A 144,179-nucleotide genomic window follows, 5' to 3' on the forward strand; every position below is an offset into this window, starting at 1 on the left:
CAAAGCTCTCCACAACGCTGCACCTCCTTACATGTCCTTCCTCATCTCTGTCTATCACCCTACTCGCGCTCTACGTTCTGCCAATGACCTTAGATTAAAATCCTCCATAATCCGAACCTCCCACTCCCGTCTCCAAGATTTTTCTCGTGCTGCACCAGTCCTCTGGAATGCGCTACCACAGACAATCAGATTAATTGAGTTTTAAACGTGCCCTGAAAACACATCTATTTAGACAGGCCTATAACATTCCCTAATCTGACTTCTTCCCATGGACCCCCTTTTAGATTAGGTATCAGAATAAGATTCCCTCACACTCCTTCTCTTCATGTCCACAATTAAAATGAACTGTAATGACGGGGTAGGGAGACAGACAGGTGAGCCCTAATCTACCCGCCACTCAGTCCCTGCCTACTTGCACGGCCCGTCCTAGGCGACGGCGTACAACTGGGCGACGGTCCCTATGCTCAATATGTGCATGACAGACAAACAGACAAGGGTACACAGAAGCTAAGGGAAATGGGGCAGTTGCCCACGGCAACACCGTGAGCAACAAGAGTAGTGAACAAGCCGAGTCAAACCAGGAGTGTACGAGGTACCAAATGCAGAGCAGGAGAGTAGTCAGTAAAGCAGGTTCAATGTGAAGCGAGGACAATAGTACAAGCAGCAGCAGCAGAGCCAGGAAACAGGCAGAATCACAGGCAAAGGAGGAAATGAAGGTATAAATAGACAGAGGGCGGGAGCTAGCTCCTACTGGCCAGGCTGTGATAGGCTCTCCCACTTCTCAGCCTCCCAGCCCGAGTGGTAGATGATCGAGTCACTCTATCAGACTTAGGAGCAGGTGCAGACTGATTAACCACGGGCGTCGACACAGAAGCTGTGTCTGGCAGATCCTTTAAAAACAATACACATTTTGATGTGTAAGAGGACCTAAAGAGAGGCGCTGCTGTTAGTGAAGATAATGATGATGACAAGCGGTTAGAAAATAAATAACTGGTTTTAATGGAGATAAGCAGGCAACGCGTTTCAATGTTGGACTAACGTCTTCATCAGGCCATCTCTTCATGTCCGTCATACATGGATACTGGCTGGTGACCGGCTCTTGCAGCTTTATGTTACCACCCATGTGTATACAAAATGGCTGGACTATTTTACAGAACAAACACTGTTACTCTTTGTGTCTCCCTTATTTCCTCATAGATTGTAAGCTCTTGCGAGCAAGGTTCTCACTCCTCTTGTTTGAATTGTAAATTAACTTTGTCACTATGTAATGTCTGATATTGTCTGTTTCATGTTCCCTCTAAATTGTAAAGTGCTGCGTAATATGTTGGCGCTATATAAATAAAGATTATTATTATATTATTATTATTATACCTCATCCAGTACTTGTAGGTCTCCACAGGACAACACAGACGCATCCTCACTGAGGGTCTTTGACTTAGGGCTAAGCCTACGATTAGATAACGTCTGAGATTGAGCAGATCCTAGTTCTTTTATGGATTCGGTTACACATTCTCTAATGATAGCTTTCTTGTCTCTTGATATGGCGGTCTCACTTAGAAGACACTTTTCCGTTTCTTCGCTCATATCTTCTTTTGTCCTCAGAAGCTTGACTGGACATCTGATAACAGAAACACATAAATGTAATAATGATCCCAAGTGTAACTGAAGAGAGAAAACTTCTCCTTTGCAACTTGCTTTGAAAGGGCCAGCAGACAACTCAGCAGCCTATGAGGAGATTCTTCACAGGCAACTAACTGATCAGACTGGGGCTTTAAATACTTCAGGAAACAATAGACCCCTCCCAGTGGGAGAACCCACTGGTTTGGTAACTCCCCCTCTTTAGTAGGAGCTTCTTCATGAAGAAAAAACACCCTACCCAAGAAACAGGGGAGAGACACCTAAAGACTGTCCTTTCTATAAGAGAAAACCTCTAAAATTGAAGCTCTACTAATCCCTGCATATAATTTGTTTTCAGAGCGCAGTCTCTAGCTCTGCCCCCTGACCGGCGTGAGGAGCGAAGGAACAGCCAATCAGGAGTGCCCCCACCAAAAAGATGGCGGCGCCCATGAAATAGATTAGCTCCAGCTAGAAGAGGGCTGCTGATGTCACCCAGCTCCGCCCCATCTAATCTTACTGGCCAATCGCGTCACAGCAAGCAAGTCCTAAAGCTTGTGCTGTGAACACTAAAAACAGCATCCGAAGTAAAGAAAATATAGAACATAAACCCCTGGACGCCACTACTGGCAAGAAGTTCTGCAAAGCTTCCCCCTCCCAGGAAAGGGGGAACAACCACCTTTAGGAAACCGAACCACCATATCACCTATCATCCCCAACGATAGGGGGGAAAAAAGACACCGGGGGTGGGGCTTAGGTCCCTACATATAGTCTACTTAATTGATTATTTTATTGTTTCTGGTCACCTATCCTACCAGAAGTGGGGTATTAACACATTGGTTTCTGTGCTGCTGCGTAGGACGACCAGGAAAGCTCTTTTTTACTTTTGTAGCTTTGTAGCTTTTTTTACACTAACTTTACCAAACATTATTTTACTTTTTTTGTTTTATTTGTCCCACTAGGGACAACATTTTTAATAGATTTTTAACTGACTGATTTTTAACTATCATGCATCTGAATACTTATGTATTCCAATGCATCATTGCCTGTGCAAAAATACTGGCATGCAATGTCCAAACAGGCTCTCTGACCGGATGACCCTGGGGACCTTTGTTAGGCCACAGGCTGTCATATTATACTGCCAGCCCCAACGAATATGATGACTGGGGTGATGGGGATCCCACTCCCTTTGCTTTCTCTCTATAGGTGTTCTACTCATTACTGATTGCAGAACTTAAAGTGTTAAACAGCCATGATCTGAGCTTTCTGATGAAGTTAACTAAAACAGCCATGCATCGCAGCGTTGCCCGCCGGAGCATTTAGACATACAGGTGCAACCCAATGTACATGATAAACTAAAGTAAAACTAAAAATTTTACTTATTAATTGGTATGGAGAAAGTCCAGACTTCACATAATGTAACCTCAATGTAACTCATACAGGTCATAATTAAGAAAAGGCTCTATAATTGTATAATAAAAAAGTATAAATCACAAATATTTTACCTTATTCAGGTCACGTGATGCATCATTTGCTGTTGTAACTTTTTGAATTGTTTCCCATCAATAGCAGAGTTTAGTTGTCCCACATGTCTGCACCTGTCAACTGACACCTGTTAAAGTAAACTGATGCTGCATCTTTTAATGTGATCCTTAAAGGGGTTTTCCACATTCTGACAACTGATGACCTATTCACCGGGTAGGTCATCTGTATATGATTGGTGCTGGTCCGACACCCGGATTCGCACCGATCTGCCACTCCCTTCGGACACCGGACGATATTGCCAGAAGCAGACAGCTCCGGTCAAAGAAAAGTGGACGAGCTGCAGTACTACAGCTCGGCTCCTATTCAAGTGAATAGGAGCAGAGCTGCAGTTCTGCCGAACGGCCGCTATGCAGTGGTCTGAGCCATCAGCTTCCGGCTCCAACTACTGCATACCATTCCAAACATCCGATGCACAGAGGCAGCCAGAGTGGGGGATCAGTGCAGTGTCTGGGTGTCGGACGTGCTCAGATCATATACTGATGACCTATCCAGTGGATAGGTCATCAGTTGTCAGAAGGTGGAAAACCCCTTTAAGTGGCCCTTTTCTAGAATGTCATGTTTTTACAGTGCTCTAGAATAGTGTCTCCCAGTCCAGGAACCCCAACTGGCCATGTACTGAGCATGTACAGATGATTTAATCAGTTTCTCTAAATCAATAATTAGGACATACGTTTTCTCTATGGAAAATCTCAAGGGCAAAGATTTCTGAGGACTGTATTAGGAAACACTGCTCTATTGTAGAATGACGGTTACATGAATTATGTTTCAGTGCCACAGCTTGTTGTCTGCTATATTACAGATACAGTAGAGCTGCAAGCCACTCACCAGTCACTTTTTCTACAAGCCTACTAATTCACTGTCCACTTAACTCTCGCCTTCCCTGTCCCCTGTTAATACACTCCTACACACTGCTTCAACCAGTGCAGAGGCTGCTGTAACCACAGGACTCTATTAACTAACAAGTTCCCACTGCAGACACAAAAATAGCTTGTCATTTTCTGTTAACCCCTTAATGGCCGGCCTATTTTAAACCTTAACCCCTTAAGGACGCAGCCTAGTTTGGGCCTTAAGGCTCAGAGCCCATTTTTCAAATCTGACATATTTCACTTTATGTGGTAATAACGTCGGAATGCTTAAACCTATCCAAGCGATTCTGAGATTGTTTTCTCGTGACACTTTGGGCTTCATGTTCGTGGTAAAATTTGGTCGATATATTCAGTGTTTATTGGTGAAAAATTGCAAAATTTAGAGAAAATTTTGAAAAAATTGCATTTTTCAGAATTTAAATGCATCTGCTTGTAAAACAGACGGTTATACCACCCAAAATAGTTACTAGTTCACATTTCCCATATGTCTACTTTAGATTGGCATCGTTTTTTTAACATTCTTTTATTTTTCTTGGACGTTACAAGGCTTAGAACATAAACAGCAATTTCTCATATTTTTAAGAAAATTTCAAAAGCCTTTTTTTTAAGGTACCTCTTGAGTTCTGAAGATGGCTTTGAGGGGCCTATGTATTAGAAACCCCCATAAAACACCCCATTTTAAAAACTAGACCCCTCAAAGTATTCAAAACAGCATTTAGAAAGTTTTTTAACCCTTCAGGCATTTCACAGGAATTAAAGCAATGTGGAGGTGAAATTTGCAAATTTCATTTTTCTTGCTGAATTTCAATATTATTCCATTTTTTTCTGTAACACAGAAGATTTTACCAGAGAAATACTACTAAATATGTATTGTCCAGATTCTGCAGTTTTTAGAAATGTCCCACATGTGGCTCTAGTGCGCTCGTGGAATAAAACACAAGCCTCAGAAACAAAGGAGCACCTAGTGCATTTTGAGGCCTCTTTTTTATTAGAATATATTTTAGGCAGCATGCCAGGTTTGAAGAGGTGTTGAGGTATGAAAGCAATGGAAACCCACCAGAAGTGACCCCATTTTGGAAACTAGACCCCTCAAGGAATTCATTTATGGTTGTTGTTATCATTTTGACCACACCGTTTTTTCACAGCACCTATTTGAATTGGGCTGTGAATTAAAAAAATGATATTTTTTTCCATTAAGATGTAATTTTTGTTCAAAATTTCTTATTTTCACAAGGAATAAAACACCCCATTTTGTTGCCCAATTTGTCCTGAGTGCGGCAATACCCCATTTGTGGTGATAAACTGATGTTTGGGCCCATGGCAGGACTCAGAAGGAAAGGACCACCATTTGGCCTACTGGAGCTTTTCTTGTGCTAAGTCATGTATGCAGAAGCCCCTGAGGTACCAGTACAGTTAAAACCCCCGAGAAGTGACCCCATTTTAAAAACTACACCCCTTAAGACATTCATCTAGTGGTGTAGTGAGCATTTTGACCCCACAGTTATTGTGTAAAAGGTAATGCGCAGCAGATGGTGCAAAGTGAGATTTGCAATTTCCTATGCATATATGCCATTTCAGTGTCTGATATATTGTGCCCAGCATGTGCCACTGGAGACATACACCCCATAAATTGTAATGTGGGTTCTCCCGGGTACGGCAATACCCTACATGTGGCTGTTATTAGCTGCCTGGGCACACGACAGGGCTCAGAAGGGAAGGACCACCATTTAGCCTACTGGAGCTTTTCTGGTGCTAAGTCATGTAGGCAGAACCCCTGAGGTACCAGTACAGTTGAAACCCCCGAGAAGTGACCCCATTTTAAAAACTACACCCCTTAAGACATTCATCTAGTGGTGTAGTGAGCATTTTGACCCCACAGTTATTGTGTAAAAGGTAATGCGCAGCAGATGGTGCAAAGTGAGATTTGCAATTTCCTATGCATATATGCCATTTCAGTGTCTGATATATTGTGCCCAGCATGTGCCACTGGAGACATACACCCCATAAATTGTAATGTGGGTTCTCCCGGGTACGGCAATACCCTACATGTGGCTGTTATTAGCTGCCTGGGCACACGACAGGGCTCAGAAGGGAAGGACCACCATTTAGCCTACTGGAGCTTTTCTGGTGCTAAGTCATGTAGGCAGAACCCCTGAGGTACCAGTACAGTTGAAACCCCCGAGAAGTGACCCCATTTTAAAAACTACACCCCTTAAGACATTCATCTAGTGGTGTAGTGAGCATTTTGACCCCACAGTTATTGTGTAAAAGGTAATGCGCAGCAGATGGTGCAAAGTGAGATTTGCAATTTCCTATGCATATATGCCATTTCAGTGTCTGATATATTGTGCCCAGCATGTGCCACTGGAGACATACACCCCATAAATTGTAATGTGGGTTCTCCCGGGTACGGCAATACCCTACATGTGGCTGTTATTAGCTGCCTGGGCACACGACAGGGCTCAGAAGGGAAGGACCACCATTTAGCCTACTGGAGCTTTTCTGGTGCTAAGTCATGTAGGCAGAACCCCTGAGGTACCAGTACAGTTGAAACCCCCGAGAAGTGACCCCATTTTAAAAACTACACCCCTTAAGACATTCATCTAGTGGTGTAGTGAGCATTTTGACCCCACAGTTATTGTGTAAAAGGTAATGCGCAGCAGATGGTGCAAAGTGAGATTTGCAATTTCCTATGCATATATGCCATTTCAGTGTCTGATATATTGTGCCCAGCATGTGCCACTGGAGACATACACCCCATAAATTGTAATGTGGGTTCTCCCGGGTACGGCAATACCCTACATGTGGCTGTTATTAGCTGCCTGGGCACACGACAGGGCTCAGAAGGGAAGGACCACCATTTAGCCTACTGGAGCTTTTCTGGTGCTAAGTCATGTAGGCAGAACCCCTGAGGTACCAGTACAGTTGAAACCCCCGAGAAGTGACCCCATTTTAAAAACTACACCCCTTAAGACATTCATCTAGTGGTGTAGTGAGCATTTTGACCCCACAGTTATTGTGTAAAAGGTAATGCGCAGCAGATGGTGCAAAGTGAGATTTGCAATTTCCTATGCATATATGCCATTTCAGTGTCTGATATATTGTGCCCAGCATGTGCCACTGGAGACATACACCCCATAAATTGTAATGTGGGTTCTCCCGGGTACGGCAATACCCTACATGTGGCTGTTATTAGCTGCCTGGGCACACGACAGGGCTCAGAAGGGAAGGACCACCATTTAGCCTACTGGAGCTTTTCTGGTGCTAAGTCATGTAGGCAGAACCCCTGAGGTACCAGTACAGTTGAAACCCCCGAGAAGTGACCCCATTTTAAAAACTACACCCCTTAAGACATTCATCTAGTGGTGTAGTGAGCATTTTGACCCCACAGTTATTGTGTAAAAGGTAATGCGCAGCAGATGGTGCAAAGTGAGATTTGCAATTTCCTATGCATATATGCCATTTCAGTGTCTGATATATTGTGCCCAGCATGTGCCACTGGAGACATACACCCCATAAATTGTAATGTGGGTTCTCCCGGGTACGGCAATACCCTACATGTGGCTGTTATTAGCTGCCTGGGCACACGACAGGGCTCAGAAGGGAAGGACCACCATTTAGCCTACTGGAGCTTTTCTGGTGCTAAGTCATGTAGGCAGAACCCCTGAGGTACCAGTACAGTTGAAACCCCCGAGAAGTGACCCCATTTTAAAAACTACACCCCTTAAGACATTCATCTAGTGGTGTAGTGAGCATTTTGACCCCACAGTTATTGTGTAAAAGGTAATGCGCAGCAGATGGTGCAAAGTGAGATTTGCAATTTCCTATGCATATATGCCATTTCAGTGTCTGATATATTGTGCCCAGCATGTGCCACTGGAGACATACACCCCATAAATTGTAATGTGGGTTCTCCCGGGTACGGCAATACCCTACATGTGGCTGTTATTAGCTGCCTGGGCACACGACAGGGCTCAGAAGGGAAGGACCACCATTTAGCCTACTGGAGCTTTTCTGGTGCTAAGTCATGTAGGCAGAACCCCTGAGGTACCAGTACAGTTGAAACCCCCGAGAAGTGACCCCATTTTAAAAACTACACCCCTTAAGACATTCATCTAGAGTGTAGTGAGCATTTTGACCCAACAGTTATTGTGTAAAAGGTAATGCGCAGTAGATGGTGCAAAGTGAGATTTGCAATTTCCTATACATATATGCCATTTCAGTGTCCGATATATTGTGCCCAGCATGTGCCACCGGAGACATACACCCCATAAATTGTAATGTGGGTTCTCCCGGGTACGGCAATACCCTACATGTGGCTGTTATTTGCTGCTTGGGCACATGGCAGGGCTCAAAAGGGAAAGATGAGGGGGATAAGCTGTGCGGAGTGCATCAGGGTAAATTAAAAATCAAGGGATGTATGGTAAATTTTAAAACAATCTTTCATACAGAGCCCTGGTTTTTCGGGACACGTGTCGCATTGGTATGTTGTGTCCTTCCTTATCCCCCTCTTATAGCACACTTTGCACCTCTTTTGACTTTTTCCCTTCTTGCCAGTTTGGGGAACTTCTCCTGGAAAGTGTTGCCCTGGTACGATGCGTGTGGCCTCGCTTCCAGAAGTACTGGGTGCCCCTCCTTCCTGGTCGCCAAAAATTAGGTTCTTTATAACCACCTCTTGAAATTCCAGGAAAGTTCCCCTCTGGCCTGCACATCGACGTAGCACGTACGCATTGTACAATGCCATCTGTATGATGTGCACGGCCAGCTTCTTATACCACACCCTCGATTTCCGCGTAGCGCTGTAGGGCTTCAGGACTTGATCTGACAAGTCCACCCCTCCCATGTACCTATTGTAGTCCAGGATGCAATCTGGTTTGGGGGTCTCTGTACTGGTACCTCGTACAGGTACATGGGTACTGGTGTGGCCATGTATTGTTGTCAATACAAGGACATCTCTCTTGTCCTTGTACTTGACACACAATATGTTGCTACTAGAATGTGCCCTGCTCTCACCCCTTCTGAGTGTTTGCCCAAGCAGTGTTTTAGGGAGGCCTCTAAGATTTTTTCTAGCAGTGCCGCATGCCGCAGTCCTTCTGGAAGCGAGGCACTTGAAGAGCGGGACGCTGGTATAAAAATTATCCAGGTAGAGGTGGTAACCCTGGTCCAGCAGTGGGTGCACCAAATCCCACACAATTTTTGCGTTAATTCCCAGTAAGGGGGGGCATTCTGGGGGCTGAATACTGCTGTCCTTCCCTTCATATATCCTGAATTTATATGTATACCCTGATGCACTCTCGCACAGCTTATACAACTTCACGCCATACCTTGCCCTCTTACTTGGCAGGTATTGGCGGAATTGAAGCCTCCCTTTAAAATGTACCAGGGACTCATCAATGGAAATACACTTCTCGGGGGTGTATGCTTGGGCAAACCGGGCACTGAAATGGTCTAATAGGGGTCTCAGTTTATATAAACGGTCAAAACTGGGGTCATCTCGGGGTGGGCACTGCTCATTATCGGCATAATGTAGGAAGCGAAGTATTGCCTCATAACGCATCCTGGACATGGCCATACGGTACATCGGGGTGTGGTATAGGATGTCCGTGCTCCAGTAGGTCCTAATGGATGGCTTTTTTAGAAGCCCCATGTTCAAGAGCAGTCCCCAGAACTTGCCCAACTCTGCTGCGTTTACAGGAGTCCACCTCTGGGATTGGGCATAAAATGAGTTGGGGTTCTTGGTGATATACTGTTGGGCATATAAATTAGTCTGGGTGACCATTAGCTCTATAAAGTTATCAGTGAAGAAGAACTTGAAAAAGTCCATCTCACTGAACCCTGCCGTGTTAAATTTGATGCCTGGGCTGCCCGTGTACTCAGGGATTTGGGGTTCATAATGGTCTGGTGTGGGTGTCCAAATGGGGTCACTTCGCTCAGGGGTATCACTTGTTGTGGGGTCACTTCTCTCAGGGATTTCTACTATGGTGGTGGTCCTGGGGCGTCTCCTAGGGGGTCCCTCCTCTTCATCGCTGGATGAGGAGGTAGACAAATAAAATACTGTATCGCCATCCGACGAGTCTGTGTCGGAGGCCAGAAATGCATACGCCTCTTCAGCAGTAAATGTCCGTTGGGACATGCTTGTTGTGCGAAGACAAAATTTATATACTGCAAAAAAATAAATCCCTAACTGGGAGCAATAGGATAGCACAACTAGCACAAATGTGTGTTTTGTTTTTAGAGAGCAAGTGGACTTCCCTGACACTAAAGCTAACTAGGGCGAGGGTTCCTAACACTAAACCTAACTAAATTTTATGTGGACTTCCCTAACGCTAAACCTAACTACGGCGACGATTCCCTGACACTAAACCTATCTAGATTATTTCAAGCTTCCCTGACACTAAACCTAACTACGGTGACGGGTGCCTGACACTAAACCTATCTAATTATTCCGAGCTTCCCTGACGCTAAACCTAACTACGGTGATGGATCCCTAACGCTAAGCCTATCTACGGTGACCGATTCCTGACGCTAAATTCCCTGACACTATACCTAACTACGCTTTTTGACGGTTCCCTGACACTAACTAACCCTAATACTAAACTAACCAGTTAAATTTTCAAAATTGGCTAAACTAACTATTTTTTTTTGTTTCTTTTTTTTCTTTTTATATTTTTTTTTTTGTTTTATGTTTTATATAGAAAAAAATGAAAAAAAAATCCCCAGGGACCAAGAAATGTGGTCCTGAAGACTGAAAAGTGGTCAGTGATAGGAGATCACTGACCAAAAAACGTGGGTAGAACTCAAAGAGGAAGGGAACAGGAGTGGGTAGTGAATGGGGTGGTGGGAAGCAAAAAAAACGTTGTTTTAGAAACTTTTTTTCACTTTTTTTCACTTCTTTTCTCTCTGACTCTCTGCTCACAACCGATCTCAACGCCTCGCTAACTCCAACAGGGCGTTCAGGGCGGTTGCAGCAGGATGTGAGGTCAGAGAGAGGAAGTGACGAGAATGATCGCTGCTATTGGCTAGTTACTCACTGACTAGCCAATAGCGGCGATCGGCGAGGCGGGACCATAGTAAATGGTCCCGGCCCATTATGCTGTGATAGCATGCTGTCAGAAACAGCAGCTATCACAGCTCAGGAACGCCGGGCTCGAGCACTGCTGTGCTGAATGAGACCGATCGCTGCTATTGGCTAGTTACTCACTGACTAGCCAATAGCGGCGATCGGCGAGGCGGGACCATAGTAAATGGTCCCGGCCCATTATGCTGTGATAGCATGCTGTCAGAAACAGCAGCTATCACAGCTCAGGAACGCCGGGCTCGAGCACTGCTGTGCTGAATGAGACCGATCGCTGCTATTGGCTAGTTACTCACTGACTAGCCAATAGCGGCGATCGGCGAGGCGGGACCATAGTAAATGGTCCCGTCCCATTATGCCGTGATAGCCTGCTGTCAGAAACAGCAGCTATCACAGCGCATGAACGCGCCGGGCGCGCGCACCGCTGTTCTAACTGCAAGACGTACTATTACGGCATGGAGCGCGAACGATAGAGCTGCCATGACGTAATAGTACGTCAAGGAGCGGGAAGGGGCTAATACTAAACTAACCAGTTAAATTTTCAAAATTGGCTAAACTAACTATTTTTTTTTGTTTCTTTTTTTTCTTTTTATATTTTTTTTTTTGTTTTATGTTTTATATAGAAAAAAATGAAAAAAAAATCCCCAGGGACCAAGAAATGTGGTCCTGAAGACTGAAAAGTGGTCAGTGATAGGAGATCACTGACCAAAAAACGTGGGTAGAACTCAAAGAGGAAGGGAACAGGAGTGGGTAGTGGATGGGGTGGTGGGAAGCAAAAAAAACGTTGTTTTAGAAACTTTTTTTCACTTTTTTTCACTTCTTTTCTCTCTGACTCTCTGCTCACAACCGATCTCAACGCCTCGCTAACTCCAACAGGGCGTTCAGGGCGGTTGCAGCAGGATGTGAGGTCAGAGAGAGGAAGTGACGAGAATGATCGCTGCTATTGGCTAGTTACTCACTGACTAGCCAATAGCGGCGATCGGCGAGGCGGGACCATAGTAAATGGTCCCGGCCCATTATGCTGTGATAGCATGCTGTCAGAAACAGCAGCTATCACAGCTCAGGAACGCCGGGCTCGAGCACTGCTGTGCTGAATGAGACCGATCGCTGCTATTGGCTAGTTACTCACTGACTAGCCAATAGCGGCGATCGGCGAGGCGGGACCATAGTAAATGGTCCCGTCCCATTATGCCGTGATAGCCTGCTGTCAGAAACAGCAGCTATCACAGCGCATGAACGCGCCGGGCGCGCGCACCGCTGTTCTAACTGCAAGACGTACTATTACGGCATGGAGCGCGAACGATAGAGCTGCCATGACGTAATAGTACGTCAAGGAGCGGGAAGGGGTTAATGACCAAGCTATATTTTGCGTTTTTCCATCTTCGCATTCCAAGAGATATAACTTTTTTATTTTTGCGTCGAAATAGCTGTACAAGGTTTTGTTTTTTTGTGGGACAAGTTGTATTTTTTAACAGCACTGTATTGGGGTACATCTAATTTATTGATTAACTTTTATTAACTTTTTTAGGGGGTAATGGAAAAAAAAACATACATTTTGACACTCTTTTTTGCGTCTTAGATTTATGAAGTTTACTGTGTGGTATAAATAACATAATAACTTTATTCAGTGGGTCATTATGATTGTGGCAATACCAAATTTATATAGTTTTTTTTTATGTTTTACTACTTTTACACATTAAAAACACTTTTTTTTCAAAATTATTTGTTTTTGTGTTGCCATGTTTTAACCCCTTAGTGACCACTAATACGCCTTTTTACGTGATTCACTAATGGGCTTTAGGCTAGGCTGACGCCTTTTCACGTCAGCCTAGTCTAAGTCCTGCACGGGTCTCCCGTGCAGGCAGGAGCCGGGGCTCTGCTGTCTGATGACAGCTGAGCTCCTGCTCCAACGCCCGCGATCGAAGTTTACTTCGATCGCGGCCGTTTAACCCGTTAAATGCCACCGTCAATAGCGACCGCGGCATTTAACTTTGTTTACAGAGGGAGTGCGCTCCCTCTGTCACCCATCGGCGGCCCGCGAATGCAATCGCGGGGTCTCCGATGGGGTGTCATGGCAGCCGGGGGACTGATAAAAGCCCCCAGGTCTGCCCTGGACATATGCCTGTTAGGACGCGCCGGAGGCACGTCCTAACAGATTGCCTGTCAGATTTACACTGACAGGCAATAATGCTCTGGTATACGAAGTATACCAGAGCATTATAGCAGCGATCGGAACATCGCACAGTAAAGTCCCCTAGTGGGACTAATAAAATCAGTCATCAAAGTGAAATAAATATTATTAATAAAAAGTACAGTAAAAAAATAAATAAAACCATTTTTTTCCATAAAAAGTGGTTTTATTTAGTAAAAGTGTAAAAAAAAAAAAAATAGTACACATATGTGATATCGCCGCGACCGTAATGACTCCATTAATAAATTTAATATGTAATTTAAACCGCAAAGTGAACACCGTAAAAAAAAAACGCAAAAAAACTATGGCGAAATTGCAATTTTTTTCCATTGCCCCCCAAAAAAGTCATAATAAAAATGAATCAATAAGTCCCATGTACCCCAAAACAGTACCATTCAAAACTACGTCTTGTCCCGCAGAAAACAAGCCCAAAAAATCACTACATTGATGGAAAAATAAAAAAATTACGGCTCTTGGAAAGCGACGATGCAAAAACAAATAATTTTAGTTCAAAAGTGTTTTTATTGTGCAAAAGTCGTAAAACATAAGAAACCTCTACATATGTGGTATCGCCGTAATTGTACCGACCCATAGAATAAAGGTAACATGTTATTTACGTCGCATAGTGAACGACGTCAATTTAAAAACGCATAGAACAATGGCGGAATTTCAGTTTTTTTTTATAATCCCCCCCAAAAAGGTTAATAAAAGTTAATATAAAAATTATATGTACCCAAAAATTGTGCTATTAAAAAGCACAACTAATCCCGCAAAAAACAAGTCCTCATACAGCTATGTAGACGAAAAAATAAAAACGTTATAGCTCTTTGAATGCGACTATAGAAAAACGAATAAAATAGCTTGGTCATTAAGGCCTAAAATGGGCTGGTCACTAAGGGGTTAAGAGCCATAATTTTTTTTATTTTTACGCCGATGCAGCTGTATGAGGGATTGTTTTTTGCGGGACAACTTCTAGTTTTTATTGGTACCATTTTGGAGTACATGTGACTTTTTAATCACTTTTTATCACTTTTTTTGAAGGTAGGATTAACAGAAAGCAGCAATTCTGGCATTGTTTTTTATTTTATTTTTTAAGGCTTTCACCGTGCGGGTTAAATAACAATCTCTTTATAGGTGGGGTCGTTACGGACGTGGCGATACCAAATATGTGTAATGTTTTAAAACAAAATGTCTTTTCATCTTAAAGTATTATATAAGGGAAAAAGTGGGTTTTTCATTTTTTTTATTTGGGATTTTTATTTATTTATTAACTTTATTAAACTTAATGATAACTTTATTTTTAGTCCCACTAGGGGACTTCACTATGCGATCTTTTGATCGCATTTATAATACACTGCAATACTTCTGTATTGCAGCGTATTATTACCTATCAGTGTAAAACTGACCGGCACTTGCTAGGTCATGCCTCAGGCATGGCTTAGCAGGCATCCACCACAGGCAGACCTGGGGGCCTTTGTTAGGCCCCCGGCTGCCATAGAAGCCATAGAAGCCATTGGCACCCTGCGATTGCAGGGTGCCGATGGGGTGAGAGAGGGAGCACCCTCCCTCCAAAACCACTTGGATGCGGCGCTCGCTATTGAGCATCTAAGGGGTTAAATGGGTGAGAACGATGTTAAAATTGATCCCACCTGTTAGAGCAGGTGTCCGGCTGTCTTCAGACTACCCGACACCCGCTCTAGCCGGCACAGGACACCCGTGCCGGGCTTATGTCAGAGTGCTGTGAAAAGGTGTATTGGCGGTCGTTAAGGGGTTAATGTAAGATTTTCAAATTATTCAAGTTAGCCATCTCCCTCACTATCTATCTATCTATCTATCTATCTATCTATCTATCTATCTATCTATCTATCTATCTATCTATCTATCTATCTATCTATCTACCTATCTATCTACCTATCTAATATCTATCTTTCCAGTACATCCCTCATGACAGCACTACAGGAGGTTGCCCTCTTGACCTCTGTAGGGACAGGAAGACAGAGAGGTTAAAAGGCCCCTCCCACCACCCACTTGCCAGTGTTCTTCCTGTCCCCACAAGGGTCAGGAGCAGAGAGCGTCGCTCCTGTATTAGTGCAGGAAAAAACTCGGGCAGGGGGCAAGATCGGGGGGTCCGTGCACTCCCCCTTCTCTTCCCCCTAAAGCCCAGGCTAACACCCCTCATACGACGGGTCCCTTAGCTCCCTCCCTAAGACACCTACCGGAGGAATCCTAGGCAGGGTTCTGGTAGTGTGTGGGGGCTGGGGTTTCCCAAGCAGGCTTCGGCCGGACCGCGGACCAGGCGGGGACCGGCAGCTCCATAGGCATGGACGCACCGGCAGGGATCCTCGCTGCACCGCATAGCAAGCCTTAGCGCCGGCTATGGCGGCTGCACTCCAGGTACACGCTGGACGAATAGCCGACCGGATATGACGTCGGGCTACTTCCGGTCCGCGGCCATCTTGGAAGGCGGGAAATTCAAAACGCCCGCATTTAAAGGGACACGCACAGGTATGTAGTTAGAGCTGATAACTCTAACTTGGATTTATTTTTTGTGGTTTGCATATTGCATTGCCTGTTACCTGTCGCGATATGGAACTTCCTCGTCCTGATGGAACTCCAGATATGTCCCAGGGTCACGTGAGTCTCACCCTTGGGGAAGGGTATGACCCCTTATGTATGTACACCATACTTTACCTACCTTCTGTTTTCTCTAGGAAAAAGATTTCTCTCAGAGACAAACTGATAAAAAGAAGGTTAAAAAATGTGCGACTTGTGCAAAAAAATTGCCAGAGTCCCATAAAAAACAATTGTGTCAGGATTGTATTGCCAAAATACTAAAGGAGGAACAACCAACGTTCATGTCCGAACTTAGGACTATGATTCGTGAGGAAGTGGGTCAGTCAGTAGCCTCCCTCGCCCCTCCGCAAGAAACTCCCTCACACTCCCGGGCAAAAAGACCACGGATTGAAGTGGATCAAAAATATTGGCCTCCTTCTCAGGGGTCGGACTCTGAACAGGAGTGCTATTACCTATCGGAAGATGAGTTAGAAGAAAGAGACGATCTCTTACCTTCAACTTCTTCCACTCAAGAGAAAAAATTTTTCTTCTCTTCCGAGATGTCTGATACCCTAATTCAAGCAATACGGGAAACTATGGATATTCCCGAAGTGGACCAACCACATACCATCCAGGATGAGATGTTTGGAGGTCTAACGGGAAAGAAAACAAGGGTTTTTCCGGTAAACGAAAATCTTAAAAGAATGGTGACAACTGAATGGGAAGATTCAGAAAAAAGGCTCTTCATTTCAAGAGATTTTAAGAACAGACTTCTCTTTGATCCAGAGGACACTAAGCCTTGGGATGAAATCCCAAAAGTAGATGTCCCAGTCGCCAGGGTTGCTAAAAAAAACGCAATCCCCTTTGAAGATTCCTCTCAGTTGAGGGACGCCATGGACCGAAAGGCAGACGGACTACTAAAAAGAGCGTGGGAATCTTCCTCTGCCTTGATCTCAACTAATATCGCGGCCACATCAGTAGCAAGAGCAATGTTCATATGGCTAAACCAGCTAGAGACCCATCTGATGATGAAGACATCACGACAAGAGCTACTAGAATCTCTACCGTTACTAAAAATGGCAACCGGATTCTTGGTAGACGCTTCAGCAGAATCTATTAGATTTGCTGCCAGGAATGGGGCTCTCTCAAATGCTGCTAGAAGAGCATTATGGCTCAAAATGTGGTCAGGAGATACTAAGTCCAAAAACAAGTTGTGTTCTATCCCATTTACAGGGTCTCTGATGTTCGGTCCTCTCCTTGATAACATACTGGAGAGTGCAACAGATAGAAAAAAGGGGTTTCCTGAAGAGAAACCAAAAAAACCCCCTCAATTTGGAAGATTTCGCCAACAGAGGGATCCTACTTCACAGAACTACAGCGGCAAAGGGAAGTCCGGTCGCTGGAGTTACCCCAAAGGGAAAAGGGGTCGAGGATATCTCCTTAACCCAAATAATTCATTCCAGCCCTCAAAGCAATGACGCCAAGAGTGTGGGGGGAAGACTCCTACAATTTTATCCCGAATGGTCGAGAATAACCCAGAACCCCTGGGTTCTAAAGATAATAGAAGAAGGATACAAAATAGAATTTTCCTCCATTCCTCCAGAGAAATTCCTAATAACCCAGTACCAAGCAAAAGATCTTCATCAGGTACTTATCCAAGACGTCCAGAAATTACTCAGATTGAGAGCCATTTCCCCAGTTCCCCACAACGAGATATGCAAGGGCCACTATTCGAAAATCTTCTTGGTCAAAAAACCAGATGGTTCCTACAGGACAATAATCAACCTGAAGTTCCTAAACAAATGGGTGAATTATCGGAAATTCAAGATGGAGTCTATCAGATCGACTATTCCTCTAATAAGGGAAGAGGCATCAATGTGTACGATCGATTTAAAGGATGCGTATTATCACGTTCCTATCCACCCCGCGTACCAGAGATTCCTCAGATTCGCAATTCAGGACGGTCCTTCCATTCTCCACTTCCAGTTTGTCTGCCTCCCCTTCGGCCTTTCCTCCGCCCCCAGAATTTTTACAAAAATTATGGCAGAGATCATGGCATTCATAAGAAGTCAAGGTATAGTAATTATCCCATATCTAGACGACTTCTTGTTGACGGCAGATACTCCGTCTATCTTAGTCAGTCATCGGTCACAGGTTCTTTCCCTACTACAGGAATTGGGATGGATAATCAACTTTCAGAAGTCGAGTCTTCCTCCCCAGAAACAGAAGGTCTTCTTAGGAGTACTGCTAGACTCCTCCCTTCAACATTCCTTCCTCCCAAGAGAGAAACAAATACTCCTACTGGCAGAAGTAAGAAAATTTTGGGGGAAAGACGCCTGTTCCATAAGGGAATGTATGCGGATGTTGGGAATGATGACATCTTGCATCCAATCTATTCCATGGAGCCAATTTCACTCCAGACCCTTACAGAATCTGATCTTGTCCCGGTGGGATCGAAAACAAAACTCCCTGAATTTAAAAATGCAAATTTCCGAGACTGTGAAATCATCTCTCCTGTGGTGGCTCTGCACAAACAACATAGACAAGGGAGTCCCCTGGAGAACTTCTCCTTATGTAGTGATTACCACAGATGCCAGCAAACACGGCTGGGGGTCAGTAATCCAAGACCAACACTTTCAGGGCACATGGACTGGTCAAATGAAGATGATGTCTTCAAACTTCAAAGAACTAAGAGCTGTATGGGAGACACTTATAAGAGCTTCACCCACCATAAAAGGGAAGCATATAAGAATTTTATCGGACAACACGACAGCAGTGTCCTTTCTTCGCCATCAAGGGGGAACAAGACACACTCTTCTTCAGGGCCTCTCTGCACAAATTTTCAGTTGGGCAGAAGAAAACGTCCTATCAGTCACGGCAGTCCACCTAAAAGGCTCAGAGAACCTATCAGCAGATTTCCTGAGTCGGGAAAAAGTAGACCCAGGAGAATGGTCCCTAAACAAGGAAGTCTTTCGTTGCCTAACCCGAAATTGGGGTTATCCACAAATAGACCTGTTTGCCACGAGGAAAAACACTCAAGTAGAGACATTCTTCTCCCTAAATCTCAGAGACAACCCATTGGGAGTAGATGCATTGTCCCAACACTGGGACATGGATCTGGCCTATGCCTTTCCTCCGTTTCCTCTAATACCAATGGTATTAAGAAAAATCCAGGAAGATTTGACAAAGCTCATCATTATTCTTCCCTATTGGCCGAAAAGAAGTTGGTTTCCAATCGTACAATACCTAGCGTTGGAAGATCCTATCATGCTCCCAGTCAAGGAGAATCTTCTCTCCCAGGGTCCCTTATTCTTCCAGGGAATAGAGACTCTGAAATTGTCAGCCTGGATCCTGAAAGGCAGATCTTGAGGAACCACGGTCTGTCAGACGAGGTAATTTCAACTATCTTATCAAGTCATAAAGAAGTTACCTCAAAAATCTATCAAAAGATTTGGAAGAAATTCTGTTCCTGGCATGGAATCCCAGGACCAGATCCCTTTTCTCCCAACATTGCAAAAATCCTAGATTTTTTACAATCGGGATTCAAAAAAGGACTTAGCCCTAGTACCTTAAAGGTACAGATTTCAGCCTTAGGTAATTTTTTTAACACTCCTCTGGCTGAACATCGGTGGATCAGAAGATTCACCCAAGCGGTCTCTAAACTGAAACCTTCCCTAAAGAAATCCGTTCCTACCTGGGATTTGAATGTGGTGTTAACGACTCTGTGTGAGCCCCCCTTTGAGCCGCTCGACAAAATTAGTATGCATTTTTTAACTCTAAAAGCTGCATTCTTAGTCGCTATTACTTCAGCAAGAAGGATTGGAGAAATCCAATCTCTATCAATCATAGAACCGTACCTAAAAGTACAAGAGGATAAGATCATCCTAAAGCTGGATCCCTCATTTATTCCAAAGGTATCTACCGCTTTCCATAGAGAACAAGAAATAATTCTACCTTCCTTTTATCCAGATCCAAAAGACCAACAAGAAGAAAAATTCCATTGCCTGGATGTCAGGCGAACAATTCTTCAGTATCTGGATAGAACCTCCTCCTGGAGACGAGATAAAAATCTATTTGTCCTATTCGGGGGAAAGAATAGAGGAAAGAAAGCCTCAAAAGGCTCTCTAGCGAGATGGGTAAAAACCACCATACAAGAAGCCTACAAGTCCCAAGGACTATCTGCCCCACAAGGCATCAGAGCCCATTCAACGAGGGCAGTCTCGGCATCCTGGGCAGAAAGAAGAGAAGCCTCTATTGACCAAATCTGCAAAGCTGCCACTTGGTCAAGCCATCATACGTTTTACAAACATTATAGACTCGATGTGCTGTCCGATACGGATTTAAGTTTTGGACGGAAAGTCCTCCAATCCATAGTCCCGCCCTGAGCATTATAATCTGGTATTGCTCCTGTAGTGCTGTCATGAGGGATGTACTGGAAAATAGCAATTAGACCTACCGGTAATTGTATTTCCAGGAATCCATCATGACAGCACCATTATATTCCCTCCCTTATTGAATTCTGATTTGTGCATTTAACATGTCAGTTATTATCCCTAGAAATAAAATAGGGTTGCATCCATCCTGGTGTAGTAATTGAAAAACACTGGCAAGTGGGTGGTGGGAGGGGCCTTTTAACCTCTCTGTCTTCCTGTCCCTACAGAGGTCAAGAGGGCAACCTCCTGTAGTGCTGTCATGATGGATTCCTGGAAATACAATTACCGGTAGGTCTAATTGCTATTATCTAACATCTAGCTATCTAATATCTATCTATCTATCTATCTATCTATCTATCTATCTATCTATCTATCTATCTATCTATCTATCTATCTATCTATCTATCTAGCTATCTATCTATCTATCTATCTATCTATCTATCTATCTATCTATCACCTACCTATCTATCTATCTATCTATCTACCTATCTATCTATCTATCTATCTATCTATCTATCTATCTATCTATCTATCTATCTATCTATCTATCTATCTATCTATCTATCTATCTATCTATCTATCTATCTATCTATCTATCTATATCTATCATCTGCTCAACTTCCTGAGCCTTTTTCAAGTTTCGAAAAAGGCTTGAAAAAGGCTTAGAGTGGTGAACTGAGGCATTTCTAGTAACATTGCAGAAAGGAAGTAAATGTCTGTAGTAATTTAAATCTTCCCCTACTCTGCCCCATATTGAAATGAATAGTGAAGCTAATAATCAACATGAAGCACTATTATTTTAATTAGACATTTCATTTTACACAGTAAGGTGCATATCCTGAGGTTTTTAAGTAGATCTCTGGAGGAATTCTCTAAAGTGTACCTATCACCTGATTTGAAAATCCATTAGCCACTTAAGAAATTAAGAACTGTTTAAATATATATTATTAAAAAAACTATATAAATATACCTCCAGTATAAGTGTATGTTCAGTATGTTCCTCGCATGATCCCGGCGTCCCCTGCATCCTTCTGGTTATCACGCGATTTTGTGTTCTGCCGCAAAAAGCACTAACTTCTGTATTAATATAGCACTTGCCAATCGGTAAGTTTAATATTAATACAGCAGTTAGCGCTCATTGAGGCAAAACGTGAGATTTAGTGATAACCAGTGAGATTTTACGTTCTGAACTTGGATGCTGCCGTGGTAGATGCCGGGAGAATGCAGGGGATGCCGGGATACCACTACGTGGAAATTTGGGACCCGACTCCTGCGGGGAGTTGTCATTTACATAGTGAAAGTACACTTATACTGGAGGCATATTTTCATTTTTTTTAAATAACATTGGTTAAACAATTATTAATTTGTTAAGGGGCTCGTGAATTTCATAATCAAACAGGTCCCCTTTTCAGATGATAGGTACACTTAAAGTGTAACTGAACTTTTGACATGTCATAGTGACATGGCAGAAGGTTTGATCGGTGCTGGTCCGAGCACTCAGACTCCAACTTATCGCTTAAACAAAGCTGCAGAAACGCTCAGGTGAGCACTGTGTCGCTTTGTTTCTGATCAGCTTTTATCGGCTTTCCTCGAAGTGGTGTACGGGCTCAATATAAAGTCTGTGAGTCTGTACAATGGTCGCTCAGCTATTCGAGGATAGTCGATCTGAAATGAAGCGGCATAGCGCTCACTCGAGCGCTTCACCTGCTTCGTTATAGCAATCAGAGGGGCTCTCGGTGCTTGGACCCCCACCAATCAAAACTTCTGACCTGTCAAATGTTTTTTAAAAGTTTAGTTACCCATTAAAGTTTCTTGCCCATGTGTTTTTAGTGGATACAGCGCTCCAGATAGCCAATGGTCTAGGACTTTTATATGTTTGGAAAATGTGACTCCAGTCTCCACATATATTTTTGTAGAACATTATTTTGCTGTTATGATATTCAGAGAGTGTTCAAATGGCAATCATCGTTTAAAGTGCCGTCTGTAGCAAACCCCAAGGACACATAATACAATTTATATTAATTTAATAATGTTAATATTTTAGTTTGTTTAAAATAATTCTTATAGAGAAAGAATAAGTCATGTACAAAGTTGTCCATTAGATGAGCTTTAATCATTTCCTGATTCGTAGCATTCACCTTCCTTTAGTCCTTAAAATGAATTAGTGTAATTAGTGCAATTTGGTGAGTCTGCACTTTGCAAAATGGGTCTTAGATACATTAAAGGAAAAGAGTACAAGACGGAAACAAATTTCAGACGTGAAATGCTAAAACATGAGGTTATGCTCTGTAGATGGAAGAAGACCGAATAAGGAGAAATCTCAGATGGCATTCATTTCCCATAAGTGACAAAGGTATAAAGGTTCAGCTCATTTTCGTGAGTAGCATAAAGAAGATTTATGAAATGATCCGGAAAAAATAAAATGTTATGAAGTATACAGGGAGTTGATGGATTTATTTATCTCTATGTCCCTCTATCACATTCTAAATCTAGCCCATATTTATTTTTCTTCAATCTGATCTTTCTTTCTTTCTTTCTTTCTTTCTTTCTTTCTTTCTTTCTTTCTTTCTTTCTTTCTTTCTTTCTTTCTTTCTTTCTTTCTTTCTTTCTCTCTTCCTTTTTCTCTCTCTCTCTCTTTCTTTCTTTCTATCTTTCTTTTTCTCTCTCTCTTTCTTTCTTTCACTCTCTTTCTTTTTCTCTATATCCTTCTCTCTTTCTTTCTCTCTTTCATTTTCTCTCTTTCTCTCTCTATTTCTCTTTCTCTCTCTTTCTTTGTCTCTTTCTCTCTCTGTCTCCATTTCTTACTCCTTTTTTTTTTTTTTTCTTTCTTTCTTTCTCTTTTTTCTTCTTTCTTTCTTACTTTCTCTCTCTCTTTTTCTCTCTTTCTTTCTTTTTCTCTTTCTCTTTATTTCCCTCTTTCTTTCTTTCTTTCTTTCTTTCTTTCTTTCTTTCTTTCTTTCTTTCTTTCTTTCTTTCTTTCTCTCTTTCTCCTTCTTTCTCCATTCTTTCTTTCTCTCTCTTTTGCTTTCTTTCTTCCTCTCGCTTTCTTTCTCTCTTCTCTTTCCCTCTCTTTCTTTTGCTCTCTTTTTCTAAATTCTTTCTTTTTCATTCATAAATAACATTTATGTTTTCTTTTTTTAGTGACTAGAAAAATAAAAAAATAAACACTTGTACCTCAACACATGATTTGCCTCTGCTCCATCTGGAAGTGTATCATACCCTTAGTAACCATTACATATCTTTCCTAGGGTCAGACAAGAGCACAAACAACTTAAGACACCACTTAAATGATTAAATTGGAGTAGCTGTGACCATCTGGGATTGAGATAAGCACTTACTCTGACAGGTATTCACAAACATGTTGACATTGATCCTCTCCATTTCTAGAATTTTGAGCGCAAACATGTGATATTGAACCAATTGCCTTTTTATCAACTGCAATACTGTACTATCTCAAACTCATTTCACACATATTCACATATGTATACATTAATTGGGCTCATGTACACGACTATTTTGTATGGATTTATAATACAGTGCCTATAGACAGCTATGGCCCTATTCTCTACCCCCATGTGCAATTTTATACAGAGTTGCATGGAGTTTTTTTCACATGATTCATATAAAAAGGAACTGCTCCTGAGGTTTCTGGTGGTGAGATTCCTGGCATTTTCCTGTTGACTTCCTGTGATTCCCTGTGTCTGACCGGCCTTGTTTTGACTCCACTTGATCTTCTAATCCCTGTACGAACCTCTGGCCTAACCCTGACCTTGCTCCTGATACTTGTTTCTAGACCTGACATAGCCTGCTTGCTATCGAGCAGGGTCCGTTTGACCATGACACTGATTATATCCCTCATCTGCAGCTCAACCGTCTATTGGGGACAAGCCTGAGGACTGCAACCTGGGAATCCTACTGGTAAAGTCCCTACCTCCTTGTGTACCCCGAGATAGCAGTGCAAACTCAGTAACCTCCATCCAGTCATCTATTTTCCTTGCCTGATGCCAAACCACTCCTGTGCTGGAGCGCAGCATCATTTACAATAAGTTCCTCAGTGTCGTTCAAGTCTGTTCCCGCTACATTCTGCATTCTGCTACTTTGCATTACTGCTCCTGAGCCGGCTTCCAAGTTCGGACTAAGCTAGGTACGCTCTTGGGCTTATAGTCTGGTACGGAGCATTATATACAGCTATATTTCTGGCCCTTAGTGTCTCTGAAATACTCTAGAGTATAATCCTTCTTTTATAGGTTTTGTATTTTATGTATATAATTATACCTACAAACACACAATAGTAGCATATCTGGGTTTCTTCTTAAGTCAATACATAACATTTCAGTGTTTCATTGTCTACATCCTTCACCTGGCCCTTGGTTCATTGCAGCCAATAGATTAGCAAAACAATTAATGCAAATGTTCACTGCCAAAAGACAATCTTCTGGTTTGATTTGGTTTACTATTGATAACTTGCTAAGATTCAGAAGATAAGAGGCCATAATGCCACACGGCTAATCAAAGCGCTCATTATTAGAGGAGAAACACAAGATTTTATCACCATAAATTCCGAATATAGCGGTGGAGTTGGGAAAACATGATAGTCATTGCATATATTATTATTAGCTTACTCATTACACTTTAGGTTTTCTAATACCATCTCTGTGCTCAATGAAGTGTGCTTATAATTATCTTGTAATCTAACCACACAAAGGTTTCTGCAGGTTCATTTTAAAATAGACATAAATACCGGCCTGGCCATTGAATCACTGTTTAATATTGACTTGAGAAGTCCATTACTTTTTGACTTATCGATTTTTACTAAGTAAATCAACAAAAAATTTTTCTTTACTCCTTTAAAAGGTTAAAAAGTGGCGGCAAACATTTGTTCACCTATTAAAGTTTGCGCTTTTTTAATGGTAAACACGGTTTGTCCTTGATGTACCCTTTTAGTTAAAAACTCAATGAAAACACCAATGGGATCATCAGACTCCTTCTTTTGAAAACATGTTTCTGAGTTCCTTCGTCGGCTGACTGCACATTTCCAGCTCGTCATCATCAAGTCTCATCAAAAAGGAGAGGAACTGTGAATAAAAATTCAGATTTGTTAATTGACAAATGATTTTGAACGATGATTAGGGGCATGTAAAATGATGGGGGAAGGTTATCACCGCTGTCCTTATAAATAACAAGCAGACAACAGTATTCTTTTTACATTGCATCATATAAAGAAAGCTACTTTTTCAAAGTTTGTGTTTACTCAGCCAAATGAAAATGAACATATAAATACACTTTACAAGGCAGCAACATTATTATTCCTAACAATCCTGCTGTCTCAGCGGGGTTATGTCATTATATTTTTACACTCAGGACTTATGAAGACCAATCATTTTACATGGTTATACACAATGGCGGATTATAATATGGGCAGTTCGGGCGGCCGCCCGGGGCCCGAGGCTGCCAGGGTGCCCATCGCGGCCCAAACCGCACACAATCTTATAAAACCATGCAGCGCTGCTAGCTGCCGCGCTGCCCGCTTCCAACTGAATCTGCGTCTGCAGGACGAAGATTCAGTTGGGTTGAATGCTGGAGCCTCGCTCCAGCATTCACTCTGCCGTGATCGGCTCGGTGCAGGCAGGCGCGATGTAGTGACGTCATCGCGCCTGTCTGCACGGAGTCACTCACAGCACAGTGCAGAGGAGGAGAAGCATCCCCCACCGTCGTGAGAACCGGGATAAGTAAGTAATTATGTTTTTTTTATTTATTAGGTACGTACATATGAAGGCATTATACTGTCACATCTATGGGGAGTTATACTGTGTCACATCTATGGGGGCATTATACTGTGTCACATCTATGGGGGCATTATACTGTGTCACATTATACTGTGTCACATCTATGGGGCATTATACTGTGTCACATCTATGGGGGCATTATACTGTGTCACATCTATGGGGGCATTATACTGTGTCACATCTATGGGGCATTATGCTGTGTCACATCTATGGGGCATTATACTTTGTCACATCTATGGGGCATTATACTGTGTCACATCTATGGGGCATTATACTGTGTCACATCTATGGGGCATTATACTGTGTCACATCTATGGGGCATTATACTGTGTCGCAGCTCTGGGGGTATTATACTTTGTCGCAGCTATGGAGGCATTATACTGTTTCGCAGCTATGGTGACATTATACTGTGTCGCAGCTATGGGGGCATTATACTGTGTCACATCTATGGGGGCATTATACTTTGTCGCAGCTATGGAGGCATTATACTGTGTGGAGGCAGCTATGGAGGTATTATACTGTGTCTCAGCTATGGAGGCATTATACTGTGTCACAGCTATGGGGGCATTATACTGTGTCACATCTATGGGGGCATTATACTGTGTCACATCTATGGGGCATTATACTGTGTTGCGGCTATGGGGGCATTATACTGTGTCGCAGCTATGGGGGTATTATACTTTGTCGCAGCTATGGAGGCATTATACTGTGTCGCAGCTATCGGGACATTATACTGTGTCACATCTATGGGGGCATTATACTGTGTCGCAGCTATGGAGGCATTATACTGTGTGGAGGCAGCTATGGAGGCATTATACTGTGTCGCAGCTATGGAGGCATTATACTGTGTCACAGCTATGGGGGCATTATACTGTGTCACATCTATGGGGGCATTATACTGTGTCACATCTATGGGGCATTATACTGTGTTGCGGCTATGGGGGCATTATAGTGTGTCGCAGCTATGGGGGTATTATACTTTGTCGCAGCTATGGAGGCATTATACTGTGTCGCAGCTATGGGGACATTATACTGTGTCACATCTATGGGGGCATTATACTGTGTCGCAGCTATGGAGGCATTATACTGTGTGGAGGCAGCTATGGAGGCATTATACTGTGTCGCAGCTATGGAGGCATTATACTGTGTCACAGCTATGGGGGCATTATACTGTGTCGCAGCTATGGAGGCATTATACTGTGTAGAGGCAGCTATGAAGGGCATTATACTGTGGGGGCAGCTATGGGTGGCAATATACTGTGGGGGCAGCTACGGGGGACATTATACTGAGCAATTACAAGAGCTGCAGGTCCAAGGGGGGTGACGCTGTGTAGCACAATATACAAGGGGGGATTGTTGTATAGCACTATATAGAAGGGAGCTGTGTAGCACTATATACAAGAGGGGGAGGGCTATGTGACACTATTTACAGAGGGGGAGGACTGTGTAGCGCTATTTACAGGGGGCTGTGTGTGGTGCTATCTACAGTGTTTGACACAATTATATTCAGGGGCGCAGTCTATGGTGCTATAATATTTAGGGGCACAGTGTTTGTACTATTTTATTCGGGGGCGCAGTGTTTGGTGCTATTATATTTAGGGGCACAGTGTTTGTACTATTTTATTCAGGGGTGCAGTGTTTGGTGCTATTATATTTAGGGGCACAGTGTTTGTACTATTTTATTCAGGGGCGCAGTGTTTGGTGCGATTATATTTAGGGGCACAGTGTGTGGCACCATGATAATATTATCTTTGTTTATAGGTGTGGAAATGTTGGAAAAGTGAGGAGCCAAAGACATCTGAGTGGCAAATTCTGCAGAAATGGGTCATGGCCGGGAAAAGTCGTCATGAAGTCTGGACTGGATGGAGAAGAGGAAAAAAACTACGTTGTCACCTGTGAGTCACTAGATTTATAGACAATCTGTCATCTCTACTGACATGTTTATTATAGGAAATCCTTGTATTTCACAAAGTCTTTGTCTGTTTCTATTCCCCTTGTCAGGAGAATGTGTCCCTACATGGTGCGATACTGTCAGCGATGGTTGGAGACTGTCAGTATGTGGGGACACAGCCTTTTGACAAGGGGAGTAGTAACACCCATTTGTTAATGTCTGGACAAAAAGGAAGTGTTAACAATAGTTACAGGGCGGTGGTGGAGAAGGGAGGCCCAACTATGGGTAACAGCCCAGGGCCTAAGGTCTACTTAATCCGCCACTGGTTATACAGGATTCAGTGGTGGATAACAGAAAACCTGCAATTGTTAGAAATGATATTCATTCACATATGCAGCACAACATGCACATTTAAATCATTTTGCATTGTCAATTGAGTTTAAAGGCTGTGTACACATTTAGAGCGATTTTTTTTAAAATTATTGAATCAATGTTTTAACCCCTTAATACCGAAGGTATTTTAAACCTTAATAAATTTTTTACGTTTTTTCCTCGTCGCATTCAAAGATCTATAACTTTTTTATTTCTGCGTCGACATTGCTGTATAAGTAATTTTAAGGACAAGTTGTATTTTATAATAGCACCATTTTGGGGTACATATAATTTATTGATTAACTACCTAATAACTTCTTTAGTGGGGCACTGGGAAAAAACGGAAATTTCGCCATTTGTTTTGCATCCTAATTTCATGCCGTTTACCGTGTGGTATAAATAACATAATAACTTTATTCAGCGGGTCGTTAGGATTGCGGTGATACCAAATTTATATGGATTTTTTTATGTTTTCCTACTTTTACACAGTGAAAACACAAATTTTTTTCAAAATTATTTGCTTTTGTGTCGCCATATTTTAAAAGCCATAACTTTTTTATTTTTTGACCGATGCAGCTGTATGAGGGCTTTTTTTTTTGCAGGACGACTTGTAGTTTGTATTGGTACCATTTTGGAGTAGATGCGACATTTTGATCACTTTATCAAATTCTTTTGAAGGCCGGCTGAACAGAAATTTATTATTATATTTTTTACGGCGTTCACCGGACAGGTTAAATAATGTAATCATTCTATAGTTGGGTTCGTTACGGATGTGGCGATACCAAATAGGAGTAACTTTTTACTTTTTTTCATAAAGTATTTTTTAAGGGGAAAAAGTGGGTTTTTTTAAAAAAAATTTACTTGGGACATTTATTTATTTCAAACTTTATTTGACTTTTTTTTCTTTATTTTTAGTCCCACTGGAGGACTTTACTGTGCAGACTTCTGATCGCTATTATAATACACTGCAATACTTCGTTATTGCAGTGTATTATTGCCGGTCGTTATTGCCGGCAAGGCCTAACAGGCAATTACTAAAGGCAGACCTGGGGGACTTTGTTAGGCCCCCAGGCTGCCATAGAACCCATCGGCACCCCGCGATGCACGCGGGGATGCCAGTGGGATGAGAGAGGGAGCCCCGTCCCTCTAAAATCACTCAGATGCGGCGCTCGTTATTCAGCACCGCATCTGAGGGGTTAAATATGATCGGAGAACACTGCTAGTAGTCTCCAATTGTTGCCCTGAAGCCTGAGACTGTTACTAACAGCCCGGGCTTCAGCAGCACCCCGCACGATGTGGGGAAAGTTCTTCTGAAGTGCCGACGTGGAAACAAGTTGCTTCAGAAGAACTACCCTGAACGGCCAACGTAAAAACACTATACGCCGGTCGTTAAGGGGTTAAAGCAATTTTCAAATTGACTTTAATTAAAAATATATTTTTGAACTTTTTAGAGCTTTTTACAGCTTCTATATATCCTGCATACATAGAAGCTATATCATTCTCTCTCAGCCGAATCCGTCAGTTCAGCTGAACTGTCGACTCAGCTTAGAGCAGGTCCTGAGTGTCTCTGATCAGGATCCAGCTAATATCGATCATAGCTAAGTTATTAGCTGGATCCTGTGTGTCATAGATATGAAGGACCCGCTTTTAGCCGAGCCGTCAGATCAGATGAACTGACGGAATTGGAGAGTGATACAGCTTCTATGTAAACAGGATACATAGAAGCTGTATCGTAAACAGTAAAAAATATTTTTAATAAAAAGTTAAAATGCAAAATTGCTAAAAAATCAAACACCTTCCAAAGGTGTGCACATGCTTTAAGGATTATCAAATGCTTTGGTTAGCCTCCTCTGTTTAAAAAAAAAATTTAGGCTTTGTAAGATTAATCATGGGCAATATATTGAGTTAGACCTACCTTTAAGTAGTCTTTAGTGTAATGACATTTGAAGGAGAGCTATTTTGTATACTCTTCTCCAAGAGCATTCCCAGCTAGATGTCCACAAGGAGAATCAGTACCTTTTATGAGGGAGTACTGAGGGCATTTCAAACATCCAATAGGAACCCTACTTTGTACTCATGAGGAGCAGCAAATTTGCAAAAGTGCTGTCTTCGGATGGGTGTTTCTGGTTTGGCTGATGACCCTTGTTTCACAGCTCTTAAAAGGGTTTGATATTGATCTGCACGATAGCTACCTGTAGGAGGCACTAGGTGGACAGTTTTCTCCCTTATAATGGGGAACAATTTTGTATCCATAAACAACAAAAACAAAACATTTTCTTAAGCGTAGATTTCTTGAAGGTGTAGCTAGGCTTTCCTTCACCTGGGGCAAATATTCAACCCCTTGCCCTAGCACTGTATCTGAATACCCTGTTGCCACCTCCTCTGATACCCAGCACCAGAGCCCTACCCCCAGCTACACACCCTAGGTTTTGTTTTTAAATCATTACAAATATTAAACATTTTTGCGACCTATTCATTCACAGTGAAATAAAAAAAAGTTAGTTCTTGATTGGAAAATGTTTTCTAAAAATTATGAGTAAATGCATTTTTAAGCTTTCCAACCATAGCTTTTATCTGAGCTGTTTTGTTGCTGGTGGCAATCATTATGATACATGGGTGAAAAGAACATGCGGTGGAAAGAATGTTAAATCAATGGTAAGGGCGCTAAAGAGCCTGTATAAGTCAGAAAATGAAGACTTTCTCAGTGCTCCTCTAAGTGCAATAAGGAGCTATGAAGTAGTAAATGTTGTATCTGGAATCCAGTGAATGCAACCTGTTATTTATAGAACATCTTCATTACATTTCTAGCAAGATCATTTCCTTTATTTGCTAAAAATAATAGCAGATGTAAGAGTAGATCTAAATGCAGATGCCCAGATCGGTACGTAACAAAGACCTATTGTGTGCAGTGTGATGAGCTCTCTCTTTTTTTAAAGTGTTTTAATTAAACTTACATGCTGAATTATAAAAATAACATTGCAGCATACTAAAGGACTTCGGCTAATGTTTCAGACATTTGACACTGCACAGCATGCCAGAGCTACTGTGGTTTCCATTAAAAATGGGCAAATTATGGTCTTTGGAGGACCTCACATTTAAGCTGTCAGAAATATAATTGTTTGAAATTAAAATGTTGCCATGGAAACCAGATAATATTTAGGCAATTTTCTTGTTACACAACTGCTAAATAGTCTGTCAACTTTTTATACAGTGCATGCATTTATCTATAGATATACAGGGGCATAGCATTAGCAGGTGGTACTTCAATAAATTTAAAGTAAATGCCAACTTTTAACCTGCATGTAATTTTTCTCTGTGTTCAAGTTTCATTTTACCAATAACTTTGTGTCTATGATTACTACATAGACATGGAGTTAAATGCTAAAATGATGGTTGCTTAAAGATGCCACTAGAGGGAGCTTAATGCATACTGGAGGAGGTACATCAGAACTGGGGCAAAGGAAAAGTAGAGTAGTTGACCATGGCTACCAATCATATTTTTTTCTGTTATTTTTCAGAGGCCTTTTGAAAAATAAAAGCAGCAACCTGATTGGTTGTCATTGGCAACTTCTCCACTTTTCCTTTGCCAGTTTTGATATATCTCGCCCACTGATTTCTTCCTGAGTTTATTGTATAATCGGTATGCAGTAAGCTCCTAAACTCAAGTCAGGGGTGACTGATGGCAACCAAAATTTACCAGGACATTTGAAGCTCTGTATCTCAAAAAGGGAGCTCCCATATATAGAGCTAGATTAAATAAACCTCTTACCCATTCTGTCACTAGGTCTGTTTGGCCAATTTAGTGCCCCGACATGCGTTTTGCTTTTGTTGCTTTTTCAAGGTGTGCTTAATACATGTTCATGGCCACTTTAAATGGGGAGATGCCCAGATCACATGATAGGTATTTGATCAATGGTGTGTCCAGTCTACGGTGCATGTGCAGGATCTAACGAGCTGTCGCGAGAGCCCCCTCCCCATGCCTATTGTGGTATCAGAGGTGGATATAGCACAAATGGAATGCAAATGGATCATAAGTCTGGATACAATGATCCCAAACAGTCTCAATGAAAAATTGAGCTTTGGCACTTTTTTGTATTATCTCTGCCTTTTTCGTTTTTTGTAGTAATTTATGTTTGCGTTCAGTTTTGTATTTTAGATATTCTAATAGCCTGTGAACATCCAATGATGATGGAGGCTGCATATTCCGTATATATTATTCAAGATTGATTCTGGGGCCGTTACCAGCAACTCAACATCGCATTTAAGATTACTGTTTTATATTTTCTATGTAAATATATTAATGATTTATGTCTGTTTTCCTTCCCTAATGTTTTTTTGTTGTAATATTATTATCCCCTATAATCACTTTTATATGTGTTTGTAGTGACACTATTCTTTTGTGTGATGATTTAGTCTTCTATTGCACTGTTTTTTTCATTCATATTATGTTTAACATTTTTTTTCTATATTTGATGTCAATATGATGCTTCTATGTATTCATTTTGTGTAGTTATGAGTGCATTTTTATTAGGCTTTCTATAATATCCACTATAACATTTACTAACACTGTCACTTTATCTTGCACTTGTCACTTTATTATTACTTCAAAGAGACGGGGACATTGATACTATAAATTATGATGTTATTAGACTTTTTTTCTATCAAAATAAGTTCCACTTTATATTTCTAATTTTGAGATCGATATTTATGTATATATAGTGGTCCCGGGGTTGCACATGCGCTGTGATCCAAGCTGGTGAGGGTTCCGCTCGAGCTTAAGTTGGGCGTCTTGCACCTGCGCTGTCTACTTAGTGACGCGTCTGGGGGTAGAAGCATGCCCAGAGACTCTTGAAGGAGCCATAGACCGGACACAACATTGGTTAAGTGCCTAGCATGTGTTCTAGGCATGAACATGTATTAAGTACCCGTTGAAAAAGCAATTTATGCGAAACGCGCGTCGGGCGAATGGACAGAATGGGTAAGAGGATATTTAGGACATTTATTCAGGACATGTCCATCATTTATATATGTACTCTATAGTGCACCTTCTTTGGATAGAGGTTGTATGCAAAGTGTTTCTTGACTGTCAGTGCATGACTGTCTGTCCCTTTGAGACACTCACTTTCCCTCACTGTGCCCCTCTTTTTGAAGCTACTAATATAAATTTTTTATCATATATGTAATAATTGTGGGCCACATGGCTATTTTTATGTGTTAGACATTATGATGGTTAAAGTTTGTCCTATAAAAAATACATCAAACCCAAATTTAAAACCAAATGCATGTATGGTCATGGTATTGTGGCCCATTCTTCAGCCGTCATAAGCAATTTTGTTGAGACTCCTCCTTTATCTAAAGATGTTCATTTTTATGACATTTCATAAAATGTATACTTTTTTATATTCTAACTATGAGTAGTTTATGACTCCTTGTTTTTGTGTGTGTAAGTAACTTTTCAGTTTCTATTTGTTATTTTCAATAATAACTGGAGGTGCAATATTATGAATTGAAAGCACCTGGCCCTTTAATTGTTTGTCTTGTGAGACTTATGTTTATGATACTGCTGTAATCACAAAACCCTATCAACTAACAAGTTCCTTTTACAGATAGCTTAAAATTCCTTGTTTGGATAAGCAGGAGTGTTACTGGGAAAGACTGGGCCCCATAGCAAGCACTTGATTGGGATCCCCCCCAGGTTTCACACGCAGCCCCCCTTATAGATAGTGCCCACTGTAGATTGTGCCATACAGCCCCCCCTGTATACAGTGTCACAACCCACTTGTAGATAGCGCCCCCACCTATCCCTTGTAGATAGTGCCATACAGCCCCCATTTAGATATCACCATAAAGTCCCCCCCTGTATATAGCGCCATACAGCTCCCCCTGTATATAGTGCCATACAGCCCCTCTCCCTTGTATATAGTGCCACACAGCCCCCTTAAAAGATAGTGCAACACAGCCCACCCCTTAGTAGATAGTGCCACACACAGACCCCTGTAGATTGCGCCACACACAGCCCCCTGTAGATAGAGCCACAGCCCTCCCCCTTGTAAATAGTGTCATACAGCCCCCTAGTAGATAGTGCCACACAGCCGCCCCTTTGTAGTGCCACACAGCCCCTTGTATATAGTGCCACACAGCTCCCCCATGTGTATAGTGCCACACAGCTCCCCCTTGTGTATAGTGCCACACAGCCCCCTTGTATATAGCGCCACACAGACCCCAAGTAGTACAAGGCAATGGCGCATCCGAGAAAGTTGTATCAGCCAGGGGGATGTCAATCAAACATGGAAAGGTGGGTTTGGAGGCAGGACTATGTGACTCTTCAGGATAGCGGCACCGCCCCATGACCCTTTAATGAGTAATTAGCATATAGTGTGCCCCGTTTTAAAAGTAAAATTTATAGATTTTGCTGCACCTGAAAAAAACATACATTTGGGAATATTGTCAGGTCATGTATTACCGCAAAATGGCTGCTAGCGGCGCCACTGGGCATATGGGGGGCATGTCGGCAGGCGGCATGGGCCCCCTCATGCCGCGCCCCCCGTAGGCAGATGCTACGGCTGCTATAGCGGTAGTTACGCCACTGTGGGTAAGATATTCAAGTTATTTTAGCTACACCTCTATCTCTTCTTCTATCGACATACTTCTGTAGCTGACATTGGCAGAGGTGACGTAAAGGATTGCAGTAAATAAAGTATCCTCCTAATCCTCTTGCCCCATATTAAAATGAAGCTAAGAAAAAGCAGAGAGCATCAATTTTTTTAATTCTGTATTAGATCTTGAATTTACACACTGAGCTGCATATCCTAAAAGGTTTTTAAGTAGATCACTTTAGGTATTCTTTGAGGCAGGGCCACCATCAGGGCAGTACTACTGGTACTGCCGTCATGGGCCCAGCCACAATGATGGAAAAAAGGAGCCTGTCCGCTTTTCAGCTGCTTTAAACATTTGAATGAGGGCCCCAGCGTTAGTTACTTGAAGAAAGGAACCTACCCTGCAATGTAATAGGCCCCTTCCTCACCCTAAAGTAACTAACACTGGGGCCCTGAGAGAACTTACGGAAGGGGAAGCTGCTGCAGCATGAAAGCAGAAGCTCCGTGTGGAGAGAGCCGCCCACCAGACACGTCCTTCTCTACACAGCCGACTGGACCTACAGACTGGTGATTCCCCACATTTCCATCCTGATTCACATTCCTCCTGACCCCACTTGTAGAATATATAAAGTATAGTATGTTAAAATGTTTATTTTTTCGTTTCCCTAGCATTTTTTTGCCACGATTTTGGTAATCTCAACAAAAATGGCGCAGTTGTGCCCCGATTATATAAAAATTGCAGCAAAACCATGTGATTTGTGCCATGAATACGAAAATTGCATAAGAAAAGGATACAAAACATGAAAAAAATAGTGCTGTTAGGCTACATATATTGTCATAGTGCGGTCAAATCAAGTTTTTGCCATGATTTTGCAAAAATGTTGGCAAAAAATGGGATTTGACCGCACTGTGTAAGTCCTTATTCAGACGGCCGTGTTCGGTCCATGATATATACGGAGCGTGTATCGACCGTATTGCCCAGGCTGACCACAGTTCAGGGAGCTGGGTTTCTAGCATCATAGTTATCTATAATCATAGGAGTCCCTGCCTCTCCGCGGGAATACTGTCCCGTACTTTTTTTTTTAATCAAGTAACTTTTTATTCAACAAACAAGTTTTACATTTTCCACAATGCAAATGCTACTTCCACACTACAAGCTCTTACAAGTACATGAAGTAAAAAAAATACACACAAGATACATAACATAAATCCCCTCCCAATCCCCCCCAATCCGTACAAATATTATGTCATCATATAATTTGGCATCTCCCAAGCAGACATGGCATGAGCGACATTCTTCAGCATTAGTATTAGCAGTTTCATATGAGGACAGCCCCTTTATATCGCTCTACCACCTGGACAATATTTCTAGATACACCCCTATCTCTTGTCAATTCAACAGAAGCCAAACCCGAATCATCCAGCCATGAAGCCCACATCTCCTCGTATTTTTTAGAAGCCCCCCTTTTAAAGTATATAGGTTTTTCCATAGCTATAAGCCAGTTCACTTTGGCAATGTACTCTGACCGTGTGGGAGGTAACTCCGGCAACCAGCGCTGAGAAATCAGCTTCCTCGCCAGACGGGCTACTGCAGTTTTAAACATCTCAGACCCCCTTAAATCATCCACATAGCCGAGGATACACACAACTGGCGTCAATATAAAATCAGCAGAATACATCCCATTGACTACCTCTCTCCAGAAAGTTTCAAGATTGAGACAGGACCACATCATGTGTATGAGATCCGCATTTTGCGTTTTACATCTATTACATAAGGGACTATCGCGCAGGCCAATATCAAATAAAAATAATGTTGTTTACACCATGTGCACCATGTGTATATGTTGTATACACCATGTGCAAAAGATACAAGTGTGACAATCTATGCGCCTCACTAAGAGATAATCTAGGGGTGTATGCCACTATATCCTGCCATTGCCCATCCTCAATAGGACCAACATCCCTTTCCCACTTGTCTTTGACCCCAAGAGGAAATTTAGAATGCTCTTTGTCTAACAAGTAATTATAGACTGTCGAGATGAGCCCCTTAGATTTCACCGTATCCCCAATAAAAGGGACAATTGGATTTGTAGTGCATGTGAGGGTATCACCCACAGTAGTTTCCTTCCCTAGCGCATGTCTCATCTGTAAATATTCAAAAAAGGAGTCATTTGGCAGAGCGAACTCAGATTGCAGATCAGAGAACATTTCATAATCCCCCCTTTATATAGTCAACCACCAAATGCCCTTATATTTCCATCTCCCGAAACCCTCCAAACTTGCAACCTCCAGTAACCAGGGGTTATTCCACAGAGGAGTGACCTGGGTGTGGTCTTGAATCCCCAAGAGATCCTTCACCTTCCCCCAAACTCTATGCACTTGATATAAGGTGGGTAATCGTTTAGTATGAGTCTTAAATTTACCAGATTCCAGAGCTGCAAATAGCCTGTTGCATTGCGTGTACTGTCATAACATATCTAGCGCAGAATCATGTTCTTCCAACCCTCATCCCCTTAGATGCTGTAACTGCACCACCAAGTAATAAAACCCTGGATTAGGAGCTGCCAGACCCCCGCCAGTTTTACAGCGCTGTAAGGTGTCCAATTTTATGCGTACGTGTCCCTTCTTCCATATAAGATCTCGAAACATCCGATTAATCATCAGTAAAAATGTTGGGGCACCCAAACTGGTGAATTGTGTAAAACATATAACAGCTGAGGCATCCATACCATCTTAATGAGGTTCGTTCGCCCTATTACTGATAAGAGTAACCCACACCATGCCACTGATTTAGTCCTAAACTTAGCTATTAAGGGATCCAAATTGAAATGTTCAAAATATGTCAGCACTGTTGATATCCATATTCCCAAGTATTTAATGACTGTAACACATTGCAGTTGCATATGTTCCCTATCTAAGTCCACCAATGGTTCGTCTATCGGAAGTAAGTCAGATTTTGACCAATTTATAGATAACCCAGAGTAGGACCCATATTGTCTGATGACACTAATTACAGTATCCAATGTTTGACCCGTATCACCCAAAAATAGTAGCATGTCATCAGCGTACAAGGCTATTCGTTCCTCCAGTCCACCACGACGAAAACCCACTATTCCCGGGTGTTTTTGAATACTGGCCGCTAAAGGCTCTATAGCAATTGCAAATAACAATGGGGATAAAGGACATCCCTGACGAGTACCTCTACCCAGCGTAAGCATTTCGGTCAAAGCACCATTCACCCGAACACGAGCCACAGGAGACCTATATAAAAGATGCACCAAAGCTATAAATATTTCCCCAAACCCCATGCATTCTAAGACTTTCCATAAAAATTCCCACTCTATACTGTCAAAGGCCTAGGCCGCGTCCAAGGAGCATATAGCACGTTTCCCGGGATTATCCACTGGGATCTGTAAGTTCAGATAAACCCGTCTAAGATTAATGGCTGTAGACTTCGAATGCATAAAACCAGTCTGATCTGGATGTATCAGAGTGGTGATGACCCTAGAAAGACGTACAGCCAAGGCCTTTGCAATAATTTTAACATCAACTGGTAACAGGGAGATTGGTCTGTACGAATCTGGCAGAATTGGATCCTTTCCAGGTTTCAGCAGTACAACTATTAGAGCTTGTGTCATAGACTCAGGCAGAGATCCCATCACCAAAGCATCTACAAATACCTTCAATAATTCTGGAAGCAATACATCCCCGAATTTCTTATATAATTGTCACGATGCGGGGTGTGGACCCACTGGGCCGTACCGCGTAGCGGGATGGCAGCTGGCTAAACAGGTAAGTATACAGTTCAATTAGTTCAGCGAGGGTACCTGAGGCAATCGTAGGCAGTAGCGAGGCAGGCACGTCCAGGACCAGGCGGCGGGAAGTCTTCAGGTGAGGCGTAGCAGATCAGCGTAGGCTGTAGCACAGCATGGCAAATAGCACAGCACGGCAATAGCACTAGGTAGAACGGAAACAGGATACAGGATACAGAAGCAAGTTACACTGAAGAGCTGGAAGACACTGGGAGACCATAAGCACGACAAACAATGGGTAACGAACAATGCTCTGGCAAAGAGCAAGGGGCAGAGCCCTTTTTATAGCCCAGGGCACCCTGGGCCAGATTGCAGAGTTACTGCAGACACTCAGAATCGGGAAGTGAGGGCCGGCGACTGACAGGAGGACGACGCTGCAATGAGGTAAGCTGTCCAAGGCCACGGCCGTGGAGGTTAACGACCGAACGACGGATCGTGGCCATTGACGTTACAATAATTCTACCGGTAATCCGTCCAGCCCTGGGGCTTTATTATTGGCTAAAGAGGCAGTAGCATTTTTTAACTCCTCCAAAGTCAAAGGGGCCTCCAAGAAATCTCTATCCTCATCCGACAAGATATTTAGATGCATATCAGAAAGAAATTGCTAAATCTGGGCACTCGGTTCTGTCAGTCTATACTGATACAAATTCTTATAGAAGAAATGAAACACCTCCAATATCTGTGTAGTTTCAGACACCATAGTCCCCTGAGAAGTATATATAGATGCCACATATGAAGACCCTTCCTGTGATTTGGCAATGCTAGCGAACAGGTGACCCGCCCTATCCCCTTCCTCAAAATGAAACTGTCTAGAGAAGTATATTTTATTTTTCGCCTCTGCTAAAAATGTCTGTAGGGCCTCCCTAGCTTCCCTCCATAGTTTTTCCGTCCCTTCACTGGGGTTTTGAATAAATGCCGTCTCCGTTTCATCCACCCTTCGTCTCATAGTGACGCCCAATTTTCGGGTTTTCATTTTCCTCAATCTAATGAGTTTAATGAGAATTCCACGTACTGAGGCCTTCAGGGCCTCCCAGACCACATTACAAGATGCGGTACCACTATTGAAAAGAAAATACTCCGTAATATGTTTTGTGATATCCTCAGCATTCAACAGCGGGAGCCAAAATGCATTTACTTTCCACATTTGAGTACCTTGTCTAGAGGACCTCGAGAAATCCGCCCTCAGGAGCATAGGCGAATGATCCGACAATGTTCTAGTCAAATATTCAACAGGGCGAACTCTATACAAAAAGATGTCATTAATAAACATATAGTCAATTCTAGACATAGAATTAAATGTGGTAGAATAGCATGAGAATGCTCTAGTCTGCGGATGTTTAATACGCCAGATATCTATTAGTGAGGATTCTTTTATCACATGTCCAAACCCCGTTAAGTCATCTCTCACCAATCTAACATCCGTGTGGAATTTGTCCCAACATTCGTTTATCAAGTTATTAAAATCCCCCATCAGAATAAACGGAATTCCTGCAAACCTACTGGTAAAAGTCAGTACTTTATTAAGCACCACCCTGGAGTATGGAGGAGGCACATAGACCGCAGCTAAAACACACTCAACACCATAAATACTGCAATGTAGAGAGATGTATCTGCCCTCTCCATAATTTTTCTCCTCCAGGCAGCTAAAAGGAATCACCTTATGTATAAGAATGCAGACCCCTCTGGAGTACCCAGTATGAGTGTTATGATAAGCATGCCCAATCCATGCTATTTTCACCCCCTGCACCGTATCTTTGGTTAAATGAGTTTCCTGAAAACTAATAATAGATGGTTTCTGAGCCTTAAAGAGTCTCTATCACCCCATTATAAGTGATCGGCGCTGTAATAGAGATTACAGCAGTGTTTTTTATTTAGAAAAACTATCATTTTTGACGGCGTTATGACCTATTTTAGCTTTATGCTAATGAGTTTCTTAATGGACAACTGGGCGTGTTTTACTTTTTGACCAAGTGGACGTTGTGGACAAGTGGAAGTTGTGGAGAGAAGTGTATGACGCTGGCCAATCAGCATCATACACTTCTCTCCAATCATTTACACAGCACATAGCGATATAGCTATATCGCTATGTGCAGCCACATAAACACACTATAACGTTACTCAAGTGTCCTGACAGTGAATATACATTACCTCCAGCCAGGACGTCATGTCTATTCAAAATGCTGACACTTCTGTAGTGTCTCTGTGATATTTACAGCAAGGCAAGCGTAATCTCGCGAGATTACGATGTAACCTGTCATTTAAAACAAGATTACGCTTGCCTTGCTGTGAATCTCGCAGAGACGCTACAGAAGTGTTAGGATTGTGAATAGATATGACGTCCTGGCTGGAGGTAATGTATATTCACTGTCAGGACACTTGAGTTACATTATAATGTGTTTATGTGGCTGCACATAGCGATATAGCTATATCGCTATGTGCTGTGTAAATGAATGGGGAGAAGTGTATGACGCTGATTGGTCACTGATTGGTCAGCGTCATACACTCCTCTGTACAAAGCCCACTTGGTCAAACACTCCCAGTTGTCCATTAAGAAACTCATTAGCATAAAGCTAAATTAGGTCATAACTCCGTAGTTTTTCTAAATAAAAAACACTGCTGTAATCTACATTACAGCGCCAATCATATTATGTACAATATAGGGCACTTATAATGTGGTGACAGAGCATCTTTAACATAAACAAAAACAGCCCTCCTCTTAACCAGACCACCCATATCCCGTATATTCCAAGAAATAAACGTTACTCGATCAGCCATCGAATAGAAAAGAAACAAAACGAAAAAATGTCATACTTCTATGCAACCCTCCCTGTCATCGACCCCCCATAATAAGTGCATGCATACAAGATATACGGAGATATACAATCCCCAGAGTGTAAACCCATTCCAGGTGCACCGGACCCTCCCTACCCCTCCCCTACAAACATTATCAGTAATAACATTGGAAAAATCATACGCAATAATATGAATCCACACGAGCAACAGCATCAGGCTAGAGCACGAGTCCACCTTACGACCTCCATAATAGCGATATTGGCAAGGCGTCCACATAGTATAATACGTAACTTCAGCCCAACTCGGCTTAACTGATCAACAATCAGTGAACTTTCAGCACATCCGTTTCGATGCACACAGACATCCCACATATGCAACTTCTGGTGTTCAAAGTCAGCCGGCATTTCCATTGACTCTAGGATCATCTCGCCGTATCCTTTGCTCCCATCTATCCATCCACTCCAAGGCCACTTTAGGTGTTTCAAAAAAGTGGGTAGAACCCATAGCAACCACACGTAAGCGCGCAGGATACAACATGGCGTATGGTAATTGAAGAGCTCTGAGGCGATGCTTTACATCCGTGAACTTTGCCCTCCTCTTTTGTATATCTGTGGAATAATCAGGATAAAAAGCAGTTTTGCAACAATTAACAGATATTTCAGACATTTCTCTGGCCTTTTTCAGGATAACATCACGATCTCTATAGTGCAGCAATTTGGCCAGCACAGTCCTTGGCAGAGCACCCTCAGGCAACGGCTGTGTCGGCGCACTGTGTGCCCGCTCTACTGCATATAATGGCGACAAAGTATCCTTCCCAAAATTATTCATAAGCCAAGATTCAAGATATAGAGTGGGATCTGATCCCTCCACCTTCTCCGGTATGCCTACTATGCGGACATTATTCCTGTGTAGCCTATTTTCTAGATCGTCTGCTTTGGCTACCGGGCTTGCAACAGCATGGTCATGATGGCGTAGATCCCGCAAGGCAGGTGTCAAAGCATCCTCCACATCACTCACTCTGCCCTCAACCTCCGTCGTCCAATCAGAATTTTTTTTTATATCATGTCTCAAAAAGGTAATGTCAGCGGTCACTTTCCCCATCTGGGAGACCAGCGTAGAGACATTAGTATTACATGTAGTAACCGCATCATAATGTCCCTTAGGGTCGGTTCCTTGGCAGAAATTATCAGAGTCTGTGCTGGTGAGCTATTAAGGGCCTTCCCAACATGCTCCAACATGGCGGTCCTGGAGCCCAGTACATCTCCCGGTGCTTCCCTCCTCCATCTCTCCTTCCTCACCAGCATCATCCACCTCTTCCACCAGCATATCAGCCACAGCAAGCACTGCTCTATCCCTGCAGGTTGTGAAGGATCTATCATACTGCTCCAGTCGTGTCGCTGCTTCTACAGCCTGTTCAGCTTCTCTCAGCTGCCTGGGAGTTTGAGAGCCGGCAGTGAGCACATTTTATGCCATGCGGCCTCCCCCTTCAAGTAGGGATTTCTTTGTGCGGGTCATGAGATCAGCGTACCAAGACCACCTATGGAGACCCTGTACCTTGCGTGCTCTGGAGAAGGTATCTGTAAACATCGACTGACTGTAAGCATCAGGATAAATGTGTCCAAGTGAAATGCCGAGCAGGAGCTCTTAGTATGTGCGTCCGCTCACATCCAGGTCCAGGCCACGCACTGTTCCGTACTTTAATTATGTTTTCAGTATGGAACCAGGGCAGGGACTCCTAGCATCATAGATAACTGTGATGCTAGAAGCCCGGCTCACTAAACTGTGGTTGGTCCGGGAAATACTGCCGACACATAGTCCGTATATCACAGACCGAACATGGATGTCTGAATAAGGCCACTTGTCTCCTATTTTTGGTGTGAATTGTGAACTGAAAGTTCACTACAAATTACAATATAAGGCTATATTCAGACGAACATGTGCGAAATCAGCCATAAATAACGGACGTTTTTCATGCCCGATTTGCACCCGTGCGGGACCCATTTTCACAGATCCCTCATAGACTTGAGTCTATTGAGGGATCCGTGAAAATGGATAAAAATAGGACATATCCTATTTCTTTACAGGCCGTTCACACGGTCCGTTTAAACAACGACAGTGTGAATAGCCACATAGAAACACATGCAGCGGTATGATGGCGGTTAAAAAAAATGTCCTTCACACGGACGATTAACACGTTCGTCTGAATAAACCCTAACTCATGTGAATGGGGTTTTCAAAACACGCACACATGCACACATTGAGGAATTGGGTGCACAAAATCCTCATCAAAACCGCAGGTAATTCCACAGGTAAAATCTGCACCTAATAGTGCCATTTAAAAAAAAAAAAAATTAGGTGTGGTTTTTACATTTTGATGCGGAAATAGGTTTTATGCTGCAGATTTATTTTTTAAACTAGTCAGAAAAAATTTGCAAGCGGAAATGCAAGATAAATTGACATGTAGCATATTTTCAAATACGCACCGCAGGTAAATTTTTGTGCACAAAAAATCTACAACATGTAGATGAATTTTCCTGATTTCATTTTACTTTGCTGGTACTATAATACACTGCGGATTTGCTGCACGAAAATATCCGCAACAAATTTGCACGTAATAAGCATCGTGTGCATTGGGCCCAACATAGATTTTTTATAACTCACCCTAAGGCCCCGTTCACACATGTTGGATATGATACGGATTCCAATGACATGCCGATGATTTTCCACGTGTATTTTTGTCTGCACCATCAAAAGAAATCCACCACAGCAATAAGTAGCATGCTACATATTTTGCATGGAAAAGCCGAAGACAAGCAACTTTGAATGACAATGGGACTAATTCTCGTGCAGATTTGCTACACGCTTCTGGCACATCTGCGTCAGAAATCCAAGGGTAAGCCTCAGATTTTTGCTGTGGAAAAAGACATTGAACTTTAATGGAAACGTAAGAACGGAGCATTAGTGCGCCTTACATCCTCACAAGCGATTCCCCCTCTCTTAAGGCCCCTATCACATCGTGTTGTTGCGCTAAGTTTATCGTGTACGTCAGGAAATCTCCTAGCGTACACTATAAACAACATAAACCATAATTCACAGGGCTCCATTAGATTCTTTTAGCCTAAGTCGGGCTGCTACACGTCGGTATACCTTATTTTTGAAGGATAGAATAGCGTAGTAGACTCTCTAGGGCCGGAATCCCTGGAGAGAGCGTTGCCGACGCTCCGGCCATGTACTCAGGCTTTGCAAAGCTTCTGACATCACTTTACGTATATGGACATCAGGAACAGCGCCAGAGTTCCTGGGCAGAGCGCTAGTAGAAGGCTCCAGCCCTGGAAAAGCTCCTCTCGTCACCGTTCATTTATGGACAGTGACTTCAGGAGTTTCCCCTGGGCCATTCCCTGGGTGATGTATCCCACTGTATGCCATACAGTGGGATACATTTTGGTTAAATAGATCAAAATCCAGGGCATTAACCGGTCACTGCCGGCTCCATGGTTTCGTTCACTGTAATTTACATCAGCACCAAAATCAGTTAATGCATATAATGTACAAATGTAATTGACACACTTTCCGTGGCCCACCCCCAGTAATGGAGGGGGAGGCCCAGACATCTTGGCTGTATGGGGCTCAGAAATTCCGGATGGCGGCCCTGCTTTTAGGTACTGAAGGTATCCCCATCTCAGACATTTATGGCATATCCAAAAGATATGCCATCAATTTCTGATAGATGCGGGTACCAACTCTGGAACCAGCACACATCTTAAGATTGAGGGTTCCTTGACCTTGTTCTTATCTGGTGAGATAGCTGCTCGCCGCATACATATAGTGTGGCACAGTGATCTACTCTGTCTCTGTAATGCCGTAAGTTCCAGAAATAGCATAGATCACTGTGCTGAACTGTTTCCGTAACTTCCATTAACTATGGGCATTGCCTAAACAGCGTAGTTGAGCGAGCTCAGCTGTTTCAGGTATCCCGGCCACCTTGACATGGAGTGTCCATCTGAATGCAGCAGCCATCTCACCAGATGAGGTCGGGAGACCCTTGATCTCGAGATAGGTGCATGTCCCAGAGCTTAGACCCATATCAATCAGATATTTATGGCATATCTTGAGATGAAATGTCTAAGATGGGAATACCCCTTTAATGATAAGTCACTTGGGATGCTCTCAATATTTACTGAGTACAAATCAAAATAAGGAGGAGGAAACCGCAGCACTCCAATAGAAAAATACTAGCTAATGTTTATTAAAAAAGTGGATAAAAAGATTATTCTTATCCAGTTCGAGACCAAGGAATGGAAAAAGGACAAATTTATCAGGGACAGAGGTGACTTTGATAACGGCCACATCTTTAATTGGGGTAACCAGAGAACCCGAAAGTATAGACGCCAGAGGATTCAACAAAAAACTTCCGACTACTGGACTACTGATTTAGGATCAGACTTGAGCCATGGAGAAGAAGGGACCAGGCATGGTCCTTTGATGGACATTTCCATCAGTCCTGTGGCTGAATGGAATAATAACCCTTTAGGAGGCATACCCGAAGGGGTCGCCAGAGGAAAAAAAGGCAACAACGCAGGTGTCAAACTAAAGCAGGTCTCTTGGAGACAATAAGAGATTGTGCCTCCAATGACACCACATTCATGTTTGGTCCTGATGTACCCAATCCAACCAGTGAGGTTACTGTGATTAATCTTTCCGATCTCACACTGACCCCAGATTGTATTTCTCTACTTTCAAAGGTTTTTAATTACTGCATTAATTCTGAATTTGATTTTACCAAGTTTGAGATAGATCTATACAAATCAATACGTAAAATGAATTTACATCGAGTGTTTTCTAACAACACTTCCAATAGGGTATTTCCTGTTGGGGAAAGAAGGGTTAATGTAGGAACTTTAGGTTTTAGCCTAAGTGATAATTTTTTGGATGAAGGTAGAAAAATGTTACATGTATTAATGGATGTTCCATTGGATGGTTTAGGTTATGATCAACATATGCAGAACGCTGAGAGATTCCAGGGTGGAATACCATCCACTTTTAACCCTCCCTTGCCTGCTGGCACACAATTGGATTTATTTAAAAATGAAGTCACACGTGATGTGAAGTGTTTGATTTATCCATCAGACAATCCAAACTTGTCAGTGGGTGAAAGAAAGGCATGGAGATGGCTAAGTTCCAAAAATAATGTTGTTCTAAAACTGGTAGACAAGGGAGGGAATATAGTGCTGTTGTCAAGAGAATACTACGTACAGGAGGCTCATCGTCATTTAGGTGATGGCATGACTTATGAAATTATTAAAAAAGAACCAACATCGTAGTACTTGAGGTTATTGAGATCATTATTAAGAAAGGGAGTTGAAGGTGTTTTTTTCTCTGAGAGTTTTGCAGAAAAATTCAATACACCGTTCCCGAAAACCTTATTGGTATTTCATTCCAAAGGTACACAAATCGATTGAATTTCCCCCGGGACACCCAATCGTAGCAGGAATTGGGTCAGTTACTGAGCTACTTTCACGCTACTTGGATTGGGTTATGCGCCCATTATTAAGGAATATTCCTTCATATTTACAAGATACTCAGGATTTCCTGACAATTCTGATGGGATTTGGTTGGCAGCAGCACTTTAAATTAGCTAGTATTGACGTCGAGAGCCTATACACCCGCATCCCGCAGGATGCGGGTGTACAGGCAGTTAGACGTCAATTACAGTATACAGTATACATATGTTTATTGATTTTATTTACCGTCAAAAATCAGGAACGGCCATGGGAACCCCAGTGGCTCCAACTTTTGCCAATTTATTTCTAGCTGATCTGGAAGAAAAAATGATCGATAACCTATCTAATCCCTATGCTAGGTATTATCAACTGTACCTGCGTTATATAGACGACATTTCAATAGTGTGGTAGGAAGAATTTTTAAAATTTGTACAATATCTCAATAAAAATAGTATAAATATGAGCTTTACATACAAGTTTGGAAACCAGGAAATTGAATTCCTAGATGTATATGTGACCATAGAAGGGGGTATGGTTCAGACAAGTGGATACCGTAAACCTACTGCTACTAATACACTTTTAAGGTATGATAGTTATCATCCGAGGCATGTGACCCAATCCCTACCATATACTCAGTTTTTGCGTTTAAGAAGAATTAATAGCAGTGATGCAACATTCTATGAACAGGCAGATGAGATGAGAAAAAGATTGGAATTAAGGGGATACCCGTCAGATCTGGTTAAGGAAGCATTAGATAAGGCAAGTAAAAACAAACAAATATCCTTATTACAACCAAATAAAAAGAGGAAAAAATTAAATACAAAAGAGAATAAACTGTTCATTTTATTCTTTGGTCATAGTCCTATGAGTGATGCAATTCGTGGTAGCATTAGAAAAAATTGGTATTTGGTTGAAAATGACCCATTATTAATGGAGGTCACCGTTAGACAACCAATGACCAAGGAGATAGACATAAAACCCTTTTACAAAAAGAGGCTGAGATTATCCTACAGACAGGGGCACTTGGACCTCTCAGTCTCAATGACTGAAACTACCTGAGTGCTTTCATAACATAAACCTTGTTATTTTAAAAGAATGGAACGAATAAACAAATATATTGTTAGTTTAATCTATGATATAATTATGGTGCATCGCCTAGTATTATATGTTGTGTATTTTCCTCTTTTGTCATTAATATTAATATTTTTTGTTATGAAATAATCTATACTGACTTTTGAATAAAAAGGGCAGGAAAAGGAAGTGACGCCAAGACCTTCAAAAAGTGTGTACGTACGCGAAATGGCCGCAGGCTTATTCCACATTCTAGACCAAGATCCTGAATAAAAGTAATTTTTTGCAAAGTCGGTGAGTGCCTCGATACTTTTTATCTTTTGATATGTTTTGTTGGTCTTGTAACTATGATGTAATTTAAATAAAGATTTAAAGACTATAGGAACTATTGATTGATAGACTGTAACAGAGTCTACTCTGCTATTCTGATAGATGGACGTCATGTACTACTGCGCATGCACAGCTACCTTTAATCCATCTCTCCCACATGGCTTGGGCTGTTGATTTGACATGAATAGCCCCATTGACGTTCTAAATTCCACCTAAGCCCGGCTCGATCTATGCAGCCCCAGCAAGGCATTCTCAGGTTGCTTATAGCAACCTGACATGTGCATTAGGAGGGGATTATTTAAGAGAAAGGAGAGGGCCTGGGATCTGCACTGCACTAATATGCGATATGACTAATGGGTAACTATGGACGCTTGATCCAGTTACTAACAAGCTGAGAGCATGCGCATTAGGTGAATCATGATGCTGATATAAAATATAGTATTTCTCTATCAATGTCCTTTGTGATGCACTGTCACTTTCCCCGTCTATGCCGTCACATATGTTATCTAAATATATATGTATTTTTCGAATGTTTTCTAACTATTATGTAAAACCAATTGAGACACATGATATGATGTCACTGAACTCGGATTATTAAAGGTGTGCACCTGAGTTTGTATTTTATGCTTGACAAAGACCCTGTGAGGGTTGAAACGTTGCAGGTTTTGTGTTGGTGAATAAAATAATATATTTCTATTGGAGTGCTGCGGTTTCCTCCTCATTTGGATTGGCTATTTCCCCCGGATCGCGGTTATCTACTGCGGGCACCCCCTGAAGTTGGGAGTCTTGTATGATCCGTATGATTTGGTTACTGGCTTTGCTGCTGATATCTTTTTTCTGAGTACAAATCAAAGGACACACTTGTAGCCTGGGTCTCACAGTCAATACTCTGCCACTGTCCTGGTTTCTTTCCTACATACACTACCGTTCAAAAGTTTAGGGTCACTTAGAAATTTCCTTATTTTTTAAAGAAAAGCACAGTTTTTTTCAATGAAGATAACATTAAATTAATCAAAAATACACTCTATACATTGTTAATGTGCTAAATGACTATTCTAGCTGCAAACGTCCGGTTTTTACTGCAATATCTACATAGGTGTATAGAGGCCCATTTCCAGCAACCATCACTCCAGTGTTCTAATGGTTCATTGTGTTTGCTAACTGTGTTAGAAGGCTAATGGATTATTAGAAAACACTTGAAAACCCTTGTGCAATTATGTTAGCACCGCTGTAAACAGTTTTGCTGTTTAGAGGAGCTATAAAACTGACCTTCCTTTGAGCTAGTTGAGAATCTGGAGCATTACATTTGTGGGTTCGATTAAACTCTCCAAATGGCTAGAAAAAGAGCTTTCATGGGAAACTCGACAGTCTATTCTTGTTCTTAGAAATGAAGGCTATTCCATGCGAGAAATTGCCAAGAAACTGAACATTTCCTACAACGGTGTGGACTACTCCCTTCAGAGGACAGCACAAACAGGCTCTAACCAGAGTAGAAAGAGAAGTGGGAGGCCCCGCTGCACAACTGAGCAACAAGACAAGTACATTAGAGTCTCTAGTTTGAGAAATAGACGCCTCACATGTCCTCAACTGGCAGCTTCATTAAATAGTACCCGCAAAACGCCAGTGTCAACGTCTACAGGGAAGAGGCGACTCCGGGATGCTGGCCTTCAGGGCAGAGTGGCAAAGAAAAAGCCATATCTGAGACTGGCTAATAAAAGGAAAAGATTAATATGGGCAAAAGCACACAGACATTGGACAGAGGAAGATTGGAAAAAAGTGTTATGGACAGACGAATCGAAGTTTCAGGTGTTTGGATCACACAGAAGAACATTTGTGAGACACAGAAAGACTGAAAAGATGCTGGAAGAGTGCCTGACGCCATCTGTCAAGCATGGTGGAGGTAATGTGATGGTCTGGGGTTGCTTTGGTGCTGGTAAAGTGGGAGATTTGTACAAGGTAAAAGGGATTTTGAATAAGTAAGGCTATCACTCCATTTTGCAACGCCATGCCATACCCTGTGGACAGCGCTTTATTTGAGCCAATTTCATCCTACAACAGGACAATGACCCAAAGCATACCTCCAAATTATGCAAGAACTATTTAGGGAAGAAGCAGACAGCTGGTATTCTATCTGTAATGGAGTGGCCAGCGAAGTCACCAGATCTCAACCCCATAGAGCTGTTGTGTGAGCAGCTTGACCATATGGTACGCAAGAAGTGCCCATCAAGCCAATCCAACTTGTTGGAGGGGCTTCTGGAAGCATGGGGTGAAATTTCTCCCGATTACCTGAGCAAATTAACAGCTAGAATGCCAAAGGTCTGCAATGATGTAATTGCTGCAAATGGAGCGTTCTTTGACGAAAGCAAAGTTTGAAGGAGAAAATTATTATTTCAAATAAAAATCATTATTTCTAACCTTGTCAATGTCTTGACTATATTTTCTAGTCATTTTGCAACTCATTTGATAAATATAAGTGTGAGTTTTCATGGAAAACACAAAATTGTCTTGGTGACCCCAAACTTTTGAACGGTAGTGTATGTCAATGTTTCAGAATTTGGAGACTATGAAGACTAGACTTACATCTTCAGAATAGTCTGTAGAGTGGCTATTTTTCGTTTTCTTGGATAAAACATAATATTTTTACATTGCTATTTTTAATGCTCAAGGGGAATTTTTTTTAGATTCAACCTTTTATCTATTTATAACTGTATGCTATGAGGCTTTTCTCATTAAAACATTCAGAAAATAAATGCTCATGTTATAATTACCATTCCACCTATTGTTCACCATCAAGAGGGATTTATATATATTGCCATCATTAAAATTCGACAACAATAGAAAATAGCTTAATGGTTTCCACTTAGCCATTCTTCAGCGGATAATATAAAGAACATGTAGCATAATGCTATTGTTTCCCTCAGTCCTCTCTTAAAATAAAATGAGACACAGCAAAATCACGGGTGCTCTCATTAGAGATTCAGGAATTCTATTTAGAGACATGCACAATATAATATAGAGCTGTAAGAGATTTGTTTTTTATTCAGATGATCTAAATGGTATTTTTCCCCCAATGGAATTTATATGAGAACAATAGAAAATAATTTAGATTTTTCACACTGTTTTTTTGTAGCAGCCAGCATGCTGAAGGACATTACTAGTTGAATTGTTATATGTTTGAACTATGTGTGAACTCTTTCTTCTTGACTTTGTTCAATCTCATTGTAGCAGTATTCTTCTAAAAAATATTTTGCAATGCAACTAGTGACCTTCACCAGACATTATATAATTCTCCCATAGACATAAGTCTATTGATCAAAGCTGAAAATGTTAACCTTATTCTTTATATGTAGTGTAGTTTATGTTTCTAATCTCAAAGCTTGACTCAAGTCATTGGACTCAATGTCAATATTTGTAGGGCTCTAATTTCAATCAGTTTCTAGATTCCTCCCAGTGTAAAATAAAAGAAGACATGACACTTTTCACATCTCTAGAACATAAGCAATGCTAGTCAACATAGTCTGTATAGTTTTATCAGGATAGTAATTTTTTTTAAGAGATCATGTTCATAAGACTACTCTTTCCCATATGGGATTAGGTTCCCCCGCACGAGACTTCTCTGAACCAGAAAGAAGCACTGCATACAGAGAGCAGCTCTTGCTATGGTGGATGCGACCCATTCATGTTCTTCTGAATGGCAACACCGCATCTGTAAGAGTTACTATAGTAAATGGGGCCTATGTAATCTAAGACACAGGCCCCTGTTACTATAGTAGCGACACATACTTACCCATCTTCCTTCCCGAGCGCAGCGGAAGTTCTGACGACTTCTCGCGTCATGACGTCAGGACGCTGTGCGCCGCGGATGTCGTCACGATGCTAGATGGTGTTGAGACATCCGCTGCACCCGGAGGTGAAGAGGAGGTAAGTGTAACGTTATAGTCTGCTGGGGTGCTGTGTCTAAGCCTGCCTTGTGGTAAGCTTAGATACAGGGTCTAACACAGTATCACACATGGACCCAGTATCTAAGACTTCCACTTTAGGCTTAGATACAGGGCCACGGCAGACAGTAATCTTATACAGTATAAGATTACTGTCTGCTGGGGTTCTGTATCTAAGCCTACATTGTGGTAAGCTAAGATACAGGGTCTAACAGACCGTGTCACAATTGGACCCTGTATCTAAGCCTACTACATGGTAAAATGATCTACGGTAAACCGACATCACATAGTCATGTAATAATGAGGAGGACTTCAGTGGTAATACAGTGTCAATTAGACCCACAGCCTATTCACAGCAGGACATAAGTAGATTCAATTAATAAGATAGTCTAGGCTGGATTTATATGCACCCGAAGGCATATTTGACATTAATAATTTTGCAGCTGAGACACGGCAATGAGTCACCGGCTCTGTGGCAGCTCGGACAGTAGCTATGGGATCCGGCTGAGGTGAGTGGAAGCGAGCGCTGGCGTCTCCTGTGGAGGAGACTGGTGCAAGCGCTCACCGACTCGTGGCTGTGGCTGTCAGGGAGAGAGTGGAACTGACGGCCCACTACCACGGACCTGACACACATACATACATACACGCACACACATTTTTTTGGGGGGATGAACATATGTTAGTACAGGAATACTTACTGCTGGAGCCCTGTATCTAAGTCTATCCCGTGTGATACGGACTGCTGGGGCCCTGTATCTAAGTCTATAATGTGTAATACTGTCTGCTGGGCCATGTATCTAAGCCTATCATGTGTGATACTGTCTGCTGGGGCCATGTATCTAAGCCTATCATGTATGATACTGTCTGCTGAGACAAGGTTAGTATGTGGGACTACCTACAGGGGACTGGATGGCACTGTCTACAAGGGGGATGTATGGCAGAGGGACTGTGTGTGGAAACATACAGTGGGTTTGTGACACTAAATACAGGGGGCATTGTGTGGGGAACTCTCTACAGGTGTCTTTGATTAGAGCCCCGAGATGTAACTTTGCTTGGTGCCCCAGAAATACCAAATTTGCCCCTGAGGGTTAGTACAAGGATACTTACTGCTGGGGCCCTGTATCTAAGTCTAAATTCACACGAGAGCAACAGGTTTATGCGCGTAAAAAACGTGCTTAAATCTGGTCGTGTGCGTTGCGTTCTTGCATAAGTGTGCTTTGCATGTGGCATGTGTTTTCACGCACTTGCCAGCACTTGGATGTAGTCTGTGTGTTGTCCGTGGTTTTCACGCACCCGTTCACTTCAGTGGGCGACTAGGTGGGTGAAAACGCACCAATATAGGACATGGAGTGAGTTTGACGCAACGGAAACTCGCTGCGTGAAAACTCACGCATGTGTGAATAGCTTCATTGAAATCAACGGGTCCGCGTGCTGTGCGTTATTTCAACGCACAGCACACGGACGAGATTCACGCTCGTCTGAATGAGCCCTAAGCCTATCATGTGTGATACTGTCTGCTGGGGCCATGTATCTAAGCCTATTATGTATGATACTGTCTGCTAGGGCCATGTATCTAAGCCTATCATGTGTGATGCTGTCTGCTGAGACAATACATCCAATTCTATCCAGCGGTGTAGCAATAGAAGCCTTAGGGTATGTGCACAAACACTAATTACGTCCGTAATTGACGGACGTATTTCGGCCGCAAGTACCGTACCGAACACAGTGCAGGGAGCCGGGCTCCTAGCATCATACTTATGTACGATGCTAGGAGTCCCTGCCTCGCTGCAGGACAACTGTCCCGTAATGAAAACATGTAAAAATCTTGTATTAGGAATAATAAATGTTAGGCTGGGTTCACACAGAGTTTTTTGCAGGCGGAAAATTTGCCTCAAAATTCAGTTTTGAGGCAGATTTTGCTCTGCCTGCACGCCGATTTTCGTGGCGTATTTCTCAGCGTTTTTCGCCCTTGGCCATTAAGTACCGCGGGCAAAAAACGCAGCGAGATATGCTTTCTCTGCCTCCCATTGATGTCAATGGGAGGTCAGAGACGTAAACACCCGAAGATAGGGCCTGTCCCTTCTTTTTCCTGCGAGACAGTTTTTCCGCTCGCAGGAAAAAAACGCCTCCGCCTCCCATTGAAATCAATGGGAGGCATTTTCGACTGTTTTTTGGCGCGCTTTCCGACGCGGTTTTCACCTCAAAGAGCTCATCAAAAAACTCAGTGTGAACTCCCACCTAAGACAAACTTTGATAAAAATGTAAATACAAATATTACAATGTATATTAAAATAGTTTAAAAACAAAAAGCTGAAGCCCTTGTTATATAACATTTTACTAACTATAATTTTTTGATTATTTTTATATTATTATTGGATCAAGTGACTCATAATTTTCAGTTGACGTTTATTTAAATCATTCTTACGTTAACAGAGTTAAGGATGTGGCTACTGTATGTGTACATTATATGATACATCTGTGTGCAGGAAAAGAAAATAATATATGGCTGACACATTTTCTGCTGTGAAAAAATTTCTTATGGAGTTAACAACCACTAGCTACTACAATAGGAAGTATAAAGCTTACCCGTTCGTGCAAATGAGCCTACCATTATGCCTAATTGCGGCCCTTTGGCCGCAATAGGATTTATTGGTATGCCAAGTGGATGGCACGGGCATAGGAGCTGTGCCATTGCCATCTACAACGAGTGCCAGCTGTAATATGCAGCCGACTATCTACTGCAACGATAGGGATTGGCAATAACTGATCACGGCAATTTAAACCCTTAGATGTCGAGGTCACTGTTAGCATCTAAGTGGCTACATAGGGATGGGGCTCCCTTTGCCCCCACATCAGTCATCCAGCGACGTGATCACGGGACGCTAATAGGTTTCCATGGCTATATGTCCTTGCCAAAGACAGGGTCTAATAGATTGCCTGTCAGATTTACACTGACAGGCAATAATGGGTTGGTATACTGTTTATACAAATAAATTATAGATGTGATTAGAAGATCGCATTTTGAAGTCCGCTAGTGGGACTGCAAAAATAGTTAAATACTGTTTGATAAAACGTATTAAGAAAAAAGGCATTCACAGTTAGAAAATTAAACATTTTTGTTGGGCCCGCAGTCGCTGACCGCCGGCACATCCTACTCACCGGCAGCCGTGACCACAGGACACTCATCTTGCCGGCGTCTCCCTCCCTGGAGATGCCAGCAAACGCCGCTGAAGCTCCCCATTGATTCCTGGATATAAAGGGCCAGCGCGCGCACCAGTGTACTTTTCCCTAACCGATCCCTATGCACCCTGGACTTTAAAAAGGACTCTGCCCTCTTCCTCCTTGCCTGAGCGTTGTTGTGTCTACCCATGTTCGTTTAACAAATGGTCCCTTAGTTGTATCCCATATCCAGTAATTGTGTTTCTTCCAGTGCGATGTCTAGTGTCGGAGTCGAGTTCACCATCTGTGCCAATTGTCATCTGTGCCAAGATTTATCTGTGCCAAGTGTCATCTGTGCCAAGTATCTGCCACGCCAAGTGTCTGCCAAATCTCCTATCCAGGTACTCTTGTGCTATAGACTATCATTGTCTATTGTTTGTCCAGCTGCTATGGCAGAGCGCCCTAGTGGGTCCACATACCCCATAGCCGTGACAGTACGCTCAGGCCATGGATCCCCCTGGTCAACCCAAATCTCCATCTCCTGTCCAATTGATTCAAGGAGACATGCGTGATCTCCGAACATTACAGGATCAGCTTCTGCTCGCTGTAAATTCCATTGTTACCCGTTTGCATTCTCCACCCATGGCTACTTCCTCTACCCAACTTCCTGTTGACCTGGCTGCCTGTTCTGGGCATGGGATTTCATTGCCTCTACCTCCTCATCTCGACGGATATGCAAAGACCTGTAGAGGCTTCATAAATCAGTGCAAGATCCACTTCAGATTACGTGCCCATTTCTTCCCCCTCTGATGAGGCCAAGGTTGCATTTGTTATTTCTCTTCTCTCTGGTAAAGCTCTGGCATGGGCGAACCACATTTTGGAACAAGAGGGCCCGGAATCCTCTAATTTACCATTATTTATAGAGACTTTCCGCACTGTGTTTGAGGAACCGGGCCAAACATCTTCTGTAGCTGCCTCGCAACTGACTCTCAGACAAGGGGAATCTACTGTAGGGGAGTACGCCATTCTCTTCCGAGGGTTGGCAGCGGAGCTAGCCTGGAATAGCGAGGCTCTAGTGGCAACTTTCTGGCAGGGACTAGCTTCATGTATAAAGGATGAGCTAGCAGCTCAAGACCTTCCCTCTTCTTTGGATGCCTTGATACTTCTAGCAACCCGGATCAATATGAGAATCCAAGAGCGCACTTTGGAAGTTTGCCGGGAGAAGAGATCTTATCAATTGGCACCTAATTTTCAAAGACCTCTTCTGCCTTCTCGTGTTGTACCCCCGGAAGAGTCAATGCAAATAGACAGACTTTCAACTGTGGTCACAAGGGACATTTTGTGCGCCAATGCCCTCAGAAGCCGGGAAAACTCAAGCACCTAGGGTTGATAGGGAGATAACTCTAGGTGAATCTACCTCTACTATGAAATTCTCTCCCAGACTTTCTATTCCTGTGTCTATTGTAACCGGTGAAGTATCGCACAGTGTGCCTGCTTACTTGGATTCTGGAGAGGCTGCAAATTGTATCCAGCAGGACTTAGTAGACTGTCTCCACTTGGCCACTGTTCCTCGGCAGAAACCTCTGGCGGTCGCTTCTGTTGATGGACAACCTCTGCCCGACTCGATCCTGTCTATCACCAAGCTACTGAGACTACAGATAAAAGTCCTCCATTCTGATTTAATAACCTTCTATGCCTTAACCAGAGCTATTATCCCCCTTATGCTGGGATTGCCATGGCTTCACCAGTACGCTCCAGTCCTTGACTGGAATTCCGGAGAGGTCCTCCAATGGCGACAACGATGTCTTCACTGCTGTCTGCCTCAGGTTTGACCTGTTGTTTCTCTTCTGCCTCAATCTCTCTCTGGACTACCTCAACAATATGCTAATTACGCAGATGTTTTCAGCAAGAAGGAGGCAGAGATCCTTTCTCCTCATCCTCCCTATGACTCTATGACCCTATGACTCTATGACTCTATCGAGCTGCTTCCTGAAGCCTCTCCCCCTTGCAGACGGGTTTATCCTCTCTCCTTGCCGGAAACCCAGAGAGCTAAGGTGAACAAAAAACTGTGATTTTGGCGTTTGTAACCGTGAGGTAAATAATGGTATATTGCAATAGTTCGGACTTTACGGCTGCGGCAATACTAATTTTGTTTATTTTTTTACATTACTTTATGGGAAAAATGGGTAAAGTTTTTTTTTTCAACTTACATTTTTTTTTCACTAGTAATAACTTTATTTAACTTTTCTTTACACATTTTATTGGTCCCCCTAGGTGACTTGAACCAGCGATCGTTAGATCTCTGATACAATACAATTGTCATTTTTATGGGCTTCTGTAACAGCGCGATCGCTGTTCCTGCCCGTTAGTCCCGCGTGTCAGTGGTAATACACAACTGACAACCGCAGCGTATCGAGCAGACTCAGTGTGTGAGCCCACTCAATAAATCACCACCGCACCACAACGTGCTATTATGTCATGGTACGCAAAGTGGTTAATGCGCAGTGGATGGTGCAAAGTAAAAACTGCAATTTTCCACTGGTATGCCATTTTAGTGCACAATATGTTGTGCCCAGTTTGTGATACTGCAAACAAATACCTCATAAAATGTTAAGCGGATTCCCCGGGTATGGCAATGCCATATATGTGCCATATATGTGGGCATAAACTGCTGTTTGGGCACGCTGTAGGTTTCAGAAGGGAGGTCAACCATCGAAGCCCGGTCACTGCCACTCCGTGTCGTTTTAGCCTTTTTCTCCTTAATTTGTCATGAAGTAAGAAGTGAACAGGCCACATCCGGCCATGATATTGCTCATCAGTCAATTGCCCGATTACTTTTGATTAATGTTAACCAGTGGAGCACATGAAATAGACGGGACCCTGTAGCAGAGATCAGAATGGTCCTAGGTGCTGGGTTTGCCATTCAGGACAGAAAGACCTGGTGTTTGTTTCTCCCTCTACACAATACATGACCCTTGGGCCAATTACTCATCCCCTTGTTTGATAACAATGCGGTTTCTCTGGAGATCTGAGTTCTGAATAGGTTTTTGCCACCTAATAGTAAGGGGATGGGACCAACCACGATAGTTTCCTTTTCTCTAAGGGCCCAATAACCCCTGCATTGTCTACCTCTATGGCACATACGCCACTGCTGTTAATCTTAAACTAGAAACTGTTGGAGCACATCCGATCTCCTGGTAGATTACCTCGGAAATGTTCCCAGGAAATCTTCCTGAATTACATACTGAAATCAATGTTATTACAGCAAAATTACCGACACAGAAACTTAATTTACGGAAATGTACACTGGTTCTTAATGCCAGCTGCCAAAATTGCAATTTTTGTGAACATTATGCATTTAGTTCTCCTACTATGAGGAGCCCATTGATCTTTACAAGAGGTCTCTTTAGAAAATAGAAAATTAATTACTACCAGCAATGTACAAACATAATAATAGTATTTAGATAGAGTCATCTTAGAACTCGAAAATATGTGCCTGCATTGTTTAACACAGCAGTCAGCTCAATATGGCTTGAGGTTACTGAGATCTAGAAATGTGTCTGCTTCAAATAATTATTCTTCGCAGTTCTTTGTGCTATATCCCTTCCTCCGACATACTCATTAAACAGTTAGCGTTATACTTAAAATCAATGCTTGCTATTAATAATATGTATTGCACTCACACGTCTATTATTCTAAAACGTAATAGCATGAAATTAAGTTCTTATGTTTTACGGTTTAGAGTTCTTTAAAATTTGCATTAAAAATATTTGTTTCAATGGAACAAATTTAACCAAAAGAATAAAGGTGATTAAGGGTTGGTCGCATTATTAAGTCAGACAGAGTAAGAATAATTAAAAGGTGATAGAAATATAACTGGAAAGTGCTTATGTTGAATTGTGATAAGAGAGGTTTTTTGTAATAACCCCAGAATTTTTTCTCTTTTTCTTTTGGGTGGTCTTGGCTTGGACTAGAAGCTTCCTAACTAGATGTTGTCTGCATTTGGGGAGACCAATGAGCACAATAGGGTTACTTGTAGAAGAATATTCAGTATAAGTCAAAGCTGTCAGGAAAAGTTCACATGGGGCGGATACACTGCGTAATAGAACGCAGTGCATCTGCCCTGTCTGCCGCAGGAAATTTCCAGTGAAAATGTGCCCCAAACTGTGGTGCAGTTTTCCGCCCGGAATGTCCGCTGCGAAAAACAGCAGCACTAAAGCCTCCTGGGATGTCGTTTCCGCCATGTGACCACCGCTACAGGCTGTCATTGGCTGCAGCGGCAGTCATATGAGATGGAGCGTCATCCCAGGAGGACAAAACACAGACTAGGTAAGTTTATTTTTTAAAAAAATTCTGAGTTTCAAATCCGCCACAAAACACAGAACAACTGCTATTTGATGTGGGATTTACATCCCCATTGAATTCAATGGGGAAATCCCACAACATATAAGCAGCTTTTACGTGAAGCTGCGAAAAGAACTTCCGCACCACAGGTAAATTTCTGAGCGGTATTTCCACTCAGTATTCACGCAGCGTATGGATGAGATTTGTTCAATCTCATCCACTTTGCTGCTACTGTATTTGCTGCAGATTTTCCGCAATGAACTCTGTTGCAGAAAATCCACAGTATTTACGCAATGTGTGAACTGGCCCTATCTATCTAGCATATCTATCATTCCAGATGAATTTTGAGAATAATCAATCACGTGTCTGTACTTGAGTTCTAACAGAATTTGTGTCACCTGTGCAATACGATTTTTCAGCAGCTAGTTGTTGTTTTTTTCCTGAGCTCAGGTCCAGAAGGAAAGGGATGACCTACCGACCTTAAATTCCTGGACAGTCAGGAACAATAGTGGATTTTTTCCAGTGCCTGTAAAAAACAATTGATACAACCGTGATTTATGCATTTTTTGGAGCTTGTACAGATTATTGGATTATTGTAAGAGTGCAGTCACATGCGGCAGATTTTGTTGCAGAAATTTCTGAAACTGAAAATCAGTTTAATTCATTGAATAAAAATACATACCCATGATAAAGTTTCTCCACAGGATGACACTATCCCCAGGAACCTTATCATGGGTATGTATTTTTATTCAATCTACCTTACTTTACCACTTTTATTGCATGGTTTTTGTACCAGCTCAATGTCCATGTTTTAACCCTTTCCCGTCCCTAATGTGAATATTTACGTTGGGTAAGGGTATTTAAAAATGGCGCCAACTCAGAAGCCGAGTGGGCGCCATAGCCTCCGGGTCTCTTCTGTGTTACACATCAGGGACCCAGCAGCAATGCTTGCAATCAGAGACATCTCTGATCGCAAGCATTTAACCCCTCAGATGCCGGAGTCATATGTGACAACCGGCATCTGAGGGTTTTTTTTGCTTTCATTTTTATTTTAGGGCCAGTCAAAGGCTCCCGCGTGACGAGTTCCTCATTCAGCCGAGAGCCTTGTGAACGCTACCCAGGCCTGCTATAGGAAGATTGCTATTGAGACCTGCCTGTAAAAAAAGTTTTAAATAATATAAAAAAAAAAAAAAAAATATATATATATATATATATATATATATATATATACATATTGTAATGATAGGGGTAGAGAAACAGACAAGTGAGCCCTAATCTACCCGCCACTCAGTCCCTGCCTACTTGCAACGACCCGCCCTAGGCGACGGGGTACAACTGGGCGACGGTCCCTACGCTCAATAAGTGCACGACAGACAAACAGACAAGGGTACACAGAAGCAAAGGGAAATGGGGCAGTTGCCCACGGCAACACCGTGAGCAACAAGAGTGGTGAATGAGCCGAGACAAACCAGGAGTGTACGAGGTACCAAACGCAGAGCAGGAGAGTAGTCAGTAAGCCAGGGTCAATATGAAGCAGGGTCAAATAGTTCAGAAGCTGCAGCAGGGCCAGGAAACCAAATGAGACAGAGGGCGGGAGCTAGCTCCGTCTGGCCAGGCTGTGATAGGCTCTCCCACTCCTAAGCCTGCCATCCTGAGTGGTGGAAGATGGAGTCAATCTCACAGACATTGAAGCAGGTGCAGACTGATTACCTTTGGGCGTTGACACAGAAGCTGTGCCTGGCAGATCCTTTACAGTACCCCCCCCTTTTATGAGGGGCCACCGGACACTTTCTAGGTGGACCTGGTTTATTGGGGAAACTAAGGTGGAACCTCCTGACCAATACCTCAGCGTGAACATCCTGGGCGGGTACCCAAGTCCTCTCCTCAGGCCCGTATCCTCTCCAATGGACCAGGTACTGGAGGGAGCCTTGGACCATCTTGCTGTCCACAATCCTGGCCACCTCGAATTCCACCCCCTCAGCGGTGAGAACGGGGACAGGAGGTTTCCTCGAGGGGGCCAAGGACGGGGTGCAGCGTTTAAGGAGGGAGGCAGGAAACACGTTGTGTACTCGAAAAGATGGGGGCAACTCCAGTGGGAAGGAGACAGGATTGAGGACTTTAATGACCTTGTATGGCCCTATAAACCGGGGAGCAAACTTCTTGGACGGGACTTTAAGGCGCAAGTTCTTTGACGATAGCCACACCAGATCCCCGACCATAAACAAGGGGTTAGCAGAACGTCTTCTATCTGCCTGAGTTTTTTGTATGCTCTGGGACGCCTCTAGGTTCTTCTGAACCTGGGCCCAGACTGTGCACAGTTCCCAATGAACGACCTCTACCTCGGGATTGTTGGAACTACCAGGTGAAATGGAGGAGAACCGTGGATTAAACCCAAAATTACAGAAAAAGGGGGAGACCCTTGACGAGTTACTGACCCGGTTATTAAGGGAAAATTCGGCGAGGGGAATGAATGAGACCCAATCATATTGACAGTCAGAGATTAAACACCTTAAATATTGTTCTAGAGACTGATTAGTCCTCTCAGTTTGGCCATTAGTTTCAGGATGGAAGGCAGAGGAGAAGGACAGATCAATCTCCAACTTTTTACAGAAGGCTCTCCAAAACAATGAAACAAATTGTACCCCTCTGTCAGAAACAATATTGACAGGGACCCCATGGAGACGCAGGATGTGTTTGACAAGCAAGGTAGCTAACGTCTTAGCATTGGGTCGTTTCTTGAGGGGCACAAAGTGGCACATCTTACTGAAGCGGTCTACTACAACCCACACCACCGACTTGCCTTGAGATGGAGGAAAATCGGTGATATAATCCATGGAGATATGGGTCCAAGGTCTCTGGGGAATGGGCAAAGAACATAGTAAGCCCGCTGCTCGGGACCTGGGAGTCTTGGACCTAGCACAAACTTCACAAGCAGCGACGTAGGCCTTAACGTCTTTAGGCAACCCAGGCCACCAATAGTTTCTGGCAATGGGGTGCTTGGTACCCAGGATGCTTGGATGACCAAATAGTGCGGAGTCATGATTTTCCCTAAGTACCCTTAGCCGGAATTGCAGGGGAACAAACAGCTTGTTCTCAGGAAGGTTCCCGGGAGCTGAACCTTGATCAGTCGCAATTTCAGAGACTAAATCAGAATCAATAGAGGAAATGATTATACCTGGAGGCAAAATACAAGCAGGATCTTCCTCCGAAGGAGGGCTGGCCATGAAGCTACGCGACAGTGCATCAGCCTTAATATTTTTAGACCCAGCCCTATAGGTAACCAAAAAGTTGAATCTGGTAAAAAACAACGCCCATCGAGCTTGTCTCGGGTTTAGCCTCCGGGCAGATTCTAGGAAAACCAGATTCTTGTGGTCGTTAAGGACCGTTACCTGGTATCTAGCCCCCTCCAGGAAGTGGCGCCACTTTTCAAATGCCCATTTAATGGCTAAGAGTTCGCGGTTGCCAATATCATAGTTACTCTCAGTGGGCGAAAACTTCCTGGAGAAGTAGGCACAGGGACGGAGATGGGTGAGGGACCTGGTACCCTGGGGCAAGACAGCCCCCACTCCCACCTCGGATGCGTCAACCTCCACGATAAATGGCTCCATTTGGTTGGGCTGAACCAGCACCGGGGCCGAGATAAAGCACTTCTTAAGGACCTCAAAAGCCTGGACCGCCTCAGGAGGCCAGTGGAGGAGATCAGCATCTTTACGAGTGAGGTCCGTAAGAGGCTTAGCGATGACCAAAAAGTTAGCAATAAATCTCCTGTAATAATTAGCGAACCCCAAGAAGCAATGTAACACCTTCAGGGAGGCAGGTTGGACCCATTCCGCCACAGCCTGGACCTTGGCGGGGTCCATGCGGAATTCATGAGGAGTGAGGATTTGACCCAAAAATGGTATCACCTGCACCCCAAACACACACTTTTCGGTCATCGCAAACAGTTTGTTTTTCCCGAAGGACCTGGAGCACCTTCCTGACATGCTCAATGTGGGAGGACCAGTCCTTGGAAAACACAAGTATGTCATCAAGGTACACTACAAGAAATACCCCCAGGTAATCTCTTAAAATCTCATTTATGAAATTCTGGAAGACCGCGGGAGCATTACACAAACCAAAGGGCATGACGAGGTATTCGAAATGACCTTCTGGCGTGTTAAACGCAGTCTTCCACTCATCCCCCTCTTTGATACGGATAAGGTTATACGCCCCCCATAGATCAAACTTAGAGAACCATTGGGCCCCCTGAACCTGATTAAAGAGATCATGAATCAAAGGAAGGGGATATTGGTTCCTTACAGTGACCTTATTCAAGTTACGGTAGTCAATGCATGGCCTAAGACCACCATCCTTCTTCCCTACGAAGAAGAAGCCAGCACCTACCGGAGAAGTAGAGGGGCGAATGTAACCCTTGGCCAGGCATTCCTGGATATACTCTCTCATGGCTTCACGTTCGGGACAAGAGAGATTAAATATCCTACCCTTAGGGAGCTTAGCTCCTGGTACCAAATCGATAGCGCAATCGTATTCTCTATGAGGAGGTAACACTTCAGAGGCCTCCTTAGAGAAAACATCAGCGAAGTCCTGAACAAACTCAGGTAGCGTGTTCACCTCCTCAGGAGGAGAAATAGAATTAACAGAAAAACATGACGTCAAGCATTCATTACCCCATTTGGTAAGCTCCCCAGTATTCCAGTCAAACGTGGGATTATGCAACTGCAACCAGGGAAGGCCTAAAACCAAATCGGACGATAATCCCTGCATCAACAGTACAGAGCACTGCTCCAAATGCATGGAGCCAACAAGGAGTTCAAAGACAGGGGTATGCTGTGTAAAATAACCTTTAGCAAGAGGAGTGGAGTCGATACCCACTACCGGGACAGGTTTAGGCAAATCAATCAAAGGCATAGCTAGAGACATAGAAAATTCCACAGACATGATATTAGCAGAAGACCCTGAATCCACAAAGGCACTGCCGGTAGCAGATCTACCACCAAAAGAGACCTGAAAGGGAAGCAAGATTTTATTACGTTTCATATTTACGGGAAATACCTGTGCGCCCAAGTGACCTCCCCGATGATCACTTAGGCGCGGAAGTTTTCCGGCTGCTTATTCTTACGCCTAGGACAGGTGTTCACTTGATGCTTGTCATCCCCACAATAGAAGCAGAGACCATTCTTCCTGCGGAACTCTCTACGTTGTCGGGGGGACACGGAGGTCCCGAGTTGCATAGGTACCTCCGAGTCTTCCGTGGAAGAGCGAAGCAACGGAACCTCCGGAGGCATCACGGGGGAGTCAGAGGGGAAAAACACAAAAACGTTCAAGTTGTCGTTCCCTGAGACGACGGTCAAGTCGTACCGCTAAAGCCATAACCTGGTCTAGGGAGTCAAAAGAGGGATAGCTAACTAGCAGGTCTTTCAGGGCGTTCGACAGACCCAACCTAAACTTAAGGCAGGGTCATTCCACCGAGAAGCTACGCACCACTTCCTAAAGTCAGAACAATACTCCTCAACAGGTCTCTTACCCTGACGTAAGGTCACCAACTGACTCTCGGCAAAGGCAGTCCTGTCAGTCCCGTCATAAATGAGTCCGAGAGCAGAAAATAAAAGATCAACGGAGGAAAGTTCAGGGGCGTCAGGAGCCAAGGAGAAGGCCCATTCTTGGGGCCCTTCCTGGAGCCGGAACATAATTATACCCACCCGCTGGCTCTCAGAACCTGAGGATTGGGGCTTTAAGCGAAAATAGAGCCTACAACTCTCCCGAAAGGAGAGAAAAATCTTCCGGTCCCCTGAGAACCGGTCAGGCAACTTGAGGTGGGGTTCAAGAGGTGAGGTGAGGGGCACTACCATGGTAGCATCAGGCTGGTTGACCCTCTGAGCCAGGGCCTGGACCTGTAGTGAGAGACCCTGCATTTGCTGAGCCAGGGTCTCAAGGAGGTCCATAGTAGTGTGAGGGACCAGGGTAGACTAGGTATATGGGCTTGTGATTATGTAATGATAGGGGTATGGAAACAGACAAGTGAGCCCTAATCTACCCGCCACTCAGTCCCTGCCTACTTGCAACGACCCGCCCTAGGCGACTGGGTACAACTGGGCGACGGTCCCTACGCTCAATAAGTGCACGACAGACAAACAGACAAGGGTACACAGAAGCAAAGGGAAATTGGGCAGTTGCCCACGGCAACACCGTGAGCAACAAGAGTAGAGAGTAGTCAGTAAGCCAGGGTCAATATGAAGCAGGGTCAAATAGTTCAGAAGCTGCAGCAGGGCCAGGACACCAAACGAGAAGAATCACAAGCACGGAGGAACAGGAAAGTCAGGTATAAATAGACAGAGGGCGGGAGCTAGCTCCGTCTGGCCAGGCTGTGATAGGCTCTCCCACTCCTAAGCCTGCCATCCTGAGTGGTGGAAGATGGAGTCAATCTCACAGACATAGAAGCAGGTGCAGACTGATTACCTATGGGCATTGACACAGAAGCTGTGCCTGGCAGATCCTTTACACATATATATATATATATATATATATATATATATATATATATATATATATATATATACAAATTCAAGTCACCTCCCTTTCCCTAGATCACATATAAAAATAAATAAACAAAAATAATCATAAACACATTAGGTATCCTCGCGTCCAAAAATGCCCGAACTATAAAAATATAAAAATATTTATTTAATACGGTGAACGCCGTAGTGGGAAATAAGATCAAAATGGCCGAGTCACAGTTTTATTGCCATTTCAACCCTCCAAAATAATTAAATAAAAAGTGATTGAAACGTCAGACAATCCCCCAAATGGTATTAATAAAAACTACATCTTTCACCGTACAAAAAGACACCTTACACAGCTCTATACATAGAAATATAAGAAAGTTACGGGGGTAACAATATGGCGATGCAAAAAAATTTTGTTTCTTTCAAAATTTTTCATTTTTAAAAGGCACAAAAACATAACAAAAACGATATAAGGCTCTGTTCACATCTGCGTTGGGATCTCATTCTGACTTTCCGTCTGAGCTCTCAATCAGAGATGACGCTATTGCTTCCGGCAAACGGCGGATCCGATGTACAACAGAGACAAACGGAAACCATGGGCACCGGATCCGTCACCATTGAAAACAATTAGTTTGTGTGAGTTTGTGTCTGTTCAGGGTCCCGTTCTGACGGAAAGCTCCAACGGAATGTCAGAACGGGACCCCCAACGTAGATGTGAACAGAGCCTTAATTTGGTTTCACTGTGATTGTACTGACCCACAGAATAAAGATAACATGTAATTTTCAATGTACAGTGAACACCGTAAAAACGAAACCCATAATAAAATGGCGGAACTGCTGTTTTTTTTATTATTTTCCAGCTTTCCAGTACATCACACATAGTATTAAATAGTGGCATTAGATAGTACAATTTGTCCCATAAAAATGAAGCCGTCATATAGCTGTGTCGATGAACAAATAAAAAAGTTATGACTTTTTGTAGGCGGGGAGGAAAAAACAAAAGCATAAAAAAAAAATTAGTCTGGTCCTGAAACGGTTAATATGTGTACTACATTATTGTATATTTGATCTTATACACTCGTCGATATAACTGTTTTCCTCCACGGGCTGACGCCATTTGTCATTATCATATGACTATTTTTTTTTCTTTGTATTACATTATCATGTTAAATAAAGTTTTTTGTATTTTTCTAAATAAGTTGTGTGCTATCGCTGACATTTTTGTACTGTAAAAGCATACCCGGCTCTGCTTGATTACTGTTCCCGAACCTTAGCTTTCTGACTATGTCTATGCCTCACTCCTAATGCCGTATTTGTCTCTGACTGACTCCCATTGTCAACTTCTGAACTGACCTCACTTCATGCTTCTCCGTGTTATACTGTCCCAGGCAGGTTTTACATTTTAAATAGATTTTGTTTGGTTTTGCCCATAGTAACTGTATCTGTAATATCTTCTAATCTTGGTCTGGTTCCCTATCAGCTTGAGTAATCCATAGAATCAACCACTGGACAAGATAGAGGCACCTGGGACCAGCTGAGTATGTCGACCTGAACTGAAGTCGGTGTCGTAAGAATCAGACCACTACAGCCCAAGCGCAGAGTTTCTAAACAGCTACAGACAGTACAATAGCCAGGTATAATGGGAAAGACGCATCTAATAAGTGGTGAAACATAAAAAAATGTATACCAAAGATCTAAAAAATGTGTATATCTTTGCATACACTATATGTTGTACATTCTTTTTTTAACATATGATAATAATAATAAATAATATTTTTGTATTTATATAGCGCCAACAAATTCCGCCGCATTTTACAATTTAGAGGGTTCATGTACAGACAATATCAGACATTACATAGTGACAAAACTAATATACAATTCAAACAAGTGGAGTGAGGACCCTGCTCGCAAGAGCTTACAATCTATGAGGAAAAAGGGTTACACAAAGTGCTTGTGAGGTACAATGGTCCAGCCATTTTTTATACATATGGGGTAGTAACATAAAGCTACATGAGCCGGTCACCAGCCAGTATCCGGGTATGGACAGATATAAAGTGCATTAGGGTGTAAGGAGTGTGGGGGATACTGCTGAATGAATGGGTCAGGTATTGATGGCTAATGTAACACGGGGCAAAGGAAAGGAGTAATATTAGGGAATATTGAAGGTCTGTTTAAAATGATGTGTTTTCAGGGCACGCTTAAAACTGAATGCTAGGAACTAATCTGATTGTCTGGGATAGCGCATTCCAGAGGACTGGTTCAGCACTAGAAAAGTCATGGAGATGGGAGTGGGAGGTTTGGATTATGGAAAATGTTAATCTTAGATGTTTGGCATAATAAGATTTAATTTTATTCTAAAGAGAATGGGCAACTAGTGCAGTGACTGGCACAGGGTAGAGGCGTTGGTGTAGCATTTGGTCAGAAAGATGAGCCTGGCTTCTGCATTCAGAATAGATCAGAGAGGGGAGAGTTTAGTGAGAAGAAGGACCAATTAGTAATGACTTACAGCAGTCAAGATGAGAATGAATCAGAGCGACAATAAGGCCTTGTTTACATGGTGTGCATATGACACGTTTTTGACACATTTACGCGCCGAAAAAAATTCAAGATTTAAGCTTCCCATTGACAACAATGGGAAACCACATTCTCAGTGCATATGATGCATTTTTTACACGCACGTGTTTAAAAAAGGCATTGTGTAAAAAAAAAAGCGTCAGGTGAATTCTTTGGCACGTAAAAGGCGATAAAAACAGTTCTAATTCCCATAGTCAATGGGAGTCCTAATTACACTCCAAAAAATGCACCAAATACGTGCAAAAAACGCATAAAAAAATGCAAAAGAAACGCATCGCTAGCATTTTAAAACCTTTACACGTTGGTTCTTTTAGCGCCGTGTGAACAAGACCTAAGAGTTTCCACAGTAAGAAAAGAGCGATATTTGACATCTCAAGAGGATGTAAATACAAATACTAAAAGCATTATCCATTTGACAGTCTGTTAATGTGCCTCTGCATAATTCCCCCTATCAATTACTATAGCTGAAAAAAAATATATTAAACATGTTACCATACACATATAATTTATCCGACATATTTGGAATCAGATATTTTTTCCCAAGATTGAAGTAAAAAACTCTTTCCAACTCTATGTTATCTTTAACCAAACCCATGCATTCTTCTAACAAAGGCGGATTTTCTGGTAATTAGTCTTCTGCCATAGAATAAAGATCTCGAAACTGCCAACTTAAAGAAGTAACACAACTTTCCATGTCTGCACTGTATACCACACTCTACACTTCTTTCATGTATACTGGACTTACTTTTTGAACTGCTGCCTTGTCTGTTCTTTAAAAAGCCTCCACCTTGAATCCTAGATTTCACCAGCTTTCTCTTCCTCTCTCCTTTGCTATAAATCCCATGATGCTTCAGCGCAGCATCACATGACCAGCTCAGTGGCGGATTAAGTAGACCATGGGCCCTGGGCTGTTACCCAAACTTGGGCCCCCCTTCCTCACCGCCGCCCTGCCGCGCCGTAACTATTTTTAACACTACCTTTTTGGGCAAGCATTAACAGTGTTACAATTTCCCTTGTCACAGCGCGGTGTCCCTACATACTGACAGTATCACACTGTGCAGGGACACAACCTCCTGACAAGGGGAATTGTCTATCAGTCCTGGACTGCAGAAAGACTTTTTGTGAAATACAAGGATTCCTATAATAAAAGTGTCAGGAGAGGTGACAGATTCTCTATAAATCTAGTGACTCACAGGTGACGACGTCTCAGATTCTAGTAGTTTTTTTCCTCTTTTCTTCTCCATCCGGTCCAGCGCTCATGACGACTTCTCCCGGCCATGACTCATTTCTGCAGAATTTGCCACTCAGACGTCTCCTCACTTTTCCAACATTTCCACACCTATAAACGAAAATAAAGTTATCATGGTGCCACATACTGTGCCCCTAAATATAATAGCACCAAACACTGCGTGCCTGAATATAATAATACCACACACTGTAAAACACCACATACACACAGCCCCCTGTACATAGTGCCACACACAGCCCCCTGTACATAGTGCCACACACACCCCCATAGATATCGCCATACACAGCCCCCTCTATATATAACACATCCCCCCCATAGAGAGCGTTGCACACAGCCCCTATAGATAGTGCCATACAGCCCCCCTGTAGAGAGCGCCACACAGCCCTCCCCCTCTTGTAAATAGCACCAAAAAGCCCCCCCTATAAAGAGCGCCACACACATACCACTGTGGATAGCACTACACAGCCCCCCCTTGTATATAGTGGCACACAGCGCTCCCCCTAGTATATAATGGCACACAGAGCTCCCCCTTGTATATAGTGGCACACAGCGCTCCCCCTTGTATATAGTGGCACAGAGCGCTCCCCCTTGTATATAGTGCCACACAGCGCTCCCCCTTGTATATAGTGCCACAAGGTTATGTACACATTTAAAAACTTTATATCATAATTTTATATATATATATATTAGTATGTGTGTGATTGATTGATTTCATTAAAAAATATTTTCACTTTTTGAGATACAGCTGCTTTGTATCCTGTATCCGTCAGGTCAGCAGGACTGACAGGATCAGTGACACGCAGGATCCACCTCAAATCTATCACATCTAAGATTATAATTTAGCGCAGGGCCCGTTTCACTGATCCCGTCAGTCCTGCTGACCTGACGGATACAGGATACAAAGCAGCTGTATCTCAAAAAGTGAAAATATTTTTTAATAAAACGGAATTACAAAGTTGCACCAAACACACATTTTTATAAAAAAAAACAAAAAACGACGTGATTTTTGCGACGTTTTTTCCGTAGACATTGCAGGTTTCGTTTTTTATCGTTTTTATGCACACTTTTTTGCGATTTTAGAATTTTTATTCATAAAGTTTGAAAATAATAGTAAAAAAATAAGCTTTTTTAAGTTTCAGCAATTTTTTTGGGTAATAACATAGTTTTACCCTAAAATAGACCTGTTATTTGTGATCGTCATTGTTTACCGTAAATTTTAATATATTACATGTCTATATTAGGGTAATTGGGTCAGCGCTAGCGTTACAACAATCATTGGCGGGGGGGAACGTTTTTTTTGAGGGTGGGTATTTTATGTGTATTTATTATTTCATTTTTTTTGCACTTTACTTTACAATTTTTTTATTATTATGTTCTGTTCCTCAAAGGTCAAAAAAGACCTTTGGGGAACTTTATATATATTTTTTCTTTCTTTTACACCATGTTTTTCCACTGTAACTGGAGCTGCACAGCAGCCCCAGTTACAGGGGAAATCAGCCCTCTCATAGTGACGATTGTCACTAATAGGGCTGTGCTGGGTCTAGTTAGACCCAGCAACAGTCTGTCACTAACGGCACCCGGCGATCATGTGACCAGTCACATGATCACCGGGAGGAATAGAGACAGCGCCGCTGCTGCTGTCTCTATTCCTATACACAGCGTTCATTGAACGCTGTGTAAGAAGACATCGGAGAAGACAGAAGCAGCGAAAGCTGCTTCTGTCTTCTCCTCAGGGTCCCCGGCAGTCACTGACAGCCGGAGACCCGACATTCAGCTGCCCGATCGCGCGGGCAGCAAGTTAAAACCCGAGCCGTAGAAAGTCTATGGCTCGGGTTTTAAGGACCCGTCCCTGACCGCTGGCCGTAAAAATACAGCCAGCGGTCGGGAACCAGTTGGGCAGGAGGATAAGCCAACTAACCTCAGCCCCGGTGACCGCCCGGCTCTTCTCTTGCAGCTTTGGAGTAACAGAACAGCCGTCCGTCGCTGTTCTGTTACTCAATGGCGCACTTGCCAGGGAGGCGAGTCCTACCCCTTTCCCGGCCAATTCCCTGCTCCTCCCCTCCTCATCTTCGGAAGTTAGCAGCGCTAGCGCGCTGAATAGGTTTGGAAGATGATGTGCGGTTCGGGCTGCCATGGGCCCCCTGGGAGCCTTGGGCCCCGGGCGGCCGCCCGAATCGCCCATATGATAATCCGCCACTGGACCAGCTAAAGACCATACCATTTCTGAATGCTGGGGGGATACTGTGATTATCATTCTCTCTATATTCTCCTAAATACGCTGAGAAATCATAAGTATACAGACTGGGAGGCTGCACTATATTCTTCTACATTATACCTGTGTGACAGAAACCTGTCTAAGTATCAGTGGTAGCTGATGATAGAAGTTTCGGTCCCCCCTGTGCAAAACTAGCGTGGTACAGGAACTGCTGAAGCATGTGATTTGTGACACATAGATCTCCATAGATTCAAGTAGAGAAAGCGTGTCACCGAGCCTGATTCACACTGCTGCTAAGCAACCATCCCAGTCTGATATATAAAGAACCTCATGTTTGTGTTTATAATTTTTTTGTCTAGCAGCTATAGATCAAAGTTTAACAAGTGGATGTGCGGTCCATGTCTAGTTCTACAATACTGATATTATTATGCAGTCTATCCCCCTCATTTTTTTTGTTTTGCTTGGCACCAGCACTCCACACATTTGGCCCAGGTGATTTTAATTAGGGAATGCGCTCATAAGTGTTTCTTCTCTGGCCTGTGCTCTCAGTTGGCCACTAGGAGTGCATGGTAAGGTGAGCATATTCCATCTGTTCACATGTTGTGGTATTGTGTGGCGGTATCTGTTGCTGTGGTGCCAGTGGCGGATTAAGTAGACCATAGGCCCTGGGCTGTTCCCCAAACTTGGGCCCCCCTTCCCGCTGCCGCTCTGCCGTGTCTATAGTGAACACCATATTTTTGTGCGAGCATTGACAAATGGGTGTTACGATTCCCCTTGTCAAAGGGCTGTGTCCCTACATACTGACAGTCTCCGACCATCGCTGACAGTATCACACTTCCTCTTGACAATGGGAATGGTAACACACATTTGTCTATTAGTCCTGGATACACAAAGATATGTGGAATACAAGGATTTCCTACAACAGATATGTCAGGAGAGGGGACAGAACCCCTATAGATCCACTGACTGACAGGTGATGTCTTCTCTGATGGGAGTCATTTTCCTTTCTTCTCCATCTGACGCAGACCATTAGGTGACTTCAACTGATGAGACAGCTTTGCCCATCACTTCTGCAGCCATTTCCAGCCTTTATAGAAACACACAAATTTAGACACCAAGGCCCAGAACCTTGGTTAAAGTGGTTTTCCGGGCACAGACGGTTTTTTATACTGATGATCTATCGATGTGCCCGGACAACCCCTTTTACTCAGACTAATAAATTTTAGACCCCAGACTAAATCATAGAATACATACAGACCCAGACCTTCTAAACTATTTCAGTCCCCAGAGAACCCGACCCTCTACACTAATAATGACCACAAACCAGACTCCCTTAATACAGACCCCAGACCAGACCCCCTAAACTAATACAGACCCCTAAATAAAGACCCCTAAACTAATACAGACCCTAGACCAGGCCCCCTAAATGCAGACCAAATAAACTAATACAGACCCCAGACCCCTAAATACAGACCCCCTAAATACAGACCCCAGACCTCAAACTAATACAGACCCCCTAAATACAGACCCCAGTCTTGACCCCCTACACTAATAATGACCCAAGACCTGACTCCTAAATACAGACCCCCAAATAAAGGCCCCTAAACTAATACAGACCTTAGACCAGGACCCCTAAATACAGACCCCAGATACTAATACAGACCCCAGACCCCTAAATACAGACCCCAGACCTCAAACTAATACAGACCCCCTAAATACAGACACCAAATCTTACCCCCTAGACTAATAATGACCCCAGACCTGACTCCCTTAAGTAATACAGGCCCAAACCAGACCCCCACATCTAATACAGACCCCAGACCAGACCCCTAAATAAAGACCCCTAAACTAATACAGATCCTAGAACAGGCCCCCTAAATACAGACCCCATAAACTGATACAGACCCCAGACATCAAACTAATACAGACCCTCTAAATATATAGCAGCTCACCTCAGTCTTCTCTGTGGAGTCTTGCTGCTGCTCATGGAGCTGCGGTCATCTGACTAGCAGGTCTCAAAACAGTAGCAATGAGGTTATGTAACCTTATGTCTAAAGGTCCTTTTGCAGGACATATACAATGCCGTTTCATTGCGGTTTTTGCAAAATCGCGGCAATAACGCGACAAAACTACATTGTACTTTGAGCGGCCATGGGCCCCCGGGAGCCTCAGGCCTCAAGCGGCCGCCCAAAACGCCCTATGATGATCCACCATTGCGTGGTGCTGCACTTGTGGAGGTACGTGGATCAGAGCCAAGGAGGCTTGATGTGGTCTGGCAGCAAGGGTGCTTTTGGGCCTCTGGGTTCCTCCCTCTGTTGCAGTGCCAGTGGCCGCCATGCGGTGCTGCAACCAATAGAGTAGGGACCCACTTTAACGAGGTCGCCGTGAAGTGGCAAATGGGCTTATACAATTTGATCAAACTGTTAACAAAGAACCTCATGTTCATGCTTATACATTTTTACCTAGCAGCTATAGATCAAAGTATAACAAGTGGATATGTAGTCCATGTCTAGTTCTACAATACTGATATAAAGATAGAAGCAGCAAGAAAAATAACAAGTAAGAGACTGACTAATGGAATACCAAAATTCTACACATGGGAAAGTTTATTTTTGGTGAGAGTGTCCCTTTAATATAATAATTTGCATGCACTATTGATTTATGGAAAAAAATATATGAGACACTTTGAAAATGGACAGGTATACAGGATACTATTTTGATGGCTGCAATCCACAAATTATTGTTAAGACAAATTTATAAAATGACCGCTTATCGCTATATAAACTCTTAAAGGAAATCTCTCATTATAAATTTATAAAGTGTTCTCCAGCATACATTCAAATCATTACACAGTTTTTTTAATATCTTACTATTATGTTAAAATATTAGCATTTGAAGCTACAGGCACACAGTCTGAGGCTAAACTACTGAGACATGACCCTTTCTGATTTTCAAGGTCGTGTTGCATGAAAACCTTGTATGATTTAAAATCACCAACTACATTAATATCTACAACCTTCCTAGTTTGAATAGTAAATATATGGGTATATGTGGGGAAAATCAATGTTTATGGTTATATTAATTCACATACGGTTTCAATGACAACATTGTACCTTAAAAAAAAATCCTGAGAATATCTTAGTGCAGCCTCAGGCCCCGGATACCCATGAATATGTTCTGTTTTCCGAGGGAAAACGCTGAACCTAGTTAAAAAGCTAAGTGTAAATAGAGCCTCAGGCTTTTGGTGATAATATTTTATCATTTTGTAAATACCTAAATATATATTTTATACATTTCTTATCATAGGTCTACTTTAGGCTAAAGAATAATAAAAGTCATACACAAATTGAAGTCACCATGTCGCAGTAGCCTTACAATAAAAGGGCATCTTTCTCAAGTAAAGCCAAGAGGCCCAGATGAGAGATGTAAGAGCACAGTAATCTCGAATAGAGCCGCCCATACTCTGCACAGGATGCCCACCAATAACATCCTCTGGCATGCCTCTATGATATGTGATAAAGGGCTGGAGTAATGGTGGGATTCACCTACTAGTCTTAACCACTCTTACCACCTCCTTTATATCAGGGTCACTAGGGTTATGCCTAGCTTCCCTACCTTTCTCCTGTATTAACGTTAGTCTACTTTCTTTGCTATTAAGTAAGTGTTTACGACTGCATAGTAAATAAATGGTAATATTTATTAACCCCTTAGTGACCGGCCTATTTTAGACGTTAATGACCAAGCCATTTTTTACGTTTTTCCATCGTCTCATTCAATGAGCTATACAGTTTTTATTTTTGCGTCGACATAGCTGTATAAGGTCTTGTTTTTTGCGGAACAAGTTGTAATTTTTAATAGCACCATTTTGGGGTACATAGAATTTATTGATTAACTTTTATTAACTTTTTTTGGGGGGGGAATAGAAAAAAAACAGCAATTTCGCCACACTTTTTTGCATCCTAAATTGACGCCGTTTACCGTGTGGTATAAATAACACAATAACTTTATTCAGCGGGTTGTTACGATTGCAATGATACCAAATTTGTATAGTTTTTGTATGTTTTACTACTTTTACACAGTGAAAACATTTTTTTTCAAAATTATTTGTTTTTGTGTCTCCATATTTGAAGAACCGTAACGTTTTGTTTTTTTCGCCGATGCAATTGTAGGAGGGCTTTTTTTTTGCGGGACCGACTTTATCGGTACCATTTTGGAGTAGATGCAACTTTTTGTTCACTTTTTAATCACATTTTTTTTAAGGCTTGATTCAAAGAAAATAGCAATTTTTGCATGTTTTTTTATTTTATTTTTTACGACGTTCACCGTGCGGGTAAAATGATATAATAAGTTTATAGTTGGGTCATTACGGACCCGGCGATACCAAATATGAGTAACTTTTTTACTTTATTTTGATTGTTGATAATAAAGCAGTTTGTAAGGGGGAAAAAGTGGGTTTTTCATTTTTTTTTCACTTTTTTTTTCTACCGACGTAGAAGCACTATGGGCCGGTCACTAACGGGTTAACACGAACAGCAGTCACACTTAGATATAAAATACACCAAACACAGTAAATAATCACTGTATAGTATCAGTGTATCCCAATACACATAACAACTTAATATATATTGAATACACTGACCCTACACGTGGTACAGTATAAACAAGGTATTACAAGCACTAATCTATACCACCACCCACTTACCTAACATAATTCACGATATAGCATCAGCATAACAACTACACGTGCCACAATACCAGTACAATATATTACAATACTATACTAACAACCACTCACTTATCTAACATACATACAAGTTACAGTGCACTCACTCATGCATGATTCTGTGACCCCACCCCCACCTGGTTCTAACTTTCCCTGTATACTCAAGGGATTAAATACCAGGGGAAATCTGTAGACCAGGGAAGGAAAATGTTACCAGGGAATGTAGGGTTATGGGGAGAAGGGTAGGAGAGGGGAGAGATAGAGGGGGAGGATACTTCGCACATGTGGTCCTAGGTTGTTGAGTCAGGAACAAAGCTGTAGGTGTCTGGTGGGCAGGAAGCAGGAGCAAGAGGCAAGAGAAGGAAGTGTGGGTCAGTTTGTCTTTTTAACCCCCCCCCCCCTGTGCACTTCTGTATGACATCACATGCTCATTCACGTGCAAGTGGGGGGGGGGGCATGAGACTGTTTATGGCTCCCCCCATGGAATCTCATTACCTGGTGAGGGGGGGGCAGGCAGTGAGAATGCATTGGATGTGTCCACTGTCTTCTCCCCCCTCCCCCAGAGGGAGGAGATACACACCTAACTAATATCTGACATAGAAAACATTTCCCTTTACATTCCCCCTGTTGTCAGGTACACGACAATGACATTTGTGGAAGTGTTTGTTCTGTATTTACCCCCTCAACCTTGTTACTTTTTACTGGTAATGGTTGTAGATGGAATGAAGTGTAATTTTGGATTTAGGTACTCTGGACATCACTTATACACCTCAAGGACAGCTTCCTGCCAGTCCTCAAACTCAAAAGTTCATATAATGAAACTCAGTCCATAGAAACGCAAAGCCCATCGAACAAACCTCAAAGTCCATAGAACGAACCACAAAGTCTATAAAATGAAGCTGAAAGTCCATAGAAATTCAAAGTCTATAACAAAACTCAAAATCCTGGATCCTCTTCTTTCTTTGATATTGATCTTTCTTTATGAATCTTTTCCTCTTTAGCGGCGTCAGCAGGTCTTTAAAGCACCGATGCCATTTTACCGTGCCGACACGTGTAAGGCTACTTATTCCCTCACACAGCCAGCCTTGGAATGGCTTAGTCCTGCCTTTCCACAACCTTCCTTCAACTCCAACTTCAACTGGGTGTGTGGTCAATTTGACTTCTTCAAAATCTCCCAAGCACCTTGATTGAAGACGCAATCTTTGTGGGCCGATACCCAGGTCTCTACCATGGCAGGATAGCATCCCTAAGTAGGAGGTGATGTCTCAGGACCCGATATCTAATTGTGGGGCGGAAAATCCTTTAATTTCCCCTCTACCTAACATTCAATCCATCATCTTATGAACCATACCAGTTTTAAGATTGAGGTGGCAATTACCTACAGGGGTGTGTGTGTAACTTACCTGTCCCTAAGGGTTCCTACACACTACCCAATCATACAAAGTGTAAAATGACCAAACATACAAAAACATTCCCCCTAAACCATGTACATATAGAGATTCATGCTCAAACAGCATTTCTCACTACTCCTCCATAAACATGTGAAAGGTACACATGTAAATGGGGTGACTACAGGCTGTAAATATGTGTCTGCCTACATGTACACACTCACTCACTGTGGGACAGGTATGTCCTCACTGAGTATGCCTATGTTGCGGACACATATCAACACCTAGAATGTCTATATATACACCTGTGAAAGTTTTTGTACAACTTATTGATTCATATTACACTACACAAATATATATATATATATATATATATATATATATATATATATATATATATATACATAAACTTGACAATTACGAGTCGCAGGACAGTATTGGTATCATGTCCTCAGTCCAAGTTCATTCTTTTACGCCTGACCGGGTTTACTTGGTCGGCAAGTCCTTTCACCCATCAGTACTATCACAGGGTGGATGAGCAGGTTGAAGAACAAAATTGCTTTGGGGTTGTACCCAAACAGACTCTTTAATCAGGACAGCTCTCTCTTTTCAGGGAATAGGATGAAGGCTCGATTCTCAGACTCTTTAACTGGTTCCCGACCGCTGGCTGTATTTTTACGGCCAGCGGTCAGGGTCCTTAAGACCCGTGCCATAGACTTTTTACGGCTCGGGTTTTAACTTGCTGCCCGCGCGATTGGGCAGCTGAATGTCGGGTCTCCGGCTGTCAGTGATTGCCGGGGACCCTGAGGAGAGGATAGAAGCAGCTTTCACTGCTTCTGTCTTCTCCGATGTCTTTTTACACAGCGCTCAATGCCGCTGTCTCTATTCCTCCCGGTGATTATGTGACTGGTCACATGATCACCGGGTGCCGTTACTGACAGACTGCTGCTGGGTCTAACTAGACCCAGCACAGCCCAGTTAGTGACAATCGTCACTATGAGAGGGCTGATTTCCCCTGTAACTGGGGCTGCTGTGCAACTCCATTTACAATGGAAAAGCATGGTGTAAAAGAAAGAAAAAATATATATAAAGTTCCCCAAAGGTCTGTTTTTACCTTTGAGGGACAGACCATAGTAATAAAAAAATAGTAAATTAAAGTGCAAAAAAAATTTAAATAATAAATACACATAAAATACCCACCCCAAAAAAAAACGTTCCCCCCAACCAATCATTGTTGTAACGCTAGCGCTGACCCAATTACCCTAATATAGACATGTAATATATTAACATTTACGGTAAACAATGACGATTACAAATAAAAGGTCTATTTTAGGGTAAAACTATGTTATTACCAAAAAAAAAAATAGCTGAAACGTAAAAAAGTTAATTTTTTTTACTATTATTTTCAAACTTTATGAATAAAAATTCTAAAATAGCAAAAAAGGTGTGTAGAAAAACGATAAAAAAAAGAAACCACGTCGTTAGCCCAACAAATAAAAAAGTTATAGCCATTTAACTAACACGTGCTAAAAATGGCTAAACGGTGTCTGGTCCTAAAGGTGCAAAATATCCCGGTCCTGAACTGGTTAAGCTTCTCCATGTTATGCTCTTCCTCACTGAACTCAGGATCATCTGGAGTCTTACAGGAGCATCTGGGCGGATATCGAGCCTTTACTCAGGGGTGACTGGTGTTCTACCTTTCTGCTACATTGATACCTGTGACAATACAAAAAGGTACAATGCTCCTTGGAGGAGTATTCCTCTTCCAATGCAATTAGTCGCACAGATGGTGTAGTAAACATATTGCACTCGGTACCAATTACATTACCCTTGAACCATGTATCTTAAGCTTGAAGAGGGTATTGGGTTGACCTTTATCTCACAGGCCCCCTCGGTATCTCAACACTGGTGTCTAAGCACCCGGTCCTAACTACCTTGGCAGAGGATCGCATCCTCCTTCTTTCAAAATCCATCTGTACAGACCGATATGGATGGCTGCCCTTATACGCAGAGGCGTAGCTAGGTTCTCCAGCACCCGGGGCAAAGATTCAGTTTGGCGCCCCCCCCCCAACCTCAGTACATCAGAACCAAGCTCAGTACATAAATACAGCCCCAGAACCAAGCTCAGTATAGATATACAGCACCAGCACAAATACAGCTCAATTTAGTGCAACCCCTGCTGTACAGGTTTGTACGGCGTAAAACTACAGCTCCCAGCATGGCCCGAACAATGGTAAGGATATGCTGGGAGATGCTGTTTCACAAAAAATAAATCCTATCATAATCATCTCGCTGCAGATCATACAGTGACTACATTACTGATTAGAGGCAGAATAAACATTTACATTAAGTGACTCACCGGTGACATCTCAGATTCTAGTTCTTTTCTTCTCCCTCCGGTCCAGACCTCTATGATGACTTCTCCCGGTCACAGACCATTTCTGCAGTTTGCCGCTCAGATGTCTTCAGCTTCTCACATTTTCCAACATTTCTACACCTATAAATAAAGATAAAGTTATCATTATACCACACACTACGCCCCTAAATGTAATAGTGCCATACACTGCACCTCTAATTATAATAGCACCATACACCGTGTCCCACACACACACACTGTGCCCCCTGTAGATAGTGTCTGCCATAGAGCCCCCTGTAGATTGTGCCCCCCATATAGCCCACCCCTGTATATAGTGTCCCACAAATAACTCCCCTTATAGTGCTCTACAGATAGCCCACCCCTGTATATAGCCCCCTGTAGATATAGCCCAGCCCTGTATATAGTGCTCCACGTTTAGCCCAACCCTGTATATAGCCCCCTGTAGATATAGCCCATCCCTGTATATAGTATCCCACAAATAGCTCCCCCTATAGTGCTCCACAGAAAGCCCACCCTTGTATATAGCCCCCCTGTACATATAGTCCACCCCTGTAAATAATGCTCCACATATAGTCCATCCCTGTATATAGTGTTTCACAGAGAGTCCACCCCTGTATATAGCCCCCTGTACATATAATCCACCCCTGTATATAGTGCTCCACTAGATAGTCCACCCCTGTATATAGTGCTCCACAGATAGCCCACCCCTGTATATACTATATACAAAGGTGGGCTATCTGTGGAGCACTATATACAGGGGTGGACTGTGTGTACAGGGGGGCTATATACAGGGGTAGGCTTTCTGTGGAGCACTATAGGGGGAGCTATTTGTGGGATACTATATACAGGGGTGGGCTATATCTACAGGGGGACTATATACAGTGGTGGGCTATATCTACAGGGGGGCTATATACAGGGGTGGGCGATCTATGGAGCACTATATACAGGGGTGGGCTATATCTACAGGGGGGCTATATAGTGCCCGGTCATTCATTCATTGCTTCTAATTGTACCTGTGTCCTATAGACACAGGTACAATTATAGTGCAGGAGGAGGCGGCGCTGGCGGCCCCCTCTAAGTTGCGCCCGGTGAACCTGCCCCCCCCTAGCTACACCCCTGTTATAGGTTAGGATATCTGAGGGGAGCTGTGGATGAAGCACTGTTTTGTGGTTCTTCACAAAAGGTTTGTGGAACTATAGCCCTGTCTTACCAAAACCATTATCTTAAAATCGAGATATGGTTGTAATGCCAGGATTACCTCCCCCTGTCAACCTTTCCTAAACAACCACTCCAGTTAAACGCAAAAGAATCAGCCATACTTTTATTCGCTGTATTTAATTGCACTCGCATTAGGCCTCAGATGAAATTGTGTTAAATAACAATTCCAAAGTTATTATCCCAAATAGAGAGCAATTAAAACATTTTGCGATTATAGATGTAAATGCATTACCGTCCTGAACTTAAAGGTCTAGGTGCGCAGTATACCATAACACTACAAGTGAACTAATGTTACCTGTTCGCACCTCTATATCTGATCTTAGCTCACAGAACAAGCAAATACACCACTATTCAATAGTTGATTCTCCAGTTGGTTTCCTGGAGTGGTTTTCTAATTATTCATTATAAAAACAGGCAACACCCATATAGTATAACTACATAACTATTGATAACCTGGGATACACCACAATAGAATCTGTGAAGGAACCACAAAAAAAACTCCACAAATGACAACAAAAGGACAACTGGGGACAAACACAAGACCATAAAGACACAGTACAGACATCAAAGAGATAACACCTCACTGTGGACATCTAAATCATGGCCTACTTAAAATTCACAGCTGAACTCCTCCCCAGTTGTGGTTGGTCATTTAGACCCTTGAGCACGTGGTGGGGCACATGGCTGGGATAGATTCTCATGCAGCCATTTTCTCCTTGTCTAAATCAACCATTTGATATAATGTGGCCATTTTCTATTGCTTCATTACTAGACTTTCCATGGTTGCTTATACCATGGCAGTTCCTAGCAATATGTCCTATCTGACCACATTTAAAACATTTAACAGGACCACATTTCTTAGTACCCAAAGACTTGCAGTACTTCGTAATATGGTCTGAGCCGGCACATGCAAAACATTTAATAGTACATGCTCTGCTGGCAGTCCACAGTGCATGATCTCTTAAAGTTATGGATGGCTAGGGACGCACTTCTGATTATTGTACGCCTACATTTGAGTAACACTTTCGGAACAATATTACCTTCAAGTTTCTGGATGGGATCACGATTTAGGACATCTGATCCATCACTCTTTCTACTTCCCCCTTTTTGCCCTGTAGAGGGAAAACTTACAGCAGAATCAGGCCTTGACTTTAGTGACAAAGACAGGGCCGGTAACATTTTTGAAAAATCCTTTATGATGTTTTGCATACTGGCAACCAATTGTGATCTAACAGCAAGCTCATCATTTAACTTGGCAATGATCGCATCCGTAGATGCCGCCTTATCCTTAAATGCATTGATCACAGCATAAGACTCAGTCAGCTGTGCATCAATATCATCACGATGATTTCTCAAATCTATCACCTGCGATTCCAGCATGCAAATTTGCTTATCTCTAACAATTTTACATTGGGCATTCTCTGCCAGTTGTGTCTGCAAAGCACAAAGCTGCTTCACATTGTTGACACAAAACTGGCAGTGAAACTTTGGGGAATCACTCTTCATTTCTGTGTTTTCAGGCTTCCACGTCTCCTCATACACACAGATTAGTTTATTGAGCATGTGGAGCCGTTTAGAGGTTTTATTAACTGGTTCCCGACCGCTGGCTGTATATTTACGGCCTGCGGTCAGGGTCCTTAAAACCCGAGCCATAGACTTTTTACGGCTCGGGTTTTAACTTGCTGCCCGCGCGATCGGGCAGCTGAATGTCGGGTCTCCGGCTGTCAGTGACTGCCGGGGACCCTGAGGAGAGGATAGAAGCAGCTTTCACTGCTTCTGTCTTCTCCGATGTGTTTTTACACAGCGTTCAATGAACGCTGTGTATAGGAATAGAGACAGCAGCAGCGGCGCTGTCTCTATTCCTCCCGGTGATCATGTGACAGGTCACATGATCGCCGGGTCCCGTTAGTGACAGACTGCTGCTGGGTCTTACAAGACCCAGCACAGCCCTATTAGTGACAATCGTCACTATGAGAGGGCTGATTTCCCCTGTAACTGGGGCTGCTGTGCAGCTCCAGTTACAGTGGAAAAGATGGTGTAAAAGAAAGAAAAAATATATATAAAGTTCCCCAAAGGTCTTTTTTGACCTTTGGGGGACAGACCATAGTAATAAAAAAATAATAAAGTAAAGTGCAAAAAAAAAATTAAATAATAAATACACATAAAATACCCACCCCAAAAAAAACATGTTCCCCCCGCCAATTATTGTTGTAACGCTAGCGCTGACCCAATTACCCTAATATAGACATGTAATATATTAAAATTTACGGTAGACAATGACGATCACAAATAAAAGGTCTATTTTAGGTTAAAACTATGTTATTACCCAAAAAAAATAGCTGAAACGTAAAAAAGCTTATTTTTTTACTATTATTTTCAAACTTTATGAATAAAAATTCTAAAATCGCAAAAAAGGTGTGTATAAAAACGATAAAAAATGAAACCTGCATTGCCTACGGAAAAAACTTCGCAAAAATCACGTCGTTAGCCCAACAAATAAAAACGTTATAGCCATTTAACTAACAAGTGCTAAAAATGGCTAAACGGTGTCTGGTCCTGAAGGCGCAAAATAGCCCGGTCCTGAACTGGTTAAAAACGCTCCTCTAGCTAATGCACATCTTATCATGCGCATAAGCCTCATCCAGCAGTGTGGACCACAGCATTCCTGCTGATTTGTATGTAGTGGGTGATACTGGGTTGAATGAACTATGTTTAGCAAGGTGTTTTAAACGAGTGTGGAAAGGCCTATACTCACTCTATCAGAAGTAATCTTGGTCAGCGTTGTCCTCCTTGTCCCTTGCTGCATGAAAAAGGTCCTTTAACACCTTTTTTTACGATCAATTGGACTTCACCCGAAGGACACAGACATCGATACTTTTGCAAACTCTTCTGTACGTGTTGCTCGCTCGCTCGCCCGACGAATACAAACGTTAATACCTTAGAAAATAAAAAATAAAAAAATAAAATAACTAGGTTCGCTGTTCTCTATCCTATATTAAGCCTTAAAGAGGCTCTGTCACCACATTATAAGTGGCCTATATTGTACCTGATGTGATCGGCGCTGTAATGTAGATTAAAGCAGTGTTATTTATTTAGAAAAAACAATCATTTTTGACGGAGTTATGACCTATATTAGCTTTATGCTAATGAGTTTCTTAATGAACAACTGGGATATAACACAACAATTCACCGTGTACGTATGTTATCTGTCCACGCCTTTCCGCCTATCTTAGTTCACGGTTTAACACAATTTTATTGTACTAAACACAGAAATAAATTGAAAACAGTTTGGGCCTTTGTCGCCATTTGTTAAGGGGCTGGGGTAATGGTGGGGTTCACTCACTCATGTCACCCGCTATTACTACCTCCTTTATTAATCAGGGTCACTAGGGTTATGCCTAGCTTCCCTACCTTTCTCTTGTATTTACGTTAGTCTACTTGCTTTGCTACTAAGTAAGTGTATACAACTGCATATTAAATAAAGGGTAATATTTATTAACACAAACAGTAGTCACACTTAGATATAAAATACACCAAACACTGTAAATAATCACCGTATAGTATCAGTGTATCCCAATACACATAACAACCTAATATGTATTGAATACACTGACCCTACATGTGGTATAGTATAAACAAGGTATTACAAACACTAATCTATACCACCACCCACTTACATAACATAATTCACGATATAGCATCAGCATAACAACTACACGTGCCACAATACCAGTACAATATATTACAATACTATACTAACAACCACTCACTTAACTAACATACAAGTTACAGTGCACTCACTCATGCATGATTCTGTGACCCCACCTGGCTCTAACTTTCCCTATATACTCAAAGGATTAAATAGCAGGGGAAATCTGTAGACCTGGGAAGGAAAATGTTACCAGGGAATGTAGGGTTATGGGGAGAAGGGTAGGAGAGGGGAGAGATAGAGGGGGAGGATACTTAGCACATGTGGTTCTAGGTTGTTGAGTCAGTAACAGAGCTGTAGGTGTCTGGTGGGCAGGAAGCAGTAGCAAGAGGCAAGAGAAGGAAGTGTGGGACAGTTTGTCTTTTTAAACCCTCCCATGCACTTCTGTATGACATCACATGGTCATGCACATGCAAGTGGGGGGGGGGGGCATGGAACTGTTTTGGCTCCCCCCATGGAATCTCATTACCTGTGTTCCTGTGACCTAGGATCCCAGGGCCGCCAGCAAGAATTTCTGGGCCCCATACAGCCAAGATGTCTGGGCCCCCTCCATTACCGGTGGTGGGCAACGGAAAGTGTGGCACTCACGTTTCTACGTTATACGCATTAACCGATTTTGGTGCTGATGTCAATAACAGTGAATGAAACCATGGAGCAAGCAGTGACCGGTTAATGCTCTGGATTTTGATCTATCTAGCCAAAACGTATCCAACTGTATGGCATATAGTGGGATATGTTGCCCAGGGAATGGCCCAGGGGATACCGGCCCTGGAGAATCCCCTGACGTCACCTTACATATATGGACAGTGATGTCAGGAGCTTTCCCAGGGACGAAGTCCACGGGTAGAGCACTTGTGATGCTCTGCCTGGGGACTCCGGCATTGGGAAGCTCCTGACATCACTGTCCACATACTAATGTCAGGGCCGGTATAAGTGTTTTGTGTGTAATCTCTCAGGATGGAATAGCAAAGTCTACTACACTATTTCATCCTTCAAAAATAGTGTATACCGACGTCTACCAGCCCGACGTAGGCTAAAAGGACGTAATGGAGACTGTGAATTATCGTCTACGTTGTTTATAGTGTACGTTGGGAGATTTCCTGACGTACACGATAAACTTAAGGCAACAACATGATGTGAAGGGGCCTTAAGGGAAGGGGAAGCGCTTGTGAGGATGTAAGGAGTACTAATGCTCCGTTCCTACATTGCCATTAAAGTTCAATGTGTTTTTCAACAGAAAAAATCTGAGACTTTCCCTTTGATTTCTGACGTAGATGTGCCACAAGCGTGTAGCAGATCCGCACGAGAACAAGGACCTGTTCACACAGAGTTTTTTTGTTGCATTTTTTGCAGCGGAAACTGCGGCAAGAAACAGCCGAAATCACCTCCTATTGATTTCAATGGGAGGCGAAGGCGTTTTTTTCCCGCGAGCCGAAAAAGAAAAGCTGGCTGGAAAAAGAAGCGACATGCCCTTTCTTTGGACATTTCCGTATCTGACCTCCCATTGACATCAGTGGGAGGCAGAGAAAGCCTGAAGGAATTTTTCTTCCTGCAAAAAACTGTGTGAACAAGGCCTAAGTCCCATTGTCATTCAAAGTTGCTTATCCTCGGCTTTTCCATGTAATATAAGTCGTATGCTACTTGTTGCTGAGGTGGATTTATTTTCATGGTGCGGACAAAAATACACGTGGAAATTTTTTCGTAGCATGTGAACTGGGTTGCGGAAACCTCATATGCATCTGATGCAGAATCATCGGCATGTCATCGTATTCCGTATCAAATCCAATATGTGTGAACGGGGCCTTAGGGTGAGTTAAAAAAAACTCTGTTAGGCCAAATGCACACGATACTTATTACGTGCAAATTTGTTGTGGGTATTTTCGTGCGGCAAATCCGCAGTGTAATAAAGGACCAGCAAAGTAAATGAGATCAAGAAATCTCATCCACTTGTCGCATTTTCTGCACAAAAATTTACCTGCGGTGCGTATTTGAAAATATGATACATGTCAATTTATCTTGAGTTTCCACTTGCGAATTGTTTCTGAGTAGTTTAAAAAACAAATGAAAAAATCTGCAGCATAAAACCTGCACCTATTTCCGCATCAAAATGTAAAAACCGCACCTAAAAACGTATAAAAAAACGCACTATTAAGTGCAGATTTTACCTGCGGAATTACCTGCGGTTTTGATGAGGATTTTGTGCACCAAATTCCTCAATGTGTGCGATACAGTATTTGCTGGGGATTTACAGCAAATTAACCCTTTACACTGTAAAGGATGAAATACGTTACAATTCTGCAACATAATAGGCATGCAGCTGATTTAACCCCTTCCCTCCTCAGCCATTTTTCAGATTTTCACTTTTGTTTTTTCCTCCCCAACTTCCAAAAGCTATACTTTTTTTATTTTTCTGTCTAGATAGCCATATGAGAGCTTATTTTTTGTGGGACAAGTTGTAGATTTTATGGCACCATTTATTGTACCAGATAATGTACTAGAAAGCGAAAAAAAAAATTACTTGTGGGGTGAAATGGGAAAAAACAGCGATTCCGCAATTTTTTTGGGGGGTTTTGTTTTTATGGCATCCATCAGGCGGTAAAAACTACAAATTCAGATTATTCTACAGGTTGATAAGATAACGGCAATACTAAATTTAAATGTTTTGTTTTATGCTTTACCACTTTTAAAAAAATAAAACTATTTGCTAAATTAAAAAAAATCTTTTGTGTCGCCATATTCTGAGAGCAATAACTTTTTCATTTTTCCATAAATTTAGCGATGTGAGGGCTTAAATTTTGCGGGGCAAACTGTTTTCACTGATACCATTTTGGGGTATATGGGACTCTGATCACATTTATTTCATTTTTTTTGAGCGCTAAGGTGACAAAAAAACAGCAATTTGCGTGTTTTATATATATTCTTTTTGACGGCATTCACCGAGCGGGTTAAACAATGCTATATTGTGATAGTTCGGACTTTTACAGATGCGGCGATACCAGTTTTGTTAACTTTTTTTTTTAACATTGCTTTAGGGAAAAAAATGGGAAAAGGGTTTTTTTTTACATTTTGAATAGTTTTCTTTTTTTGTAACTGTTTCTTACTTTTTAATTAGTCCCCCTAGGGGACTTGAAGTATAGTATATATACACTACCGTTCAAAAGTTTGGGGTACCCAGACAATTTTGTGTTTTCCATGAAAACTCACACTTATATTTATCAAATGAGTTGCAAAATGACTAGAAAATATAGTCAAGACATTGACAAGGTTAGAAATAATGATTTTTATTTGAAATAATAATTTTCTCCTTCAAACTTTGCTTTCGTTAAAGAATGCTCCATTTGCAGCAATTACAGCATTGCAGACCTTTGGCATTCTAGCTGTTAATTTGCTGAGGTAATCGGGAGAAATTTCACCCCATGCTTCTAGAAGCCCCTCCCACAAGTTGGATTGGCTTGATGGGCACTTCTTGCGTACCATACGGTCAAACTGCTCACACAACAGCTCTATGGGGTTGAGATCTGGTGACTGCGCTGGCCACTCCATTACATATAGAATACCAGCTGCATGCTTCTTCCCTAAATAGTTCTTGCATAATTTGGAGGTGTGCTTTGAGTCATTGTCCTGTTGTAGGATGAAACTGGCTCCAATCAAGCGCTGTCCACAGGGTATGGCATGGCGTTGCAAAATGGAGTGATAGCCTTCCTTATTCAAAATCCCTTTTACCTTGTACAAATCTCCCACTTTACCAGCACCAAAGCAACCCCAGACCATCACATTACCTCCACCATGATTGACAGATGGCGTCAGGCACTCTTCCAGCATCTTTTCAATTGTTCTGCGTCTCACAAATGTTCTTCTGTGTGATCCAAACACCTCAAACTTCGATTCGTCTGTCCATAACACTTTTTTCCAATCTTACTCTGTCCAATGTCTGTGTGCTTTTGCCCATATTAATCTTTTCCTTTTATTAGCCAGTCTCAGATATGGCTTTTTCTTTCCCACTCTGCCCTGAAGGCCAGCATCCCGGAGTCGCCTGTTCACTGTAGACGTTGACACTGGCGTTTTGCGAGTACTATTTAATGAAGCTGCCAGTTGAGGACCTGTGAGGCGTCTATTTCTCAAACTAGAGACTCTAATGTACTTGTCTTGTTGCTCAGTTGTGCAGCGGGGCCTCCCACTTCTCTTTCTACTCTGGTTAGAGCCTGTTTGTGCTGTCCTCTGAAGGGAGTAGTACACACCGTTGTAGGAAATGTTCAGTTTCTTGGCAATTGCTCGCATGGAATAGCCTTCATTTCTAAGAACAAGAATAGACTGTCGAGTTTCACATGAAAGCTCTCTTTTTCTAGCCATTTTGAGAGTTTAATCGAACCCACAAATGTAACGCTCCAGATTCTCAACTAGCTCAAAGGAAGGTCAGTTTTATAGCTCCTTTAAACAGCAAAACTTTTTACAGCGGTGCTAACAGAATTGCACAAGGGTTTTCAAGTGTTTTCTAATCATCCATTAGCCTCCTAACACAGTTAGCAAACACAATGTACCATTAGAACACTGGAGTGATGGTTGCTGGAAATGGGCCTCTATACACCTATGTAGATATTGCATTAAAAACCAGACGTTTGCAGCTAGAATAGTCATTTAGCACATTAACAATGTATAGAGTGTATTTCTGATTAATTTAATGTTATCTTCATTGAAAAAAACTGTGCTTATCTTGCAAAAACAAGAAACTTTGGAACGGTAGTGTATATATATATACACAATGAAGGAAATAAGTATTTGATCCCTTGCTGATTTTGTATGTTTGCCCACTGTCAAAGTCATGAACAGTCTAGAATTTTTAGGCTAGGTTCATTTTACCAGTGAGAGATAGATTCTATAAAAAAAAAAAAGAAAATCACATAGTCAAAATTATATACAGGGTGGGCCATTTATATGGATACACCTAAATAAAATGGGAATGGTTGGTGATATTAACTTCCTTTTTGTGGCACATTAGTATATGGGAGGGGGGAAACTTTTCAAGCTGGGTGTTGACCATGGCGGCCATTTTGAAGTCGGCCATTTTGTATCCAACTTTAGTTTTTTCAATGGGAAGAGGGTCATGTGACACATCAAACTTATTGAGAATTTCACAAGAAAAACAATGGTGTGCTTGGTTTTAACGTTAATTTATTCTTTCATGAGTTATTTACAAGTTTCTGACCACTTATAAAATGTGTTCAAAGTGCTGTCCATTGTGTTGGATTGTCAATGCAACCCTCTTCTCCCACTCTTCACACACTGATAGCAACACCGCAGAAGAAATGCTAGCACAGGCTTCCAGTATCCGTAGTTTCAGTTGCTGCACATCTCGTATCTTCACAGCATAGACAATTGCCTTCAGATGACCCCAAAGATAAAAGTCTAAGGGGGTCAGATCGGGAGACCTAGGGGGCCATTCAACTGGCCCACAATGACCAATCCACTTTCCAGGAAACTGTTTATCTAGGAATGCTCAGACCTGCACCCATAATGTGGTGGTGCACCATCTTCCTGGAAAAACTCAGGGAACGTGCCAGCTTCAGTGCATAAAGAGGGAAACACATCATCATGTAGCAATTGCAGATATCCCATGGCCTTGTGGTTTCTATTGATGAAGAATGGCCCCACTATCTTTGTACCCCATATACCACACCATACCATCAATTTTTGTGTTCCAACAGTCTTGGAGGGATCTATCCAATGTGGGTTAGTGTCAGACCAATAGCGATGGTTTTGTTTGTTAACTTCACCATTCACATAAAAGTTTGCCTCATCACTGAACAAAATGTTCTGTGTAAACTGAGGGTCCTGTTCCAATTTTTGTTTTGCCCATTCTGCAAATTCAGTGTGCCGATCTGGGTCATCCTCGTTGAAATTCTGCAGCAGCTGGAGTTTGTAAGGGTGCCATTTGTGAGTAGCTAATATCCGCCGAAGGGATGTTCGACTGATGCCACTCTCCAGTGACATGCGGCGAGTGCTACGCTGTGGGCTCTTGCTGAATGAAGGTAGGACAGCCACTGATGTTTCTTCATTAGTGACAGTTTTCATGCGTCCACATTTGGGCAAATTTCACGAAACTTGGCAAGCAGTTTGCAAACTGTAGCATGGGAGATGGGTGGTCTCGTAGGGTGTCTTGCATTGAAATCTGCTGCAATGACCCGGGTACTGCGTTCACCAGACATCCACACAATTTCTATCCACTCCTCACGTGTTAACCTCTGCGACATGTCAATGGCTGTAAACCAAGAGAAGCTTGTAAATAACTCATGAAAGAATAAAGTAACATTAAAACCAAGCACACCATTGTTTTTCTTGTGAAATTCTCGATAAGTTTGATGTGTCACATGATCCTCTTCCCATTGAAAAAACGAAAGTTGGATACAAAATGACCGACTTCAAAATGGCCGCCATGGTCAACACCCAGCTTGAAAAGTTTCCCCCCTCCCATATACTAATGTGCCACAAACAGGAAGTTAATAACACCAACCATTCCCATTTTATTTAGGTGAATCCATATAAATGGCCCACCCTGTATATTTATTTGCATTGTGCACAGAGAAATAAGTATTTGATCCCCTACCAACCATTAAGAGTTCAGCCTCCTCCAGACCAGTTACACGCTCCAAATCAACTTGGTGCCTGCATTAAAGACAGCTGTCTTACATGGTCACCTGCATAAAAGACTCCTGTCCACAGACTCAATTAATCAGTCTGACTCTAACCTCTACAACATGGGCAAGACCAAAGAGCTTTCTAAGGATGTCAGGGACAAGATCATAGACCTGCACAAGGCTGGAATGGGCTACAAAACCATAAGTAAGACGCTGGGTGAGAAGGAGACAACTGTTGGTGCAATAGTAAGAAAATGGAAGACATACAAAATGACAGTCAATCGACATCGATCTGGGGCTCCATGCAAAATCTCACCTCGTGGGGTATCCTTGATCCTGAGGAAGGTGAGAGCTCAGCCGAAAACTACACGGGGGGGAACTTGTTAATGATCTCAAGGCAGTTGGGACCACAGTCACCAAGAAAACCATTGGTAACACATTACGCCGTAATGGATTAAAATCCTGCAGTGCCCGCAAGGTCCCCCTGCTCAAGGAGTCATATGTACAGGCCCGTCTGAAATTTGCAAATGAACATCTGGATGATTCTGAGAGTGATTGGGAGAACGTGCTGTGGTCAGATGAGACTAAAATTGAGCTCTTTGGCATTAACTCAACTTGCCGTGTTTGGAGGAAGAGAAATGCTGCCTATCACCCAAAGAACACCGTCCCCACTATCAAGCATGGAGGTGGAAACATTATGTTTTGGGGGTGTTTCTCTGCTAAGGGCACAGGACTACTTCACCGCATCAATGGGAGAGTGGATGGAGCCATGTACCGTCAAATCCTGAGTGACAACCTCCTTCCCTCCACCAGGACATTAAAAATGGCTCGTGGCTGGGTCTTCCAGCACGACAATGACCCGAAACATACAGCCAATGCAACAAAGGAGTGGCTCAAAAAGAAGCACATTAAGGTCATGGAGTGGCCTAGTCAGTCTCCAGACCTTAATCCCATCGAAAACTTATGGAGGGAGCTGAAGATCCGAGTTGCCAAGCGACAGCCTCGAAATCTTAATGATTTACAGATGATCTGCAAAGAGGAGTTGGCCAAAATTCCATCTAACATGTGTGCAAACCACATCATCAACTACAAAAAAACGTCTGACTGCTGTGCTTGCCAACAAGGGTTTTGCCACCAAGTATTAAGTCTTGTTTGCCAAAGGGATCAAATACTTATTTCTCTGTGCACAATGCAAATAAATATATATAATTTTTACAATGTGATTTTCTGTTTTTTTTAACCCCTTCCCGCTCCTGGACGTACTATTACGTCATGGCAGCTGTATCGTTCGCGCTCCATGACGGAATAGTACGTCTCGGGAGTAACGGCCGTTTCGGCCGTCCTCCCGACACATACAGGAGCTGTGACAGCTGCTGTCTTGTTCAGCAGCTGTCACAGCTCCTACAGCGGGGACCGATCGCTGTGTCCCCGCTGATTAACCCCTTAAAAGCCGCGTTCTATAGAGATCGCAGCTTTTTAGGGGTTAAGCTGCCATCGCCGGCCTGCTACGCGATAGCGGCCGGCGATGGTGACTATGGCAACCGGACACCAAACAATGGCGTCCGGCTATGCCATAGACGGAAGCCTAGTGGGTCCTGACAACGTCAGGACCCACTATGCTTGCTGTCAGTGAGTAGCTGACAGTTCTAATACACTGCACTACACATGTAGTGCAGTGTATTAGAATTGCGATCAGGGCCTCCTGCCCTCAAGTCCCCTAGTGGGACAAAGTAATACAGTAAAAAAAAAGTTATAAGAAGTTGTGTAAAAATAAGAAAATAAAAGTTTTAAAAGTATTAAAAAGTAAAAATTCCCCTTTTTCCCTTATCAGTCAGTTATTATTAATAAAAATATATAAACAAACAAATAAACTGTACATAATTGGTATCGCCGCGTCCGTAATGGCCTGAACTACAAAATTATTTCGTTATTTATCCCGCACGGTGAACGCCGTAAAGGAAAATAATAATAAACCGAACCACAATCACAATTGTTTGGTCACTTCACCTCCCAAAAAATGGAATAAAAAGAGATCAAAAAGTCGCATGTACCGAAAAATGGTACTGATCGAAACTACAGTTCGTTACGCAAAAAATAAGTCCTTGCACGGCTTTATTGATTGAAAAATAAAAAACGTTATGGCTCTTAGAATAAGGCAACACAAAAAGTAAATGATTGTTTACAAAACGTATTTTATTGTGCAAACGCCATAAGACATAAAAAGAAACTATAAACATCTGGTATCGCCGTAATCGTATCGCCCCGCAGTATAAAGTGAATATGTCATTTATAGCGCACGGTGTACGCAGTAAAAAAAAAAGATTAAAAAACAGTAGTAGAATTTCTGTTTATTAGTCACCACGCCACCTAAAAATAGAATAAAAACTGATCAAAAAGCCGCATGCACCCCAAGAAAACTACAATGCAATCCTCAAGGGGTTTAGTTTCCAAATTGGGGTCACTTTTCGGGGGTTCCCAATGTTTTGGCACCACAAGACCTCTTCAAACCGGACATGGTGCCTTATAAAAAAGAGGCCTCAAAATACACTAGGTGTTCCTTTGCTTCGGAGGCCAGTGCTTCAGTCCATTACCGCACTAGGGCCACATGTGGGATATTTCTCAAAACTGCAGAATCTGGGCAATACGTATTAAGTTGCGTTTCTCTCATAAATCCTTTTGTGTTATAAAAAAAATGGTATAAAGAGAATTTTCTGACAAAAAAAAATATGTAAATTTCACCTCTACTTTGCTCTAAATTTCTGTGAAACACCTAAAGGGTTCATAAACTTTCTAAATGCTGTTGTGAATACTTTGAGGGGTCTAGTTTCTAAAATGGCGTATTTGATCGGGGTTTCTAATATATGGGCCCCTCAAAGCAACTTCAGAACTGAACTGGAACCTAAAAAAAATAAGTAAATGAGGCAATACTTCGCTTCTTACATTATACTGATAATGAGCCGTGCCCACCCCGAGATGACCCCAGTTTTGACCGTTTGTATAAACGGAGACCCCTATTAGACCGTTCCAGTGCCCGGTTTTCCCAAGCATTCACCCCCGAGAAGTGTATTTCTATTGATGAGTCCCTGGTACATTTTAAAGGGAGGGTTCAATTCCGCGAGTACCTGCCGGGTAAGAGGGCAAGGTATGGCGTGAAGATGTATAAGCTGCGAGAGTGCATCCGGGTATACCTACAGGTTTAGGCTATATGAAGGAAAGGCCACCCCCAAACCAGACTGTATCCTGGACTACAATAGGTACATGGGAGGTGTGGACTTGTCAGATCAAATCCTGAAGCCCTACAGCGCCATGCGGTGTGGTATAAGAAGCTGGCCGGGCACATCATACAGATGGCATTGTACAATCGGTATGTGCTACGTCGATGTGCAGGCCAGACGGGAACTTTCCTGGAATTTCAAGAGGTGATTATCAAGAAACTAATCTTTAGGGACCAAGAAGGGGGGGCACCCAGTACTTCTGGGAGCGGGGCCACACGCATCGTACCAAGGTGGCAACACTTTCCAGGAGAAGTTCCCCAAACTGGCAAGAAGGGAAAAAGTCAAAAGAGGTGCAAAGTCTGCTATAAGGGATGACACAATATATCAATGTGACACGTGTCCCGAATAACCAGAGCTCTGTATGAAAGTCAGTTTTAAAATTTATCATACATCCCTTGGTTTATAATTTACCCCAATTTTACTTACCCTGATGCACTCCGCACAGCTTATCCCCCCTCGTCTTTCCCCTCTGAGCCCTGCTGTGTGTCCAGGCAGCTGATAACAGCCACATGTAGGGTATTGCCATACCCGGGAGAACCCACATTACAGTTTATGGGGTGTAGGTCTCTGGTCAAAATGCTCACTACACCTCTAGATGAATGCCTTAAGGGTGTCGTTATTAAAACGGGGTCACTTCTTGCGGGTTTCAACTGTACTGGTACCTCAGGTGCAGTTTATCACAACAAATAGGGTATTGCGGCACTCAGAACAAATTGCGCAACAGAATGGGGTATTTTGTTTCTTGTGAAAATAAGAAATTTTCAGCCAAAACTATATATTATTTAAAAAAAATAATTTTGTTTTCATTCCCAGCCCAATTCAAATAAGTTCTGTGAAAAAACTATGGGGTAAAAATGGTCATAACACACATAAATGAATTCCTTGAGGGGTGTAGTTTCCAAAATGGGGTCATTTGTGGTTGGTTTCTATTGCTTTGATACCTCTGGGGCTCTGCAAATGCGACATGGCACCCGAAAACCAATCCAGCAAAATCTGGACTCCAAAGAACACACAGCGTTCCTTTCCTTCTGAGCCCTCCCATGGACCCAAACGGCAGTTTATCACCACAAATGGGGTATTGCCGCACTCAGGACAAATTGGGCAACAAAATGGAGTATTTTATTTCTTGTGAAAATAAAAAAATTTGAGTTAAAATGACGTATTATAGGAAAAAATATATTTTTTTTAAATTCCCAGCCCAATTCAAATAAGTTCTGTGAAGAAACTATGGGGTCTAAAAGGTCACATTACCCATAAATGAATTCCTTGAGGGGTATAGTTTCCAAAATGGGGTCACTTCTGATGGGTTTCCGTTGCTTTGATACCTCTGGGGCTCTGCAAATGCGACATGGCACCCGAAAACCAAACCAGCAAAATCTGTACTCCAAAGAACACACTGCGCTCCTTCCCTTCTGAGGCCTCCCATGGGCCTAAACGGCAGTTTATTGCCACAAATGGGGTATTGCTGCACTTAGGAGAAATTGGGCAACAAAATTGAGTATTTTGTTCCCTGTGAAAATAAGAAATTTTGATAAAAAATTACATCTTATTGGTAAAAATTTCATTTTTTTAATGTCACAGCCCAATTGAAATAGGTGCTGTGAAAAAACTGTGTGGTCAAAATGCTAACAACAACCATAAATGAATTCCTTGAGGGGTGTAGTTTCCAAAATGGGGTCACATTTGGTGGGTTTCCATTGCTTTGATACCTCTGAGGCTCTGCAAATGCGACATGGCACCCGAAAACCAATCCAGCAAAATCTGGACTCCAACAAACATATAGCGCTCCTTTCTTTCTGAGCCCTCCCATGGACCCAAACGGCAGTTTATCACCACAAATGGGGTATTGCCACACTCAGGACAAATTGGGCAACAAAATGGGGTATTTTTTTCCCTGTGAAACTAAGAAATTTTGATCACAAATGACATTTTATTGGAAAAAATTAAATTTTTTTCATTTCACAGCCCAATTCAAATACGTGCTGTGAAAAAACTGTGCGGTCAAAATGGTAACAACAACAATAAATTAATTCCTTGAGGGGTGTAGTTTCCAAAATGGGGTCACTATTGGGGGATTCCTACTGTTTTGGCACCTTAACACCTCTTCAAACCTGGCATGCTGCCTAAAATATATTCTAATAAAAAAGAGGACTTAAAATGCACTAGGTGCTTCTTTGCTTCTAGGGCTTGTGTTTTAGTCCACGAGTGGAGTAGGGCCACATGTGGGACATTTCTAAAAACTGCAGAATCTGGACAATACATATTTAGTAGTGTTTCTCTGGTAAAACCTTCTGTGTTACAGAAAAAAAAATGAATAAAATTGAAATTCAGCAAGAAAAATGAAATTTGCAAATTTCAACTCCACTTTGCTGTGTAATGCCTGAAGGGTTAAAAAAAACTTTCTAAATGCTGTTTTGAATACTTTGAGCGGTCTAGTTTTTAAAATGGGGTGTTTTATCAGGGTTTCTAATACATAGGCCCCACAAAGCCACTTCAGAACTCAAGAGGTACCTTAAAAAAAAGGCTTTTGAAATTTTCTTAAAAATATGAGAAATTGCTGTTTATGTTCTAAGCCTTGTAACGTCCAAGAAAAATAAAATAATGTTCAAAAAACGATGCCAATCTAAAGTAGACATATGGGAAATATGAACTAGTAACTATTTTGGGTGGTTTAACCGTCTGTTTTACAAGCAGATGCATTTCAATTCTGAAAAATGCAATTTTGTAAACATTTTCTCTAAAGTTTGCAATTTTTCACCAATAAACACTGAATATATCGACCAAATTTTACCACGAACATGAAGCCCAATGTGTCACGAGAAAACAATCTCAGAATCGCTTGGGTAGGTTTAAGCATTCCAACGTTATTACCACATAAAGTGAAATATGTCAGATTTGAAAAATGGGCTCTGAGCCTTAAGACCAAAACTAGGCTGCGTCCTTAAGGGGTTAAATATAATCTATCTCTCACTGGTAAAATTAACCTAGCCTAAAAATTCTAGACTGTTCATGTCTTTGACAGTGGGCAAACTTACAAAATCACTGTATGTATATATAAATATATATATATATATATATATATACAGATAGATAGATAGATAGATAGATAGATAGATAGATAGATAGATAGATAGATAGATAGATAGATAGATAGATAGATAGATAGATAGATAGATAGATAGATAGATAGATATAGACATATTTTTATATATATATATATATATATATATATATATATATATATATATATATATATATATATAAGGAATGAGACAACTGAGAATTAGAGAGAGAGCCTGCAGAGGGGAAAATTGCTAAATAATGAAGAATACAAGTCATATAAATGTCAGAAATAGTGTTATTCCTCATGTACACACATATAACAGCTTATTCTGACAAGTCACCTGAAAAGTTAGGTACCCCTTTAGACACAATAAAGCCTAAAAAAGATGTAATTGAAATAATAAGGGATCTGTAACTAAGTGCGGACCAAAAGATGAATAGATCTGAACAGTGCCTTAAAGAAAAAACTTTTCTCTGCAAGACTATAGTAGTATTCTGTATCATTATGGTTATTACTATTAGGATAATATCACAGTATAAGAAATATTGCTATAAAATATGTTTTTATATCTACAAATAACAATGTTTTGTTTTTTTTTGCTTTTTTTATTTAGTTTTTTTTCAAAATGCTTTAATTTATTACTAAGAGGCATGAATAATTAACTGATAAATAATTAAAGTTTTATATCCAGTCCAGTTCTTCACTTACTACACCTTAGTTAATCTGTAATCTGTGTCCCAAAATGTGTCTACACTATAATTAAAGGCAATCCCTCTTCATGAGAGGAATGAGCATTGAGAAGGTTGATATGGTTCAATTCCAATCTATTTTTATCTCAAATATAAATCGTGTAATAGAGGTAACTTTCAATTTTCATATCAAGAGTTATTAGGATTTCCAATTACTTGTGAAGTCCATAAATGGTCAAGATAATTAGATGTAAAACTGTGCTTGATAGGAATCTAATACTACAGGGAACCGGATTCTTTTTCATTCTTTGCACTATTTTGTTATCTCTCGGCCCCTTCAAACACGTCCTCCTCTGAAATATTCATGTTCTGTTAAAATGTAAATGCACACTTAGAGGATTTCCATAAAACTTAAACTATGCAAATTCACCTCTGCTTTTTTATCATATTGAATATATAAATGTATTTTTTTCTGTCCATTTCTCACAGAATGGGGACCACATTTAATTTATGAACCAATTAGAAAAATGTGTTAAAAACTTTTAAACATGCGCCTCTTTGTAAACTTCACATAATGTAGATGCTGTAATTTGAAATAATTATGGAATATAAATATGAAAGAAGAAAAAAGAGAATATGCACAAAGCAATATTACAGAGACAAAAATTAACCAGTGAACCTCAACTTAAGAAACTATAAAAATCTGACTGCCTAGTAGCTGGTAGATATTCAATATGGCCAAAAGTATGTGAACACCACTCCTAATTATTGAGTGTTTCATTCACACCCTTTGCAAAAAGGTGCATAAAATCAAGCACACAGAAATGCAATATCCATAGACAAACATTGGTCGTAGTATGGACTGTACTAAAGAGCTCAGTGACTTTAAACGTGACGCTGTAATAGTATGCTACCTTTGAAAAAGTCAGTTTGTGACATTTCTGCCACGGTCAACTGGAAGTGCTATTATGGAAACATTTAGAAGTAACAATAGCGGAAGATAACGCAAACTTACAGAGTGTGACTGCCCCGTGAAGAAGCACCTGGCGCATAAAAATCCCTTGTATTCTAGGTGCATGCGATTGACTGGAAAAATTCACCCAATTAGCATGGTCATTTCACTGGTAAAACGGCTGTGAATTAAGTTATCCCATAGGGTGCAGATAAAGCTAATCAGTGGGCACTGTATTCCTTCTGTCCATGCTCTATTTGGCTGCCCAGCAGCCTCTCTGCAGTACAGTACACTGCTATATCTACTGTTCTCTACAAGTGCCAGCATGAGCAGATCCTTTGGACACCAGGTGACTCCATTTTATTTTTACTGTACACAGGACCCTGTAGAAGCTACTGTCCTCAACAGAGAAAATTATTTCCAAGCTTCCAGCAGTTCTCCCTGATTTTTATATTTAAGGACTTGTTTTATCAGTATTAGTTATCTTCTTCTTTTCTTTCATCTTCTTTATTTCTCATTTTGGTTTCCTTTTTTAGGGTTTTGGAACCGATAACCAGTCTTTTTTATAGTCATGATCTCAAGTTACAATATTTTCAAGTTACAATGGTCATCACGGAAATGAATTCATAAGGTACTTGAGGGTGCACTAATAGAAGAGCTTTCAATTGATTTATAAAGTAACCCAAGAGAACCATATTGCAATGCATTTCCTAGTTTACCTCCCAATGATTTTAGCCCCTTCAGCAGGGGCGTAGCTAGGGGGGGGCAGGCGGGGCACGTGCCCCGGGCGCAGCTCAGAGGGGGCGCCAGAGCCCCCTCCTCCTGCACTATAATTGTACCTGTGTTGCAAGGACACAGGTACAATTAGAAGCAATGAATGACCGGGCACGTTCCGTGCCCGGCCATTCAGCGCCTCTCCACGAATGAAGCGACTGGTACCTTTTGTACCAGTGATGCTTCCGTCGATGAAAGGCGCTGACTGACTGGCAGGGAAAGTCATCCTGCCCAGCCAATCAGCGCCTTTCATAGACGCTGTGTTCAACCCCATGGAGACCTGTGCAGAAGAGAGCAGGTCTCCATGGCTGCCGGACGACGTAAGAGCGGGAATAAGGTGAGTTTGAATATTTTTTTTTTAACTGTAATAGAAGTGTGTGTCTGTATCTGCAGGGGGACTATATCTACAGGGGGTGGGCTATATACAGGGGGACTATATCTACAGGGGGCTATATACTGGGGTGGGCTATCTACAGGGGGACCATATCTACAGGGGGTGGGCTATATACAGGAGGACTATATCTACAGGGGGTGGGCTAGATACAGGGGGACTATATCTACAGGTGGGCTATATACTGGGGTGGGCTATCTATGGAGCACCATATACAGGGGTGGGCTATAGCTACAGGGGGGCTATATACTATATAGCCCACCCCTGTAGATATAGCCCACCCCTGTATATAGCCAACCCCTGTATATAGCCCACCCCTGTATATAGCCCAGCCCTGTAGATATAGCCCACCCCTGTAGATATAGCCCACCCCTGTAGATATAGCCCACCCCTGTACATAACCCACCCCTGTATATAGCCCACCCCTGTATATAGCCCACCCCTGTAGATATAGCCCACCCCTGTAGATATAGCCCCCCTGTAGATATAGCCCACCCCTGTAGATATAGCCCACCCCTGTATATAGCCAACCCCTGTATATAGCCCACCCCTGTATATAGCCCAGCCCTGTAGATATAGCCCACCCCTGTAGATATAGCCCACCCCTGTAGATATAGCCCACCCCTGTACATAGCCCACCCCTGTATATAGCCCACCCCTGTATATAGCCCACCCCTGTAGATATAGCCCACCCCTGTAGATATAGCCCCCCTGTAGATATAGCCCACCCCTGTAGATATAGCCCACCCCTGTATATATAGTCCCCATGTAGATATAGTCCCCCTGTAGATATAGCCCACCCCTGTATATAGTCCCCCTGTATATATAGCCCACCCGTGTATATAGTCCCCCTGTAGATATAGCCCACCCCTGTATATAGTATCCCACAAATAGCTCCCCCTATAGTGGTCCACAGAAAGCCCACCCCTGTATATAGCCCCCTTATACATATAGTCCACTCCTGTATATAGTGCTCCACAGATAGCCCACCCCTGTATATACTATATACAAGGGTGGGCTATCTGTGGAGCACTATATACAGGGGTGGACTATCTAGTGGAGCACTATATACAGGGGTGGACTATATGTACAAGGGGGGCTATATACAGGGATGGGCTATCTGTGAAACACTATATACAGGGGTGGACTATATGTGGAGCACTATATACAGGGGGCTACATACATGGTTGGGCTATCTGTAGAGTACTATATACAGGGGTGGGCTATTATAATTAGAGGTGCAGTGTATGGCGCTATTATATTTAGGGGTGTAGTGTGTGGTATAATGATAACTTTATATTTATTTATAGGTGCAGAAATGTTGGAAAAGTGAGAAGCTGAAGACATGTGAGCGGCAAACTGCAGAAATTGGCTGTGACCGGGAGAAGTCATCATAGAGGTCTGGACCGGATGGAGAAAAAGAACTAGAATCTGAGACGTCACCGGTGAGTCACTTAATGTAAATGTTTATTCTGCCTCTAATCAGCACTGTAGTCACTGTATGATCTGCAGCGAGATGATGGGTGATATGATTATGATAGGATTTATTTTTTGTGAAACGGCATCTCCCAGCATATCCTTATCATTGTTTGGGCCATGCTGGGAGCTGTAGTTTTACCCCGTACACACCTATACGGCAGGGGTTGCACTAAATTAAGCTGTATTTGTGCTGGTGTTGTATATATGTAGTGAGCTTGGTTCTGGTGTTGTGTATAGAACCATATTGCTTGTAAAATGTACAAATGTTTTTATGCTCGCGTTACATAAAAATACATGACATGTCGATTGGTAGAGAAAACAAACACGGCGAGGGGGAAGGAGATGTCGGGAAAGAGGTTGGTGGTGGGGGGGGGGGGGGCGCCAAACTGAATCTTTGCCCCGGGTGCTGGAAAACCTAGCTACGCCTCTGCCTTCAGAACTGAGCCTGTTTTGGCCTTGAGGACGAAGCCGATTTTTTCAAATCTGACATGTATCACTTTATGTGGTAATAACTTGGTAATGCTTTTACCTATCCAAGTGATTCTGGGATTGTTGTCTCGTGACATATTGTACTTTATGTTAGTAAAAAAAATTGGATGATATATTCGATATTTATGTGTGAAAAACACCAAAATTTTAGAAAATTTGCAAAAATTTGCATTTTTTCTTTAATTAGATGTATCTGCTTGTAAGACAGACAGTAATACCACACAAAATAGTTACTATTTCATATATCCCATATGTGTACTTTATGTTTGCATCATTTTTTGAACATCCTTTTATTTTTCTAGGACGTTACAAGACTTAGAACTTTAGCAGCAGTTTCTCATATTTTCAAGAAAATGTCAAAAGCCCATATTTTCATGGACCAGTTCATTTCTGAAGTGGCTTTAAGGTCCTTATATATTAGAAAGTCCCCATAAATCACCCCATATTGAATACTGCACCACCCAAAGTATCCAAAACAGCATTCAGAAAGTTGTTTTAACCCCATAAGCATTTCTCAGGTATTAAAGTAAAGTTGAGGTGAAATTTACAAAATTATTTTTTTTTTTTGGGCCAAAATCATTTGTAATACAATTTTTTCTGTAACACAAAAGGTTTTACATGACAAATGAAATGCAAAATATATTGCCCAGATTGTGCAGTTTTTTAGAAATATCCCACATGTGGCCCTAGTGTGTTTATGGACTGAAGCACTGGCCTCAGAAGCAAAGGAGCACCTAGTGGATTTTACGGCCTCATTTTTTTTAAATATATTTTAGGCACCATGTCAGGTTTGAAGAGGTTTTGTGGTGCTAAAACGGTAAAAAAATAAATAAAAATGTGACCCCCATTTTTTAAACTACAGCCCTCAATGAATTTATCTAGGGATATAGTTAGCGTTTTGACCCCACCGTTTTTTTGCTAAATGTATTTGAATTAGTCTGTGAAGATGAAAATCTACTTTTTTTCTGAAAAACGTAGACATTTTTAATTTTTACAAGGAACAAAGGAGAAATAACACCCCATCATTTGTAAAGCAATTTCTCCTTATTATGGTAAGACCCTATGAGTGGTAATAAACTGCTGTTGGAACCCACAGCAGGGCTCAGAAGAGAAGCATTTTAAAGCGCTGATTTTGCTGGATTCGTTTTCAGTGCCATGTCGCATTTGCAATGAACTGGAGGGACCAAAACCATGGAAACCCCCCAAAAGTGACACCATTTTGGAAACAACACCTCTCATGGAATTTATCTAGGGGTATAGTTAGCGTTTAGACCCCACAGTTTTTTTTTGCTAAATGTATTTGAATTAGTCTGTGAAGCTGAAAATCTACTTTTTTTAGGCCTCATGCACACGACCGTAAAAACTCCCGTTATTACGGGTCATAATTACGACCCGTAATACGGGCTCATAGACTTCTATTGGCGACGGGTGCCTTCCCGTTTTCTCACGGGAAGGTGCCCGTGCCGTTGAAAAAGATAGAACATGTCCTATTTCAGGCCGTAATAACGGCACGGACAGTCCATAGAAGTCTATGGAGCTCTCGTAATGACGGGTGGCTACATGTGTGCACCCGTCATTACGGCAGCGTTGCTAAGCGACGTCAGTAAATAGTCACTGTCCAGGGAGCTGAAAGAGTTAACTGATCGGCAGTAACTCTTTCAGCACCCTGGACAGTGACTACCGATCAGAATAAACCTGTAAAAAATAAAAATAAAAGACGTTCATACTTACCGAGAACTTCCTGCTTCCTCCAGTCCGGTCTCCCGCCCGTTGCCTTGGTGACGCGTCCCTCTCGACATCCGGCCCGACGTCCTGGATGACGTTTCAGGCCATGTGACCGCTGCAGCCAATCACAGGTCAATCACAGGCTGCAGCGGTCACATGGACTGCCGCGTCATCCAGTGATGTCGGGCTGGATGTGAAGAGAGGGACGCGTCACCAAGACAACGGCCGGGTAAGTATGAATTTCTTTAACTTTTATTACAGAAAGGGCTGTCCCTTCTCTCTATCCTGCACTGATAGAGAGAAGGGGCTGCCGATTAGTGCAGTGCTATTTTGCCGCCAAAAACGTGCCTGTAAATACGGGTGGAATACGGGTGACACCGGACCCATATTTACGGGCACGGGTTCGTAAATACTGGTGCAAAACGGGTCGAATACGTGTGACACCGGACCCGTATTTACGCCAGTATTTACAGGTGGGAAAAAATACGGTCGTGTGCATGAGGCCTTACTGAAAAAAACGTATACATTTTTAATTTTTACAAGGAATAAAGGAAAAAAAGACACCCCAGCATTTTTAAAGCAATTTATCCCGATTACGGAATTACCCCATATGTGGTAATAAACTGCTGTTTGGACCCACAGCGGGGCTTAGAAGGGAAGGAGCGCTATTTGGCTTTTGGAGCTCAAATTTAGCTGAAATTGTTTTCAGGTGCCATGTTGTATTTGCAAAGCCCCTGAGGTACCCAAACAGTGGAAACCCACCAAAAGTGACCCCATATGTGAAACTACACCACTTAAGGAATCTATCTAGGGGTATAGTGAGCATTTTGACCCCACAAGTCTGTTGCAGAATTTATTAGAATTAGGCTGTGAACATGAATATCAACATTATTTCCACTAAAATGTTGAATTTTTTTAATTTTAACATAGAAGGAGGAAAAAGCACCACAACATTTGTAAAGCAATTTCTCCCGAGTACGGCTATACCCCACTTGTGGTCATAAATGTTTTTTTTATTAGAAATTAATTAAGCCTTTCTGGACTGATCCATTTTTTGCTTTTTTATTTTTATTTGTCACTCCCCTTCTTCCAAGAGCCATAGCTTTTTTATTTTTCCGTCAATAGATTCATGTGAGGGCTTATTTCTTGCGGGAGGAGTTGTATTTTCTATTGACACCCTTTAAAAAACCATTTAATCTACTGGGAAACTGAAATAAAAGTCTTTGCGGGCTGAAACTGGAAAAAACTGTGATTCCCCCATTGTTTTTTGGGTTTAGTTTTTACTACTTTTACAAAGTAAAAACTATTTGTTAAAAAAAAAAAAACGTTTTGTTTCACCATATTCCGAGATGCATAAGTTTATTTATTTTTTGGTCGATTGAGAGGTGTGAGGGCTTATTTTTTGCGGGACGAGCTGTAGTTTTTTTGGTACCATTTTTTGGTACGTACAACTTTTTGAGCACTTTTTATTAACATCTTTTTCTAGAACTAAGGTGACAAAAAAACTGTGATTTTGGTGTTTTAAATTCTTTATTATTTACGGCGCCTACCGTGCGAGTTAAATAAAGGTATATTGTAATAGTTCGAACTTTTATGGACGCAGCGATGCCAATTTTGTGTATTTTTTTATTTTTTACATTGCTTTAGCGAAAAAGTGGGAAAAGGGTTTTCTTTTGGACTTTAAATATTTATTTCATTTTCTTCACTAATAACTTTATTTAATTTTATTTATTTTTTTTACACATTTTATTAGTCCCTCTAGGGGACTTGAATCAACGATCATTAGATCGCTTGTACAATACACTGCAATACTAATGTATTGCAGTATATTGTAATTTTTACAGGCTCCTGTAACAGCGCGATCGCTGTTCCTATCCGTTAGTACCGGGTGTCAGCTGTAATACACAGCTAACACCCGCAACGTATGGCACAGGCTCAGCGCGTGAGCCCGCTCCATACATCACCCGCCACACCACGACATTAAGTCATGGTGAACGAAGGGGTTAATGTGCATCGGGTGGTGCGGAGTGAAAATTAAAATTTTCCACTGATATGCCATTTTAGTGCACAATATGTTGTGCCCAGTTTGTGCCACTGAAATACCTCATAAAATATTAATCGGGTTCTCCCGGGTATGGCGATGCCAGATCTGTGGACGTAAACTGCTGTTTGCGCACGCTGTAGGGCTCATAAGAATGGGAGCGCCATTTGGCTTTTGGAGCGCAGATTTGAATTGGTAGTAATTTCGTGTAGGGTTTAACTTGTATTTTAGTTTATAATGTGGCGGCATATGTAATCTGTGCGGAGTACATCAGGGTATAAACAAGAGGGTATAATAATGGGGTAAATAAATAATAATTCATAGATATGTGGCCGGTGTCGCACTGATAAATTGTGCCCAATCTTATCCGCTTTTGGAACACTGCACATTTTGCATCGCTAATTTCTGAGAGCCAGAATTTTTTATTTTTTTCTCCAACGGAGCAGTGTGAGGGCTTATTTGTTGCGGGACAATCTGCAGTTTTCATTGGTACAATTTTGGGGTACATGCTATTTTTTTTATCACTTTTCATTTCATTTGTGGCAAGCAAGTTGACCAAAAACCATCAATTCTGACAATGTTTTTTATTCTTCTTTTTTTTACAGCTTTCACCCTGTGCTATAAATTACATTTTACTTTATTCTGTGGGTCGGTACTATTATGGCGATACCATATGTATATAGTTTTTTTTAAGTTTTGCGCAATAAAATCACTTCTTTATAAAATAATGAATTTTGGGAGAGATAACTTTTATTTTTCAGTTAAAAAGCAGTGTAATGGCTTGTTTTTTGCGGGATGGGTTGGAGATTTTATTGGTACTATTTTGGGGTACATGCGACTTTTTGATAACTTTTAATAGTATAATTTTGGGAGGGGTTGTGACCAAAAAAATAGTAATTCTGGCATTGTTTTTTATTGATTTTTTTTTTTGCGGTGTTAACTGTGCGGGAAAAATAACATTATAGTTTCATAGTTTGGGTCGTTATGAACGCGGTGATACCAAATATGTGTACTTTTTTAACGTGTTCACTTTTTTTCCTATAATGAAAGTCTTATTATAGGAAGAAAAACATTTGTTTGTGTAACTTATAACTTTTATTTTTAAAGTTTTGAAAAAACATTTTTATTATCTTTTTCTTATTTGTCCCACTAGGGGACATTTAGGGTATGTTCACACGGCCTATTTTTGGACGTTTTTCAATGCGTAAACGGACGAAAAAGTCAGAAAAATCAGAAGCAGAACGCTTCCAAACATCTGCCCATTGATTTTAATGGGAAAACGGAGTTCTGTTCCGACGGAGCGTTTTTCGCTGCGTTTTTTACGCGTAAAAAAACAGCCACAAAAAGTGCAGGTTACTTCTTGGGACGTTTTTTGGAGCCGTTTTTCATTGACTCTATCGAAAAAAAACTCCAAAAACGCCCGTAAAAAACGCAGCGAAAAACACTGCGAAAATCGCAAGTGGCTTAAATAACATCTGAAAATCAGGAGCTGCTTTCCCTTGAAAACAGCTCCGTATTTTGAGATGTTTTTGAGTTTGCGTGTGAACATACCCTTAGACTTGCAGCTCTGATCGCTGCTAGAATACATTACACTACCTACGTAGTGTCATACCTCCCAACCGTCCCGGATCCGGCGGGACAGTCCCGGTTACTCACCGCTGTCCCGCCGTCCCGGGCGGTCTGTAAATATCCCGCTGGGCGCTGCATCAGAACAGCTGATCGCTGCTGACTGCAGCAGCGATCAGAAGAAGGCAGGAGTCTTGCGGCGGTGTTCTGACTGGGATCGATGCCGGCCCGTGAGTGGACCAGTCCAGTCACCTGACCTGTCATCTGAGCTCACTGTGCGGCATTACCTACAGGGGGCTGGGTGGCATTACCTACAGGGGACTGTGTGGCATTAGCTACCAGGGGGGCTGTGGCATTATCTACAGAGGGCTGTGTGTGGCAACAAATTTAAATGAAATTAATTCGATTTTAAAACGGACAGGGAAAAAAACAGATGCAAAATGGGTCCAAATCGGCAGTTAAAAATGGTAACACGGCCCGGAACAGAATCGGAACGGATGCAAAACGGCCGGGAAAAATGTCCCAAAACGGCCGTTTTTATCGGCCGACACTCGGACCCTGTTGTGTGAATAAAGCCTACCTCTACTGCTCTCCGCTCTGGCGGCAATGTGGCACCTACAGGGGGACTGTGTGTGGAGCTATCTACAGGGTGGCTGTGTGTGAAGCTATCTACAGGGGTGCTGTGTGTGGAGCTATCTACAGGGGGGCTGTGTGTGGAGCTATCTACAGGGGTGCTGTGTGTGGAGCTATCTACAGGGGTGCTGTGTGTGGAGCTATCTACAGGGGTGCTGTGTGTGGAGCTATCTACAGGGGTGCTTTGTGTGGAGCTATCTACAGGGGGGCATATATTGGAATTAGTTTGTAAAAATAAAAATGTTTAATATTTACAAGGAATAAAGAAGAAAATGCACCCCAACATTTGTAAAGCAACGTCTCCCGATTACAGCAATACCCCATATGTGGAATCTGGATGTCAGCTGTCCCCGACAGCTGACACCCCAGTCTTGCTGGCCAGCTACCTATCATACCTAGGTATTGTAATGTATTCTAGCAGCGATCGGAGCTGCAAGTCTTCAAGTCCCCTACTGGGACAATAAAAAAAGTTAAAAAAAGTTATAATGAGTCTTTTATTATAGAAAAAAAATGAAAACTTTAAAAAAAAGTACACATATTTGGTATTAACGCATTCGTAACGACCCAAACTATAAAATGATAATGTTATTTTTCCCGCACGGTGAACACTGCAAAAAGTATAAAGAATAAAATGTGATCAAAAAGTCACATGTACCCCAAAATAGTACCAATAAAAACTACAACCCGTCCCACAAACAACAAGTCCTTACACAGCTTTTTTAGTTTCAAAAAGCATTTATTGGTATATAAGGTTAGATATGAGATATACAATTATGTTAAGAACAAAGAGGAAAAGAAAAACAATCCCCACGCAGGAGTATATAATGAAAAATGCTGGTATCAAATAGGGACACATATACAGGGAGAAAGGGATGTGGAGGGACATAGGACAGTTAAATATAAACCAAACACCAGATGACAAAAAGAAACGCTGTGAGTTTTGCATTGACTTGCAGGGCCAATTGGAAGAGGGCGAATTGGCTGACAGGCTGGTGTTCAGCGATAAGGCGACCTTTTATCCCAATGGGAAGGTGAATCGCCACAATTAGGGGTTTAGAAAAATTATGTGCTCTTATCGAGCACATGAGGGACCCAAAGTAATTGTGTTCTGTGCAATGAGCAGGCGCAAAGTCTACGGTCCCACTTGCCACTCCTACCTGGACATATTAAAGGAATGGCTTACACCACAGGTAAACTACGTTTGGCAGATCTTCCTCTATCATAAGGATTGTGCACCTCCACAATTCTATTTGGATGTTTGTCAATATCTAAATGAAATCAGAATGTTGGATCGGCCACGCCGGAAACAACGATTCACCAATGTTGCGCTGGCCTCCATGATTACCAGATCTAACACACTGCTACTTCTTTCTGTAGGGCTACATCAAGGACTCTATCTGCCCCCAGCCACAGGATCTGAATGACCTCAGACAACACATCACTGAAATAGTGGAGTCCATATCCGAGAATATTCTGGCACTCGTCTGGACTGAACTGGACTGCCACCTAGACATCTGCCGTGTCACCAATGGAAATCATTTGTAGTGCATAGATAAAACTTAGATAGATAGTGTAATTTCATGTTAATAAATTTGTGTTATGTTCTCTCGTTTCTGAATACCGAGGCTATAATTTGACACCATCTTTTTTTAATCAGCCTGTTTTAGTAATACTTCCTGATCTCCTCTATCCAGAGTTAAAATTTTCCACAAAATCCCACAAAAATTCAAATATCATGTTCAAATACAGCCAAACAAGAAAAAAAAGATATGATGTAGATTTTAAAGCTACACATTATTGTTCTATAAAAACTTGAGATAACTAGTGTTTTGTAGTGACATGGTTTATTCTCCTACTGGAAGTAGTCATTAAAGTGGTATACCCTCAATTGACAATTATCACCTTTATACAGGATAGGTCACAATTGTTTGATCACTGAGGGCCCAACCACTAGGATCCCCGCTAATTGCGAGAACGGCGATCCTGAACCCCCGTCCTTCCTTACTGTTCGACTGCAGTAAGGAGTACATGGAATAGATTGTTAGCCGAAGTGTATGGGAATGACGGAAACAGCCGAGTACAGCGCTGTTTCCGTCAGTCCCATAGATATTGAATGGACTGGCAGGCGCATGCTTGACTGCTGCATTATTTAAGGTTCTACTCACTGTGGAGGGCACAGTGAGGAGGTATGGAAATGCTTAAAATTTTCTGTGCAGAAAATCCAGAGTGAATTACCATCCCAAACTGTGGAACATTTTTCACACGGAATTCAGAGCATGCTGCAGATTTTAATTCTGTTACAGATGCTTACAGGGGATTTCACCCCTTTAAATTCAGAAGGGGTGAAATCCAATGTTTTTAAATGCTAAGGAAAATTCACAACATATTCGCTAAGGAAAATTTGTAACAAATCCCTTTTAGGTGCCCTAAAGGGATAAATACTTTTTGCTAACTAGAGCTTTTTTAAAATATCTAATTTAATTTCTTATATTTGGAGTTTTCTATATGGTATGTAACTAACAACATGGTTGTACACAGAAGAGGGGGCCCCATTCATACTACCAAATCCTCCAACGTTAGATAGAAGAGTCAGCACTTATTGGTCCATCAGGCTGCTTCCCCCTCTCTTGTTTGCTAATATTGTGATGCCTGTAAAAGGAGGAGCTCTAGGCAGGTCCTCACCACATTTTGTGACACTTGATGGTGTCAACCTGAGCATCTACATCTTCCATACCGCCTACTTATAAAAGTAAGAGCATAAGGAAATCTACAAAGCTGTATTTAAGATTAGCTTTGGGGGACCAAGCACATAGAAAAATGTGTCCCTATACATGCCACCAAATCCCTAAATGTTAGGTAGGAGAGTCAGCACTTGGTCCATTAGGCTGGCCCCCTCTCTGATTGCTAACATTGTGTTCCCTGTCGAAGGGAGGAGCTCTAGGCAGGTCCTCACCACCCTTTGTGACACTTGATGGGGTCAACCTGAGCATCTATGTTGTCTACATCTTCCATACCACCTACATTTAAAAGTAAGAGCATTAGTAAATGGACAGAGCTGTATCTAGGATCAGCTCGGGGGAGGGGGGGGCGACCAAGTTTTAGCATATTGTACATTATAAATTACGAGTGCCTGTATTTTGTTATTTAAGACTTAAAGTAAAAAGCATTGGACCCCTTTAAAAGTTTTAAACTCTTTTTCTGACAAATCTTATGTGTTTGGATTATACGCAGATACTATTTACCTACACTCTGTATGCAGGGTTTGGGGCGTCTCATGCCATGTTTCTTCGAAAAGTTATTTAAAGAGATCTCAGCAAATATCATAGCAGTTAACACATTTTCCCATTGGCACGATCACTAGCATAACCTTTCAAAATTTTCTTATTTAAATTCCCTGGTAATCCCAAGGTGGCCCTCCACACATGAAATGAAATGAGAACTTTTCATTCTTCTTTCTCAGTCCGCCTATTTCTAAGTCACTCATTATTACAGATTTGTATTCAGAGTCCCATCCATCCAGAGCAGGCTACACACATCCAGAGCCTACTTATCTTCAGGTGGATGATTATTTTCTATATATTATAATGTGATGCACAATTCAATCTCTTCTCTAAGGTACGGAAAAAGTATAAATAGAAGAGGAAGAAGATGCTTACAATATTTCAGAGGCTTTAATTCATCCCAGAAAGTAACCATAAAGTTAAATGAGGCGGATCCGGTCTGCAAGGTGTGTTCATGGTTGAATTATGAGCATGAGTCTTATTCAGAAACAGGTTTTGACTCGGCTAAAATACGAAATCCAGTCTCATTAATGTTTTATCTAGATGAAAGATTTTTTTTTCCAAAACAGCTGTAGTCCAAGGTCTGGGTTTGGTATTAAAGCTTATTCTCATTCAAGTGTATGGGGCTGGGCTGCAATGCCACATACAGCTTATGGAGTAATGGCGCTGTTTTTTTGGAAAAACAAGCAAGACTCTTCTCTCGTAATCCCAGACAAAAACTCTAACCTGGATTACAAAGAATATTCTCATACTAATGTTCATTCACCTACACCTAGTCACTTAAGCTATAGCTTTATGAATCCTTCCACTCTTCAGGACTCTTGGCTAGTCACAGACACCAAAAGAGCAATATTTTTACTGAGCGTTAACTCATCTTAAAGGACAGGTGTCGCGAAAAAAAATTTTTTTTATATGTTTTGGATTTTAGTATGTTATTAAAATAAATGTTATTTATTTGTGTTTTCGTTTTTTTTTTTTCTTTCTTTTACTTCTCTATGGGGACTGCCATTTTTTTTTTCATCTCTGTATGTGTCGATTAACGACACATACAGAGATGGAATACGGCACATACATCCCCATAGTGAATGCGAACGGGAGCCGTTCCATTCACTATAGCGTACGCCGTCTGTGTGGGAACGGCACATGCGCCGCTCCCACACGGTCCAAAAGGAAGGTCTTCGGCCGAGCGACATCCGGCGCCATTTTCATGTGGACCGGAAGCCGCGGCCGGACAGTAAGATGACTACTTCTGATCGCGGCTTTCGTCCATATGTTCAGAAGCAAGGACAAGGAGCGGAGGGGGTGCACGGATCGGAGGCAGCGGCGGCTGCAGGAGCAGGTAAGTTATGTTTGTGTGTGTGGCACTAGCCAGGATAAAGGAGGGGGCATTGTGTGAGGACACTAGAGCGTGTGTGTCTACACCAAATTTGCAGCATAAAGCAATGAGCATAAAGGTTGCTTTACCACATAGCAATGCTGCAGTTTTGGGAATTACTCCCTCTAGTGACCAGCACATGGAAATGTTATAAATTAGAATCTAATTTATAATATTTCCTGACTTGTGAAAAAAATGTAAAAAATTAGAACAATGTGTAATCATTTATTGACTAACAGTTTAACTAAAAAATATATATATATTTTTCTAGCGACACATTCCCTTTAAAGGGGTCTTCCAGTCTTTGTAAGTAACGTTTATTCAAGTTATTCAATCTTGTAATAATAATTTGTTTATTAATGCCTCACATTTTTCAAGATCTTTCCTTGTAGTCATTGAACAGGAACCTTCGTTGTTTACTTCCAGATGATAACAATCTGTCCTGCTCATGTAATGCTCACACTGATGCTTGGTTCGTTACAGTACAGTGATCAGAACATACACCTGTGTGACTATCACATGTGCAAGACAGATTTTTATCCCCTTGGAAGTAAACAAGGAAGGTTCCTGTTCAATGACTGCACTCAGAGATATTTAATCTCTTTGTGTATACAGTGAAGGAAATAAGTATTTGATCCCTTGCTGATTTTGTAAGTTTGCCCACTGTCAAAGACATGAACAGTCTAGAATTTTTAGGCTAGGTTAATTTTACCAGTGAGAGATAGATTATATAAAAAAAATAACCAGAAAATCACATAGAAAAAATTATATATACTTATTTGCATTGTGCACAGAGAAATAAGTATTTGATCCCTTCGCCAAACAAGACTTAATACTTGGTGGCACAACCCTTGTTGGCAAGCACAGCAGTCAGACGTTTTTGTAGTTGATGATGAGGTTTGCACACATGTTAGATGGAATTTTGGCCCACTCCACTTTGCAGATCATCTGTAAATCATTAAGATTTCGAGGCTGTCGCTTGGCAACTCGGATCTTCAGCTCCCTCCATAAGTTTTCAATGGGATTAAGGTCTGGAGACTAGCTAGGCCACTCCATGACTTTAATGTGCTTATTTTTGTGCCACTCCTTTGTTGCCTTGGCTGTATGTTTCGGGTCATTGTCGTGCTGGAAGACCCAGCCACGAGACATTTTTAATGTCCTGGTGGAAGGAAGGAGGTTGTCACTCAGGATTTGATGGTACATGACTCCATCATTTCTCCCATTGATGCGGTGAAGTAGTCCTGTGCCCTTAGCAGAGCAACACCCCCAAAACATATTTCCACCTCCATGCTTGACAGTGGGGACGGTGTTCTTTGGGTCATAGGCAGCATTTCTCTTCCTCCAAACACGGCGAGTTGAGTTAATGCCAAAGAGCTTAATTTTAGTCTCATCTGACCACAGCACCTTCTCCCAATCACTCTCAGAATCATCCAGATGTTCATTTGCAAACTTCAGATGGGCCTGTACATGTGCCTTCTTGAGCAGGGGGACCTTGCAGGCACTGCCGGATTTTAATTCATTACGGTGTAATGTGTTACCAATGGTTTTCTTGGTGACTGTGGTCCCAGCTGCCTTGAGATCATTAACAAGTTCCCCCCGTGTAGTTTTCGGCTGATCTCTCACCTTCCTCAGGATCAAGGATACTCCACGAGGTGAGATTTTGCAGATCAATGTCGATTGACAGTCATTTTGTATGTCTTCCATTTTCTTACTATTGCACCAACAGTTGTCTCCTTCTCACCCAGCGTCTTACTTATGGTTTTGTAGCCCATTCCAGCCTTGTTCAGGTCTATGATCTTGTCCCTGACATCCTTAGAAAGCTCTTTGGTCTTGCCCATGTTGTAGAGGTTAGAGTCAGACTGATTAATTGAGTCTGTGAACAGGAGTCTTTTATACAGGTGACCATTTAAGACAGCTGTATTTAATGCAGGCACCAAGTTGATTTGGAGCGTGTAACTGGTCTGGAGGAGGCTGAACTCTTAATGGTTGGTAGGGGATCAAATACTTATTTCTCTTGCACAATGCAAATAAATATATATAATTTTGACTATGTGATTTTCTGTTTTTTTTAAATATAATCTATCTCTCACTGGTAAAATTAACCTAGCCTAAAAATTCTAGACTGTTAATGTCTTTGACAGTGGGCAAACTTACACAATCAGCAAGGGATCAAATACTTATTTCCTTCACTGTAACTCCTAAAACTGGAAAACCTCTTTAAATAGGACCTGTCTGATCTTCTGACAAGTCTGCTTTAGTAGATGCTTTCATTCTCCATGAAATAGCAATGCTGGAACATCTTTTCTTAGAACTTTACACTGAGCCATTCATCTTTATTCCTCCTGGAAATTTATGAATATATTGCCCACTGGGTGTTACCATTCCCCTTGTCAAAAAGGGCATATCCCATCACAGTCTGATACTGTCAGCACCGATTGGACAGTGTTAGACTGTGTCGGGATACACCCCCAACTGGTAACACCAAATTTACTAGTTTCTAGGAGGAATAACCGAGGAACGGCACAATGCAGAATTGTAAGAAAAAATGCTTCAGAATATTTTTATTATGGCGAATAAAAGTATTTACTAAAATAAAAAATGTCAGACGCGTCCTCTTTATTACTGTATTAATGTATTGTGCCCTTTCATTAACAAATGCAAAGGGAAGACCTGTGTTTTTCTCTGATGTCTGAATAAATGAATACGAATTTTATAAATAACTTGACCTCTATAAATGATTGGAAAGTATTGTGTTTTCTACAAGGCTTTTTGGTTTTTCCTTCATGAAGCCTTCTTCTTTGACTGAAACATTTCTCTGTGTAATCTTCATTGTTTTAGAGGGAATGTGTTGCTAGAATTTATTTTTCGTTTTTTCAGTTGAACAATGAGTATAGAACTAATTACACATTGTTTTAATTATTATTTTTTTTTCACAAGTCAGAAAATATTATAAATTAGATTCTAAATTATAATATTTCCATGTGCTGGCCACTAGAGGGAGCAGTTCCCAAAATTGCAGCATGGTCACTGTGGTAAAGCAACCTCATTGATTTCTGCTGCAAATTTGGGGTGGAAACACTCTCCTCTAGTGTCCTCACACAATCCCCCCTCCCTTCTTCTGGCTAGTGCCGGGCAGGGGAAGGGTTTGAATGTCTTCAAACCGCCTACACTGTGTGCCGCCATTTTACAGTTGCTGAGCAGACAGGATCGCTCATGATGGGATTAGATGCAGTGGCTCAGCAGACAGTGTCGCACATCATACACTACCATAAATTACCTGATCCTGCTGCTGCCGCCGCCTCCGCTCGATTTACCAAGTTTCTGCCGCCTACGCTCCTCTTCTTTGCGCATTCGCTTTGTTGAAGCTATTGCCGGAACCGCGGCCGGAAGTCATCATCTTACTGTCCGGCAGCGGCTTCCGTTCCACATGAAAATGTCGCCGGATTTCTCTCTAGGAAAGTGCTTGGTTGTGTTACTGGTGTCAACTACGCATGCCAATACCAGTTACAGTGCCCCCAATAAACCAGTGTGCCCATAGCCAGCACACCTGCCTTTCCATATGTCTGCACAAATATAAGTTCACATCCGTGTGCCTATCTACACAGGAGTAGAACCTCTGCACAACAGGAGCATCATGTCCGGTGAGCAGCGAGACAGTCCTGGATAATTAGGGGCACCTGGGAGCCATGCCATGCCTCACTAAGAACTGTGGGGCGCCTCAACAGTGGTCTGAGAACCACTGGTTTATAGAATATAGATTTCCTCCTTAACTCGTATATTAATATGATCACAAGTTAGAAGACTCCAGCAAGAGATTTGCCACTGTCTATTAATCTGAATAGAGATTGTATGTAAGACCCGCTGCCTACCAATAGTTAGGACTACAACCTGCAGTACTGGAATACTAATTGAAGGGAGTGAACAATTTTATACTATGCATTTAATTATTTTGTACTGCATATTTAGAATGAATATAGATCACCTGTATAGATTTGTTGCTACTTTGATGTTAAAAAACGTATATTTCTGTTAACCATTGCAAAAAATTAGCATATCACTAACAGAGTATATGGAGGTAATAGAGGAGATACTCTGCGTGCCCCCCACCCCACTATGACCTTTTACAGAAGAGCTGCTACAAATGATCAGTAATAAAGTTGTTTGCTCAAACTATATGAATTAGTCAATGGGATTCCCGGTAGTTGTACCCCCGCATTAAGCTGTATGCTGTGAAACCTGCTTACACAAAAGTGTCTTTGCAAAGTAGATAAGCCACTTTAAATCCACGATGATTCACTGTGTAAAACACAAAAATAGCCCAGGGAAGGCACTTTTGTTAAAGGGGTTTCTAGTTTAGAAATCCCCTATTGGTACATTTTGAGTTAATAGATGGAAGTCCAACTTTAACTCCTTCAGGACCCAGCCTGTTTTGGCCTTCAGAACACAGCCGATTTTTTCAAATCTGACATGTGTTATTTTATGTGGTAATAACTTCGGAATGCTTTACCCGTCCAAGCGATTCTAAGATTGTTTTCTCGTGACATATTGTACTTTATAATACTGAAAAAAACAGTATTTATTTCTGAAAAACACCAAAATGTAGAGAAAATTTGTAAAAATTTGCATTTTTCTAAATTTAAACATATCTGCTTGTAAAACAGATAGTAATACCATACAAAATAGTTACTAGTTAACATTTCCCTTATGTCTACTTTATGTTTGTATTGTTTTTTTTTAACATCCTTTTTATTTTTCTAGGACGTTACAAGGCTTAGAACATTAGCAACAATGTCTCATATTTTAACCCCTTCCTGTCGTAAACAACTTTCAGATTTTCATTTTCGTTTTTTCCTCTCCACATTCCAGAAGCCATAACGTCTTTATTTTTCCGTCTATATAGTACTATGAGTTGTAGTTTTTCGTAGCACCAATTTATTCTGCGTCGCCAAATTCCGAGAGCCACAACTTTTTTATTTTTCCGTTGATTAAGTGGTTTGAGGGCTTATTATTTGTGGCATAAGCTGTAGTTTTTAATAATAAAATTTTGGTGTAAATGCGACGGTTTGATCACTTTTTATAAAAAAATTTGTGGGAGATTAGGTGACCAAAAAATATAGATTCTGGCGTTTACTATTTTTTTTTACGGCTTTCACCGTGCACGTTAAATAATGATATATTGTAATAGTTCAGACTTTTGCGGATGCGGCGATACCAATTATGTTTATTTTTTTATTTTTTTACTATGCTCTAGGGGGAAAATGGGAAAAGGTTTTTTTTTTTAACTTTTAATTTTACATTTTTTTTTACACCAAAAAAAACTTTATTTTTACTTTTTTTATTAGTCCCCCTAGGGGACTTCAACCAGCGATCGTTAGATCGCTTGTACGATATACTGCAATACTAATGTATTGCAGTATATCATGATTCTGACAGGCACCTATTAAGCCCTGCCGGAGGCAGTGCTTAATAGGTGTACAAAGATGGCGGACCTGGGGGCGTTCATTAAACCCCCAGGCAGCCATAGCAACCATTGCCCCCCCGCGATTGCGGGGGGCGCAATAAGCTGTTAGAAGGGGTCGCCCCCCTTTTTCTGATGATTTAAATGCTGCGGTCAGTATTGACTGCAGCATTTAACAAGTTAAACTAGCGGGATCGCGCTCGAGCGCGATGCCGCTAGTTACTCTGAAGTGCCGGCTGTTACATACAGCTGACACCGTCATCGTATGGAGCGAGCTCACTGCGTGAGCCCGCTCCATACTTCCCCTACCCAACTTTGGCGTATGGATACGTCAAATGTCTGGAAGGGGTTAAAGAAAATCTCTAAAGGCTATTTTTTCAGGGACCAGTTCAATACTGAAGTGGCTTTGAGGGCCTTATATATTAGAAAGTCCCAATAAATCACACCATTTTGAAAACTGCACCCCTCAAAGTATTCGAATCAGCATTCATAAAGTGTTTTAACCCTTTAGGTGTTTCACAGGAATTAAAGCAAAGTAGGGGTGAAATTAACAAATTGTATTATTTTTATCGAAATTTAATTGTAATAAAAATTTTTGTACCACAGAAGGTTTTACCCGTGAAATGCAACTCAATATTTTATTGCCCAGATTCTGCAGATTTTAGAAATATCCCACATGTGGCCCTAGTGTGCTAATGGACTGAAACACAGGCCTCAGAAGCAATGAAGCACCTACTGGATTTTGGGGCCTCCTTTTTTTTTTTTAGAATATATTTTAGGCACCATGTCAGGTTTGAAGAGGTCTTGTGGTGCCAAAACAGTGGAAACACCCCAAAAGTCACCCCATTTTGGAAACTACACCTCCAAACAAATTTATTTAGGTGTATAATTAGCATTTTGACCACATAGGTAGTTCGCTAAATATATTGGAATTAGTCTGTAAAAATGAAAATCTACTTTTTTTCTGAAAAAACAGAAATTTTTTATATTTACAAGGAATAAAGAAGAAAATGCACCCCAAAACAATGTCTCCCGATTACGACAATACCCCATATGTGGTAATAAACTGCTGATTGGACCCACAGCACGGAATGGAATGGAAGGAGCGCCATTTGGATTATGGAGCCCAGATATTGCTGGTCTGGTTTTCAGTGCCATGTCATGTTTGCAATGCCCTGGAGGGACCAAAACAGTGGAAACCCCCCCAAAAGTGACCTCATTTTGAAAACAACACCCCTAAAGGAATTTTTCTAGGGGTATAGTGAGCATTTAGACCCCACAGGTCTTTTGCTAAATTTATTAGAATTAGGCCTTGAAAATTAATATCAAACTTTTTTTCCACTAAAATGTTGATTTTTTTCATTTTCACAAGGGATAAAGGAGAAAAATCACCCCAACAATTGTAAAGCAATTTCTTCTGAGTACGGAAATACCCAAAATATGGTCATACATTTTTTTTTCAATTGGAAATGAACTAACCCTTTCAGGACTGATCCATTTTATGCTTTCTTATTTTAGTTTTTCACTCCCCGCATTCCAAGAGCCATAAAGTTTTTATTTTTCTGTCAATAGAGCGGCTTATTTCTTGCGGGAGGAGTTGTAGTTTCTATTGACACCATTTAAAGTACCATAAAATGTACTGGAAAACTGAAAAAAATTAGTTGCGGGCTGAAATTGGAAAATACTGTGATTTCTCAATTTTTTGGGGGTTTTGTTTTTATGGCTTTCACCGTGCGGTAAAAACAAAAACTTTGCTTTATTCTGCGGCTCAATACAATTACGGTGATATCAAATTTATATAGTTTTTTTTATATATTTTGCTACTTTTACAAAGAAAAATCTATTTGTTAAAATAAAAAATTGTTTTATTTCACCACATTCTGAGAGCCATAACTTTTTTATTTTTCGGTCGATTGAGCGGTTTGAGGGCTTATTTTTTGCTGGACGAACTGTAGTTTTTAAAGATTTCTGTTACTTAGAAAGTGATCAAAAGTTGTATTACTTTTTTTTTTAGAGCTAAGGTGACAAAAAAACTGAGATTTTGGCGTTTTAAATAGTTTATTTTATTTTTGACTGAGTTCACCGTGTGCATTAAATAATGGTATATTGTAATAGTTCTGACTTTTACGGACGTAACGATACCAATATTGTTTATTTTTTTACATTACATTAGAAGAAAAATTTTGTTTTTTTTAACTTTTAAAAAATTTAAAAAAATCTCACTACTAATAACTTTAATTCTTTTACACGTTTTATTAGACACCTTAGGAAACTTAAACCTGGTTTTCCCACAGGGAAAATTAAGCATTACACAGTTCCAATTGAATTCAAGGGCTATCTGTGTAATACACGTAACTACCGGGTCCTCCAGAGCACTGTTTGTAGCTGGTCTCCACTCTGGCCAATAGATAAGTGCCCTTAACCTCTTCCCGCGCTGCGACGCAACTGTACGTCCTGGAGAGGGGTTGCTTCCCGCACCAGGACGTACAGTTGCGGAGCGTTTCACGGACAGTGTCCGGGAACCGGGAGGTCAGCTGTCCCCGACAGCTGACACCCCAGTCTTGCTGGCCAGCTACCTATCATACCTAAGTATTGTAATGTATTCTAACAGAGATCGGATCTGCAAGTCTTCAAGTCCCCTACTGGCACAAAAAAAAAAGTTAAAATAAGTTAATAAAAGTATCAAAATAAAAGTGTAAAAATAAAAGTTACGTTAAAAAAAAAGAACTGCTTTTTTCCTATAATAAGTCTTTTATTATAGAAAAAAAATGAAAGCATTAAAAAAAGTACACATATTTGTCATCACCGCATTCGTAATGACCCAAACTATAAAACTATAATGTTATTTTTCCTGCACGGTGAACACTGCCAAAAGTATAAAGAATAAAAAGTGATCAAAATGTCGCATGTACCCCAAAATACTACCAATAAAAACTACAACCCGTCCCGCAAACAACACCGCTTTTTTGACTGAAAAATAAAAAAGCTATAGCTCTCAGAATATGGTGACACAGAAAAAAAATATTTTATAAAAAAAGTGATGTTATTGTGCAAACGCTGCAAAACATAAAAAAAAAAACTATATACATATGGTATCGACGTAATCGTACCGACCGGCAGAATAAAGTAAATTTGTCATTTATAGCGCACGGTGAACACTGTAAAAAAAATAAACGCTGGTGTTTTTTTCAGTCAAAAAAGCTGTGTAAGGGCTTGTTTTTTGCGGGACGGGTTGTAGTTTTCTTTTATTGGTAGTATTTTGGGTACCTGCGACTTTTTAATCACTTTTTATTCTATATTTTGTGAGGGGTGGTGACCAAAAAATAGTAACTCTGGTATAGTTTTTATTGATTAATTTTTTGCGGCGTTCACCGTGCGGGAAAAATAACATAATAGTTATATACTTTGGGTCTTTACGAATGCGGTGATACCAAGTATGTGTACATTTTTAACGGTTTTATTTTTTTTTCCTATAATAAAAGACTTATTATAGGAAAAAAACTTAATACACTGCTGACACCCGCCGCGTATGGTGCGGGCTTAGCATGTGAGCCGGCTCCATACATCAACCCCCACCATGACGTGCTATTAAGTCCTAGTACGCAAAGGGGTTAATGCACAGCGGATGGTGCAAAGGGAAAAGTAAATTAAAATTTTCCACTGATATGCCATTTTAGTGCACTATATGTTGTGCCCTGTTTGTGCCACTGAAGACAAATACCTCATAAAACGTTAAGCGGGTTCACCCGGGTATGGCAATGCCATATATGTGCATGCAAACTGCTGTTTGGGTACGCTGCAGGGCTCAGAAGGGAGCGAGTGCCATTTTGCTTTTGGATCGCAGATTTTGCTTGGTAGTAGTTTTTTTGCCGTTTTGCTGGTATTTTAGTTTATATTGTGGGGGCATATGTAATCTGTGCGGTGTACATCAGGGCATAATAAGAGAGTATAATAATACGGTAAATAAATAATAATTCATAGATATGTGCCCGGTGTCGCACTGATAAATGGCGCCCAATCTTATCCGCTTTTGGAACACTCTGCACATTTTGCATCGCTATATTCTGAGAGCCAGCCATTTATTTTTTTCACCACTGGAGCCGTGTGAGGGTTTATTTGTTGCGGGACAATCTGTAGTTTTCATTGGTACCATTTTGGGGTACATGCGATTTTTTGGATCACTTTTTATTCCATTTTTTTGCAAGCCGGGTGACCAAAAACAAGCAATTCTGATAATGTTTTTTGTTTATTTTTTTTACAGTGTTCACCGTGCGCTTTAAATTACAATTTTACTTTATTCTGCCGGTCGGTACGATTATGTCGATACCATATGTATATAGTTTTATTTATGTTTTGCAGCGTTTGCACAATAACATCACTTTTTTATAAAATAATTCGTTTTCTGTGTCACCATATTCTTAGAGCCATATCTTTTTTATTTTTCAGTCAAAAAAGCTGTGTAAGTACTTGTTGTTTGCGGGACGGGTTGTAGTTTTTATTGGTACTATTTTGGGGTACATGCGACTTTTTGATCACATTTATTCTTTATACGTTTTTCAGTGTTCACTGTGCGGGAAAAATAACATTATCATTTTAAAGTTTGGGTCGTTACGAATGCGGTGATATCAAATATGTGTACTTTTTTTAACGTTTTTATTTTTTTTTTATAATAAAAGACTTATAGGAAAAAAAGCAGTTCTTTTTTTTTTTTAACATAACTTTTATTTTTACACTTTTATTTTTACACTTTTATTAACTTATTTTTACTTTTTTTTTGTCCCAGTAGGGGACTTGAAATCTTGCAGCTCCGATCGCTGCTAGAATACATTACAATACCTAGGTAGTGTGATGTATTCTGTCATTGTGACGTGACATGACAGCCTCCGTCTGGTCCTCCTAGGCTTCCATACATGGCAACTTGGAGGCCATTGTCTGGCCTCCGGTTGCCATGACAAGCATCGGCACTTAGTGGGGCCTGCCGATATGGTTCAAACCCCTTAAATGCGGCGATCGCAATCGGTCGCCGCATTTAAGGGGTTAATTGGCAAAATCAGCGGCGATGGTCCCTTGACCAGCAAGACTGGGGTGTCAGCTGTCGTGGACAGCTGACCTCCCGGTTCCCGAAACTGTACGTCCTGGTGCGGGAAGCAACCCCTCTCCAGGACATACAGTTGCAGCGCAGTGCGGGAGGAGGTTAAGCGCACTTATCTAATGGGCAGAGTGGAGACCAGCTACAAACAGTGCTCTGGAGGACCCGGTAGTTACGTGTATTACACAGATAGCCCTTGAATTCAATAGTAACTGTGTAAAGCTTAATTTTCCCTGTGGTGGCACTGCAGGAAATATGAACACTTTCTGCCAGATATTGTCTTAATTTTTCTCAGGGTTACAAATATTCCCTTCATTTTTTTTTAATAATAATTAGTTTTTATATGCTGACAGTATAAAAATAATTTTTCTGCCCTAGGCCACTTACTTCTACTGTATTGTGTTTTAGTTCTGCATTTTCAAGTTGAGGAAAAAATAGTACAGAAAACTTTAATATGATTGACAAACTACCTTGTTTCTTTCCATACTAACAACTTATGCAGTACAAAGAAAAATTGAAAAACAAGGCAATAGACAAAAAAAGATTAAAAGGTGGTGGATATTATCGGTCTTCAGGTTTATGACAGCAAAATAACTTAATACAGTGTGTTCTAGATGAGTTGCTGGAACCTTTTTTACATTCTAAAGATAACGGTTTTTATGAAGGATAACTTGTTTTTTTCTTAGGATGTTCCTTCTCGGTAATACATCTTACATGACTTTGTTTTATTTACTGCAGTTCTCTAGTTCACTTTCAAATTTAATCCAAAGGGACAATAGCTGATTGAATAACATATGTGGTGTCCTCTACAGCTGCTTCACATTACATCTTCCAAGGTCAAAATGAAGTATAGAATTCAATCTACATATGGAGATTGTACAAAATAACAAAACCATAATTCCAGGCAACAGAAAAAAAATATATATTTTTCCTTTTTCTTAAGTTAGGCTCCAACTTTCATGCTATAAACATTTACCTGGTATCTAAAATAAATATCTATCTATATATATATATATATATATATATATATATATATATATATATATATATATATATATATACACACACATTTTATTGTTTTTTATTTATTTTTTATAACCCTGAGAAATTATTATTGAAGGTGGTGACATATGTGGGGCTTCTGCTCCAATATGGTCTTGAAATTCAATTGGTTTTTATTTTTCAAAAAGTATAATACAGAAGTATAAAACATCCCAATGATACAGTCTAACAGTATTGTATACAGAACACAGAAAAAGCTTGCACATTTATATATCAGAAACGTGTCCCGGACGTTGACATACTGACGTATTAACAGAAAAACAAACATAAAAACAGACATACAAAGAGTGGTGGTGATAAATACAAGCAATTGTACATAGTAGATGCCAAAAAGGAACAGGATGGTACAGAATATTAAAACAATGTATGAGTTATCACATATACATTAATAGAAGGCCCTTGTATGTCACAGAGTGACCGAGTTCTTACGGAGCAGAAGTTAAACATGAGGTAACTCCGTCCAAGGGGCCCATTGAGACAAACATTTCTGCCAATAACCTTTAGGGCATGGCCAGACGTGGCGTATTTCTGCCGACACTGTCCGCATCAATGCCGCACATAATCTGCGTTGCAGATTCTGTTGTGGCTTTGCCTAAAATGTGTAGGAAATTGATGCGGATTAGCCGTTGCGTATTCAGGTGAAGAGTACTTCCCTTCTCTCTATCAGTGCAGGATAAAGAGAAGGGGCAGCCCTTTCCCTAGTAAAAGTAAAAGAAATTCATACTTACCTGGCCATTGTCTTGGTGACGCGTCCCTCTTTCGACATCCAGCCCAACCTCCCTGGATGACGCGGCAGTCCATGTGACCGCTGCAGCCTGTGGTTGGCTTGTGATTGGCTGCAGCCGTCACATGGACTGAAACGTCATCCTGGGAGGCCAAACTGGAGGAAGAACCAGGGAGTTCTCGGTAAGTATGAACTTCTATTTTTTTTACACGTTGATCTATATTGTGATCGTTAGTCACTGTCTAGGGTGCTGAAACAGTTACTGATGATCGTTTAACTCTTTCAGCACCCTGGACAGTGACTATCTCCTGACGTCGCCTAGCAACGCTCCCGTAATTACGGGTGCACACACGTTGTCATCTGTAATTACGGGAGCCCCATAGACTTCTATGGGCCTGCCCGTGCCGTAATTACGGCCGATTACGGGCGTTTTTACGTTCGTGTGCATGGGGCCTCAGTCCTGTACGAAAAAAACAATACGCAATGCAAGACACATAACATCTGCGGATTTCATTGCGGAATTTTGAATCTCCATTGAAGTCAATGCAGAAATTCTGCAATAAGTCTGCAACAAGTCCGCTACACGTACGCAACAGCCAGTGTATGCTGCGGACACCAAATTCCGCACCGCATCCTATGGTGCGCAGCGGAGTTTTCCGCAATGTGTGCATGAACCTAACTGAAAAGGTGTGGAAACCAATGGAGAAAATGTCCGCTGCAGATTTCCGCAGAGGACTGGCCGCAGCGCAATTCCGCCACGTCTGGCCTTGCCCTTAGAGGTAGCAAAGTGCAATTTGTAATAGAAGTGAAGATAAACCCTGTTTAACACCTCCGAGAGATTCAAAGCCCCAGCTGTTTTCCATCTCTTGGCTATATGGAATGTGGAAGCGATAAGAATATGGCTTATCGGCCACCTATATTTGAGAGGAATCTCATCCGCCTGCATATCCAATAAAGCCAATGCAGGTGAAGGTACAAGTTCTGCACACATTAATTCGGATATGTAGTGGAAGATACGCTTCCAGAATGGGTAGACTGATTTACATGTCCACCATAAATGAAATAATGTGCCCCTTGCTCCATATTCCCTCCAACACAAAGGGGAAGCTCCGGCTTGCATATGTTGTAGACGCACAGGTGTGAGATACCATCGAAACTGAATTTTCCAAACGGCTTCTATATGATTGACACATTTGGATATCATATGTGAGTGATGCAAAGCAGCCCTCCAGTCCTCATATGTCTACTTTATGTTTGCATAGTTTTTTAAACATCCTTTTATTTTTCTAGGACGTTACAACATTTAGAACTTTAGCATCAATTTCTCAAATTTTCAAGAAAATTTCAAAAGCCTATTTTTTCGGGGAGCAGTTCAGTTCTGAGGTGACTTTGAGGGCCTTATATATTAGAAAGTACCCATAAATCACCCCATTTTAAAAACTGCACCCCTCAAAGTATTCAAAACAGCATTCTCAAAGTCTCTTAACCCTTCAGGCGTTTCACAGGAATTAAAGCAATGTAGAGGTGAAATTTTAGAATTTCATTTTTTTTGCTGAAATGTATTTGTAATAAAAAAAATTGTAACACAGAAGGTTTTACCAAAGAAACGCAACTCAATATTTATTGCCAAGATTCTGCAGATTTTAGAAATACTAGTCCTTCTCAATGAATTACAATATCATCAAAAAGTTAATTTATTTCAGTAATTCAATTCAAAAAGTGAAACTCATATATTATATAGATTCATTACACACAGAGTGATCTATTTCCAGCATTTTTTTCTTTTAATGTTGAAGATTATTACTAACAGTTAATGAAAACCCAAAATTTAGTGTCTCAGAAAATTAGAATATTATATAAGCCCAATTTCAAAAACGATTTTTAATACCGAAATATTGGCCTACTGAAAACTATGTGCAGTATATGCACTCAATACTTGGTCGGTGCTCCTTTTGCATGAATTACTGCATCTATGCAGCGTGGCATGGAGGCGATCAGCCTGTGGCACTGCTGAGGTGTTATGGAAGCCCAGGTTGCTTTGATAGCGGCCTTCAGCTCGTCTGCATTGTTGGGTCTGGTGTCTCTAATCTTTCTCTTGACAATACCCCATAGAATCTCTATGGGGTTTAGGTCAGGCGAGTTTGCTGGCCAATCAGGCGCAGTGATACTGTGGTTATTAAACCAGGTATTGGTACTTTTCGCAGTGTGGGCAGGTGCCAAGTCCTGCTGGAAAATGAAACCAGCATCTCCATAAAGCTTGTCAGCAGAGGGAAGCCTGAAGTGCTCGAAAATTTCCTGGTAGACGGCTGCATTGACTCTGGACTTGATATAACACAGTTGACAAATACTGTTGCTCAGTGGTCCAAAGTCCTGTTTTCAGATGAAAGTAAATTTTGCATTTCATTTGGAAATCAAGGTTGCAGAGTATGGAGGAAGAGTGGAGAGGCATCAATCCAAGTTGCTTGCGGTCCAGTGTGAAGTTTCTACAGTCAGTGATGGTTTGGGGAGCCATGTCATCTGCTGGTGTTGGTCCTCTGTGTTATATCAAGTCCAGAGTCAATGCAGCGTCTACCAGGAAATTTTAGAGTACTTCATGCTTCCCTCTGCTGACAAGCTTTAGCTCAAAGAGTGAAATAGATCACTCTGTGTGTAATGAATCTATATAATATATGAGTTTCACTTTTTGATTTGAATTACTCAAATAAATAAAAAATGTTATAATATTCTAATTCATTGAGAATTTCTAGTATGGCCCTAGTATGCTAATAGACTGAAGCACCAGTCTCAGAAGCAATGGAGCACCTAGCAGATTTTGGGGCCTCTATATTTTTAGAATATATTTTAGGCACCATGTCAGGTTTGAAGAGGTCTTGTGGTGCCAAAACAGTGGAAACCCTTCAAAAGTTACCCCATTTTGGAAACTACACCCGTCAAGGAATTTATCTAAGGGTATACTTAGCATTTTGACCCCTTAGTTTTTTTGCTAAATTAATTTGAATTAGTCTGTGAAAATGAAAATCCTTTTTTTTTTCGGAAAAAAACATACAAATATTAACATTTTTACAAGGAATTAAGGAGAAAATACACCCCAAGATTTGTACAGCAATTTCTCCCGATTAAAGCAATGCCCATATGTGGTAATAAACTGTTGATTGGACCCACAGCAGGGCTCAGAAGAGAAAGAGCGCCATTTGGAACTTGGAGCGCAGATTTTCCTGGAATTGTTTTCGGTGCCATGTCGTGTTTGCAACGCCCTGGAGGGACCAAAACAGTAGAAATCCCCCAAAAGTGACCCCATTTTGGAAACAGCACCCCTCAAGGAATTTTTTTTAGGGTTATAGTTAGCATTTTGACCCCACAGGTTTTTTGCTAAATTTAGTGGAATTAGGCTGTGAAAATGAATATCAACATTTTTCTCTACTAAAATGTTGAATTTTTTCATTGTCACAAGGGATAAAGGAGAAAAAGATGCCCAATATTTGTAAAGCAATCTCTCCCGAGTGCGACAATACCCCACATGTAGTAATAAATGTTTTTTTGCTTTTTCATTTTTGTTTTTCACTCCCCGCCTTCCAAGAGCCATGACTCTTTTATTTTTCCGTCAATAGAGTGGTGTGAGGGCTTATTTTTTGCAGGAGGAAATTGTATTTTTTAATAACACCATTTAAATTGAAAATAAAATTCTTTTTAGGCTCCAATTGGAAAAAACTGTGATTCCCCCATAGTTTTTTGGGTTTTGTCTTTACGGCTTTCACCGTGCGGCAAAAACGATAACTTAACTTTATTCTGCGTCTCAATGCAATTAGGGTGATACCAAATGTATATAGGTTTCTTTATATTTTACTACTTTTACAAAGAAAAAACTATTTGTTAAAAAAATAATTGTTTTTTATCACCACATTCTGAGAGCCATAGTTTTTTATTTTTTGGTCAATTGAGCGGTGTGAGGGCTTCTTTTTGGCAGAACAAGCTATAGTTTTTATTGGTAACATTTTTTGGTCACTTTTCATTACATTTTCTTTAGAGTTAATGTGACAAAGAAAACCTGTGATTTTGGCGTTTTTAAATTCTTTATTTCTGACGGCGTTCACTGTGCGCTATAAATTAAATTTTATTTTATTCTGCAGGTCGATACAATTACGGTGATATCATATGTATATAGTTTTTTTTTATTTGCAGTGTTTGCACAATAAAATCACTTTTTTATAAAACAATTAATTTTTTGTGTCACCATATTCTGAGAGCCATAACTTTTTCTTTTTCAGTCAAAAAAGCTGTGTTGGGGCTTGTTATTTGCGGGATGGGTTGTAGTTTTTATTGGTACTGTTTTGGGTTTCATGCGACTTTTCGATCACATTTTATTCTATATTTTAGGAGGGGTAGTGACCAAAAAATAGCGGTTCTGGTATAGTTTTTCGTTCATTTTTTTTGCGGTGTTTACCGGGCGGAAAAAATAACAATAAGTTTTATAGTTTGGGTCATTACGAACGCGGTGATACCAAATAAGTGTACTTTATTTAACATTTTCATTTTTTTCCTATAATAAAATACGTATTATAGGAAAGAAATCGGTGGAGTTTTTTTAACGTATAACTTTTATTTTTACTCTTTTATAAAACATTTTTACTAACTTTTTTTTACTTGTTACACCTGCAGCACTGATTGCTGCTAGAATACATAGTAGTGTAATGTATTCCACCTGTCAGTGTGATGTCACAGTCACTCTGACAGTAAGCCTATGAGGACCAGCCTCTGGTCCTCATAGGCTTCTGTACATGGCCAACCGGAGGCTGGGGGCTGCCGATGTGCCACAAACTTCGTAAATGCAATCGATTGTCGCATTTAAGTGCCGAAATCAGTGGTGTTGAACCGCTGATCGGGGCAGCTGACATCCCAGTTCCTGATGCACACTGTCACCGTAGGTTCCCATGCCCGCCATAATGTAGTTTTTTTTATGCAGGCGGAGTGATGACGTCGGCGCGATGACTTCATCACGCCACTTGCATTGTCCCGCTGGAGGGGGCTGTGTGTGGCGCTATCTACAGGGGTGCTGTGGCGCTATCTACAGGGGTGAGTGTGTGGCACTATCTACAGGGGGTCTGTGTGGTACTATCTACAGGGGTCTGTGTGGCACTATCTACAGGGAAGCTGTGTGGCACTTTCTACAGGGGTGTGTGTGTGTGGCGTTATCTACGGGGGTATGACACTATCTACAGAGGGTCGTGTGTGATGCTATCTATAGGGGAAGCTGTGTGTGATGTTATCTATAAGGGGTCTGTGTGTGATGCTATCTACAGGGGCTGTGTTGGGCTATCTATAGGGGGGCTGTGTGTGATGCTATCTACAGGAGTGTGTGTCTGGCGCTATCTACAGGGGGCTGTGTGTGGCGCTATCTACAGGGGGCTGTGTGTGGCGATATCTACAGGGTGTGTGTATTGCGCTATCTACAGGGGTGAGTGTGTGGCACTATCTACAGGGTGTCTGTGTGGTACTATCTACAGGGAAGCTGTGTGGCACTTTCTAAAGGGGTGTGTGTGTGGCGTTATCTACGGGGGTATGGCGCTATCTACAGAGGGTCGTGTGTGATGCTATCTATAGGGGAAGCTGTGTGTGATGTTTATCTATAAGGGGTCTGTGTGTGATGCTATCTACAGGGGCTGTGTTGGGCTATCTATAGGGGGCTGTGTGTGATGCTATCTACAGGAGTGTGTGTCTGGCGCTATCTACAGGGGGCTGTGTGTGGCGCTATCTACAGGGGGTGTGTATTGCGCTAGCTACAGGGGCTGTGTGGCGTTATCTACAGGGGCACTGTGTGTGGTGCTTTACTATACGGTGTATGCCACAATTATATTCAGGGGCACAGTGTTTGGTACTATTTTATTCAGGGGCGCAGTGTTTGGTGCTATTATATTTAGGGACACCGTGTGTGGCACTATGAGAACTTTATCTTTGTTTATAGGTGTGGAAATGTTGGAAAAGTGAGGAGTCATGTCTGGGAGAAGTCATCATGAAATCTGGACCGGATGGAGAAGAAAAGAGGAAAATAAACTACTAGAATCTGAGAAGTCGTCACCTGTGAGTCACTGGTTTTATAGAGAATCTGTCACCTCTCCTGACATGTTTATTATAGGAAATCCTTGTATTCTCAGGGGTGGTCTTTGACCACTAGTACATGTACCATAGAGACAGAGCATGTGACTACTATGTGGCCAATGAAGGGAGGGGGCTGCTTCCCCTGCTTGGTGTTACAAAGTAATCACGGCTACCTAACGCAGCCACTAGGTGGAGCTCACTGTATACAGATTTGAGCAGCTCTGTCTTTAATACTATCATTACAAATCAATTTGCAGGTAGCTCACCCTAGTGGTGCCTGTTTTCAGTAAAAAAAAAAAAAACAGCTCTAATAAGCACAGAATTTTGGACCTAAAAACTGAATGATGGACATTAACGTTAATAAAATTGTGGAATATTTGGAGAGATTTTAATGGAGATTGGGGCCCATGCAGATTTGCTATGGGGTTATGATTTCTGTGCATGAACCTGCCCTTGACACCGTCATCAAATTGCACAAAGTACTGTCCCAATCTACCCTATAAATACTTTATCTGCTAGATTCCCTAATAATAATAATAACTACCAGAGAAGGTATCTGCTTATACAAAGAATGGTTCAGATCACGATGACATCTCCTATTTCCCCAAGAATGGCTTGATGGCAAGTAAGCACAACAGAAGATTTTTGAGAAATGGGAAATTAAGCATATTTATATTTTGTGCAAAATATAATTTTCAGGAAAAGTAAATTTATAGGGGATCTGCCACAGAACAGTCCTGTTATAAATAGGGCATCTATCAGATGCCATGCTTAAATTGTGCCAATGATAGCTGTTGCACCCACTGTTCTAGCCTCCAAACTTACTTTTGGGGGTGTTCAAAGGCATCCCTAGTTAAAAATCTAATATATGCCTTAGTTTAAAGAGGACTGTCTAGTGACAGATACTCTTTAATGGATATGTACACTTTTACAACCAATTTCCCTGTTACTCCATAGGATATAACAAAATTAAATAACTTTGCAAATGGTCGTGATTAAAAATATCCTACTATTTAGTGTCTACAGCTCCTATGCAGACCTATGGTCCTCAAGAGTTTTACAATACAAATAAACCCTGTGTAGTCAGATTCTGTGGTCATGTATTACTCTAATTTATCTGCCACTCTTCTTGATAACCTATAGAGAGTAGAAAAGGGAGAAGATCAATTAAGACTGAAGCACTCTCTCAATAATAAAGTAACTGACATGTTCCCGCTCCCAACACTGACAATTGCTGGGGTCGACAGATTCAGATCTCTAGGCATTTAAGGATCACACTATGTAAGATGTGGATTATTTTTTTCACTGCACCTTCACACAAGTTCGTATTCAATCTCTAGAGGCTTCTTTACTTTAAGAAATGTCAAGCCGTAGAATAGTCACCCCAGGAACTGGCTATAGCGGACACAGTTGATGGCTTTACGAAAGGCTTAAAACAAAATAACATCAATACTATGAAATGTATAAATGTGTAATCGCCACTTGGAGTAAAAAAGGAAATGTTTTCAGTCGAGTAAATATTGCCTTATGTTTTTGTTTTTTTGCATTCCTCTGAATCAATTGGGTGAATAAAAGTTTTAAGATTTAAACCTCCCCCTTCCTTTCATCCACATCCTTTCCCCTCCCCTGGTTGAACTTAATGGACAGAATGTAATTTTTGTAAACCATACTTTTATACTGTAGCTATCTCATACGGATAATGTAAGAGGTTAGTAATTTGTAAATGGCAAGGGTTAATATTAAAAGACCTAAATTCTCCGACCCCTGTCTTTACCCAAGCCAGCTGCAGGGTCGCTGTGCAGGGAGCTTCCTCAGTGGCAGACCTTGTTAAGATAAAATCATATTAATGGACAATACCTTTAAGGTATGTTTACACAGGGCGGATAAGCTGCATCCTGTGCACTGCAGGGGATTGCAGCCCAAAAAAAAAAATGTCCGCTGCAGAATACTATTTAAATAGAAGTAGTAAGGATGCACTCCAGTATAGTGGTGCTGTTCAGGTTCGGGTTGTACCCCACTTATAAGAAAACCCAAACGCACTCCAAAATTATTCGACTGTATTTGATTTTCATGGAAGAATTATTTATTTTCATTCATTCCAATTGTACAAAGCAAAATTCATGTATTTACAAGCGATGAGCGTTTTTTTGACGTTTCGGCCTATCCAAGGCCTTTCTCACAATCGCTATGGAGAAAGCAAACAATAAAATAATTTATCCAGTATTTTCAATAGGACAACAAATAAACAAATAAATTCAAAAAATATATAATAATGGTATTTCTCAAATCAGGATTTAGAAAACTGATCCCAGCAGGTAGTAACAATAGTTTACGTAAATTGAATAAACTTCTTATGCAGAGCAAAACATGTTTAAATGACATTCATATACGATCACTATGGTCTTGTAATTTAACATTCACAGGTTATTAATGTTATAAGCTTCTTGCATCGGGATAGATAAAGAAAGTTATATAAGGAGATATACATCACAGCAATATATTCAGAGTAAGCATGTAAGTAATAATACGGGAGGTATTAACAAAATACCTCTCAGGACCATACCATAAAATGCTGGCTGAGGAAAGAAGTGATAATAGAAGGCAGACTGAAATCATTTATATAGGGTGTCAAAGTAACTAACAAGCTAAGTTGTATATATGGAGGCAATAGCGTACCTGTATTTGGTTTCGAAGAGATGGACCGAGTAAATGGCGTCTGCCAGACGCTCAAGGTTTGTAAATGTGCTAACGAGAGCACCCGTTATAAGGTCAGTGTCTCATACCGGATATCCGGTATTTGGAACGCAAGGCTATTCCAGCGCCTGCGAAATCAAGGAAGCGCCGTCGCTCTGTGGAACGCAAGTCGTCCCTAATGACAAATGGGTCTTATTCTACACTGGTAAGTTTCACCTACCTATCGGCAGCCTCCTTAAGCTAGGGGAGCGTTAATTTTACAATGATGATGAAATATATGTGAAGTAAACCCTGATCCAATATTAATATAGTAGCAAAGTTTTATTATTTTTTATTTTTTATTTTTTATTATTACATTGAATACTCCTATAGATCTGGACCCAAGTATGCAAAAACAATCGAAGTGTAGCTATCACTATTGAACGGAGAAAATTAAGTTAGATTACACAGAGGGGATCAAATCCGATGGAATGTGTCAATATTTAGTGGGAAGGGGAGCAGATTATATTATAAAAGTGGAATATATAGCAAAGGGTGTTGGTATAGCTAAAAGAAAAGGGTGAATTGTGAACCGGTTTTATGGTACCTGTATCTGGTCGCACACTGGAACTTGATTATAAATCTTTTTCTATTGTGCCTGAGAAAGAGATAAATGCATAGTATTAATGATGAGAACAACAAGATAAAAAAATTAATCAACAACAGGTATATTTATTTTCAGCATAATAGGTCGAATTCCCTATTATGGCCTTTAGGCGCCAGAGTCTCCAATGTGTGGATCCAATATGACTCCCTTTGTTTGAGTAGGTGTATATGATTGCCCCCCCTCCTAGGTCTAGAAACTTGTTCTATGATTTGGAATCTTAGTTGGGAAATATTATGGTTAAATTTAATAAAGTGATCTGGGAGGGGTAGCCAATTTTCTTGCACCTTATTGTGGACTTATGACTACATATACGGTCCCTAATGTGTTGGGTGGTTTCTCCCACATAGGTCAAACCACAGGGGCACTTAATTAAATAGACCACAAAGTTTGAGTCACAAGTAAAGAAACCTCTAGCTGGAAAGGTCTTATTGGTATGAGGGTGCTGGATTGTGTCTCCCTTAATAATGCTGGAACAGCAGGAGCAATGAAGACACGGAAAAGTCCCGTTGCGTTTGGTCTGTAGGAAAGTTTGTCTGGGAAATGTTGTAAGACTACCAATGTCAGCTCTGATGACACGATCACGGACATTGGGAGATCTCTTAGAGCACCTCATTACTGGATTTTTAAATTCCTCAATTCCAGGGTAAGGGGTATGTAGTACCGACCAGTGTCTGCGGACGCTCTGTAGTAATTTTGGGATTATTGGGTGATAGGTCAAAATCAGGGGTAATCTAGCCTGTATAGGTTTCTTTACAGTGGTCTCCTGGTTAGTCACCAGTAGTCTATCTAGTTCTTTTGATAGTAATGACTTAGGATAACCTCTTTGTTCAAATTTATTGGATATATTTTGTAATCTAATTTTTTTGGTGTCAATATCAGAAACGATCCTGGACACTCTCATGAACTGAGATAGAGGTAATGAATGAAGTGTGTTCCTAGGGTGGCTACTATTGAAATGTAGCAGACCATTCTTATCTGTGGATTTCACGAAGAGGTCTGAACTGAGGAGGCCCAACTCGTCTCGCTTGATGGTGGTATCCAGAAATGAAATTTTTTCTTGACTAGAGTTAAGCGTGAATTTTAATTCCTCTCTTATCTGATTGATATAGACAAAGAAGTTGTCGAGGGATGTTGCCGAACCATCCCAAATACAGAAAATATCATCTATATATCTGTACCAGCACAAGGCATGTTGTAAAAAGAGAGGGGTGTTATATATATGTTCCTCTTCGAAAAGTGCCATGTATGCATTTGCATACGGTGGGGCTACATTCGAACCCATAGCTGTTCCGCATGTCTGTACATAGAATTCGTCACCGAATAGGAAAAATTTTTCGTATAAAATTAATTTGAGTAGCGCAAGACAAAATGATATTGAATCCGATGTCATAGTGGTAGATTCTAAAAGGCGAGTTACTGCTTGGATTCCCCTCTGGTGTGAAATGGAGGTATATAGGCTGCTGACGTCCAGGGTTACTAGAATGCAGGTGTGGTTAACCCTAGGTAGCTCCCTGATTTTCTTTAGAAAGTGACCTGTGTCTAAGATAAAGGAGGGTGTCGTTTTGATTAAGGGAGTGAGAATTTTCTCCAAGAAAATAGCGAGGGGAGACAAAATAGAATCAGTCGAGGCTACTATGGGCCTACCAGGTGGATGTTGTAAAGATTTATGAATCTTGGGAAGAACATAGAAAACAGGGATTATTGGGTGGGGATTCTGTAGATATTTGACAGTTTTGTCATCGATCATTCCCCGGTCTCTATGTTCTTCCAGGATACTAGTGATTCTAGTACGGATCCTAGATGCAGGATCGTTGTTGATTTTATTGTATGTATTTATATCGGATAATTGTTTCTCTATCTCCAAGATATAATCTTTCTTATCCCATACCACTATGGCACCCCCATTGTCTGCAGGTTTGATAACTATATCCTTATTATTACTCAAGGATTTCAAAGCCGCAGATTCTGCTCTGGTTAGATTGTTTCTATGTGGATAAAAGCCCATCCTGTAATTAAGCAAGAGGGCTTGTGTATCCCTTTTGATCAATTCAATGACAGCTTCTGTGGCATGGTATGTCTTTGGGGGAGAATAGTTACTGCGATTATGTAAACCCAGAGACTCAATCGATAGGGGTGTCAGGGTTACAGGTGACGTGGGTGCGATAATATTGGTAGTGGAAACCCCAAAGTGGGTCTTGAGTCTTAGTGATCTATAGAATCTATTACGTTTTTGCTCAAGAGTAAAGGTGTTGCAGGAGACCGTCGGACAGAAGGACAAACCTTTCTGTAAAACTGATAGTTCAGCTGGATTCAAGGTGTAGGAAGAAATATTCACGACCAGGTCATAGTTCTTACCTGGGATCGCGTCTGTATTCCTGGCTCTCGACTTCTCCCTTCTCCTCCTCGACCTTCGGGTGCAGGCCCCCTGCCCCTTCGATTCCCTAAAAAATGATTGGGCCGATATGATGGTCTTTCTACAGATGTGTCGCTCCCCGATGTAGACTTGTTGCCCGGGGCATATCCTCTGCGTGACCGCCAGGAATTGGAGGAATCTTGCCATCTGTATACCTGGTTATTCAGGTAGTCGTTGGCGTCTCTCTAGAATTTCTCCCTTTTCCTGGACTCTAATTCCTTAGTAAATTCTTTAATGCTGTTGTCTGTGCGTGATTTCAAAGCTTCCCAATCATTGGTAGATAGTGAAGATGATAATTGCTGTTCCAGAGCCTTAATTTTTTCGGTTGATTCTTTAATGGATTTTTGTAAATATTCCACGGTTAGGACGATTAGATCCAGAGAACATTTATTTAGGATTTTTTGAAACTGATCACAGTATTGTCGATCCTCAGCAAATAGTGTAGGTCTCAGATGACTACGAAGTCCCTTGGGAATCCTATTCAGGCGGTGATACTCTGCCAGGGTGATGCAATGTAGGTCCTGAGAGGTATGTTTGCGCAATTCTTTTTCATAATCCCTCGTGCGTAGCTCCTGTGGTGGAATACGAAGAAAATCACCAGAAATGGTAACCTGTGATAATATGGAAGCCCTCCCAGATCACTTTATTAAATTTAACCATAATATTTCCCAACTAAGATTCCAAATCATAGAACAAGTTTCTAGACCTAGGAGGGGGGGGGGGGCAATCATATACACCTACTCAAACAAAGGGAGTCATATTGGATCCACACATTGGAGACTCTGGCGCCTAAAGGCCTTAATAGGGAATTCGACCTTTTATGCTGAAAATAAATATACCTGTTGTTGATTAATTTTTTTATCTTGTTGTTCTCATCATTAATACTATGCATTTATCTCTTTCTCAGGCACGATAGAAAAAGATTTATAATCAAGTTCCAGTGTGCGACCAGATACAGGTACCATAAAACCGGTTCACAATTCACCCTTTTCTTTTAGCTATACCAACACCCTTTGCTATATATTCCACTTTTATAATATAATCTGCTCCCCTTCCCACTAAATATTGACACATTCCATCGGATTTGATCCCCTCTGTGTAATCTAACTTCATTTTCTCCGTTCAATAGTGATAGCTACACTTCGATTGTTTTTGCATACTTGGGTCCAGATCTATAGGAGTATTCAATGTAATAATAAAAAATAAAAAATAAAAAAACTTTGCTACTATATTAATATTGGATCAGGGTTTACTTCACATATATTTCATCATCATTGTAAAATTAACGCTCCCCCAGCTTAAGGAGGCTGCCGATAGGTAGGTGAAACTTACCAGTGTAGAATAAGACCCATTTGTCATTAGGGACGACTTGCGTTCCACAGAGCGACGGCGCTTCCTTGATTTCGCTGGCGCCGGAATAGCCTTGCGTTCCAAATACCGGATATCCGGTATGAGACACTGACCTTATAACGGGTGCTCTCGTTAGCACATTTACAAACCTTGAGCGTCTGGCAGACGCCATTTACTCGGTCCATCTCTTCGAAACCAAATACAGGTACGCTATTGCCTCCATATATACCACTTAGCTTGTTAGTTACTTTGACACCCTATATAAATTCTTTCAGTCTGCCTTCTATTATCACTTCCTTCCTCAGCCGGCATTTTATGGTATGGTCCTGAGAGGTATTTTGTTAATACCTCCCGTATTATTACTTACATGCTTACTCTGAATATATTGCTGTGATGTATATCTCCTTATATAACTTTCTTTATCTATCCCGATGCAAGAAGCTTATAACATTAATAACCTGTGAAAGTTAAATTACAAGACCATAGTGATCGTATATGAATGTCATTTAAACATGTTTTGCTCTGCATAAGAAGTTTATTCTATTTACGTAAACTATTGTTACTACCTGCTGGGATCAGTTTTCTAAATCCTGATTTGAGAAATACCATTATTATATATTTTTTTGAATTTATTTGTTTATTTGTTGTCCTATTGAAAATACTGGATAAATTATTTTATTGTTTGCTTTCTCCATAGCGATTGTGAGAAAGGCCTTGGATAGGCCGAAACATCAAAAAAATGCTCATCGCTTGTAAATACATGAATTTTGCTTTGTACAATTGGAATGAATGAAAATAAATAATTCTTCCATGAAAATCCTATACAGTCGAATAATTTTGGAGTGCGTTTGGGTTTTATTTATATTCTACGCTGCAGAATACTAAACAGAAATAGTTTGATACTTAAATAGCCATGGTGACGCGTCTCTCCGCAATCCTGTAGACCGGCTTTCTGGGATGACGTTTCATCACATGTGACTGCCGCAGCCTGTGATTGTTATTACATTATCACACACAGTTTTGACAGTTTTATACCACATACAGTTCTTTTATACCATACATTCACACCCTTGTACTACACTAAGGCTGCATTCACACGAGCATGCTCGGTCCGTAAAGGACGGAACGTATTTCGGCCGCAAGTCCCGGACCGAACACACTGCAGGGAGCCGGGCTCCTAGCATCATAGTTATGTACGACGCTAGGAGTCCCTGCCTCTCCGTGGAACTACTGTCCCGTACTGAAAACATGATTACAGTACGGGGCAGTTGTCGCACAGCGAGGCAGGGACTCATAGCGTCATACATAACTATGATGCTAGGAGCCCAGCTCTCTACAGTGTGTTCCGGTCCGGGACCTGCGGCCGAAATACGCTCCGTCCTTTACGGACCGAACATGCTCGTGTGAATCCAAGATATAGCCTACAAAGAAGGTCAATTAACAGAATTGTTTGGAAAAACTGTAAACATTTTTTACTTTATTGTTAACAAATATGAGACAATACAGTTTAAAAATGAAACATGCAATGCAATAACACGGTGTCCTACAAGGCGGGAGACACATGGGTATACATACAAAACATATGAAGCTAGAAACAGGCCACATAGGAATAGTGGTAATAAGGTGTATGCTGTTTTGTGTGGACAAAAACACCTACACATATATACATAAGTCAAGACACAGTGGTAGTCATAGGTAACAAATCAATATATCAGCAACTCTAGTGTATATAGACCTTAGTGACAGTATATCTACAGCTAAACCATTTGCTCGTAGCCAATTGTAACCAGTGGGTCACTTACCCATGTTGTGACTCCCGCACTGCAGAGACACCAGCCCGACGCACGTTTCAGCTAGATGCCTTTCCTTCCGGGGGTGGTGTCTCTCCAGCGGAATCGGGTATTTAAATGGCCGTTATCCAATCATGTGTGGGGAGGTGGGGAAAGCAAATTACTCGGGAAAAGCCTTCATAGGGCAACATACGTAAGGTGCAAAGTTGTCCAGCGATGCACTTCCGGCGCCGCGCCATCCGGAGGGGTAACAGCAGGAGTGCGCGACACGTCACTCCAACTCCGCCCATCCATATAAAGACACGAGGCCGCAAGACATCATGAACACCCCCCCCCCCCCCGACTTAAGCGCTCAGCTAATCCCTGGGGCTAGAAAACATATGTTAACCCCAACACGATCGGACAGATATAGCTAGGAAGGACAGGACTGGATGGGAGATGGTTCTGGAGAAACCAGCTGTCACTGTTATGCCAAGCTGGGGAAATCACATAGAGAGTATATGAAATATGGATGTATCGAGCATATGTCAGTGTGTAAAATGAATTATATGCGACGTGGGTGTGCAGATATAACACAGTTCTAACGATGAAAAATAAATAAGACGTGAGAGAAAAATTTTATTACAATTGTATAGGGAAATAATTGATAAGTAGAAGAAACACTAGAGATATATATAGCTGTAAATGTGTATGAAGTGTATTATACAAACATATGTATAAAAATATATATGAAAATATGTGAAAATATATAAAGTGGGAGTGTGTTTTTGTGGGAAGAGAATATTAGTGATAAATGCAGGCACCAGAATGGGCCTGATGTTATGTCATGTGAGAAGAAGAAAATTAACATAATGTGAAAAAATTTGAAAAAAGGTTGTGCGTAAAGAAAGAAGGTGATGGCTTATGATATGTGAAACATAATGAGTAATAAGTGATAGCACATGTTTAAATTAAGTGAATATTATATAGTATATAACGAATATAGCAAATGTGTCATTATCATATGTACATCTATAGGCACAAATGGTACATCATATGAGATATGACCTTCACTTTAATTACAATAAACACGGTAAAAAATAGTAAAGACAACACATATATATATTATCATATAATGAAGTGTGTGGATTTAAATCCAAAATAGGACGAAAATAGAACGAAAATTGAATTACCACACTCATGGACAGAAGCAATAATTAATATTGTATAGTTGTCAAATATTATGAAGATTCTATCCAAAGTCCATGTTTTTCTTCCGAAAGGTCAACTCTCAGTGTCCACATCCATCATTCCAGTAAAAGAGAATGTAATCTCAACTCTGTCTATCTATCTAACTAGTGAAAAAAAGAGAAAAATCAGAGTTAAAAACATATAAAAAGATCCATAAATAGCTGTATGGAATCAGATAAAAAATGGATCCGCTGGAGATCCATGATCAGAGAAATGGCGCGAAGCTGAGAACTTCATTCAAACCCTGTGGGTGCATGGTGTTGAGTGTCAAAATCCATTTAGATTCACACTGTGCCAATTTTTGGCAGATGTCACCCATCCGAATGCCCACCTTAATGCAACCAATCCCCCTTACCTTTACATTTTTGGGGTTGCAGGCATGAATCGTCTTGAAATGGCGAGCTATGGGTTTCAATTTTAATTTATCTATGGATTCCACTTCAGCTGCTCCTACAATATCTCTTATGTGTTCCCTAACTCGTACCTTAAGTTCCCTGGAGGTAAGGCCGATATATATTTTCGGGCAGGGACATGTGGCATAATATACAACCGCCTTTGTGGAACAGTTGATATGATGTATGATATTATAAGTTTTCTCACCTTTTGCATCCACAATATTCGGACAAGCAATGCAATGTCCACATGGGGTAGAGCCCCATTTGGGGCCCTTCGTCCCAAAGGGAAATTTCGAGTTCTTAGATTGATAGTGACTTCTGACTCTTGGTGATGTATCTTTCAATGGTGGGATCTGAAAGAAGAATAGGCCAAAATTGTCTCAAAATTTCACTCATCTGGGACCACCGTGAATGATAATTGGTGGTAAATCTTACCCGTGAGTCCATTTGTTTCTCATTCTTGGGGAATAGAAGGTTTTCTCTTGGAGTAGTTTTTGCACGATAGTAAGCCTTCTTTATGGATCTCTTACTATATCTACGGCTCAAAAAACAGTTTGTGAGATCATGGGCTTGTTTTTCAAAGATTTCATCTGAAGAGCATATCCTTCTGATCCTAAGAAATTGTCCCGTAGGTACAGCTCGTATGGTCTGTGTAGGATGAGAGGAGGATGCATGGAGTAATGCGTTGATTTTCTAAAAATGTCAGTTTGAAGGAAACCTTGTGAATCCTTAAATAATCTGACATCCAAAAAGTCAATTTGATTTTTGTCGTATTGGTATGTCAATTTAACATTCAGATTGTTTTTATTTAAATTGTCAATGAAACTTTCCAAGGATACTGGAGTGCCCTTCCAGATGATCAGGATGTCATCGATCTACTTGGCCCAGACTATGACCCGGTCCATCGAGACATCCTGACCATCATCCAAAAGGTCCCTCTCCCACAGCTCCAGGAACAGGTTAGCATATGAGGGTGTGCATGCTGCCCCCATTGCTGTTTCCTGGAGCTGCAGGTAAAAAGACCCATTGAATATATAAAAATT

The 144,179-nt window shown here is 41.5% G+C and overlaps 1 long non-coding RNA gene across 1 annotated transcript; it reads left to right on the forward strand.

Annotated features, from left to right (window-relative positions):
- The first annotated feature begins 52,276 nt into the window (after positions 1-52,276).
- Positions 52,277-111,656, forward strand: LOC142760714 (uncharacterized). Its single transcript, XR_012883372.1, has 3 exons — positions 52,277-52,350; positions 67,854-68,007; positions 110,914-111,656. It is a non-coding gene; the product is annotated as an uncharacterized LOC142760714 (long non-coding RNA).
- The last annotated feature ends 32,523 nt before the right edge of the window (positions 111,657-144,179 follow it).

The sequence above is a fragment of the Rhinoderma darwinii genome, chromosome 4, assembly GCF_050947455.1.
Source record: "Rhinoderma darwinii isolate aRhiDar2 chromosome 4, aRhiDar2.hap1, whole genome shotgun sequence".
NCBI classification, from domain to species: domain Eukaryota; kingdom Metazoa; phylum Chordata; class Amphibia; order Anura; family Rhinodermatidae; genus Rhinoderma; species Rhinoderma darwinii.